This window comes from Peromyscus maniculatus, chromosome X, assembly GCF_049852395.1.
Source record: "Peromyscus maniculatus bairdii isolate BWxNUB_F1_BW_parent chromosome X, HU_Pman_BW_mat_3.1, whole genome shotgun sequence".
In the NCBI taxonomy this organism is placed as follows: Eukaryota; Metazoa; Chordata; class Mammalia; order Rodentia; family Cricetidae; genus Peromyscus; species Peromyscus maniculatus.
In genome coordinates this window covers 82,352,793-82,496,971 of record NC_134875.1, presented here as the reverse complement: position 1 = coordinate 82,496,971, position 144,179 = coordinate 82,352,793, and the positions used below count along the sequence as shown (strand labels likewise).

Below are 144,179 nucleotides of genomic sequence, written 5' to 3'. Positions count from 1 at the left end.
CTTTTTAAAAAAAAAAGGGGGGGGGAAGTGCTGTGGATATCACTCTATATAAATAAAGCACTGATTGGCCAGTGACCAGGCAGGAAGTATAGGCGGGACAAGGAGAGAGGAGAATTGAGGAAGGAGGAAGGAAAGATGGACCGCCTGGAGCTGCCACCAGGACAAGGAAGATGTAAAGTACCGGTAAGCCACGAGCCACGTGGTAAAGTAAAAATTAATAGAAATGGGCTGAATATAAGAGTGAGAGCTAGACAATGATAGGCCTGAATGGCCTAGACAATGAATGGCCAAGCAGTTTAAATAATGTAAGCGTCTGTGTGTTTATTTTATAAGTGGGCTCCAGGACTGGCAGGACTTGGGAGCTGGAGAGAAATTCTCCAGCAACAGAGCAGTGCAAGTGAAAATCCACAAACATATTAGGATGACTGTTATCAAAAACGTAAAGGATAATTATTACAGAGGATTTGGAGAAAAGACAACATTTACCCAGTGTTGAGGGGAGTATACATTAAAATAGTCATTGTGTATAAGCAACTCTAAGTAAGCTATGTGGGTCAGTCACACAGACAGAAAAGACATGAAAGTAGGAAGACTTGTTGAGAAGAAGAAAGGGGAATAAGAAAGGCCAATAGTAGGTGAAAATGACTAAAACTCTCTCAAGAGATTACGGAACTATTAAAGAATTTAATTTTTTAAAGAGCAATTGTGATTTGGGTGGTGCATGTATGCTGTGGGATGTTCTGTATGGCAAATCTGTTGCTCTGATTGGTCAATAAATAAAACACTGATTGGCCAGTGGCTAGGCAGGAAGTATAGGCGGGACTAACAGAGAGGAGAAATAAAAGAACAGGAAGGCAGAAGGAGTCACTGCCAGCCACCACCAGGACAAGCAGCATGTGAAGATGCTGGTAAGCCACGAGCCACGTGGCAAGGTATAGATTTATGGAAATGGGTTGATTTAAGCTATAAGAACAGTTAGCAAGAAGCCTGCCATGGCCATACAGTTTGTAAGCAATATAAGTCTCTGTGTTTACTTGGCTGGGTCTGAGTGGCTGTGGGACTGGCAGGTGACAAAGATTTGTCCTGACTGTGGGCCAGGCAGGAAAACTCTAGCTACACATGTGCTTAGTCCCAGCACTCAGAGCCTGAGGCAGGTGGATCTCTGTCAGTTTGAGGCCAGCCTGATCTTCATAGTGAGTTCCAAACTAGCCAGGGCTGCATAGTAAGACCTTATCTCAAAACACATAAACAAATGTTCAAGAAAATACAGCCATTGTGTAAAACAGTATGGGGACTCCTTTAAAATACAAATAATACTACTATACAATCCAGATTTTCTACTTCTAGGTATGTAGCCAAAGCATATGGAATCTGTGTTTCCGACCAATACCTGCACACTCATACATATGTGCTGTGGAATAATAATAACTTATGATAACTAGTAAGTACACCCTTTGTACACTGTAAAGATCTGTCACTCAAATTTGTTTAATAAAACACTGATTGGCTGATAGACAGGCAAAAAGTATAGGCAAGGCTATTAAACTGAGGATACTGGGAGGAAGAAGGGTGGAGTCAGAGAATCGCCAGCAGACACAGAAGAAGCAAGATTGGCATGTCATGCTGAGAGAATGTACCAAGCTACATGGCAAAGCATAGATATAAATATGGGTTAATTTAAATGTAAGAGTTAGCCAGTAACAAGCCTGAGCTATCTGCTGGGCATTTGTAATTAATATTAAGCCCTTGTGCTAGTTATTTGGGAGCAGGTGGTTGGGATGGAAAAACTCCACCTATACATATGTATTAGTATTTAGTCACTATAGCCAATATATGGGGTAAACCTAAGTGTCCATCTTTAGATAAGTGGATAAAAAATGTGTGGTGAGATGTAGCCTTCCGGAGTTCTGCAGCTATGGGAATTATGTTCTTCCAACAGCCTGAATGAGTTTGAGGAGACCTTTGAGCACCAAAATGCCAAGAACACAAGCTACAGAGAATAGCACTCCCACTCATCTCTCCTGCATACAGCTTCCTGTGGAGCCTGCTAGAGCCAGTGGGCTCTGAGAACATCACCTTTCAGCTCAGCACAGCTGTGCCAGCAATGCACTCCACAAATTAGTGCAGCTCTAAACTTTGGCCAGAGAAGCTTCTTTCTGAAGTTGGCAATAGTTAATGGAGCTATGGTTGTCTGCTCAAGATCAGGGCAGTCAACATTCCAGAATATAAAGGTGAGGTTTTCACAAGCCTTCACTCCTAAATGAGGAGCTATGGACAGCTGATGGCTTCTGGAGGAGGGAGCATTAGTTTTCTCTAAAAGAGCAGCTCCTTGTAGAATGACCATTCTCCAGTGGATGACCCTACACCCTGGAAATTGAAGTCATTGTATTGTTTTTAAAAGGACATAAAGGTGCAAGGTAAGGAGGTGGAGTGGGTCTGGGAGGAGTTAAGGGAGAAGTGGGGAGGGGTGAATATGAGTAAAATACATTGTTGTGACATTCTTGTAGAATTCATTGAAGTAGTTTTTATTTGAAATGGCCAGACGACTCAGAGGGTAAGCGTGCTTGCTGGGCAAGCTTGATGAGATGCCCTAGATCTTCATAGCCCATAGAAATGTGGAAGAAAAGAACAAACTCCACAAAGCTGTCGTCTGACTTCAACACATGGGCCACAGTGTGTACAAATACACTAATAATTAATAATATAAATATTAAAAGAAAGGAATCTGCCATCTACAAAAACATGGGTAAATATAAAAGACATTGTGCTAAGGGAGATAACCCAGAGACAAAGAAATACTGTGTTGTTCTAATTTCGTTCTGTTGCTGTAACAAAGTACTTTGGATAAAAAGCAGTTTATGGGAAAAGGCACTTTATTTCAGCTTACAGTTTCAGGCTACAGTCTGTCACAGCAGAGAAGGCACAGTGGGAAGAACTTGAAGTGGCTGGTTACATCATATCTACAGTCAAGACCAGAGAGGAACAAATGAATGCAACCCTAATTGTTCTTGGCTACCTTTTGCCATTCTTATACTACTGATTACCCACTGCCTAGGGAATAATACTGCTCACACTGGGCTGGATATTCCTATATCAATTAACAATCAAGATAGTCCTTCACAGGCATATCTATGCCATGCCCACAACCTGATCCAGATAATTCCTCATTAAGACTCTTGCTCCAAGATGGGCACAGTGGCACATGCCTTTAAACCCAGCACTCTGGAGGCAAAGGCAGACAGATCTCTGTGAATTTGAGGCCATCTTAATCTACATAGTGAGTTTCAGAATAGCCAAGGCTATGAAGAGAAACTGTCTCAAAAAGAAAAAAAAACTAGAACAACAACAACAAAAATTCCTGAAGCCATGTTGATATCCATGAGTCATGTTGGCACCCAGTGCCATGTGGATGTCTGTGGTCCATGCTGATGTTGCTGAAGGCCATGGTGGGGTCGGTGGTCCTGCTGAAGCCAGAGGCTGAGTTGATGTTAGTGTTTTATACTGTCACAGGAGACCATGCTGAGGTCCATGGCACATGCTGCACAGGAGGCCATGTTGATATATGTGGTCTGTGCTGTTGCTAGATACCATGTGGAAGTCTGTGATCTGTGCTCCTGACGACTATAAAGGACAAGGAAGCTTCTTTCTGTGGTGTTATTGATCACTGTAGACTCACAGTTGAGAGAGACTTAGAAGGCTTCTGTGACAATTTCTCTCCCCACCTCCCAAAAAAGTAACAAACTAAACAGGAAGCTGTGGTGATATTTTATTTGTGTTGAAATGTGATATTTTATTTGTATGTTAATAAGTAAAGTTTGCCTGGAGATCAGAGGACATAGCGAACCATAAACAGAAGTCAGATGGTGGTAGCACACACCCTTAATCCAATCACATGGCAGGCAGAGTCTCTGTGTGGTCAAGAACACAGCCAAGCGTGGTGACACAAACCTTTAATCCCAATACCAACCATAGAGGCCTGGAGGTCTGTATAGACAGGCAGTGACGAGGAAGTCATGTGGCTGGGCTTAGAGCCAATGAGAAGGCAGAACATGAAGGCAATAAAAGCACAGGTTAGGCGGAAAGAAGCTCTCTCTGGGAAAGCTACTGCGTGGTGGTAAGCTAAGGTTAGTCGTGGCTATTCGCTCTGATCTCTTCGGCTATTTTCTCTGTATTTGGCTCTGTGTTTCTTATTTAATAAGACTGTTTAGAAATTCGTCTACAGGAAGCCTTCAAAGAGAACTCTTAAAAATTGTAATAAGGATGCTCAAGTGTAGCTCTCCATAATAAATGGCTACTGGCAGGGATCTGGGGAATGACTCACTTTTCTTTAAGGGGCTGGTCACCAGGAGTTTGGCCATGCTCCAGTGACTAAATGGACAACACAGATTGGACTTTTTAAAAATCTTTTTGGATGGGAGGCCACAAGGGTGGAGGCTGGACCTGGAAGAACAACAAGGTGAGAGTAATTGGGGTGCATTATGTGAAATTCACAAATAATCAATAAAAATATGTTTAAAAAATACTCTCTTCCCAGTTGATTTTAGGCTGTATCAAATTGACAGTTAAAACTAACCAGAATAGCCAGGCGGTGGTGGCGCACGCCTTTAATCCCAGCACTCGGGAGGCAGAGCCAGGTGGATCTCTGTGAGTTCGAGGCCAGCCTGGGCTACCAAGTGAGTTCCAGGAAAGGCACAAAGCTACACAGAGAAACCCTGTCTCGAAAAACCAAAAAAAAAAAAAAAAAAAAAAAAAAAAAAAAAAAAAAAAAAAAAAAACTAACCAGAATATCTATCATCTCACATATGGAATCTAAAAATGTCAAATTCATAGAAATAGAGTACAAGTGTGATTACAATGGGCCAGGGCTGTGGAAGAAATTGGTAAGAGTTGATTGAATGGTACAAAATTTCAATTGTTAAATGAATAAAGTCAGGATATTTAATGGGCAGCATGGTAACTGTATTTAACAGTAATGTATTATATACTTGAAATTTGCTAAGAAAAGAGATCTTCATCATTCTCACCACACCAAGTATAAATATAATTACCATATGAGGCAACAGATATGTTAATGGATAGATATATCACAAAGTATGCGTTTATCAAAAAAATCACATCACATACCTTCCAGGTATACACTTTTTATTTGTAAATACCACTTCAGTAAGGCTGGGAGAAAGCATATGAAATAAGCAAATACTAGTAGAAAATATTTGCAAATTACACATTTGAAAAAGAATACATAAATTCTGCCAACCAGTCCCAGTGAACTTGAAGGCATGTTCTTCCCAGAGACTTCAGATAGAAATGAGATCCAGATAACATACTGATATTGATATATATGTGTGTAACACAAATTGCTCAATGGTCTTATTAATTAAAAAAAAAAAACTAGAGCCAGATATTGGCATGAAAACTGAAAGATCAGAACAAGCCACAGCCAACCTCACCTCACCAACTCCTCAGCTGATCCTGTTTCCACAAGTCCTCAGATTGAAAGCCTCTGAGTCCTCACCCCTGTGGGTCTCAGTTGAACTGCTGCTTAGTTCCTGTCTCCTCATGCCTTATATGCCGTTCTCAACCCAGCCATGCCACTTCCTGGGATTAAAGGCTTGTGTGCTTTCCAAGCAAAGGCATGAGATCTCAAGTGCTGGGATTAAAGGCGTGTGCCACCACTGCCTGACTCTGTTCCCAGTGTGGCCTTGAACTCACAGAGATCCAGACAGATCGCTGCCTTCCAAGTGATAGGATTAAAGGTGTGTGCCACCACTGTCTGGTCTCTATGTCTAATCTAGTGGCTGGCTCTGTCCTCTGATCCCTAGATAAGTTTATTAGGGTACACAATATATTGGGGTACACAATATATCACCACATATGTGTGTGTGTATATTAAGTTGACTAAAATGATAGAAACCCCATTAAGTGCTGGTGAGGAAAAGGAGTAAGTTTAACTCTCATATATTATTACTGGTGAGTAGGCAAATAACACAGTGTCTTCTGAAAACCATTTGGAAGTTTAATTTAAAAATTTTATAAAATTAAACAGAAATGTACTCTGTGGTCCAGCAATCCCACATCTCCCTATTGGTGCAAAATAACTTAAAGTTTACATTCACAGTAAAAGTCATATATAACTTCTATTGCTGTTTTATTTGTAATAACTAAAAATGGAAACAACATTGTAAATGGATAGATGATAATCCATGATTCAATAGAGTGCTAATCAGGAACGAGGTTGAATACACTTGTGACATATACAATGAAGGTAAATTTAAAATGCATTATACTGAGTAAAAGAAGCTAAATTCAAAAGGCTATATAATGCAAAGCTCCACTTATAATATTCTCTAGATAATGCAAAACTATAGAGACACAAAAACATCAGTTGTTTCAATGATTGGGGTAGGGTTTGACTATAAAAGATAATCAAGAAATTTGGAGTTTGATATAACTTTTCATCTTATCTTGATTGCATTTGTAGATATATAACTCCATTTGCATGGAACACAGGGAAAAACACAGATTACTAGAAATGGGTTAATTTAAGATGTAAGAGCTAGCTAGCAAGAGGCCTGCCATAGACCATACAGTTTGTAAGTAATATAAGCCTCTGTGTGTTTAATTGGGTCCAAGAAGCTGCAAGACTAGGCGGGACACAGAAAAATTTCCAGTTACATTTTTCAGTTGCTCTCCACCTTATATTTTGAGGCAAGATCTCTTAATGAACCTAGAGCTAGCAAATTCATCTAGTCAGCTTGTTCCCACCAGAATTCCAGGAGGGCTGCCACACTCACCCTGGCATTTATGTGGGTGCTGGGGAATCTTAGCCCTCAAACTTGGGACACACTGAGCATTTCCCCAACTCACAACATTACTGTTTTTAATTTTTTATTTTTATTTTATGTACATGAGTGTTTTGCTTGTGTGTATATATGTGTATTACATGCATGCCTGGTGTCCTAGAGGCCAGAAGAGATATCTGTTAGATACGCTGAAAATAGACTACATGTTTGTAAGAGTCAGTATAAGACCTGGGGATAGAACCCTGGTCCTCTGCAAGAGCATGGAGTACTCTTAACCACTGAGCAATCTTTCCAGCTTTGAACTTTTTTTTAATTAATTATATTGTTTTTTGAGACTGAGTTTCTCTATATACAGTTCTGGCTGTCCTGAAACTACATTTGTAGACCAAGCTGGCCTCAAACTCAGAGACAGAGATCTGCCTGCCTCTGCATTTCAAGTGCTGGGATTAAAGGTGAGTATCGCCACCACCTGGCTTCTAGCTCTGAACTTTAATCTTGTATATTGTATCTTGAATATGATCTCTCTCTCTCTCTCTCTCTCTCTCTCTCTCTCTCTCTCTCTCTCTCTCCCTCCCTCCCTCTCCCTCTCTCCCTCCCTCTCTCTCTCTCCCTCCTTCCTTCCCTCTCTCTCCCTCTCTCCCTCCCTCTCTCTCTTTCACTCTCTCTGTTATGGGAATTCTGTCACTGGTCCAATAGCCAATTGAGAGGAGCATTTTGGTCAAAGAGGCAGTGTTTTCATTGGGGATGGATGTGACTGAGGGAAAGGCAGTCTTTTCAAGTGAGGAGTGAGTAAATGTGGGTCTAAGTGGTGACTTGTGACTTGGTTCAAGTTCCCCATTTGTTCTTTAATATTTGTGCACGCCGGGCGTGGTGGCGCACGCCTTTAATCCCAGCACTCGGGAGGCAGAGACAGGTGGATCTCTGTGAGTTCGAGGCCAGCCTGGGCTACCAAGTGAGCTCCAGGAAAGGCGCAAAGCTACACAGAGAAACCCTGTCTCGAAAAACCAAAAAAAAAAAAATATTTGTGCACATATTTTGTTTGATAATAAACAGTTAAGAAGCCGGGTGGTGGTGGCGCATGCCTTTAATCCCAGCACTCAGGAGGCAGAGGCAGGCGGATCTTTGTGAGTTCGAGGCCAGCCTGGGCTACCAAGAGAGTTCCAGGAAAGGCGCAAAGCTACACAGAGAAACCCTGTCTCGAAAAATCGAAAAACCAAAAAAAATAAAATAAAAATAAAAAAAATAAACGGTTAAGAAATCATTTATCGCCATGTGGTGGTGGCACACGCCTGTAATCCCAGCACTTGGGAGGTAGAGGCAGGCAGATCTCTGTGAGTTCGAGGCCAGCCTGGTTTACAGAGCTAGTCCAGGACAGGCTCTAAAGCTACAGAGAAACCCTGTCTCAAAAAACCAGAAAACGAAAGAAAGAAAGAAAGAAAGAAAGAAAGAAAGAAAGAAAGAAAGAAAGAAAGAAAGAAAGAAAGAAAGAGAGAGAGAGAGAGAGAGAGAGAGAGAGAGAGAGAAAGAAAGAGAAAGAAAGAAAGAAAGAAAGAAAGAAAGAAAGAAAGAAAGAAAGAAAGAAAGAAAGAAAGAAAGAAAGAAAGAAATCATTTATCATCTAGCACCCAATGTGGGACATAAACCTGAGATTAAGAGTCTCATGCTCTACCAAACTGAGCTAGCACAGCTTTCAAATATTACTGGTGTTGGGCCCCATAAGGCCCAGGCAGAAGGTCCAGTGTAACTTCCCAAGCCTAGCTCCAGTTTGGCAACCTGTCCTGGGACATGACTTCCTGATACAAGTAACTCAGCACTACCTGACCTAGAATCACCTCTGCCTAGTAACTGCTGAGATGGCATTATCTCATTGGCCCGCTATCCTCACCTCATCTCCCCACCACACACACCCCCCACAACCTGTCACCACACCTATATAAGTTCACTCCTGATGCAATAAAGCTAGTTTCTGCTTCAACAAGACTCCAAGCCCAGTGTGCTTCTCTCTGGGGAAATGGGGAGGTCTGGGCCATCTGACACTCAACATCCCACTCAGCCCCAGGAAGAGACAGGATGGACTGTTCCTGCCTCCATCCTACCTGTTGGTCAGATCAACATACTGGGAGATATTAACTGGCTACAGCCCACAATTGGATTAACAACTCAAGAGCTAAGTAATTTATTTCACACCTTACAAGGTTACAAGTACTTAAATAGTCCAAGAATATTATCAGTTGAAACTGAAAGAGAATTGGCTCTGGGAGAGAAAAAAAATTATAGGATGTCCATGTGGATTGCTTGGATCCAGAGATTGATCATATCCTAGTTATTCTATGTTCTACCCATTCTCCTACTGGAATTCTTATGCAGAGAGAAGATAATATTCTAGAATGGATTTTTTTTTTTTTTTTTGGTTTTTCGAGACAGGGTTTCTCTATGTAGCTTTGCACCTTTCCTGGAACTCACTTGGTAATCCAGGCTGGCCTGGAACTCACAGTGATCTGTCTGGCTCTGCCTCCAGAGTGCTGGGATTAAAGGCGTGCGCCACCACCGCCCAGCTAGAATGGATATTTTTGTCACACAAACAGAACAAAAAATTAAATACCTGTGTAGAAAAGGTTTCTGGAGGTGGAGGTGGCGGGGCCTCAGAGGCAGGCGGGCAGAGGCGGCAGGTGGCTGCCGAGATGCAGTTGTAATAAAGACCAGAAACTGAGCTATTACCCGCTGAAGAGTTAGTGAAAACAAGCTCTTAATCAAGAGCTTGGAACAGGGACGCCTTTAATCCCAGCACCCGGGGAAGGAGCCATCTCCGTGGGACTAGACCAGAATGGATCTGAACACTCTGTATGAGGCCAACCCAGGGCCCAGCTGCTGATCCTGCGAAACCCAACAACTTGAAGGTGTTGGTGAGAAAACCCTGCTCAGCTGAAATCCATCCAGGAGAGGATTCAGAATCCTATAGTTTGAAGTCTGAGGAAACAAGATCAGCTGAGGAGTTGATGAATGAGCAAAATGTGACCTGAGAACACAAAAGAAGGTGCCGCCCAGCCACCAAACCAGATCACCAGAATGGTAAGTATACAGTTCACCGACTGAGAACAGGTAAGTTCCCATCTCCACAGGGACAGATCAGGTCTCTACCCTACCCATCAGAGTCCCAGCGACCAGACAGCTACCTTTCCGTGCTCCCCCACCAAAACAAAAACAAACAAAAAAACAAAAAAACTAACCCCTACGACGAACCTAACAACCACTGAAACCATAACCACACTCTGCACCAACTGGGAACAACTGCTCCCTGAGACAGAACCTACTAGCACTGATTTGACTAAGCTGCTCCCAAAGAAACAGAGCCCAACAGCAACAATTTAACCAAGAACTCCTAGTGAATCAAGACTAAAAATTAGAACAAGAGAGGCACCTTCAGTCACAGACACTGCCTGCACCGAGCGGAGGAAGAGATGAGTAGACGCCAGTGCAAAAATACAGGCAACAACATAAAGACCTATATGACAACATCAGAACTTAGTGATTCTACACCTGCAAGACCTGAACATACCAAGGCAGAAGAAATTAATCCTAAAAATTACTTTAAGAAGATGATAGAGGCCCTTAAAGAGGAAATAAAAAATTCCCTTAGAGAGGAAATAAAAATCTCCATTAAAGAGGAAATAAAAATCTCCATTAAAGAGGAAATAAAAAATTCCCTTAAAGAAATGAAAGAAAAAATAAACAAAAAATTGGAAGAAATCAAAGAAAGCCAAGAAAAAGTAATTAAACAGATGAAAGAAACATTCCAAGATCTGAAAAATGAAATTGGGACAATAAATAAAACACAAGCTGAGGGAATGCTGGAAATAGAAATCCTGACTAAACGAACAGAAACTACAGAAACAAGCATAACCAACCAAATGCAAGATATGGAAATGGAACAGAGAATCTCTGACACTGAAGACACAATAGAGAAAATAGATTCATCAGTCAAAGAAAACACTAAAGACAAAAAAGTCATAACACAAAACGTCCAAGAAATTTGGGACACCATGAAAAGACCAAACCTAAGAATAATAGGGATAGAAGAAGAAGAATACCAACTCAAAGGCACAGAAAATATATTCAACAAAATCATAGAAGAAAACTTTCCTAACCTAAAGAAAGAAATACCTATAAAGATACAAGAAGCTTACAGAACACCAAATAGGCTGAATCAAAAAAAAAAAAAGTCCCCTCTCGACATAATAATCAAAACACTAAACATACAGAACAAAGAAAAAATATTAAAAGCCACAAAGGAAAAAGACCAAGTAACATAAAAAGGCAAACCCATCAGAATAACACCAGACTTCTCAATAGAGACTATGAAAGCTAGAAGGTCCGGACAAATGTTATGCAGACACTAAGAGACCACAGTTGCCTTGCTTGCTGACCTTGACCTTGATATCCTCCCTGAGCTAATTCCCTGCCGGGTTCCACCCTCCTGAATGCTTAAGGGAAGTTCCTTGTCTGTGTATCCTGCATAATGGGCGTTAACAGCTTAGATGAAAGATTGTAAAACATCAGTATAGGAACTTCTGCCCTCTGGGGTTCTCCCATTGTGCTGAAAGCCTGTATTTAAGACCTCCTCCCTTCTTCAATAAACGGCATTCAGCAAAAATTAATTAATTAATTAATTAAGGAACAGATGGGAAGTATGCAGACTAGTTTATGCCAACTTGACACAAGCAAAAGTCATTTAGGAAAAGGGACTCTCCATGAGAAAATGCCTCCACAAGATTGAGCTAGAGGTAAGGCTGCAATGCATTTTCTAATCAGTAATAAAGGTAAAAGGGCCCTGATCACTGTGGTTGATGCCACTCCAGGACTGATGGTCTTGGGTGAAAGGAGGTCCTGGGTAAAAAAAAGCAGGCTGCACAAGTCAGGACAAGCAAGCCAGTGAGCAGCACTCCTCCATGGCCTCTGCTTCAGCTCCTGCCTCTAGGTTCCTGTCCTGCTCCAGTTCCTGTCCTGACTTCCCAATACTTAGGAAAGCTGACATAAACCTTTTCCTCCCCAAATTAATTTTGGTCAATGGTGTTTTATCACAGCAATAAAAACCCTAACTAAAAAAGAAAAGAAAAGGTTTCTAAATCGATTCTAAATTGAGACTTCATCAGTTAACAGGAATGGATCCAACAGAAATTGTAGTATCTTTTACTAATGCTGAAATCTCCTCTTTATGGACAGAAAATGAACATTGGCAAAGAGCTTGCAGTAATTTTTTTGGGGGGGGGCGGAGGGAGATGAACAACAAATATCCCAAAAGCAAGAGACTTCAATTTATAAAAGAACCAATTGGGTCTTTCCTCACATTGTACAGGGAACACCAATATCTGGAGCCCCTACATTCTATACTAATGCAATAAATCAGGAAATTTAAGTAAAGTGGCTAAAGCCCTTATGATTCTGTTCAAAGGTCAGGATTATATGCTATTCTCATACTATTAATGGATTTTACAGAACCTCTTAATATAGTTACTGACTCTCAGTATGCAGAAAGTTGTTTCACACATTGAAACTGCTGAATTTATTCCTGATGAGTCAGAATTAACTTCATTATTTATACAATTACAGTTACTAGTCAGGAATAGGAATCACCCCATATATATAAAACACATATCAGAGTCCATAAGAATCTGCCAGGCCCTCTAGCACAAGGTAATGATGAAATTGATCAGTTATTAATAGGAAATGTGCTCAAGGCCTCAGAATTTCATACAAAAACATCAGGTCAATAGCAAGGGGTTGAAAAGGATTTTTTCATCACTTCGCAACAACCCAAGAAAATTATAAGGAAATGTCCTACTTGTTCCTTATATAACCAAACTCTACTACTGCAGAGATTAACCCAAAGGGTACTCAAAGAAATGAAATTGGGCAAGCGGATGTGTTTCATTTTGCAAGTTTGGAAAATTAAAACATGTACACCATACCATAGATACATATTCAGGATTTCAATAGGCAACTGCTTTAAGTTGTGAAAAGAATGATTCTATAATTACACATCTATTAGAAGTTATGGCCATCATGGGAATACCTGTGCAGATTAAGACTCACAATGCTCCAGCATATGTCTCTAGTAAAATGAAACAGGTTTTTTTGCATATTACAACATACAGCATATTACAGGTATACCACAAAACTTACAGGACAAGCAGTTACAGAAAGATCTAATTGCACCCTAAAAGACATGCTTAATAAACAAAAAGTGGTAATAATGATCCCTAGAGACAGATTGCACAATGTTTTATTGACTTGAAATTTTTTAAATGTTAATGAAAAGGGAACAACAGTTGCAGAGAGACATTGGATAATAGAAAAAAAACCACTGAACTAAATCAGCTGGTATACTTCAAAGATGTATTGACCTCAGAATGGAAACTAGGATATGTGTTACATTGGGGAAAAGGTTTTGCTTTTGTTTCCACAGGAGAAGAAAAGCTACGGATACCATCAAAATTAATAAAGATTTAATTCAAACAGGAGATTGATGAGGAGAGGTGTGGTGATATATTGTGTACCCCAACAAAGCTTGCCAGAGGATCAGAAGATGGAGCCATCCACTAGATTAGACATAGAGGCCAGACAGTGGTGGCACACGCTTAATCCTGTCACTGGGAGGCAGAGATGTCTGGATCTCTGTGAGTTCAAGGTCACACCAGAAACAGAGGCAGGAAGTGGTAGCACACACCTTTAATCCCAGTACTGGGAAGCACACATGCCTTTAATCCCAGGAAGTGACAACAGGACAGAAAAAGGTATATAAGGCATGAGGAAACAGGAACTAAGGCAGTTCAGCTTTTGGGCAAAGACTTAGAGGCTTTCAGTTTGAGGATTTGTGAAGTTGGTGAGGTAATAGGTGGTGGCTGTGGTTTGCTTTGCTTCTCTGATCTTTCAGCTTTCATCCTAATATCTGGCTTTGGGTTTTTAAATTAAAATACCATCTTAGATTCAAACAAAAGAGAGGTGATAGTTCATCAACTGCTGTGGTGATTCAACCTGATGAAAGGGAAAACTCAACAAATTAGCGTTGGGGCAGGGTTTTGTTTTTGTCTTTCCAGGAAAATGAAAACATCCAACTGAAGAATCTAAAAACCTGTGGACAAATGAAGCATTGAAAAAAGAAGGGAGAACCATCCAGAAAATATTTCCAAGAAAAGGAGTAATCTGGCCTAATGGTATAGGATGCTTCCAACAGGGTAAAATTTCATAAACCTTTCAAAATGTCTGTTTTTCTGGTTTCTACAGACATGTTAAACAGGTCATCTTTATGTAGTCCTGACTCAATTAAAAACTAAAGCTGGCTTTGGAGTTGGAGTGTGGCTCTCTCCTTCTCTAAACCCAAGAATATTTGTTAAAAGAAAATTCAAAGGCTCCATCTCATATCAGAAGAGCCACCTGGTATGGGACAGAAGAAAACCAAAATCTAGGGACTATTATGTTGTCACTAATCTCATACACTTCAAATTAATTTTGACTCTTTAAAACTTTTCTTAAGGTATAAATGCTATCTCAAAATTTAAACTTTCTGTTTTGATATTAATAATATTATAAAGTACTAACTAATTCTAACCTTAGGTTTCATGTAGTTTCTTATATGTGATTTCAGGCCTGAATTTAAACGGATATTTAGGAATTAAGCCTGGATGGATATCCTGGATGTATTTAATAGATCATGGTCTTTTAATGTCCCTAAGATTTGCAGCATATGACATTTAATATGTTTAAGTTTTCTACAGTGAATGATAAACATTCCTAACAGTTTTCTCTGAAGTTGCTAAAAAGTTGATGAGGCCCCTCAATGATGATTCTACCTGGATTGTGATAATGCCACTAAGCCAATAAACTCCACACAAAGATCAGCTTTGGACTACAAACTACTCAGGATAATTCCAAGGTGGTTAGCTGAGATGGCCCACCCTCATGCACTACACCAGTTAGAACTTCAGATAAGCCCTACACTTTCCCATCACTCAGAGACTGGCAACAAATGATACAGCTAGCTCTCCCAGGACTGACCACTGTTTTGGTTTTTCAGGGTCCCCTAGAGATGCTGTCGCCCCACAGACAGCAGGAAGTAATTTTTAAGAAAACGAAGCTGGGCAGTGGTGGCGCACGCCTTTAATCCCAGCACTCAGGAGGCAGAGCCAGGAGGATCTCTGTGAGTTCGAGGCCAGCCTGGGCTACCAAGTGAGTTCCAGGAAAGGCGCAAAGCGACACAGAGAAACCCTGTCTCGAAAAAAAAAAAAAAACAAGAAAAGAAAAAAGAAAAAGAAAACGATGCCCACATTCCCAAGAGGTGGGGTGGGTAGTTTTGGGTCTTTCACTGGGTTTTGGATATTTGTCATCATGTGGGGGGGAGTTGGTTACAAGTTGTTATTGGATATGGTCAAAAAAAGTGGGGGATAGATATGATAAATAAAAATGTAGATTATTGAATCTACTTTCTAACTAAAAAGCAAATACTAGTCTTAAATAATTTACATTTGTATGGATTTTTGTATATTGATACAAATTTAAGGTTATTTTTACTATACTGTGTATATGTTTCTACTTCTGTTTAAGATATTTTTGTATATTGTTACAAATTTGAGGTTAAGCTGGCAGTGGTGGCACATGCCCTGAATCCCAGCACTTAGGAGGCAGAGGCAGGTGGATCTCTGTATGTTCAAGGCCAGCCTAGTCTACAAAACAAGTTCCAGGACAGGCTCCAAAGCTACATAGAGAAACCCTGTCTCAAAAAAACAAAAAACAAACAAAAAGAAAAAAACAAATTTGAGGTTATTGTCCTTGTACTATACATCTGTTTCTATTTTTGCTTAAGGTATTACCTATATAGCTCAGACCTATACAACTTGTTTAATTATGCAATGTGAAGTTTTAGTCCTTAAAAGCTATTTAGGATAATAAAGAAATATAGGCTAATAGTCATCAATAACCATCAAACTTATAGTCATGTTAGTTAGGTTTTCTAGATATACAGAGATATATTTCAGATAGATAGGTAATCTTCAAACACTTTAAAGACCTACAGAATATGGCATTTAAAATGTTTTAATAACTTAGACTTTTCTCAACATGAGATGTGTCTGCTCTAGCCCCCTAGCCTGCACTGATCTACTTCTAAAGAGAATGATGGGCATTGAAGAAACTCCATATGGAGTTTGCTTTCTTTGTGCCATAAGCTAGCCATTAGGGAAAGAAACTATCCTTGCCTCAAGTGCTGACAGTACTCTGTCCAAACTGGACCAGGAAGACACAAAGAAAAGCAACTGCTGAACTTTGCCAAGACAGGGTAGGACAGTCCTTCAAAATTTCCTGCTTCTGAAAAATGTCTGTCAGATATTCTAGGCCTGTAGGCCAAAGATGGTTACCCCAACATTGCAGAGGAATATTGGGTGACTGTCTAGGCAGCCAGCTGTTTCTGTCATTTCTTACTTTTTTTGGAATTCATTGTCTGCACTTCCTGCTTACTCAGGTAATATTACTTCTTTATCAGGTCTTTGATGGGGCTGAAGACTAGACAGTTACAGTTATAGTTCTCCTGAATCTTGGCAAAAAGCATATTAGGTATAAAACTTTGGATTCTTCAGGAAAGGACAGATAATGGAGTAATCTCTATAAATTCTTCAATTACTTATGGACTGGACAATGAGAATGTGTTTCTTAGTTGATATGTTTCTTGTTGTATGTAGTTTCATTTTGTTAAGGTTATTACCTTTCTTTTCTCTTTGGACAATATTTGATAATGATTCTTATTGTATATAGTTTTATTATGTTAGATTTAGAACCTTTCCTTCTTAATTAGACAAAAATGGGGGAAATGGTACTGGAATGGTCCACTAGCCAATTGAGAGAAGTGTTTTGGCCCAAGAGGTGGGGTTTTCATTGGGGATGGACGTGACCAAGGGAGAGGTGGTCTTTTCCAGTGAGTAGCGAGTAGTGGCACATGTAAGCAGTGGTTTGTGACTCAGTTCAGTTTCCCCATTTGTTCTTTAATACATGTGCATGGATTTTGTTTGATAATAAATGGCAAAGAAATCATTTATCATCTTTTTCTCCCTCTCCTTTCCCCTCCTTCTCCCCCACCCACCTCTCTCTCTCCCATCCATCTCTCTCTCTCTCTCTCTCTCTCTCTCTCTCTCTCTCTCTCTCCCTAAGGTTTCACTTTATAGTCCAGGCTTGCCTTGAATTCAAGATACTTCTGCCTAAACCACCCAAGTGCTGGTATTATGGGCATACACAACCACTCCCAGGCCCAAGTTTTTATGTTCATACTATAGCTCAACAATCCTTACTAAGTTAGGGGAAAGAAATGGTGGAAGGGGGTATAATTAAAAGTATAGTCTGTGCCGGGCGGTGGTGGCGCACGCCTTTAATCCCAGCACTTGGGAGGCAGAGCCAGGTGGATATCTGTGAGTTCGAGGCCAGCCTGGACTACCAAGTGAGTCCCAGGAAAGGTGCAAAGCTACACAGAGAAACCCTGTCTCGAAAAACCAAAAAAAAAAAAAAAAAAAGTATAGTCTGTGAGCTCAAAGCAGCTACTGAGTTTGACAGTGAACCATGATTTGCATCTTTTCACATGACTTCTCCTCTACCAAGAATTTCCTTTTCCAATTTCTCTGCCTGACATTGAGTATGGACATCAAATATTTGGCAAAGTATTCCTCACCTTTCACTATTTCTCCACCCTATCCTTCATTTCTCCAATCAAACAGTCACCTCACATACCACTCCTATACTTAGTCCATAGTCAAAGTTAGCTACTTTATCCCTGGTACTTTCACAGCATCTTACACCCCTCTGTCACAGCCATTCTGGCATTAATTACAAATATTTGTCTTTATTTGTAATTAATTATAAATAATTGTCTTTCTCATTGGACCTATGCCTCTTTGAAAGCATGGATTATGTATCTTTTTTATTTCTAGAGTCTAATAGAGAGGATGGTGAAAAGCAATCAGTAAGTATTTGGCAAATGAGTAGCAAAATGGAGCTTTTAATATGAGCCTAAGTTTCTGAAAAGATACTAATTGCAGTTGTGGAAATAATTATATACAGGGCACAGTTACTTTGGTACAATGTAAATAGAATTCTATTATGAGACATTTTTGCTTCATTTCTTAATCAGTTAATTATTCCATACAAGTTGTTTATTTTCATTTTAAACAATAGATGAACAAAGTCTCTGAGGAGCAGACAGGTCTATTTACTAAGGATGTTCAAGTACATCCTAGCTTGAAGGGAAAGATGACTCATAAAAGAAAAACAACAGTAACTGAAAGAGGAGTGAGTCACCTGTAATAGCCACCCACAGAACTGCAAAGAAGCAAATATGTTACATTCAACAAGCAAGGGAAATCAATGATGTTCTTTATGATAAAATGTTAAATACATGAGATACCAATCTATAAGAACTATACTTCTTTTGGCTTAAAGTAAATCAATCTATGTTAGTAGATATGTGTCAATGTCTCCTCGCTTATACAATACACTATTGTAGAATACTTTCGTATTTCCTCATTATTTTACATATAAATATATGAAAGTGAACCCTATTCTCCCCAACCCTATTCTCCTTGCATATCATCATATCCTAACGTCTGTCCAGACAGACCCTGTGCATTTTTGTGCCAAGGTATAGCCTTGTCTCCCTTATCCTTTCTCCCATCCACATAACCTCCTCAAACCCCTAGGTCTATCCCAGGTGCCACATCAGTGCTCTCACCTAGTCTGGCCACCCCTGCTTATGCTGCTCCCTACCTATAGGCCCCTCATGTGTCCCACGTAATCTCTCTGCCTAGCCTTGCACTAGGGTCTCCTGAACATCTTGCATTAGGGTCTGACATGGTGAGTCCAACAGATCTTCCCCTCCACAAACTCTCTTCAGCCCCCAGATCCACCCCCAAACTCCAGGCTAGGATCACAATGCATACCCTACATGTCAATCCAGTCCCCTGTGTCCACCTGACTTTCTTCCACTTAAACTATATCCAACCCTTAGGCCCAGCCCACACTCTCTGTGCTCTCTGTGCTCCTCCCCAAACTACTGTGTCCATTTCAGACTCAGGACCAACAGAAGATGTCCATGTGCCCAGATTTCATCACAAAAATACAACCAATATGAAAGATCAAGGCTGTATCTTAGACTTCACCAAAGAATTCAGAGTTTAAAGAAGATACAAAGAAACAGCTAATGAACTTAAAGAAAATAATAATTGTCTGAGTGATGATCAAGAAAGCATAAACATAAAGCTAGAGGAAATGATAAAAGCAATCCAGAATTTGAAAAGAGAATTCAATAAAGAGAAACATTGAAACGAAGATAGAATTGAAAAACCCAATAACTCAAGTAGGAAACTCAAGGGAAAGCTTTCCAAAATGAATGAAACAAGAGGATAAAGATCAGGACTTGAAGATAGAGTTGGGAATCTAGACTAAATAAGCAAGGAATATGAAAAAAAGTACTTCTAAAAACATAGGAAAAGAATTTTCAGGAAATGTAGGACACCAAGAAAAGATCAAACCTTCAAATTATAAGTATCAATGAAGGAGAAGAATCCCAGGTCAATGGCATAGACAAGACCTTCAGCAAGATCATGGAAGAAAACTTCTCCAAACTAAGAAAAAGCGCACTCATACAAATACAAGAAACACACTTAACACCAAATATACAAGACCGAAAAAGAAAATCTCTACAGCATATCATAGTTAAATCACTAAGTATATAAAACAGAGAAAGAGTATTAAAAGCTTCAAAGATAAAACACAAGTTACATAATAAAGGAAAGCCTGTCAGAATAATTGTAGCAGTAACGCCCGCGTTACCAATACGCGTTCACCATGTCCGAGTGAAGGGCTGCGGATTAAAAAATAGAGACAAGAGACAGCGAGTCATTCGTACGTTTGGATGTCGAATGCCGTTTATTGAAAGAGGGAAGAAACCTTAAATACAGGCTTACAACACAAATGGAGGATCCCCTGAGGGCAGAAGTTCGCTACCAATGGTCTACATTCTAGACCCAAAGTTCTGCATTCTTGCATCTAAGTTGTTTACACCAAATACAGGATGCACCTAAGTTGTTTACACCATAAGCAGGATGTAGGAACAAAGAACCTCTGGTAAGCTCTCCGATGATCCTAAGGTGAGAAGGACACCGGCAGGGAATCTGAATAGGGAGGACACCTGGTCAGCAAGCAAGGCTGCAGCCACTCACAGTCGGGGGCCAGGGCCCATGGCGCCCACAGGTCCCCCCTTTTTATTAAATGAGCTTCTGACTTAGGTTGCGTGGGACCAGCAGACCACCTTACCCGTCATAGAGACACCTGCCCAGGCCACACAAGTGCTCTGTCTTAGGTTGATGGCAGCCCCCCAAGCATTACCCGTCTCTGAATACTCATTATCATACAGACTCAACCACATGAGCTGTAGAGTGACTGCTGCCAAAGATCTCAAAGTGGCACTGGGCTTGCAATCTGTGTGACACAGAAAAGACCAACAGAAGTCCTAACCCACCCATAGCCAGAAGGCTACAGGCAATTGAACTATTCCCTATTTAAACGAGCCTTACCGCAAATAGGAGTCCTGTAAGGTGGTATCCTGAGCAAATGGAACTTGAGTTTTAAAATAATTTACAACTTACAAAGCCAATTATAATGTATAAAAGTGGAATTAAATTTATCATGCCCAATAAGAAGAAAGATTAACTAACTGTGGTAGCTACTTTTGCTGCCAGGGTCTCCATTGTGCTAGCTGTAGTAACCAATTATGAAATAGCAATCCCAGAAACAATAGCAGCAGTGGCCACCACTGCTATAACAGCAACAATGGCAACAGCGATGTCAGAGTCTCTTCTGGAGCGTGTGAGCATCATCTGTGTCTAGCTGCCATGGTCCACTGGCATGGACACGGCTCCAGGAACACGAACCACCAAGGCCCATTTTTCTTGATCCCAGCACTACTTAGGCTGGCAGGTCTGCAAGAGAACAACTGAGAAACATAAAGAAAACAGAAAACAAAAACAGCAAACAAGGAGCAGAACTAATGGCCTCAATAATGGCTACATTCAGGCTCACAAATTTTGAGGTATCTTCAGAAAGGCTAGATGAATTTCAGGAGGCAAATAAATGTTGCACAGAGCCATTCCTGAAAAGTAGGTACTACACCAACTTGAGGGGGGTTGCAAAATGCGAAAAGCTTAGCTGGCATGCTACTGTTAGCAAATGAAGTTTATTGACCTTCAGAGTTATCCTTAATCTCCAAGGTGTGATACATTCTCAACATTTTTTGAAAAAAGTTACCATACATTACCTTCTGAAGAATCCAACCACATGGCTACAGTTCCTAGGCTTACAATAATGTTTGCCAAGGCTGGCCATATTGGGCTCTCAATCCCCATTGGCATCAGAAGGGGAGAGTTTTTTACGAAGGCCCAATAGGTCTCTGCCATGTTGGGATTCAGCAGCAGCCACAGGGCGCACACAGCGTTCAGGAACCCACAGAGGAATTTCATTGTCCTGTGGAAAGACACAAACAGATCCCCGGGCCCACACCAACACCGGATCGGGTCCCCTCCAAGTGCCAGTAGAAAGATCTTTCCATCGCACCAGAGGATGATTTGCAACAGGAGCCCTCCAGTGCTTATCTGCAGCAGATACTCCAGCAGAATCCACCGATAAAAAATTTAAAATATATAAAACAAGGGAAAGAATAGAATGTGGAGAGGAGAGATGAGCCCCTAACTCCCCCCTTTTTACTTTAGCAATATAAGTTTTTAAGGTACGATGGCAGCGTTCTACTATAGCCTGCCCTTGAGGATTATAAGGAATACCAGTCTTATTAACAATAGAAAAATCTTGGCAGAATTTTGAAAATCCCGTACTACTGTAGGCAGGACCATTATCAGTCTTTATGCATTTTGGCACTCCCATGTAAGCAAAAGCATGAAGACAATGATTCTTTACATCCTTAACCTTTTCCCCTGAATGGACAGAAGCAAAAATTAGAGAAGAATATGTATCAATAGACACATGGACATATTGTAATTTTCCAAAGGAAGGCACGTGTGTGACGTCCATCTGCCACACATGATTAGGTAAAAGTCCTCGAGGATTAACTCCCAAATGAGGAACAGGTAAAAATTCCACACAAGTAGGGCATGATTTAACTATCTGGATGGCTTGTTCCCGGGTTATGCCTGTATGATAACGGAGAGATCCAGCATTAAGATGATAACGCTGATGCAACTGAGTAGCCTTATCAAAGGCAGAACAGACTAATGTGACAGCCATACGAGTAATGGCATCAGCCCTCTGATTACCTTCACTTAGAGGTCCAGGCAATTGAGTATGAGCTCTAATGTGGCCCACATAAAGGTTATGTGAGCGAGACCATATAAGTCCTTGCACTTGCAATAAGTATTCATGAATGGAAGAAATGGATGGTATGTAGGCTGTTGTTTCCAAAGGCATAATGGCATGTGCCACATATTGACTATCGGTATAAATATTTACACTCTCATCAGAAAACATCTGTAAAGCAAGCAACAGCGCCTGTACCTCTGCCACCTGGGCAGAAGTGCCCTGGACTTTTATTCTCTTTACTATGTTACCAGAAACCACCACAGCAAAACCACGTGAAGTGCCATCAGTAAATACCACACGGGCCTGAGGAATAGGAGTCATTTGTACTATCTTGGGAAATATAACAGGATGCAATTTAAAAAATTGACACACATCATTGGAGGGGTAGTGAGTATCAAACTGACCCTGCATGGAGCATGTCAATATGGCCCAATCATTATCATTAGCTTGCAACCATGCTACTTGATACTGGGTGTATGGGGTCACCACAATATCTGGCTCCTTACCAAAAGTTTGAACACTGATCTTGATTCCCTTAAATATAATCTGAGCGACAGCCTGTGGATAAGGAGTGATGATTTTTGCTGGAGAAGCTGGGGAATGTACCCATAAAATAGGACCTGTTTGTCAAAACACTCCAGGAGGTGAATGAGTAAAACAAAATATCAAATACAATAAGGGAGAATTAAGATCTATATACTGTACGTGAGCCTGTTCCAGGGCCTCTTGCACACGTTGTAGGGCTACACGTCCTTCAGCTGTTAATTTACGGGGAGATGAAGGGTCAGGGTCGCCCTTTAAGACATCATACAAGGGGCGAAGCTGACCTGTTGGAATTTTTAAAGTGGGCCAAAGCCATTGAATATCTCCCAGAAAGGTTTGGAAATCATTAAGTGTGCGTAGCTGATCCATGCGCAGAGTAATCTTTTGTGGGCGTATGCCCGTGCGTAACAATTCATGACCTAAATAATGATAGGGAAAAGATACCTGTACCTTTTCTGGGGCTATCTGTAAATTAGCCAAGCTAAGAACCTCTTGTAAATAAGAAAAGGCATCAAAAGCAAGTTTTTTATCTTTAGCAGCCATTAATATATCATCCATATAGTGAATTATATAAACACCTGGAAAAGCTTTTCGAACTGGAGCTAGGGCCAAAGACACATAAATTTGACATATAGTAGGGCTATTGGCCATTCCTTGAGGCAATACCACCCACTGATATCTCTGATAAGGTTCCTTAAGATTTTCTGAAGGAACACTGAAAGCAAAGCGAGGACTGTCCTCGGGATGCAAAGGGATGGTGAAGAAACAATCCCTCAAGTCAACCACAATTAAGTGCCAATGCTTAGGAATTGCCACAGGGGCAGGCAGGCCAGGCTGTGTTGCTCCCATGAGAAGTATGGTTTTATTTACAGTTCTAAGATCCTGTAACAGCCTCCATTTTTCTGATTTCTTTTTAATAACAAATATAGGTGAGTTCCAAGGTGAAGTGGAAGGAATGATATGTCCAGCATCTAACTGCTCCTTAACCAATGCATACGCAGCCTCCAATTTTTCCTTAGCAAGGTGCCATTGCTCCACCCATACAGGGTCACCACTCTTCCAAGTGATTTTTATCGGTTGTATAATCGAAGGCTGTTGTGCAGTGACCTCTATGGAAAAGACCTTAATTCTCTAGTATCGCCAGGACCCCTAGTGACACAGTTTTTGTCTGCCGCAGGTTGCGGGTCTCCTTGCAACATTTTCCCTAAGCCTCTGCCCGGGCAGTAGCCCTGACTCTTCAGCATCTGTTGTACAGGCTGTGTAGTAAGCACCGCTCCCATGCCATCCAACACATCTCGTCCCCACAAGTTCACTGGAATGTCAGGTAGCACAAATGGTTGAAAAGTTCCTGTATGACCTTCCTCATCCTTCCAATGTAAAAGTAGTTTGTTCTGTAATGGCATCTGAGCTGTGCCGATACCTTTTGGTTAGAGGTAGAATTTTTAAGGGGCCAATTGGGATCTCAGGATTCTTGTGAAATTATAGATATATCCAGCACCAGAATCCAATAATCTTCCAATCTCAATCCCATATAATTTTATTTTTAATTTAGGCTGTTTATCATTGATAACTGTTTGTCAAAACACCTTTTTCCCTGTACTTCCAAAGCCTCCAGTTATACATATCGGCGCCATTTTGAATTTAAAATATGAAAGCAATAATAATTGAGCAATTCTATCACCAGCTTTTGTTTCTATGGTCCTTTTTACATATGCCAATTATAAAAGCATTAAACACAATCTCTATAGGATTTGAAAAGGTAAAACTTTAGGTAATACTTTTCAGTAGTATTTTATAAAATCTTAAAAAGAGGATCCTTTCTTATAAATTTCAAGTAACACATTAGCACAAATAGCCAATTATTAACAATGTGGACCAAACAATTTACCTGTATTTTATTTACTGGAAAAATAATTTTGTAACCTCTTTATCAGTAAGAGATTATTATTTATGGGTTTATCTTAGCAACATTATTTAATAAGCTAATAACCCAATTTATTCCAGGTGTTATATTTTTATAGAATTAAACCAAGAATTTCTAGAAAGCAACTTAAATTGCAGAGCCAAATTTTCAGTAATGATCAACAGACAAGACCATACCTAATATATAGTTCAAAATTGTGAATCCTCTTTCTTTAGTTTATCTACCATGAGGATCAAACATTCATCCAAACATTTATCAAGACAATCAAAAGAACAGAACATCCTTTATTCAAACAGCATTGACTTAGCATTCAGTGTCCTGACCAAAACCATATTTCACCAGAAATTAGGCCCCGTTTAAACTTTTAGCGCTAGTCCCTTCCCAGGCTCAGCTCGCTGGCTCTGCCCAGTGCTCAGGCTCTATTGCCAGCGCCTGCCTGGGCCGCATTCCTTTACGGCTTTGCCTCCCACCGGTGTGTACCTGTCCGCCCGCTGCTTCGGGCTCTCTTGAGCAAGCCTTTGTCCGCCACAGTCGCTGGGCACGCCCCGCACACACAAACTCACGTTTAAACTTCCTACTCCCATGAAGGGACTACCTAACAATGAGTTATTCCCACCATAAGGGAAAAACAGAAAAACATTTCCCACAAAGGGATCCTAAATATTGAATTATTCCCACTCTGAGGGAAAAATAAAAAACATTTGAAACAAAATTAAGCAAACAGACAGCAAAACTTCTAACCCCTGGGGTCGCTTGCTGTTCAGCCAGCAACAATGAGGCCTACCTGCCGATTCTTTGTAATTCAGATGCTGCCGCTCTGCACTGGCAGGGAGAAAAAACTCAAGAGTTTCCAGCTATCCTGAAAACTCTACAGTTGGAAAAAGTCTTTACATTCTCCATTACCACTGGGAAGAGGCTTCTCTCTTTCCTTCATCCTTCCTCTACAAGACCCAAATCTTTAGGCCTAGTTTCAAAAATTTTTCCCCTTTTTACCGGGAAAATCCTTTTTTTCTTAATTAAAACTTTTTCTCCCTTTTCTAACAGGAAATTTCATTTCCTTCCCTCTTCTCTATTGGGAAGATTTCCTTTTTCATTTAAAATCTTTAGCTGTCTTGCCCTTTCTTAACTTTGGTACCTTCCTGCTTCAACAGTCCAATTAACTGACTGTGAGCTAGCTGTACCTATTTCAATCCACTCTCACCTGTAAAATGCCGGCCGGCCTTCCAAGAGTGTCCGTCAGCTGGTCCTTCTTACTCAGATCTCGGTAGGAACCTCCATCTGTAGCAGTAACGCCCGCGTTACCAATACGCGTTCACCATGTCCGAGCGAAGGGCTGCGGATTAAAAAATAGAGACAAGAGACAGCGAGTCATTCGTACGTTTGGATGTCGAATGCCGTTTATTGAAAGAGGGAAGAAACCTTAAATACAGGCTTACAACACAAATGGAGGATCCCCTGAGGGCAGAAGTTCGCTACCAATGGTCTACATTCTAGACCCAAAGTTCTGCATTCTTGCATCTAAGTTGTTTACACCAAATACAGGATGCACCTAAGTTGTTTACACCATAAGCAGGATGTAGGAACAAAGAACCTCCGGTAAGCTCTCCGATGATCCTAAGGTGAGAAGGACACCGGCAGGGAATCTGAATAGGGAGGACACCTGGTCAGCAAGCAAGGCTGCAGCCACTCACAGTCGGGGGCCAGGGCCCATGGCGCTCACAGTCAAATAATAGCTGATTCTCAATGGAAACTTTGATACAAAGTGGAGTAACTACAGAAAACAGGAAAGTAAAAAGGGATCATATTAGGGAAGCAATAGAAATGGAAATAGCAGTATGCAAATTATTTGAATGGGAAAATGAAGGGGTTTTAATTAGGGAGAGGAAGAGTAACAAATACAGAAGGAGGGGGCTGGTGAAATAACTGTAAGGATGTCTGAAAAAAATCATAAAGAATCATTATCTATTTATCTAAAATTACATATCATACATACATACACATATACATATATACATACATGTATACTTTGTTATTCATTTTCCCATCCATGCTAATAATAATGGTTCACCCAAGAGCCAAAATACACACACACACACACACACACACACACACACACACACTCACACACACACATAAAACAAACACCAGGCATGAGAAGCCTCCTTTTGAGTTGTAGATGAGAGCTGTCCAAGAGACTCCCAAAATATTGTAGGCTATTGTTGCCCTTGATTGCCTCCCAGAGACTGAAGGTGAATCCGTATTACTGAAGACACCAACTTACTTCAGACACAGGACCTAGAAAATCAGAACTGGATCTGCCCTGAAAGCCTCCTCCCTGAGGAGCTTTTATGTTACCAGTAGGTGCCTTGCAAGCTTCTAAGAAAGGGAAGCAAACAGTAGTCCTCCCCTGCTATGCTGTCTGTGAACTACAACAAGGACCAGCATGACACAATAACCCTAAGGGTGCAGTAGTGGCATGCATAGCTTTGTGGTAACCAACAGCTCTCTAATTGGACTTAAGATCTTCTTAATAACAAGAGGGAAATCATGCCTGGTCCTGGAAACCTAACCAGTTACCCATGGCTAGTAAAGTCATAGATCTCAGAGGAGAACCTACAACCATCATGTTACTAAACCAGCATAATCTTTAACTATATCATAAATATTTGTCCTTTTCCCTACAGATAAATACAGATCTCACCCCTCATCAAGGAAACATCTCTTTGCAACAGGAGACCATTACAAAAGAAACTACAACCAATCAAAATTCAAAGAACAAGAGATTGTTTGATACCAGCCCCAACTGATCTGTCTACCACACAACTCCTGTGCCGAAGGCTTAGAGATCAGAGCAAAAGGGGAGTGGGCAGAAACATTGTAAGAATCAGAGGAATAGGAAGTTTGCTGTGAGGTTGTGTTTCCTAGAAATGCCAGAGAAGCTATATCTGTGAAGTCTCATCAACATGACTGCTAACATAAGACCTGAACAAGGATGACAAGGAACTGTAGGCAACCAGCAAATGCTGAAAGCAAGAGGAATTGTCTCCTCCCAGGAAGAGACCCACAGTTGGTTACCCAATACCAAATGGTTAGTCCTGAAATCATATACATATATACATACAAGTAACATGTTATAGACTGAGAAAGTTGAGTTTATATATTGTGTTATGTTATAAAACACAACAATGAAAGAAAAAGAGGCCATGAGTTTGAGAGAGATTGAAGGGGTCACACTGGAGGGGTTGGAGGGAAAAAAGGAAAGAGGAAAAATGATGTCATTATATTTTAATTTCAAAAAATAAAAAATTATTTTTTAAAAAAAGTAAAAGTATAATTCCATAAATAAAACTATAGGTATAAACAATCATAATGATCTGGGCTTCTGTGAAACATAGTGGCCAGCTGGGACAGTAGCACAAGGACCTATATGATGGAAGAAGAACACTGACTCCTGCAGATGGTTCTCTAACCTCTAAATGTGTGTCATGGCAAGTGTGTGCCCCACCCCAATAAACCATGACTATATGAAGGAAGAGGGAGGTTTTCCTGAAGATGAGGTGACTGAGTTGGGGGAGAAAAACAACTTAAGTTTGGTGAAGGAGTTGAATGCTGTTGCCAAGGTTCCTGACAACTTTGTAAAGATGTCAGCCAGTTGGGTGACAGTTTCTCTAATAGCATTTACCACTGTGGCTTTATTAACAATAATGGAATTCTCAGTGTATCGAAGTACAAATATGAAATAGACAAGGACTTTTCCAGCAAGTTGAGAATCAACATAGCTATGTCTGTTACCATGAAGTGCCAGTATGTTGGAGCAGATGTACTGGATTTAGCAGAGAAAATGGTTGCATCCACAGATGGTCTAGTTTACGGATCAGTAGTATTTGACCTTTCGTCACAGCAGAGAGCATGTTACAGCTGACTCAGAGTAGGCTGCAGAAGAGCATTCATTTCAATATGTGATATTCAAAAGTGCTTTTAAGGCACATCAACAGCACTCCCACCAAGGGAAGATGATTCATCACTCTCTCCAGATGCATGCAGAATCCATGGTCATCTGTACACCAATAACGCAGCAGGGAATTTTCACATAACTGTGAGCAAGGCAATCCCGCTTCCTCTAGGACATGCACATTGGGCAGCACTTGTCAACCATGATTCTTACAGTATTTCTCAGAGAATAGATCATTTTTCTTTTGGGGAGCTTGTTCCAGGAATTATTAAACCTTTGGACGAATCTGAAAAAAAAAATGGCTATAGGTGACAACCAGATGTTGAAATGTTTCATTGCAGCTGTGCCAAGAAAACCTACAAACATACAAGATTTCAGCAGACATCCATCAGTTCTCTGTGACAGAAAGAGAGCAAGTATGCTCCAGGTAACCATGGAGTCTCTGGAACATACATTAAATGCTATCTCAGTCCTCTCAGCTAGCAGCTCTTTGCCAGGCTTTGCAGATTCTGTTCAACAATAGGCATGTTACAGGGAACTGGAAAATTATAATAAAAATAATTTGTTGTCATTTCAGACTTGGATCCTTCGAGCTCATCTATTCTGTGCTGTTTGTTGATGACCACCGAGACAACCACTTATCTTTTTAGAAAATAATAGCACCTCCTGAGTGGAGAAAAAAACCTTTGCCTGAAACATAATACCTTCTAAATAATAAAATGTTGAACAATATATTCAAAAAAATATGAGAACCTGAAAATAAGCTTATTTTTAAAAGAAAGAAAAAAGAAAAAAAACAACAGACTGAAGTCCTGTCTCTGTTGTGTCTGTTACACAAGTCCCAGGAGAAATTATGCTGCTAATGGTGAGTCAGCCCAGGAAAGCGACTGGTGAACACTCATGGCAAATGGAAAGCAGAGCCTGGAGGCAGAAGTGAAGCCATATTTAAAGAAGGGGGTGTTGATGAATGCAAATGTATGCATATTTTTGTTTTTAGAAAATGATGTCAGAATAAAATGTGTAAAACATTTAAAAAAAATCACAATGAGAGTTGGGCAGTAGTGGCGCACGCCTTTAATCCCAGCACTTGGGAGGCAGAGGCAGGCAGATCTCCGTGAGTTTGAGGCAAGCCTGGGCTACAGAGTGAATTCCAGGAAAGGCGCAAAGCTACACAGAGAAACCCTGTCTCGGAAAAAAAAAAAAATCACAATAACTACATGGGTTGTACTGAAGAATAACAAGACCTGGTATTTTGATCCTTGAGACCTTATAAAAACATTTTCTGTTGACTCAGTAATCAATAGGTAACTTCTGTATGTTAGGTGCTATTAATGAATGCATGGGCTTTCAGGGAGTGAAGCAGGGAAAGACATCCCAAACAGAAATAGTAGTGTGTAAATAATAGAAATTACACAGACAATGTTTAGGGAGCCAGTTTCAGGGACTGCCATAGAAGATGCATGTGACAGATAGCCTTAAAAATACAGCAATTTGTGTTGGGGATTTAGCTCAGTGGTAGAGCGCTTGCCTAGTAAGTGCAAGGCCCTGGGTTTGGTCCTCAGCTCTGGAAAAAAAAATACAGCAATTTGGTACCATTTCAAAATAATCGTGTGCCTTTCTGAGAAGCCAGATTCACAAAAAGCAAAGAAAAGGTCTCACTTGAAGGTCTCTTATTAATCTGCTACAGCCTACTAAGAATTCTACATACACTCCAGATGGTTTGCCTCTCTGATCAACAAATGATAAACATATAGCCAGTTGACTTTACAGAAGATACAGCTAAATATTGAGACACATTTGTCCTACATTAAAATAAAACTCTCTCCAGTAACCTGAGTAAATCCTCCAGAAGAGAACAATTATCCTTCAAAAAATTTATGTGCTTCCCCTAAATAAGCACACACAAATATGGGCAATATCCACAGCTTAAAAGTTCAGCTGCAAATAGAAACCCAGCTTGCAGGGCTGGAGAGATGACTCAGCAGTTAAGAGGACTGGCTTCTCTGGACCCAGGGTCAATTCCCAGCAACCACATGGTGGCTCACAACCATCCCTAGTAGGATCTGATGCCCTTTTCTGACTTAAAGGTGTACATGCAGATAGAGCACTCATACATAAAATAAATAAATAAATAAATCTTTTTAAAAAAGAAAGAAACCCAGCTTGCTCCTTTCAAAAACATGCACATGGGCTGGTGACATGGTTTAGGCAGTAAACGTGACTGTTACCAAGCCTGATTGATCCCCAGAACCCATATGGTAGGAGACAACTGATTGATTGATGACTGATTGTTTGATTAAGTGCAATTAAAAATTAAAACATGTATACTTGCTAGTCTATATAGCTTCTCTCTGGAAGAAAAGAGGTAAGTTATGAGCATAATTTAATTTCTTTTTTTTTTTTTTTTCGAGACAGGGTTTCTCTGTGTAGCTTTGTGACTTTCCTGGAACTCACTCTGTAGACCAGGCTGGCCTCGAACTCACAGAAATCCGCCTGGCTCTGCCTCCCGAGTGCTGGGATTAAAGGCGTGTGCCACCACCGCCTGGCTTGAGCATAATTTAATTTCTACTAAGTCTGCTACACTCAATCCACTTATGCAGAGAACACTATGTGATCGGTATGTCATGGAGGCTTTTCCTGGTCATCAAAAGCGCTCTCAGTTCCCATTACAGAACAAGTAGGAAAGTGTAAAGGTGACGCAGTAACACAGCACTTCTCAACTTCATGTGTAAGTGTTTCTTTTTGGTTTTTTTGAGACAAGGTTTCTCTGTGTAACTCTGGCTATCCTGGAACTTGCTCTGTAGACCATGCAGGCTCTGAATTCAGAAGTTCCCCCTGCCTCTGCCTCAGGAACAATGGGATTAAGGCATGTGCCACCACACTGAGCTGTTACCTGTTTTCTTAAAGACTGCCATTGTGATTACAATTAGATGGAATCTGAATGTAATTTTCATTTGCATTTCCTGAATGTCTAGTGTGTTAGTTACTTTTCTTGTTGTTGGGACAAAATAGCTGAAAAAAACAATTTAAGGAAGGAAGGATTTATTCTGGCCCACAAATTGAAGATGTAGATTGAGGAAGGCGTGACAGCAAGAGTGTGAGGCAGCTAGTCACACTGAAACCCCAGTCAGGAAGCAGAGACATGCTCGTGCTCATGCAACCAGGACCCCAGTCCACAGAATGACGCCTCCCAGAGGTTACAGTGGGTCTATCCCTCTCAATTAGCCTAATCTAGATAATCCTTCACAGACATGCTCAGGGGCTTGTTTTCATGGTGATGTTAGACCCTGCCAAATTGATGATCAATCTTAACCATCACAGCTAGTGAGGTTGAACGCTTTTTTTTTTCATGTGTTTACTGGCCATTTGTATTTCATCCTTTGAGAACTATCTATTTACTTCATTGATTGAGTTGTTTGATTTATGTAGGTTTTTCCCCCATTCTTTATGTATTCCAGATATTAAGCCTCTGTCAGACGTACAGCTGGCAAAGAAATTCTCCCATTTTTCAGGTTGCCTTTTACTCAGTTGTTTCCTTTGCAGCATGAAACTTCCTTAATTTCATGAATCCTATTTGTCAATTGTTAGGCTCATTACCTGAGCAAGCAGAGTCCTATTCTGAAAATCCTTGCTTGTGCTTATATCTTGAAGTATTTTCCCTACTTTTTCTCGAGAGTTTTAGAGCTTAAAGTATTATATTATTGACTCTCATCTGCTTGGAGTGTTGGTTTTTGTATAGGCTAAGAGATAGGGATGTAGTTTCATTCTTCTTTATATGGATATCCAAATCTCCCAGCATCATTTGATGGAGAAACCGACCTTTCTCCAACGCATTTTTTTTTTACATCTTTATAATCAGTTGGCTCTGTTTGGATGGGTTTATACCATGGTCCTCCATTCAATTCCATATACCTACATGTCTCTTTTTGTGCCATTAGCATGCCACTTTGTTCCCATAGCCGTATAGTACAACTTGAAATCAGTTTGGGTGATATCTACAGCGTTGTTCTTTATGTTCAAATTGCTTTGACTCTCCAGACTCTTTTGTGCTTCCATCACTGTCCACCCATTCCTTTGAGACAGCCTCTCAAATTGAGCTTGCAGCTAGGCTGGTGACCAGCAAACCCCAGTGATCCTCCTGTCTCTGTCCCTAACAATGCTAAGGCTATGGACACATGCACAGCCATGCCTGGTTTTTTTTTTAAAGTATATGTTCTGAGGATTCAAGCTTAGGTCCTTTTCTCATTTATCAAGTGCTCCTACTCACTGAACCCTTTGTTTAAAAGATTTTTTTTTTTTTTTTGGTTTTTGGTTTTTCGAGACAGGGTTTTTCTGTGTAGCTTTGGAGCCTGTCCTGGAACTCGCTTTGTAGACCAGGCTGGTCTTGAACTCACAGAGATCCACCTGCCTCTGCCTCTCAAGTGCTGGGATTAAAAGTATGCGCCACCTGGCTGAAATAGACAAGTTTTTTTTTTTTTTAAATATAAAGTGCTCTGTCTGCAGGTATGCCTGCATGTCAGAAGAGGGCATCAGATCCCATTATAGATGGTTGAGAGCTGCTATGTTGTTGCTGGGAATTACTAAGATATTTTTAAGACAACTGCAAATGAGGTTGTTTTCTTGATTTAATTCCCAACATGTTTGTTATTTGTATATCTAGTGATTTTTGCGTGCTAATTTTGTATCCTGCCACTATGGTGAAAGTATTTGTCAGATCTAAGAGTTTTCCAATATAATCTACTATGTATAGAATCATATCATTGCACATAAGGATACTTTGACTTCTTCCTTTCCTGACTGTATCTCTCTTATTTCCTTAAGACTTCAGATAAGACATATTCAAGATATATATTGAAGAAAGTGGACACACTCACCTTATTCCTGACTTTAATGAAAAACACTTTTTCCCCATCAGTATAATGTTGATGATAGGTTTGCTGGTATAGCCTTTATTATGCTGAGATAGGTTTCTTCTATTCCTAGTTTCCTCAGGGCTTTTATCATAAAGGGATATTGGATTTTGTCAAAAGACTTTTCTGCATCAATTGAGATGATCATGTGATTTCTGTCCTTGATTAAAAATTGGGGACTGACAATATAGCTCAGTAGTAGAGTATATGCATATTGTATTATGTGCAAGGTCCTGGATTTAATCTCTAGTGTATTAAGACAAACTACTAAATATAAATCAGGAGTTGTGGCTGTAGCTCGGTTGGTCATGTGTTTGCTTAACATTCATGAAGCCCATGGGTTCAATCCCCAGCACCACATAAAATTAGGCATTGTGATACCAGCATTTTGGAGGTAGTGACAGGAGGATCAAAAATTCAAGGTCATCTTCAACTCCATAGTAAATTCAAGGTCAGCTTTGGCTATGTAGATATTTTGAATGAGAATATCCCCTATAGTCTAGAGCACTTAAATACTCTTTTTATGAAGCTACTATTACACTGACTCCAAAACCAGATAAAAACATCACCAAAAGAAAAAAAGGAAAGTTGGTGATGGCTAACCAGTCTCCCTGATGAACACAGATGCAAAATGCAAACTGAATTCAATAACATCACATCAAAGAGGCCGTCTATTGCAACCAAGCTGGATTCATTACAGAGATGGTTCAATATATTTTAGTAAAATCAATAAATGTTATCCAGCACATAGGCTAAAGGACAGAAATCACGTGATCATCTAAGTAGATGCAGAAAAGGCATTTGATAAAATTCAACATCTATAATAAAAAATATTTATGTGAGACACAATTTATTTACAAAACAAGGTAAAATTCAGCATCAAATATGCCATGTTTTATTGATACTCATGGGAGACCTGCCCTTTCTTAAACAGAAACAGAAGAGGAATGGATGGGAGGCGCAAGAACAGAGGGGGGTGGGGGAAGGACTGGGAGGAGAGGAGAGGAGGGGGAGAAAACTGTGGCTGGGATGTAGAATAAAAAAGTAAATACACCAGCCTGGACTACCAAGTGAGTTCCAGGAAAGGCGCAAAGCTACACAGAGAAACCCTGTCTCGAAAAACCAAAAAAAAAAAAAAAAAGTAAATACATTTTTAAATGAAGTTCAACATCAAAAATTCAGTGTCTGAGCCGGGCGGTGGTGGCACAAGCCTTTAATCCCAGCACTCGGGAGGCAGAGGCAGGTGGATCTCTCTGAGTTCGAGGCCAGCCTGATCTACAGAGTGAGTTCCAGGACAGGCACCAAAGCTACACAGAGAAACCGTCTCGAAACAAAACAAAAAAAAAACCCCAGTGTCTGGAGAGCTCTGCTTTCTAAGGGCTGAATTTTTCTTCTTTACAAACTCACCCAACCCGTGTCAAGGAGTCAAGCTAGCTGCACAATCCCTCCCTCTTCAAATGTTCCTCCTCCCCCAGCTCTAGCGGAAGAGAGTGAGAGGGAGACGAACCTAGGACAGACACCACAAGTCACCAAGTGGGCAGTGGCTCATCCTAGGGACAAACACCCAGATCCTCTACAGCAGTCAAATCAGGAATGGAGAACCCATCAAAAAAATCTCTCCCGGGATGCCAACTGTGAAATAGATTAGACACAAGCAAGCAAGGGTTAACCGCCTTGAGGACAGTTGTGCAGGCATGTCACCTTCCTGTGGAGTAGCAAACACGCACAAAATAGCCCATTAGGGCCTGCTTGCCTCTCATCTACCAAGGGTCCTTAGACTGAGGTCTTTCTACTAACTCTCGTTCCTCCAGCCAAGCAAAGTGGAGCTTACGAAACCCACTGGGACATGATGACAGAGACCATCCCTGGGAGTGTGGGACTCAGCAGGAATTCGGCCTCTGAGAGTAGCTTACAGGAGGTGGCTCCAGTCTGGGACAAGGAATAAGGTCTGTAGATCCCTGGGCTCTCTTGCAGACACAGGGAGGCACTGCTTGCAACAGCCTAAAGCCAGGCTCACACAACCTACAGCTCCCCCTACAGGCGTCTGGGTTCCTCCAGCTCCTGCTTCTGGTGGTCCGTCTTGTGGGCCACCAAGGATCGGCAGAAATGTAGGGCAAAGGCCATAAACACAAGTCCCACAGGTACCATGATTGCCGAGGAGATCACAGATGCCTGCCAACCTGGCTCCTGAGCACCACCACACACTTGCTGGGGTGGGCAGGCTTTGGAAGGCTGCTGTGATGTCGAGGATGGTGTGAGGTTGGAAGCTAACCTAAGGGAGGCGGTCAGAGGTGGCACCTGGGACATAGGTACCACAGGAGCTGGTTTGTCCATGGGTGCCCCAATGGGCACAAGCTTGACCCAGCCCACCAGAACAACTCTGGCAAGGAAGAGGAAGGTGCCCAGGGCAGTGGAGAAGGCCCAGGCCAGCTCCACGTAGTGATGGAGTCGTTGGTGTGGTGACTGGTGGACAGAGTTGAGATTGTGGATGTTGCTCACGGCTTCGATGTGGGGCAGCAGACATGTGGAGACCACGAGTGCCAAGAGATGCACAGCCACGAGCACAGTGGTGCAGGCGCTGAAGGCCACCAGCAGGTGGGTATTCATGATCACTCTCCAGCTGCACCCCCACCGTGGCCACCGTGGCAGAGTCCGGCAGCAGAGCAGAAGTATGACTGGAGGCTTTGAGCTTAGCCTGGCTGAGGTAGAGGTTGTGCCAGCTGAGTGCCCGCAGAGAACGCTGACTGCCCCCCCCATACGGTCCAGCGAGCCCCAGTGCACAAACTCCCAGTACATGGCCAAGCCTGCATGGCTGTCCACCTCCGAGTTCAACAGGACCTGTTCACCCGTGTCCCCCTCGCTGCCCTTCATCCTGAGAGTGGCTCCACAACCAGCGCTGACGGCCAGGCCACAGAAGAGCCAAGGCACCTTGGGGCCCCCAAGAAGGGCAGGCCCAAGCATGGGTGGGACTCCATCCTCTGTGGCACAGCAGCCCCAGCAAAAAGTATTTTAATTATATAAAAAATACTGCAGAAAAAACCCGTGGGGACACTAGGAATGAAGGGAGCATACCTCAATATCATAAAAGCTGTATACAAGCCAATCGCCATCATGCATTCCCACTAAGATTAAGAACAAGACAAGAGTGGCCACTCTCACAATTCCTACTCAATATAGTGCTAAAAGTCAGCTAGAGCGAGCGATAAGGCTAGCGGGGCAAATATAAGGGATACAAGTAGAAGACATCCCACATGATTCTTTACATACAAGACTCACAAAACCTCTCAGTGCTGTTTAAACACTTTCGGTAAAGTGGTAGACTATCAAATTAATGCACACAAATAGCCTTTCTGTATAGCAATGACAAACAACCAGATAGAAACCAGGGCAACAGTCCCACTCACAATTCCCAGTCAAAAAGTAAAATACTTAGGAATCAACCTAACCAATGAAGAGAAAGCCCTCTGCAATGAAAACTTGAAGACACTGAAAAAAGAGCTTGAGGAAGACACCAGAAGATGGAAAGACCTTCCATGCTTATAGATTAAAACAATTAATCTTGTGAAAATGGTCAGCCTATGAAAAGCAAACTACAGATTCAATGCAACCCCAGTTAAAATTGCAGGCCCATTCTTTGCATAGAAAAACCAACCTTAAAATGTATATGGCAGCAAAAAAAAAAAAAAAAAAAAAAAAAAAAAAAAAAGATAACCAGAGCAATCTTTCAAAAGAACACAACAGTTTTTTTATTTTTAATTTTTCTTTACTCTTGAGAGTAATTTATGCATTATACAATGTAATATGATCATATCTACCGCCATTTCCCTTTCCAATTCTCCCAAAATTCTCTCTCTTCAACGTGTCTTCTTTTTTTTCAAGATAAGGTTTCTCAGGTTGGAGATTTAGCTCAGTGGTAGAGCACTTGCCTAGCAAGTGCAAGGCCATGGGTTCGGTCCTCAGCTCCGGGGGGGGGGGGAGATTTCTCTGTGTAGACCCAGCTGTCCTGGAACTCACTCAGTAGATCAAGCTGACCTAGAACTCAGAGATCTGCCTGGCTCTGCCTCCCAAGTGCTGGGATTAAAGGCGTGCACCACCACTGTCCAGCTCAGCATGTCTTTTTAAAAAAGTAACTTCATGTCTTTTTTTATAACCCACTAGGTCCAGTTGGTCCTGACCACAAGTATATGGATATGGGGCCATCCATGGGAATCGTACCATTGGTCAAATCCTCAAAAAAGAGTGATTCTCCCTACACCAGCAATTATCAACTGCCAATAGTTCCTCAATAAGGGATGGAGTCTAGAGATCATCCACCCCATCTGTGCTAGAATTTTAAGTGGCTTGATCTTGTGCAAGTCTTTGTGCTGGTAACTCCAGCTACTGTGAGTTCATGTGTGCCATGGCTACATTATGTCTGAAAGATGGCATTTCACAGCACTCCCCCCCGCAGTCTCTGTCTTTTGCATTCTGCTTCCTCTTCCATGATGTTCCTTGGGCTGGGGAATGGGGGAGATAGATGTCCTCTTTACGGCTGAACACTCAGTCTCTTAGTCACAGTACTTTGACCAGCTTGCAGTTGGCTGCTGTCCACAGCAAAAAAAAAAAAAGAAGCTTATCTGATCAAGCTTAAGAGCAGCCAGGTCTCTGGATATAAACGGAAGTATTTAGAAGGTACTTTAATGGCATGACAATTTAGCAAAATAACAGTAAGAGATTCTGTCCTAGGGCCTATGACCTCCTCAGCCATGGGCTTTTCACCAGAAAGAATTGCAGTAACAGGCATGAAATCCCCTTCCATGGAACAGGACACTTGTTTACAGTATCTTTTTCCACTTTTTTTAATGGTTTTTCTTTCAAGACAGGGTTTCTCTGTATAGCTTTGGAGCCTGTCCTGGAACTCACTCTATAGGCCAGGCTGGCCTTGAACTCACAGAGATCCATCCGTCTCTGCCTCCCGAGTGCACCACCACTGCCCAGCTTTTCTTTTTCCACTCTTTGACCTCATGGTGGTGTTCAGTATTTGGTGCTGAGATGTGTTTCTTGGCAGCATCAAAAAGATGGATCCTGTTTTGTTTTGTTTTTTTTAATCCAGTCTGCTTGTCTGTATCTTCTTATTTGGAGAAATGAGACAGTTAATACTGTGTTACTGTTGGCAGTTGTGTTTTGATTCCTGCCAGTCTATTGGTTTTGTGGGGTTTTCTTGAACCTCTTTTGATTAACCGCCCTGGTTTTGTTTACTTATTCCTGTGGGATCTTCTTGTGGCTACCCTTCCCTTCAGATTGACATTCTCCGTCCAGTATCCTCCGAAGAGCTGGCTTAGTGGTCATCAATTCCTTTAGTCTATTTTTATCGAGGACAGTTTTTATTTAGCCTTCAATTTCAGCACACAGTTTTCCTGAGTATAATAGTCTGGTTTGGCAGTTGTGGACTTTCAGATCCTTGAATACATCTTCCCAGGTCTTTCTGGCTTTCAAAGTTTCTGCTGAATAATCAATCAGGTGTCAATTATGATGAGACTGCCTTTATAAGTTATTCAACTCTTCTCTCTATTACTTTCAAAACATTCTTTTGTCTGTGTGTTTACTATGATGTGTCATGGGAAGTTTCTTTTCTGGTCTTATTTACTCTTCAGTGGGCTTCTTTTGCCTGTCTGGGCATCTCTTTCTAGGTTTAGGAAATGCTCTCCTGTGATTTTATTGAAATTTTTCTCTATGCCTTTGGTGCAGCGTTCTTCTTTCTATGCCCATAATTAAAAGATCTTGTCTCAGGGCTGGAAAGATGGCTCAGCCATTAAATGCTAGGCTCACAACCTGGTCTCTTCATTGTGTCCCAGAGTTTTCAAATTTTTTTAAATTCCTCATTGATTTTTACTGATTGAGCTAATTTCTCTACCTTATATTCCAGCCCTGATACTGTTTTCCACATGATCCATTCTGTTGGTAAGGCTTTCCACTGAGCGTTTAATTTGGTTTACTGAGTTTTTAATTTTTAGCATCATTTCAGTTTGTTTTCCCTTCAACAATTCGTTTTATTGAATTCAAGTTTTATAACTTAGATTTGCTTCATTTCATTCAGCTCTGATTTTGTTCTCTTGGGATACATGCATGCCTTCTTTAAGTTTTTTAATCTACTTATAATTATTCTTTCAAATTCTTTTTCTGGAAGTTTTTTTCCAAATTGTTACCATTGGGAGCCATTACTATAGGATTAGTGGGGTTTTTAAACATGTTATCTTGTTTTTCATGTTGGTTCTTTTTTTCTTCCTTCCTTTCTTTCTTTTGTATTTTGCTCTTTTAAATTCAAGCCCTCTTTTTTTTTCCATCAGTGACAGTTTTTGCAGTGTTCCAGGGAAGACTAAGTTTTGGTAGAATTGAGGTGTAATTCCCCTCTTTGGGGCTGGTATTTAGGGCCAGAGACTCTCTTATCTTCCTCTGGAGGTCTGGCACGGCCCTGTGTCAGTGTGGGCCTCCTTCCTGAGTCTGCAGCTTTCACTGTTTATCTGTGTGCCTTACTCTGAATCAGATCCAGTCTCTATCACATGTCTGCAGTTTCTGCTGAAACAACTGTGAGATGTGGAACTTCACACATGCTTGTGAACCTAATCTAGAGTTCAATCCTGTCTCTGCTCTGGGTCTGCAGCTTCTGCTAAAGCAGCTGTGAGATGTCCAAGGCAATCTTGAATAAAAAGAATACTTTAAGAGGTATCACCTTATCTGATTTTTAATTATACCTCGGAGCCACAGTAATAAAAAGCATCATGGTGTGGACACAAAAGGGAAGTCATGGATCAATGGAATAGAAGACCCAAATACAAAGTTTGTCAAATTACAGCAACATGATCGTTGACAAAGATACCAAAAATATACATTGTAGAAAAGAGATCTCTCAAGAAATCATGCTGGGAATTTTGGATCTCAACATGCAGGGAAAAAAACTGGATGTTTGTCATTCATACTACACACAAAACTCAACTCCAAATGGATCAAGGACCTCAATATATGACCTGATACTGTGAAATTGCTAGAACAAAAATTAGGGAAAATATTTTGATTTACAGATGCAATCAAAGACTCTCAATGTTCACAAAGACCAACAATTGACAAATGGTATCTCATGAAATTAAAAGGCTTCTCAGAGGAAATTGTCAGTCAAGTAAAGAGGCACCCCACAGAATGGTAGAAAATCTTTGCCATCTAGGCATCCAACGTCAGTGTCTAAAATATGTAAAGTATGGGGTGGGGGAATCTAAAAATCAAGAAAAGAAACAACCCAATTAAAAAATGGGCTATGGAACTAAACAGAAAGTTCTCAAAACAAAAAATACAAATGGATAATAATAATAATAATAATAATAATAATAATAATAATAATAATAATAGGGGTTGGGGATTTAGCTCAGTGGTAGAGCTCTTGCCTAGCAAGCGCAAGGCCCTGGGTTCGGTCCTCAGCTCTAATAATAATAATAATAATAAACAGGGAAATGCTGATTTAAACGACCTTAAGATTCCTTACACTTAAGGTAAGAGTAGAGATAACCTGGATAACAATAACAAATGCTGGCCTGGATGTGAGGAGAAAGGCACCTTTATACTGTTAATAAGGGTATAAACTAGGGTCACTTTGGGAGTCAGTCTGAAGGGTCCTCAAAAAACTAGAACTAGATCTACCAAGTGACCCAGCTATACCACTTCTGAGCATATACCAAAGGATGCTATATCCTACTCCAGAGATGCTTGCACATCAATGTTCATTACTACTCTATTCACAATAGCTCAGAAATGAAAACAACCTAGATATCCATCAGCAGATGAATGGATAAAAAAACTGTGGCACATATGTACACAATGGAATATTGCCCAGCTGTAAAGAAAAATGAAATCAGGAAATTTGCAGCCTAATAGATGGAACTAGAAAAAATTATACTCAGAGAGGTCACTCAAGTTCACAAAGACAAATGCCACATGTTCTCTCACATATGTGGATCATAACATTAACTCTTTTGTTTTAACTTGGAATGCATGCAGAAGTCAGGTAATTAGAAATGGGATACTGAAGATGGGTGCATTAAAGGAGGAAAGATGATAAAATATGGCAAAATAAAAATAAATAGGGAGAATACTGGGTGCAGAAAAATTCAAACATGGAAGGAGTGGTGGTGGTATGCGAACAAGGGATGGGGGGAGTTTAATCAAAATGAAAGGTGGATGGGAAAAAACTGTATCGAAATCTACCATCTTGCAACTCAAGTAAAAACCGATCAGAGGTGATAGCACGTAGGTGACAGGTAAGAACAGGGAGGAATACTCTGGGTTAAAGGTATAAGTAGGGGCCAGGTGGAGGTGGGGGCACATGCCTTTAATCCAAGCACTCAGGAGGCAGAGGCAGGCAGATCTAGGCAGTCAAGGATAGCCTGGTCTATAGAGTGAGTTCCAGGAGAATCAGGGCTACACAGAGAAACCCTGTCTTGAAAAAAAACACAAAAAAGTATGGTATAAGTGGGGATGAGAATAGGGAGATAAGGAAGAATATGGCAAAGGAGGTGGATTAATCAAAACTAATGATATATGAATATGTCATTGCAGAAATCCTCTACTTTGTGAGTGTCTTGGCTAGGCTTCTATTGCTTAGCCAAAAGCAACTTGGGGAGGGAAGAGTTTATTTGGCTTACACATCCCAACCACCGTTCATCACTGAGAAAGTCAAGGCAGGAACCTGGAGACAGGAACTGAAGTGGAACCTTGCCTACTGGCTTGCTCCTCCTGGCTTGTTCAGTTTACTTTCTTATGTACCCTATGACCACCTGTCCAGGGATGGCACCACCCACAGTGGCCTGGGTCCTTCTACATCAGTTGTCTATCATGAAAATGTCACACAGACTTACCTACAAGCCAATCTTATGGAGGCATTTGCTCAGCTGAGGTTCCCTCTTCATAAATGAACCTATCTTATGTCAAGTTCACAGAGAGAGAGACAGAGACAGAGACAGAGGACATTAAACTGATTTAAAATATAATATACTATAAAAACAAATTTTAAACAGAAATACCCTGTGCTGCTAGATGGTCTTTCTATACACTGTGAATATATGTTGTTCCCATTGGTTAGTAAATAAGCTGCTTTGGCCTGTGGCAAGGCAGCTCACAGACAGGTGGGAAATCCAAGGAGAGAGACAGGAAGAAAAAAGGAAGAGGCAGGAGAGATGCCAGCCCACTACCAAAGGAGGAACAAGATGCCAGCAGACCAGTAATGCCACAGCCATCTGGCAACTTATAGATTAATAGAAATGGGTTAAGTTATAAGAGCTAGCTAGCAAGAAGTCTGCCATAGGTCATACAGTTTGTAAATAATATTAAGCCTCTGAGTGATTATTTTATAAGCAGCTGTGGGACCATGAGTCCAGGCAGGACTGGAGAAACCTTCCGGCTACAACCCTGCATGTGCAGACAGCTCCCAGATGATATGGCCCATTAAATGAAAATTTCAGTGCCATAAACAGGATATCTTCCTATGAATTATTGGTCAGGAAAGCCCTAGAGGGACCAAAATTACACAGGCTATTGCTATTACTCTTGGTTGCTGTTGTAGTTATGTTTCTGTTGCTATGGCAAAACACTGTGACCAAAAGGTGGGGAAGAAAGGGTTTATTGCATCTTACAGGTTAGAGTCCATCACTGAAGAAAGCCAAGGCAAGAACTCAAAGCAGAAACTGAAGCAGAGACCATGGAATAATGCCACTTACTGGATTGTTTTCCATGGCTTGCTCAGATTGATTTATTATGCAACCCAGGACTACCTGACCAGGAATGGGACAGCCAATATCAATCATTAATCAAGAAAATATATCACAGTCATGTCTGTTGGCCAATAGGTAAAGGCAATTCTTTAATTGAGGTTCCTGTCTTAGTTAGGATTTCTATTGCTGTGAAAAGATGCCATGACCATGGCAACTCTTATAAAGGAAAATATTTAATTGGGTGCCTTATAGTTTCAGAGGTTTAGTCCATTATCATCATGGTGGGACATGGCAGCATGCAGGCAGACGTGGTGCTGAAGCTGAGAGTCCTACATCTTTGTTTGTTTGTTTGTCTTTGTTTTTGTTTGTTTGTTTTCAAGACAGGGTTTCTCTGTGTAGTTTGGGTGTAGTTTTAGCTCTGTACACCAGGCTAGCCTTGAACTCATAGAGATCTGCCTAGCCTGCCTCCCAAGTGCTGGGATTAAAGGTGGATGGTAAAAAATAAACGGACTACACATCTGAATGTAGAACTATAACACATATAAAGACAACAGGAAAAAACCTAGATGAACTTGGATATGGTGGTGATATTTTAGACAGAACATCAGGGACAAGATAGACATAAGGAATGATACACTGAACTTCATTAAAATTTAAAACTTACATACTGCAGAAAATAGTGTCAAAAGAATGTGAAGACAAGCCACAAATCAAGAAAAACACTGGAAAAATATATATAATAAAAAGCTGTTATAAAAAAACACAATAACCATTTCTTAAAACTCAACAATGAGGGTCAACGAAATGGCTTAGCAGTTAAACATATTTGCCACCAAGCCTAAAGCCCTGAGTTTGAGCCATAGACCTATATGGTAGAAGGAGAAAACTGATTCCCCCAAGTTGTTATCTGGCTTCCACACACATGCTGTGGCATGCCTTCTCCACAACACATGAATAAATAAGTAAATGTAATTTAATTTTTAAACTCAACAATAAAACAATCTACTTTTTTTTTGGCTTTTTGAGACAGAGTTTCTCTGTAGCTTTGGAGCTTGTCCTGGAACTCACTCTGTAGATCAAGCTGGCCTTGAACTCACAGAGATCCACCTGCCTCTGCCTCCCAAGTGCTGGGATTAAAGGCGTGTACCACCATTGCCCAGCTCAATCTACTTTTAATATGAGCAAAACTCTTGAATACTTCACTGAAAAGGTAAATAGATGGGAGTGGGGTAGAGTTCAACATTGAAGCCTAAAGTTCATGTGGATATCTGTGGTCTGGGCTGCCACTGGTGGCCATATTAATGTCCAAGACCCATGCTAGGTTGCAGCCAGGAACCATATTGGTTGGTGTCTGTGGTCTGTGTTGTGCGCAGGCCATGTAGCAGCTCATAGGCTATGCTGCTGCTAAGGGCTATGGTGTCCTAGGCCTGTACTGCAGCAGAGGCCATGTTGATGTCCATGATCCCTGCTCCCACAGACTGGAAAGGGTAAGGAAGCTTCTTTTGCAATGTAATCAATGATGGCAGACTCACAGTTGAAAATGAGAGACATAGAAAGCTTCTGTGACAACTTCTCTCGCCTATCCCCATCCACCCCATGTAGCTGGAAAGCTTCTCTCCAGGTCCTACAATGGCCCTGAAGTCCCACAACCCATGTATAAAATAATCACTCAGATGCTTATATTACTTATAAACTGTATGGCCATGGCAGGCTTCTTGTTATCTACTTCTTTTATCTTAAATTAACCCATTTCTATAAATCTATACCTTGTCACGTGGCTCGTGGCTTACTGGCATCTTCACATGTTGCTTGTCATGGCAGCGGCTGGCAGTGTCTCCCTGACTCAACCTTCCACTTCCCAGAATTCTCCTCTCTCCTTGTCCCGCCTATACTTCCTGCCTGGCCACTGGCCAATCAGTGTTTTATTTATACAGAACAATGCCGAGATGAAGACACACACACACACACACACACACACACACACACACACACACACACACACACACACACAGCAAAGAAAAATGGACTGCTAAATTCAAAAAACATCAACAATTTCCAAAATTTAAAATCCTAAATCATAACATAACACTAGTGGAATTCAGGTGTTTCTAGTACATGGACTGCTCTCGCCAAATGTGACATCCTACTTCACAAATGAGTCTGTCAAGTACGCTAAGCCTATAGGCTGAAGATGATACCCCAACACTGCAGAGAAACCTCAGGTGACTGTCCAGGCAGCTGGCTGTTTCTTTCAACTCACATTTTTTTTGGAAGTTTCTTCCTGTTTTTATTTTTGTTAGGTAATATTATTTCCTTCTTGGGTCTCTGAGGGAGTTGAAGATTAGTTAGTTATAGTTAAAGATTAGTTAGGATAGAAAGTAAATTAGGTACATTTTGGACTTACCAAAATAAGATAGATAATGAAATTATTTTTTCTGAATTTGTCAAATACAAATGGACTAGACATTGTTTAGGTATTTATTGCTTGTATATATAGTATATAGTTATTGTACTTTTGTATATAGTTTTTCTTATATTAGTTATAACTTTTTCCTTTTTATTAAGATAAAAAGGGGAAAATATGGTGATATTTTATTTGTACTGAAATGTGATTTTATTTGTATGTTAATAAATAAAGTTGCCTGGGGGTCAGAGCTAATAGCAAGCCATAGGAAAGCTGGGCAGTAGTGGTGCACGCCTTTAATCCCAACACTTGGGAGGCAGAGCTAGACAGATCTCTGTGTGTTCAAGGATACAGCCAACATAGAGACACACGCCTTTAATCTCAATACCAACCATAAAAGACCTGGAGGTCTGTATAGATGGACAGTGACGAGGAGGTCATGTGGTTGGGTTTACAACCAATAAAAAGACAAAATAAAAAGTCAATAAAAAAACAAACACACAAAAAGTAGCTCTCTTGCTGAGGAGGACAGCAGTGACAGTAAAGGGTAAGGTTTTTAGCTCTTAGCTTTTGCTCTGACCTCTTGGGTTTTTAACTTTACAATTCGCTCTGTGTTTCTTATTTAACAAGACGGTTACATCTACAACCCCACCCCCCAAAATGAAACAGCCTCGACAGGAAGCCATTGAGATAAGGATGCTGAAGTACAGCTTTCCACAACTGAGGGCTTCTGGTGCATGGTGCAGGGGTGGCTACAACATGACTCAGTTTTCTCTAAGGGGCTGGCTACTGGGAGACTAACTATGCTCCGATAAATATATGGGCAACACAAATTGGACTTTTTCTTCTTTTATTGTGGGGAGAGGTCACAAGGGTGGAGGACGCAGATCTGGGAGGACTGGGAAGTGAGTGTGATGGGGGTGAATTATGTGAAATTCCCAAATAACCAATAATATTATGTTGGAAAAAAAATATCCAACATCAGATATTATTAGGGAATAACAATCACCAAAATTCAGAGCATTGACAACATTACACCAAATACTGGCAAGGATGCAGAACACCTATAATTCCCATGTGCTGCTAGAGGAAAGAAAAACAATAGAGACACTTTTCAAGATACTCTACTCTGGCAGTTTCTCACAAACCAAATATGCTATTGCCATATAATCCATCAGTTGTGTTTCCTGATATTTACTCAAATGCACTGAAAACATATCTACACAAAAGAAGTCACATATGGATACAGCAGCTTTACCTGTAATTGTCAAGATGTCCTTTAGCAGGCAGATGGATAAATATACTACAATATATTCAAATAATGGTATATTCTTCATTGCTAAAAGGAAATAAGGTGCAACACCATGAGAGACATAGTGGAACTTTATGTTTGTATTTCTGAGTGAAAGAAGATGATCTGAAAATGCTATATCTTTTTTGGGGGGGTTGGTTTTTCGAGACAGGGTTTCTCTGTGTAACTTTGGAGCCTGTCCTGAAACTCACTCTGTAGCCCAGGCTGGCCTTGAACTCACAGAGATCGGCCTGCCTCTGCCTCCCGAGTGTTGGGATTAAAGGCATGAGCTACCATCGCCCAGCAAAATGCTATATCTTATATAATTCTGACTATATGGCATTTTGGTAAAGGCTGAACAGAATTAGTTTAAAAAGATCAGTATATGCTAAGCGACAGAGATGATGACTAGACCAAGATTAGACCAATAGGGCAATGAAAGTATTCTATATAGTCCTGTAACAGTAGATACATGTCATATATTTGACAACACCCACACAATATAGGTATCAAGAACAAATTCTAAAACTATAGAGTTTCAGAGATGTGCCACTATAGTATGAAATATTTGTTTATTTTATTTATTTATTTATTTATTTATTTATTTATTTATTTATTTATTTATTTATTTATTGGTTTTTCAAGACAGGGTTTCTCTGTGTGGTTTTGGAGCCTGTCCTGGACTAGCTCTGTAGAGCAGGCTGGCGTCGAACTCACAGAGACCCACCTGCCTCTGCCTCCTGAGTGCTGGGATTACAGGTGTGCGCCACCACCGCCCGGCGCATATGAAATGTTTATAGTTGATGAAGTTGTGAAGGGGTTCCACTTTACTTTGATCAACCTGTTCACCCATTGCAGTACCTACTGGACCTTACAGTAGGAATGTTCTTCTTAGAACTTATCTTTCCTGTTACAGTCTTGCAACTTTTCCTTCTTATGCTGTCTTCAACAAATATGGCCACAGTACCTAACCTATATTTTCCCAAGTACCAATCCCCAGGCAGGCATGAACACTGTCATTAGAACAAGGGATTATCAAAGCAGCTCTGTGCTAGATTTTTCTTCTTTTTACCTTGGGCCAGTTACCAAATCTCACTGAATTTCCAATCCTACCCCTTCCCTCTACTAGCGTGTAAAATAGGGCTGAAAACCATTTAATCCCTTTGATTTTGGTGAGTCTGATGGAAATGTCCAGGAGCAAATGCCTGGGTTCTGACTGGGAGTACCTACATGCTCTGTGAACTGGATTTCTGCTTCTGTTCCTCCATCCACCAGCCAGGACGTGCATTTCTCTCTTTACTTTAGAGTCAACCATTTTTGTCCTCTCCGGCTGTCATTTAAGGTCCCTCTGCTATGATTATAACAATGGGCTTGCAATGCCTCCCTATTAGGGGTTGATTTTGCTTTCCTCTGTCCTCTCTCTTCCGCAAAACCCTTCCCATATACATGTCTGAGACCTTGACATTAGGCAATGGCCCCCACTTGCCTCCTCATACACAACTTTCCCTCAGAGTTAAGTCTTTGAATGTCTAAGAAGCCTATTTCTTCACTGTGTTAACTTTTGGCTTTCACCTAGCTTTGGACCTCCACAGTTTTCTTTTATTCTCATTATCCAAACTGGGAATCTGGCCCCTCAATTAAGGTTACTATAGAACTCTAGTCCTCAACCATTCCAATGGGTATTTATCCTAATTCTTCACATTCTCACAAAATACTCCAATCTTATTATAAAAACATACTTAGACCTTGCTTTGACCAATACTTAGTGGTTCTAATTCTCTAGAACACCCTCCCTGGAAGTGCAAATGTTCATCAGAGTGATGAAGATGGTCAGAAGATGTTCATTTGAGCATTAGCACCACTAAGGCTCCACCAAGCTCAAGGAGAAAGGTGGGAATGGGTAGATAGATTGCAGGGCAGAGCTTGAACAGAGAGTCAACAGGCAGAGATGTCCACACTATTCTCAGCCTTCACACCCATTACCAGGCATTCCATTCATGAGTGGAACCATGGAGGCGTGGTAGGCCCATACTTTGTAGTCTCAGCCACTCTGTGGGTGATAGCAATAAACAGCTATTTGTTGAGCACACTGTTGGTGTACTCAACTCTCTCAACATCACTACAGAGAGCTTTTTATTATCTGTCCCATTTTTCAAGTGGAGTGTCTTGTGGAGGTCCATAGTGAATTATGTCTGAGCTTTCCCAGTTACATGGGTAGTCTGCTAGTGTGCGCCTTGGGTAAGTCTCTGATCTATTCTCATCCTCAATTACCATTCCATCAGTTCTTAAGTTCTGAACTCTGGGTGTCCTTCTCAGGACTAAGAGGACCCTAAGATTGATAAAAGGACCATGCTCTATAAGACAAAGAGATTATTCTACTCTTTAGATCCCTTGGCAAAAACTCAAACCTGGCCCCAGTCTGGGCCAGGGAGGTGGAGCAAGTGGTTAGAAAGGAATGTGCTGGGATGGAGAGATGCTCTCAACTACTCCAGCAGCATTGAGGGGCCAATCCAGGTTTAGAAAAAAATTTTCAAGTGAGTTCTTCCAAGCATTAAAAGGCTTAACCAGATCCCCATGGTCCATCAATAATTTCACATTCAATATCTCCTTCAGCCTTAAAATTAACCTGGACAGTGAAAAGAATCCTCCCAGGGTTTGAAGCCCCATTCCACCCATGCTTCTTTCACTTCCTGTAGTAAAGCTGCCTCTCTGGTTAATACTCAAGAAAGAAATCAAAAGTTGCTTTTAAATAAACTAGACTCCTTGTCTGTCCCTTTTCCAACAGACACACACACACACACACACAACAACAACAACAAAACTGGAGAATCCTGAAGTGGAACCCTGGCAAGCACTGGGCAATGTTCTTACCACCCCTGCCCCCACTCCCTGTAGATGGGTCACTGGGTCACCATGGTTTCCAATCCACAATCCAAAGTCCTTTCACCATCCAAAGGTCCTTTACTGATTCAGTACATAAATATTTCCCAAAAAAGCCTAGTAGAGGGTGTTCCATTCTACTGGACACAAACACATCGGCTCATGTTCTTTCAAAGTGCTCCAATCCCAAAAGAGTCAGTTAAGACTTCAAATAGCTCTGAAGCAGACCAAATTGTGACCGTCATTTAGGGACAGGCGTCTCTAATGGGGCTCAAACATAAAAAGGAAGGTAACTTTCTGAGAGAAAGATTACTCCATGAGACTTTGGGGAGGAGTTAGGTATTGGAGCGGAGTCTTGTGAAACAGAGAAATTGAACTTGTTTTTCTTTCTACAACTTGGAGATTGTGGAGACAGTTCAGGAACAGAGAGTACATATGCAAAAATAGTACCTTTTAGTGGAAAGAGCGATGAACTGATAGTTGACAGACCTGTTTTTCAATCACAGTTCTGTCCTTTGGTCCCTTAAAATCTTGCCCTTTCGAGCCCTCTGTCTCCTCATGTGTAACATTGGATTCATTGGGTTATGTTGTTTTCTCTCCTTTTCTTCCTTCTCCTCTTTCCTCTTTCCTCCTTTTTATTTTAGGTTTTTGATGCGGCCTCTCTCTGTAGGCCACCCTGACCTGAACTCACTACGCAGTTCCGACTGGCTCTAAACTCGTGGCACTCTTCCACCTCAGCCTTCCAAGTGCTGCAACTACAATCTATTTGTTTGCTTACAGTGTTTGGTAATTTGTTTGTTTACTTGTTGGTTAGTTTTGAGGCAGTTTCTCATGTAGTCTAGATTGCCCTTGAACTTACTATGTCACTGAAAATGGATTGAAAACCTGATCCTCCTCCCTCTACCTGCCAAATGCTGGGGTTGCTTATAGATGCCTTCTTCCACTCCAAATCTATGGTCCATTTTAAATTCAACGGCCAAAGCAATTCCCCATGGTATTCATCTACTCAAAATCCTACAATATCAGTACCTCACTTAGAGAAAAACCTAATCTTTACAAAATCTCACTCCCCCTCAGTACTTGGACCTTATCTACTCCTTTAACCACAAAGCCTTTCTCCAACAGAAAACGAACATTCTCTTTTCACTGGTTCCCTTGGTATGGATCTTTCCTCGTGACATTTTCCAACAACTCTTGTCTTTTATGCATATGTTATTTCTAAGAGAAATTCTTGGAGACCACTAATTTAAAATTGCTGCATCTTTCTCCAGCAGTCCATATTATCTATTGCTTTCTTTTTCTTCATAGACATTATTGCTGTTTGACATGCCACAAAATGTAATTATCTAATAACATGCCATTAGAATAAAAACGTAAGAGCCAATGAGATGTTTCAATTGCTGACAAGCCTGCCCATATAAGTTCAATCCCCAGAATTCACATGGCAGAAGGAGAAGATCAACTCCTACAAGTTGTCTTCTGACCTCCCCATTCCAACATACACACACACACACACACACAAATAATTAAATAAATAATGTAATATTTAAAATTAGAATCCAAGTTTAATAAGGTCAGATGCTTTATTCATACCCAGTTTAGCACCCACTACTTAATAAATAGTTGTTCTTCTCTTCTCTCCACTCTAGTGAGTGGAAGTTTTCACCGCTTTCACCAGATCCTGGGACCAGCTGGGAAGAATGAAGGGTCAGAACGTAAATCTGCAGGAGAAGAAGCAAGGGAATAATAACCAAAGCATCTATTTCTGGTGGGAAACTTGCTTATGTGACTATCTGACACCATTTTAGAGGCAATATGGGCTTCTGTGCTTTGAGGTAACCCAGGAGGAGAGCATGCTGGTCATTCTCAGAAGAACCCTAGGATTCTAGCTTTCCTTGGATCTTAAAAATCCTTGAGTTTGGGAGGAGGGACACTTGAGTTCTGCTTTACACAGAAAGGAGAAGGTATACCTGAAGGAGGGTTTGTTTGGGGCCTTGTATCTTCATGTGCTTCCTATTCGATAATGGGAGTTCTTCATTCCATCATATTGCTTTACTCTGAAAGGGGATAAAACTGTATGTCCACTGCATTCAAGGCTCCCATTCAACAAGTTATTGTGAACATGTTCACACCAACCTGCATAAAATCAATAGGCAGCTTTGTACTGTCTGAACTAGCAACTCATAGTCTAGTGCTAAGTCCTGATACTAGGACAGCTGAAGCTGGAATTCCCAGAGTTAAGGTGGTGGGACCCACCAGTCTAGCCAGATGTCTTTGGAAATTTGTATTGAGGAGGCCACCCATGTGCCCCAATCAACACCTGGCATGGTATGAGAAAGTAAACAGAACCCCAAACCTGTGTGGCATGTGCTCTGCCCTGGCTGCCTCAGCTTTAACCAGCATGCTCGTGTCTAAAAGTTATCATATTAAGGAAGTTCCTGAACTTTCTTTGTTGGTTGAAGATAAGGTTGAAAGTTACAAGAAGGCCATGGAAGCTGTTTCATTTAAGAAACTTAAAGCTTAGAACCACACCAAAAATATTGACCCCACACCCAAGAGTAACTGGCCAACATAAACCGGACTCATTTTTGGTTTGGTTTGGTTTTTTTAAAGGGGGAGGGCTGGAGAGATGGTCAGCAGTTAAGAGCATATATTGCTCTTCCAGAGGACCAGAGTTGGATTCCTAGAACCACATCCAGTGGCTTACAACCACCTATGACTACACCTCCAGTAGGATCTAGTCAGCTCTGGCCTCTGCAGGCACCTGCACTCACACACATGCGTGCACAAACACACACACACACATACACACACACACTTAAAAATAATAAAAATTGCTACACAGAGAAACCCTGTTTCGAAAAACAAAAAAAAAAAATGTAATTGGGCTGGAGAGATGGCTCAGAGGGTAAGAGCACCGACTGCTCTTCCAGAGGTCCTGAGTTCAATTCCCAGCACCCACATGGTGGCTCACAACCACCAGTAATGAGATCTGGTGCCCTCTTCTGTATAGATAATAAATAAATAAATAATTCTTTAAAAAATAATAATAAAAATAAATTTTAAATTGGGTGGGGAGGGAGGAGGTGGGGTGGACCTGGGAGGACTTGAAGGAAGGGATGAATATGATCAAAATGCACCACATGAAATTCTCAAAGAATTAATAAAATACTTTTAAAAGTTCTATGTTTTTTTTTTTTTTTTTTTTTTTTACAAATGAGAGCTGGCAAGAGCAAAATGAGAAAGTGTCTTTATATCCAGTTCAGGGGACACTGCACCATCTATAATGAAGACAATGGTGTCATCAAGACTTTCAGAAACATCCCTGGAATTGTTCTGTTTAACGTAAGCAAACTGCTCCCAGTGGGTGCGGGAGAGATTTCTGCATTTGGACTAACAGTGTTTTCTCAAAGTTAGATGAATCATATGCCACTAGGTTTATAACCATTTCCCTCAAGAGTAACTATAGCCTTCACATATACAAGATGATCAATACAGATGTCGGCAGAATCCTGAAAAGCCAAAGAGCCCTACAGGCAACACACAGAAAGATTCATCAGACTCCTGAATAAGAATCTACTAAGAAGCTGAGAATCGTGTTGAAGCTAAACCCACACACAAGGACCCTGCAACAGAACACAGTCTTCACCGAGCCGGAAAGGACAAAGACTGGGTTAAGAAAGCAGGGGCAGTAGCCAAAGCCAAATCAGATGCGGGCTGCAGAGAAGAGGCTGAGAAGAAGGGGATGCAAAAGGGTGCAAAGAATGGGGTACAAAGAAGGGGTGCAGAGAAGGGATACAGAGATGGTGGTACATAGCGGGGTACGGGAAGGGGTGCGTGGAAGGGTCTGCAGACAATGGGTGCAGAGAATGCAGCTTAGAGCAGGGGCACAGGCCAAGAAAGTCAGCAAGGAAAGAGGACCGTTGCTGTTAAGAACACGAAGAAGCCTTTGCAGGAAAAGCTGTAACTTCCAAGAAACCAGCAATTGAAAAGAAACCAGCCAGCCAAAAAGAAGTCTACCACAGGGGGTGAGGGTGGGAAACCGGTCACACAAACTATTAAAATCCGTTTTATGTCGTAAGGGTTAAATTATTGGGGACACCTTATTTGAATAAAAACGGATCAATAATCCTATCAAAAGTGTATCTGATGAATAAATGCGTACAGCAGTCAAGCTGGTTACATGCTTCATCTTAATGAACCCTGCCTTGCAATGTAGATGTAGTTGGGGCTTCTATTTTTAAATGGCTGGAAGGGTCTGGGGATCTAGGTGATAGACTGCTAACTCATACTTATGGAAGGAAATTGCAAGTCTGCCATGGATTTGAGACTGTAAGAACTTCCTTTGAGGCACTAACTTTGAAGCAGAAAGAGATATTTAAACTAGTACATTAATGTGACATTCGGACAATGCACTAGCCACCTGCTTTCTCTCCTCCCTTCCTCTTTTCATAGCCTGTATGTTTCATTATGCTTTAATACGTGCATATTTGTTAAGCATCCAATTAACGCAGTCTCCCATCCAACTGGAATGTAACTTGAGGAGGTCAGGGTAGAAATGTTTGTTAGTACTGTACCCCCAGTGCCTACAACACTTCCTGACGCACTGGATCCTGAATATACATTTGTGAAACAAGTATCTGTCCGTGGAAACAAAGCCCTCTCCTTGAGGAGTGTGTGGGAGAAGGGAAAATCCTTTACAGTGGCATGATGGGTCAGTGCCAGGTGGAAACCCCGTACCAGGAGAATATGGGTAGAGGGGGAGACCAGAAGAGCAGGCTGGGCTCTGAAGATCAGTGAAAGACAGGGCCTCAGTGTAAAGAGAGCATGACTTTGTTGGTGCGTCTCGGTCTCATTTTGAAGGAGCTGATCAGAATCTCTTGAGGAACAGCTGCCTTCAAAAGCACAAAACTGGTGCTAAGGAAGCAGAAGAATCTCAGAAGCGTCTCTGAAAGGCTGGGAGCCAGGGGAGAAGGTGCCTGGAGTGAACAAGTTCCTGTGGAAGTGAAATGACCCTTCATTTGAATGCAAATGCTATGTAAAAGCCAGAAGCCCCTTGACGTCAGCCCAGCCTTTGGTGGCCCTCCTATGGCCCACTACCAGTCACCTGGAAACCTGGTGCAGGACAGGAAGATTGAAGTAGTCCCAGACGCAAAGAGGAGGCAGTGGCGCAGCTAGTGCTGATTCTCTCTTGCGTCTCAAACCCGAGTTGGAGCTAAGTTTACAGGGACCTCAGGATGGCTTAGGGAGCAACTTCTTCTATCCAAGTCATCATGTATGGAAGCTGCCTTTTGGAAAAAGAAGCGGCCATGTACCCAGGTACTCTCAGGAGCCCTGGAGGAGGCAGCACAACCGGGGTGGGCACCTCTGGGAGCAGTGGTAGTCCGCTGCCTGCCTCCAACTTCACTACGGCCCCAGCTTACCCACACTACATGGGGTACCCTCATATGCCTAACATGGATCCCCACGAGCCTTCGCTGGGAGCCTGGAGCTCACCCTACAGTCCGCCTCGGGAAGACTGGAGTACATACCCTGGGCCGTCCAGTACAATGGCCACAGTACCCATGAACGACATGACCTCAAGCTCTACGGCTTTCGGCTCGCCAGACTACAGCAATCTGGGCCCCACCAGCGGCGCAAGCAACAGCGGTAGCCTGCCAGCCCCCGCCAGTGAGTCATTGGTCTCCATCGACTCAGGCACCGTTGGTGCCAGTTCTCCCAGCAGGAGCCGCCACAGCCCCTACGCGTGGATGCGCAAGACTGTGCAGGTGACCGGTGAGTAATCCATCCCCCGCACTGTTCCCTTCCTCCCTTCACTGCTCTTGGTCTGCCTGCCCTCTTACTCTTCACCACCCCCGCCTTCCCCAGGAGAGTTCAGCTAAGCAGCCCACAGCGTAGCTGGCTGGCAGGATAAATACTTCCCTCCTTTGCGCCTAGGTTCAAAGCCGGCTAAAAGTAGCGCTTGGGACTAAACCTCTCCTGGGGGTTGTTGGAGTTGTTGGTTTGCTTTGCTCTGCTTTGCTTTGGTTTTACCCTTTCTGGATCAGTCAAGGGAGTGAGCGCATGGGCAGTGCTCCCGATGAACTATAAGGATGGGGATCCAACCCCGTCGTTGCCCAGATGGGAAAACAGATGCACATGTGATGAATGGGGTGAAAAGAGAGCTGAGCTTGTCACCATGCTTGTCTGTTCTGTCTCCAAATCTTTCCCCACCCTGGTGTGCAGACTCGCCAAAAACTGGCGGTGGTCACCTTAGTAGGTGCTTGCTTAGCGGGCAACCGACGGCGGCCCAGTCTAAGAAGCTTTCCGTGGCAAAGCAGCCTCAGTTACAGGGCTCTCAACGAAGCTGCCGCTTCCTTCGCCCAAATTAGCAGTGTCTGAAGCCTATCCCTTTCCAATGTTCCTTCCCACCGAGGGAAGCACTGAGTGGGCGAGGTTACAGCACTGAGCTGTCAATTCATATGACACAACACTCACACCCGCCAAGCGTACAGCCAATACGAGTATTAGTATCCCCCCAATAAGTGCCTAAAGCCCTCGTCGCTATTCCAGCAGGTGTCCACGAACTGCAGAGGCAGAATGCGACAGCGACAACACACAAGATGGCATAAAGATGCCAATTTAAGGTCTAATGTCGCTGCCCAGCAAGCCCTGGTGGGCAACCACGGGGAGCTGGGAGCTAGCTGGTGGGGAGCGAGGCTCATAGAGAAAGTGAAGGCTCCTCCACTTTAATCTTAGACAGGGATGGGGTGATGTGCTTGTTTTCGGCGGTGGTTGTTCTCTTAGCACTTTCTTATTATTCCAATACTTGCTCCCTGTTATTAGAAAAGGTTGGTGACATTTGACTACCACATTCATCTCTCTGGAGATGATATTTCAATAGTATTTGATTAGATGATTATGTTGTTCACAGTCCTGTGTTTTCTCTTCTCTCTCCTCCAAAAAGCAAAGGTGGGAGGATAGAAAGGTACCATGTCCTGCCTCTGGGAGAGTTTTCAGCCAGGAGGAGGACGCTCCCGTTTTATTACTAAGGTTAAAAGTAACACTTCCAAACTTGCTTAAAGGCTTGTGGTGGTAGACGGCATTAAAAAGAAAATAAGGGTGAGTCATGTAACTTTAAAAAATGAGGTTAGGGTAGGGTATCCATCCCCAGAGCTGCTGTTACATCTAATCTTGGGGGTAAAATTAACATCCATTCACCAAAACCTAGTAATAAGCAAAATACACATATTTAAAAGGACATAGAGAGTAGCTACTGTCTAGGGTTATACTTGGAAACATGCTAGGGGAAGAGTGTCTCTGGCTTGTTGTTTTTAAACAGAAAACAATTAGGGCTTGAAAAGGGCACGATAAGAAAATGATGTGATGGATTTTCTGTTGATGAGCGGGAAACACAACAGTTTTCTCTGTCTTTGAGTCTTCCCTTTGGTATATATCTCAGAGCCTTCTTTGGGTAATTCTGATGCCAAGAGAAGTTGAGAAGGAGACTCCTTAGCCTGTGTACCTTCATTTGTTAAAGCCTCACACCTGATGTGATCATGCCCCCTTCACAGAGTTTTCCGTGTTTAGGAGAAGCATAACACTGAGAATGATATTGCAACCCCTTGGACTGTTGGCAACTCGTCCTATAGACAAAGCTTTGTGAACTTCAGCACCTGTTTTATCTGAACTCCTTCTAAGTTCACATTAGTGCTGTCTTCTTCTAGCTCGGGTTGTTATTATCAATAACTTAAGAAGATGATGAATATGCATAAGAGCACCTCACAGCACACACATAAATTCTGGAGATTCTAGTCTCTTTCATGATATCAGGCCAGAAACTCCACAAAAATCAATGTCATCACCCCCAATGGACACTTTGGACCAAAATGTACCCCCCTTGTATGCTTAACAAACAGAGCAGGTGTTACATGTTTGTAAAACTGAATAAATGAATCAGTCAGATCTTCCTAAGCTTTCTGCTCACCCTGGAGCATTGCACAACAACATGTGGTTTAGGGCTGAGAGGAAAAAAATCTGTAGACCACAAACTGGAAGTAGTCCTTCCTTGGATTAAGGCAATCAATGACAGTTTTCTATATTAATGAAGATAATTGAAACAGACTTAGTTAAAGGGGGGCACTAATTATGGCTGTGATTTCTAATGAAAGTGAGCAGATTGACATGTAGAATAAATTACTGTCTTCCAGATGATCATAGTTTTCTTAGTATTCTATTCTAAACACGTGTCTTCATAACTTAAAGGAAATGTATCTTATCCAAAAGTTTCTAGAATGTTAATATTTTCATCCAGTCTCATATTTTAAACAATGCCAGTGCATGAGACCAAGTGGGTTTTTTTTGTTTTTGTTTTTGTTTTTCGTTTTCTTTAGTACAGAACTGTGACCCTGTGTGAGCATTGGTCAGGCACTGTCCTAAGCAGAGCTGCAAAGAAGCTTCTCTGTTTACAAAAGGAGAAAGAATTTTGATTGATTCTGATAAGCCATTCAAGACTAAGGAAATACTTTAAAAGCTGTCGTCAACTGGGACACTTCACTTAATGATTCTTGAGGCTTGTCATTGTCTTCCTTGGTCTTTCACATTTTGTTGGACAATTTCTTACGTGAATTTGGATGTGATTTTTAGTTAAAAGCTGTACAGGATGGCCATTAGGTGAAGTCATCATGGTGGTACTGCCTGTGTAAGAAGACTGGTTCTCTTCATCTTTGTCCCACTGTCATCACCATCATGCCCCCAAAGCTCTGTGGGGCTTTTCTGCCTGGCATCACTTTAGCCATGAGTCTCTCCACTGAACACCATTTCAAACACACTTACGGTGACTGTAAGTCATCCTATGTGGTGGCATTGCCTAATGAACTGTGAGGGCACTGTCTCCTGGGTGCTGGGCAGGACCACTATGAACTATGGAAGTGTTTGTTCAAGTCTTTGTGGAAGAAGTAAGGGAATTCTTACTTCAGAGGAATGGAAATAGCTGCTTAATACATCTTAGACTTTTTTCCAATCCTAAATTAACTCACAATATCAGCTGAGAAGGGAATCCCTTGGTCTCCAAACGTCATTGTCTCTGGAAAATAGAGGAACCTAATAAAAACAAGTATTCTTCATGCTTTTGGGTGTTTGGCTTTAGTTATGGGAATATGGACATTACGCCCTAGCAGAAAGTGTCCACATCCCTTCAGTCATTTCAGGGGAAGAGGAAATGGGGGGAAAGAGATGTGGTTCTGAGAAGGCAGCACGAGACGAGTTCCAGGAAATTTCAATTTCTTTCTTTTTGTAAACTGTGCAGGTAGTCTACTCCCCTGTCTTCTTGGGGGTTTCGGTCTTATCTATCAGATTGGGGCCACAGACCCTTTACCACTTGTTTCGCTTTGATATGCATCTAAGCTCTTCTCATCACTCCTTTCTTTGGAGGTTATATTGCCGGAAAGGGTGAGCATTTTCATGGCAAATAAAGAGGCCTGCTCTTGACTTTATTGTCCTCAGAAGAAACTGCAAGAGGGGAATTTATGACCAATGGGGGTGGGGAAAGACCACAACCTTTCCAGAGTTCTTGAAGTCTGCTTACATTTACTGATTAATTGACCGAACTGAAGACACAGACACACACAAGTTGAATTTTAACCTCTCTGATTCAAGTTAAAATTTAAACTCGGTCCCTTTTTTGATCAGGAAGGGTTTTAGGAACTAGCTCCTCAGGATTATATTTTGATCCTAAAATTTGAGGTCCTAAAAACAAATTAAACCTCAGGTTTTTGTTTTCATTCTTCAGTATACATTCTGTCTTTGGGATATGCCAAAAGCCAGATCCCTGGTTTCCTATGTTTCTGTGTGGATTCAGAAATCTAGCTCAAAATTTGGGCCTGTGAGGAAAGTTAATTGTCTGGGACCCATCATTTCAAGGGAGGGAAATTTCATTTCACTGAGTCGTCCAGAAGTTATCCAGCCATTTAGTTGAATCCTGAGGTAGATCTGTTTCTGCATCCATTCCCCCCTCCTCTTCCTGGAGATGAAAGGGTGTCTGACATTTGTTTAGGGCTTGTAAATTCCAAGCCAATTGGTTGATGTTCCTGAATGTAAAGAGGGTTCAGGATGGGATCCATGCTATGTAGCTCCTTTGTTAGGCCTGTGCTGCATCTTAACACCTCAATGGAGTTTAGGGACCCACTTTAAAGAAGTCTTTGTCCTACAGGTCGCTCCCCAAAATCTCACATCAAAAACAACCAGAGAAGATCAGAAGAAGTTTCTAAAAGCCACAGAGAAAAAGAGCAAGCTCCTAGAGGGGGTTAGAGAAACTGAAAAGAAAGGGAAACTTCCTAATCACCTCTGGAAAATTTGAAAGGAGGAATAACACTCCTTTTGAAGGAGAGCATGAGAAATTAGCTCAATGTTGTAACACAAGCCAAATGTTTGGATATCTTTTCAAAGCACGTGGAATACTCACTTCAGTCTGCTTAAGTCAACACTCCCTCCTTCCCCCATTCACTATCCACTTGGAAATGAAAAATGCCTTAAGATTCCCACTGGAAAACTATCACTTTTTAAAAAATAAATAGGAGCTATTTTGAAGCATAATTTGCTAAGTAGCAATAAATATTTTCCTTTCAAACTATACAAATTCTTTCTAGGTAGTACATGTAACTATGTCAGGATTCCAGAATAGTTTGCCACACTTGGGATTACACTTCCCAGTGGGTTTAAACTGGGAATAAATCTAGCATACTGATTTGGGAGTCAAAGGTACATGTTTTGGTCTACACTCCTAAGCTCACTAGCACAAATTCACTTACCTATACTGAACCTTAGGTTCCTTATTTATACAATGGGGATAAGACATTCTCTGCATAATTCAACAGAGGCGATAAGATGCTTAATGGAAAACAGTCATGAAAGAATTGTGTAAAATGTAATTCACGGTGCATGTTGCCATTACTGTTCATACTGGTTGGGAATGGAATGAAATTCATGGGTTGAGTGTTTATTTTAAATGTTTGATATAACAGTAGGTCAATGGTAGAATAGCTGGAATTTGACTGATCATTTCAGAAGAAACATTAAAAAGATGTTTTAGATAGATAGATAGATAGATAGATTAGAATGATGGATGTTTTTATACACATCCAGTTAGATACCATGGCCACAGATGATAATGCATTTAATGGAGAAACACACATGACATATTTGGTTTAAAAATACATTTGCTTTATAATTTAAAGTAATAAATAAAAGTAAGAAGAGTAACTGGTTCCTTTAACCCAAAAAAATCTCCAAAGGAGCAGAATAAGATGAAATGTCATGCTTTCTCCCCCAACAGGGAAAACAAGAACAAAAGAAAAGTATCGTGTGGTTTACACCGATCATCAAAGGCTGGAGCTGGAAAAGGAATTTCACTGCAATAGATACATCACAATCCGAAGGAAGTCAGAGCTGGCAGTTAACCTGGGCCTTTCTGAGAGACAGGTATTGCCAAACATTTCCCACATAGTCATTTCAATTGTCTGGGGTTTGGAGGAAATAGCAAACTAGAGGACAGAGGCTTTCTTTAAGCACCCTTAAACCCACACTCATCCTGTGTTGTTTCATTGGCCTTTGGATTTATTAACTATTTAATGGGTGGGTATCGCGCAAGCCTGGGAACAAGAGATGGAACACAGAGATGCAAATAGATCAGAATTCCAATACAATTCATCAATCAAGTCAAACCTTGATCTGGTCTCTCGAGTAGTACTGAGTGTGAAAAGTGGAAATTTCACAACTATGGCCACTGTCTGCTCCCTGTCAGTCAAACTACAAGAGGGACTGCACATCATTGCAGCTCCATGGATGGAGCTTTTCTGTCATTCACGACAGGCAATGTAATCTTCTCTGGTCTATATGATGTTATGATGCCTGCCTTGAATTTAATTTACTGTGAGTACTCAGTGAAGGCCAAGTTGCAGCCAAGGTCAGCAGTTTCCACTCATTCAGACTTTGCAATTACATGAGCACCTGGTGAGTTTTCCCTAGTCTAGCAGTGCTGCTGGAGTCATAGACGTCTATAAAGGTAAAGTCCGTTGATACATTGCCTTATCTCAAGCAGTTTGCATTCCATCCATGTGTAGGCACATTAACACCACTCTGGTGTTGATTTCCAACAAGAAATAGATGGTATTCCATGACCCTGCTCACCCAGTTCTATGTGTTGTTAACTTTTTAATACACGGAAGTTACTCTTAATGACTGATTGTAATCACCTTTGCTATTTAAATAGTTCTCTTTCATCAGCAGTCCTTGCCATCCTTATATAATGATTTCTACTGTGTAGCAGAGGAGTGAGTTGCATTCAGAGTTGGTAGTCCTAGATTTGATTATTTCAGTCTCTTTTCTTACAAAATGCCTACCCTCTCTGAGCCCCAGCTTTTTAGAACCTGTAAAATGGGTATACTTCACAAAGTTACCGTGAGGCTCAAATGAAGAGATGTTCCTGAAGGGGTCTTGTAAGACCAGCAGCCACTGTTGACTACACTCATGGTAGTCCCCATTAAGTGTAAAGCATTTTGTGTTTCAGGTGAAAATCTGGTTTCAGAATCGCAGAGCCAAGGAGAGAAAGATGATCAAAAAGAAAATCTCCCAGTTTGAGAACACTGGCGGTTCCGTGCAAAGTGACTCTGGCTCCATCAGCCCTGGGGACCTGCCCAACACTTTTTTCACCACTCCAGCTGCTGTCCGTGGATTTCAGCCAATTGAGATACAACAGGTCATAGTCTCCGAATGAAACAAGAGCAGAGAAACAGAAGCACCCTTCCCATTGCAGTGTCTCTTTGGTCTCTAAGATATCAGCAGGGCAGTTGAGATGGGATGTAATTCCTTATAAGGCAGAATTCCAAACAAATGGACACACAATGAGTTGGAGATATTTCAGAAGACTCTCCCATTCAGAAACTCTCCCCAGATAATTCCTATTCTACACTGTTATATGGGGGCTGGGCAGGAAGTTCAGTGATAAGCTTTGCTACTTAAAATCTAGACTCAGGAGCCCTTGCAACTTTCCTTACAATTTCAGAAACTTGCTTGTACACAGATTTTCAAACACAGTCCTGCCCAGAGGCACATGCGCATATATGCTCTTGTGTTTGTTATTTGATTCTGAGTGTTTGTGGTCTTTTTTAGGGGTAGGAGGAAAGTAAGCAGAAGTTTCTCTGTCTCTAGATACCTTTTCAAACAGTCATTAAAAACATCCAGTTTTCTTAACAAGCTAAGTTTGTAAAACAGCATCAGGAGGTTATTACAAATCTATCGCCACTGGCTAATAAAAAGGAGATCATTTTTCCCCTCGAATAAAACTTGTCTGCCATCAAATACCTAATCATAGAACTTAGAAGATATATCCATTTCAGATCTTGTCAGAACAATGAAATCAGACTAGAATACCACATGCCAGGTTAATTGAGTCGATAGCAAGGCAGACAGATATTCACCACACAGAATAAACTGTCCTACACTGGCGTGCGCCACCACCTCCTGACAGGCCTCTAGTTTTAAGACAATTACTTGTCTGGGGGTTGAAAATAAGAACTGTGTCTTCCCAGTCCTTAAGAAAATCTCAGAAAAGGGGCTTATAGTTCCGAGGTTCCTACTGAGGATACACCAATTAGTGCTGAAAGATTTAAGGAAAAGCCACTTCTGACAGGACCTCTTGGAAGTATATTCCTTCCAACACACGTGTGAAGAAGGCATCAATCACTCCATTGTACTGATAAGGAAAACGAGTTGTGAGCATCAGGTCACTTTCCACAGACATAAAATAAGACAACTACAGATGCTGATGAGGACCTCTGCCTACAGAGGGGGATCTTCCTCAGTTTGAAAGGATAAGTCCAAATTCATTCCTAATACATAAAAGATGCACCTTTGGCTGTAACAGTCGATTTACCTGTAAGTTCCCCTTTCTTGCTGTAAAGCTATTGATGGTTCTTTCTTACTAGACTGAAAATAAAATGATAGCATATTAAAGGCATTTTCTCTCAAAAGACATGTTTATTCCTTCTCTGAGTGCTGAAAAAAAAGATACAGCCCTACTTTTATGGCTACATTGCAGTGGTGTATGCTGGGGGCATATAGACAGGAGAAAGATAACACTAAAGCTCAAAGGTTGTACTCCAAGTAGGCTTCAATAAGGAAGGAGGTGGGAGGGCGAGACAGTAATGAAAACTCAACAGTGTTCAGTGGGTTAAATGGGGGAATTAAGGAGGGATCGTCTTTGCACTATTTTTCCAAGTTTCACTCTGATTTTTTTATCTGCAAGTAATTTGCAGACTTAAAAGAGTCTTTGCAATTTATTCGGTGTTCCAGTCTTCAAATGCTTTACTTAACACTGTTGATCTTATCTTCGAGTTTGTGTGCAACTACAAAGAAAAATCACTGAGAGGACCTGGCCTGTTTCCAGATAAAGAAGGAAGTAAGGCCCAAGGAAAGTTTTCCACTGTTGGCTCAAATCCAGAGAACTGGCCATTTCTCCGGTTGAAACGTTTTAATATTACCAAGCCAAGTCAAGAAGGGAAGGGAGCCAGTAAGGAAGGACTGGAAAGGGGGAATGAACTAGAAGGTGGTGTGGAGAACACTTAAGAGGTGGTTATCAGTCTGCAGAGATGTTACAAAGGGGCTAGGAATGTAGCTCACTTTAGAGAATGCTTGCCTAGCACAGAGTCCTCAGGCCAGTCTCCAGCACTGCATACATGGAGCATGGAAGCTCATGCCTGTCATCCCAGAACTCAGGGTATAAAGGCTAGAGAATCCTTGGCTCTATAATGAATTTGAAGACAGCCTGGACTACATGAGACCCTGCCCCCCCCCAAAAAAAAATACTGCAAAAATAATTACAGCACAGTTATTATAACTCTGATAACAAAAAAGGCAAGCAATCATTACAGAGTTTAGTCTATAGAGGTAGCCACACTATGTAATTTAGATTCAGTCCCTCAAACAGGGATTACTGGCTCTCATATTCATACTTGAATATGCTACTGAGGAAAGACACAAATAATTGACAATCACTGAGTCTCCCATATAATCATAGTTAATAGGTTTGAAAGGTAGGGGCTGACCTGGGTGTGTATACATATATAATCATTAAATCTCCAGAGTGGCAGTGCAAAGCAAGGAAGTCCTATACTGTATGTCTTCAAGAACAACAATGTAAATTGATAGTATAAGTACATAGTTAGTACAATGGTGTTAAAAGGTACTAACGAACTGAGAAATAAGAGCTGGCTTTCTAGTTTTACCTGATTCTGTAGCTGAAGAGTTGTGTGATTTTTGGTTAAGTCACTTCACCAGTAAGAGTCTGTTATTTTCTTTCTTTCTTTCTTTCTTTCTTTCTTTCTTTCTTTCTTTCTTTCTTTCTTTCTTTCTTTCTTTCTTTCTTCCTTTTTTAGTGTTTTGGAATGACTTTAAATGTTTATTCTAGTTTTAATCCTCTTAACATGTTTGGGAAAGGCCCATATGCTTTTACCTTTTTCCAAAAATCACACAAAAATCTCAATCTCTCTCTCTCTCTCTCTCTCTCTCTGATCTTTTCTAAAGGCTTACAATCTCACTGTAGGAGATGAATTGCTTTGGTCTTATCTTTGCAGAGTCTCATGTCATCATTTGGAAAGCATGCATTTTGACTTCAATTTCACCAATCTCGGAAACTCTAGTCTGTAGCTACCTAACTAAAGCATAAATGCCAGCCAGGTGGTGGCGAACGCCTTTAATCCCAGCATTTGAGAGACAGAGGCAGGTGGATCGCTGTGAGTTCAAGGCCAGCCTGATCTACAAAACAAAACAAACAGAAACATAAATATCATTGGAAGAGACAGATACTTAAACTGACAGGCATTTCTCTAATCCCTTTCAAAGCAGAAAGGCCTTCTCTAAGTACATCACATGAAATGTCCTGAGCAAAAGGGAACCTCATGACATGAGAGATGGTTGCTATAGAATAATAAGCTCAAATGACTTAGACTGAAGTTTTTGCCTTTAATTGTAGGTAAACATGCATTTCAGATAACTCCACAAGTCAGTTCTCTGCCAGAGAAAATGTCTCTCTCCCTGTCTTCCAATATAACCTTGTCTGACACTGCTAGCCTAATTGAGGAGTTTCAAAAACAGTACAAAAGTGGTGATTTAACTAAATGGCAGAGCACTTTCCTAGCAAGTGGGTGGTTCTAGGTTCAGTCCTGAGCTCCAGAAAGGAGGAGGGGAGAGAGACAGAGAAAGGGGAAGGGAGAGGGGGAGAGAAGAGAGCATCCCTGGTATGTAACACCCTCTTCTGACTTCCACAGTGTCATACACACATTTTACACACATACGCACAGATAAAATCAACACTATAAAACAGGGGTTTAGAACATTATTAAATAAATAGTAACAGCTAGGACTACTGCAAGAAACATAAATAACTCCCGAAGAGGAGTAAAAATCTGATTAACAATATTCCAAGTGTTCAATTTTCAATAAAAATGACTGGTGTAAAATTATCAGTGAAGAAGTATAGGCCATACTTCACAGAAGAAATGAATGGTTACTGTGCCTGAGGAAACACAGACATCAAGCCAAGACTTCCAGTCCATTATCGTAAATTTGGTTAGATGTTAGGGAAACATGCCTAAATATCTAAAGGAAAGATCAAGATTACAGACTTGGACTTCAGGTGTAGCTCAATTGGTAGACTGTCTAGTATGCAAAAATCCCTAGTTTTGATCCCTAACACTGTATAAAACCAGGCATAATGGTGCATACCTGTAATCTCCCCCATTCAAGCTGATAGAGGCAGAAAGAACAGGACTTTAAGGTCAACCTCAGCTACACAGCAAGTTTAAGGCTAGCCTAGGCTACATGTGATCCTTTATCAAAAACACACACACACACACAGTTATTGGAGGATCTTTTTTTTTTTTTGCAGTTCTGGGTTCTAATCCAGGCTGTGTGGTACTAGGCAAATGCTCTACCACTAAGCTACATCCCCAACGACACCCCCCTGTTTCAGTTTGAGACAGGATTTCATTGTGTAGCCCATGTTGGCCTTCAACTTTCAATCTTTCAGGCTTGGCCTCCCAAATAGTTGAAACTGCAGTATTGTAGGCAGGTGCTACCATGCCTGACTACTAGAAGGCTTCAACATCGGAGATGAAGTAACAGAAAAAGGAATCAGTGAACTTGAAACTACATTTTTTTTTTTTTTTTTGGTTTTTCAAGACAGGATTTCTCTGTGTGGCTTTGCGCCTTTCCTGGAACTCGCTTTGAAGACCAGGCTGGCCTCGAACTCACAGAGATCCGCCTGCCTCTGCCTCCCAAGTGCTGGGACTAAAGGAGTGCGCCACCACCGCCCAGCTGAAACTACATATTTTTAAATGACGTAGCCTGAGCTGGGCATGGTAGTGCACAGTTTTGATCTCAGCACTCAAAAGGCAGAGGCAGGTGGATTTCTGAGTTCGAGGCCAGCCTGGTCTACACATCAAGTTCCAGGACAGCCAGGGCTGCTACACAGAGAAACCCTGTCATGGAAAAAAAAAATGTGTAGTCTGAGCAACAGAAAGAATGAAGAAAAACGAACTTACTAGAATCTAAGAATCCTGTAACATATCACTTACTTTGCCAACATGCACACTATGAAGATTATAAAAGGAGAGAACAAAGAAAATGAAGTGGAAAGAACCTTGAAGAAATGATGGCAGAAGACCTGAGCGTGGTATCTTACACTTGTAATCCCAGCACGAGGAAGGCGAAGGCAGAAGGGTCGAGGAGGGGATGTAAGAGCACTAAGAGTTTAAGGACAACCTTGGCTATATAGTAAGTTCAAGGCCAGTCTGGGCTACATGAAACTCTGTCTCAATAAAAAATGAAAGGGAGAGAGAGAGAGAAGGAGGGAGGGAGGGAGAGAGAGAAAGAGAGAGAAAGAGAGAGAGAGAGAGAGAGAGAGAGAGAGAGAGAGAGAGAGCTGTCAAAATGTTCCAATTTTGATCAAAGACATGAATAAATATCGATCAATGAATCTCAATAAATTCCAAGTAAGATAAAATCAGCAATCACACTGGAGCACCTTAAAATGAAATGATAAAGTCAATGGTAAAAAAAAAAAATCTTTTAAACACTAAGAGTAAAGTAACATCACATGTAAGGGACCCTCAATAAGATGAACAGCAGATTTCTCACTGGAAATCATGGAAGTTGGCTGAGCCACAGTGCAGGCCAAGCAGAAGGCAGCCAGAGCAAGCCCCTGTGGCACTGGGTGGGCACCACAATGATGAGCATGTGGTGGAGAGACGGGAAAGAAAAGCAGTTCACGTGCTGTGGAGAAGGGAAGAACTGGAGAGTCAACAGTTGTGGGGAAAGGCTGATGTGAGTGGCCTGCACTGCCACCTAAGGCGACATGATGTTCTGGTTGAGCTGCCACTGAGGGCCTAACCTGGGTCCCCACCCTATTGCAGCTAGGGTCTGTGTTGATGTCCATTCCCCATATTGCCACCAAAAGCCATGAGGATGTCTGTGGTCTGGGCTGCCTCCTGAAGCCCAGTTGATTTCTGAGTGTCATGCTGAGCTGGCCTCACCCCTCACTGGTAGTGGAAGAGTTGGCCCCACCCCTAACCAACCACCACACAATGGCATCCAGCTGTGGCATGGCAGTGAGAAGGGCGGAGCAGAAGGAACCATAACCACAGGATTTCCATGACTCCAGGCAACAGCAGATATCCAAGAGGACTCTCAGTGAGGGTCCAGTACCGAAGGTGTAGCAAAACCCAGCAGCCTCGAACCAGACCAATGACTCATTGCAATTAACATTGGCCAGCAAAGCTGTCTGGGCAAAAGGGAATTTTAATGTACTGCTTAGTACTCAGGCACTCTATAAAATATGACTGGCAAAAATATACAGTAGACAGATCATCCATCCTGAGACGTCCATGTCCTGGGCATGGAGCATATCTACTAAAATTATTTGTAAACATTAGAGCAATGTTGACCTATAGACCTCAGGATGAGAAGAGATTTGCTTTATTACTGAAATTCTCACAATTTCCTGAAGTACCTGGAAAAGAATTCTGGGGCTTTGCTCAGTGTCCAGTCATTCTGATGCAGCTTGTCTTCATTAGCCCTAGAAAGTTGTGCAAAGGGGCCAATGCTCACTTAGGCATGAATTTTGGTCTTGGTCCACTTGTACAAGTGATACACTTTGAAAGTGTTGATGTTTTTCTTCTTGGTTTTAACAGAGAAAATAGAAGGAGTTGGAACTCATTTGTCTTGTTTTTTCTTTTTTAAAATTGTTATCTGTGTAGTCAGTGATGAATAACCTAGACATATGCTGTGTAGTGCCTTACCATCTAGTTAACAAGGCTGTTTTTAAAGGTTCATAGTCCTATTCTCTGACACTCAACACACTTTAATGTGTTAATGTCATGTGATGAAATGCTCCAATTCCTAGTCGCTGGTGCTCAGCTTATTGTGAAAACTAAACACACATATCCATTTGATCTCCATTTAGAAATGAAGTAAGGAAACCATCTTTTTTTAGTTATCTATATTGTTCTTTTTGGTGGTTTTTTCTTCATTCATATTGTTGAAGAATAATATCTTGGCTTGTGTCATGGTGGTTGTGGCTAACCTATATTTTGGCATGACAGAAGAAATGTATTGTATCTCTACAGTTTTCTGGGAAACTGGTCTTTTAGTAATTGTTTTTCCTATCTTTAATAAATATTTTCTTTAAATTTCAAATAGAGAAAAAAAAGTCAACTCTTAAATAAATCCCCAAAAGTAAATGAGAAATTAAGGCATTCCTGTAATAAAAGCTGAGGAAGTTCATCATCACTAGAGGTTCCCCACACACACAAAAAAATTTAAAGTGAGTTCTGGAGGTTGAAATGAAAGGAATTAGTCACAGTAAAGAAAAAAAGGCTGGGCGTGGTGGCACATGGCTTTAATTCCAGTACTCCAAAGGCAGTAGTTAAGGTCGGTATAGTCTCTATAGTGAGTTCCAGGCCAATCAGGGCTGCTTAGTGAGACCCTGTCCCAAAAACAAAAGAAAACAAAAGCTAAACAAACAAAAAGGTTAGAACATACATAGAAAACAAAAAGTAAAATGGAGAACATCCTTTTTTCCTAATCAGAAATTAATGTAAAAGGAAATGGATTATGTTCTCCAATCCAAAGCAGAAATTAAGAGAATGGATTAAATAATATAATGAAACTATTAATATATGCTGTCTACAAAGTTTCAGTTTAGATCCAGCGGCACAAAGAGATTGAAAATGGACTTTACACAATTGCAAAGGGAGAAAACATGGATGCAAATATTCTCAACAATTAATACAACAAAGTGAATTTCATAGCACCTTAAAGGGATCATTCAACCATGCTCACGTGCGGTTTATCTCAAGCATGAAGAAATGGTTCAAAACATACAAGTTTATTAAAATGATGTACTATATTAACAGAATGTGAACAAAAATATATAACCACTTCAATAAATGCAGAAAAGATATTTGTCCAAGTTCAAAACACTTTCACTATGAAATGCTCAACAAGTTAGGCATAGAAATAAACCTCAACACTATAGAGACCTTGGACGACAAAACCATGAATGACACCATATAATATACATTAGGGAAAAGCTGAAAATGTAACAACTCCTCTAAAAGCAGAGATAAGAAAGGAGGACAGCCGGGTGGTGGTAGTGGTGGTGGTGGCGGCGGCGGCAGCAGCCTTTAATACCAGCATTCAAGACTCAGAGCCAGGTGGATCTCTGAGTTTGAGGCAAGCCTGGGCTACCACGTGAGTTCCAGGAAAGGCGCAAAGCTGCACAGAGAAAGCCTGTCTTGGAAAAAAAAAAAAGAAAGAAAGAAAAAAAAAGAAAGGAGGACAGTCTCATCACTTCCATTCAACAAATATTTAAAGTACTACCCAGAACAATTATACCAGGAAAAAAATGCAAAGTTAGCCAAGTTGGAAAGGAGAAAGTTAAATTTTCCCTGTTCCCAGATAATATCATCTTATAATGTCTCAGAAAACTCTAAAGATCAACCACAAACTGTCAGAGCTGATAAATATAGTAAAACTGCATGGCACAAAATCAATATGCAAAAATCAGGAATAAATCTATACACTGACATGAAATAATCTATTAACAATCTCATTAACAGTAGTGAAAATACAAATAAATTTAACCAAAGACATGTAGATCTATACATTGAAAATTATAAAGTACTAACGAAAGATTTTATTTGTTTGTTTGTTTGTTTGTTTGTTTGTTTGTTTTGGAGAGATGGTCTTACTTTACATTCTTTGCTGCCCTGAAACTCACTATATAGACCAGGTTGCCAGGTTGGCCACAAACTTGTGGCAATCCTCATGACTCTGCCTCACAAGTGTTGAAATTATAGACATATACCATCACACCCAGCTGATGAAAGAAACTGAATGCCTAAATGGTAAAAATAGTCCACATTTATAGACCAGAAGAGTTACTTTTGGAAAACATTTTATTACCCAGAGCTATTTATCTACAGGTTCAATTCAATCCCTATCAAACTCCCACTGGTATTTTTCAAAAAAAAAAAAATGAAAAAGAAACCCCACAAATTTCATAATCACAAAATACTGTCCAGATAGTCAAGTAAACTTGAACAAGAAAAACAAAGGTGGACTGGAGAGGTGGCTCTGTGGTGATATTGTGTTCCCCAAAATACTGTGCAACCTAATAAACTTATCTGGGGTCAGAAAACAGAACAGCCACTAGATAGATATAGAGGCCAGAAAATGGTGGCACACATACCTTTAATCCTAGCATTCCAGAGGCAGAGATCCATCTGGAGTTCAAAGCCACACTGGAAACAGGCGTGGTAACAAGAGCCTTTAATCCCAGGAAGTGATGACAGAAAGCAGAAAGGTATATAAGGTGTGAAAACCAGGAACTAGAGCTGGTTATGCTTTTAGGCTTTTTTTTTTTTGGTGGGGGAGCAGGGAAAGGTAGCTGTCTGGTTGCTGGGACTCTGATGGGTAGGGCCTAGGGGGTAGAGACCTGATCTGTTGGTGTGGAGATGGGAGCTTACCTGTTCTCAGTCGGTGAAGGGTATACTTACCATTCTGGTGATCTGGTTCGGTGGCTGGGCGGCACCTTCTTTTGTGTTCTCAGGTCACATTTTGCTCATTTGTCAACTCCTCAGCTGATCTTGTTTCCTCAGACTTCAAACTATAGGATTCTGAATCCTCTCCTGGATGGATTTCAGCTGAGCAGGGTATTCTCACCAACACCTTCAAGTTGTTGGGTTTCCTAGGATCGGCAGCTGGGCCCTGGGTTGGCCTCAGACAGAGTGTTCGGGTCTGTTCTGGTCTTGTCCCACGGAGATGGCTACCTCCTGGGGTGCTGGGATTAAAGGCGTCCCTGTTCCAAGCTCTTAATCTCCTTGTTTTCATTAACTCTTCAGCAGGTAATAGCTCAGTTTCTGGTCTTTATTACAACTGAGTCTTGGCCTGCGGCAGCTCCACCTACCTCTGGCCTGCCTCTGCCTCCACCTCTGCGGCCCACCGCCTCCGCCTGCCTCTGCCTCTGCGGCCCGCCACCTCTGCGGCCCGCCACCTCTGCGGCCCGCCACCTCTGCGGCCCGCCACCTCTGCGGCCCGCCACCTCTGCGGCCCGCCACCTCTGCGGCCCGCCACCTCTGCGGCCCGCCACCTCTGCCTGCCTCCACCTGCCTCCACCTCTGTGGCCCACCTGCCTCTGCCTCTGCCTCTGCCTCTGCCTGCCTCTGCCTCCACCTGCCTCTGCGGCCGCTTTTAGGCTTTTGAACAACAGTTCAGCTGAGATTCATTTTGGATGAGGACTCAGAGAGACTTCCAGTCTGAGGAAATAGGATGAGCTGATGAATTGGCGAAGTGAGGTGGTTGTGGCTGGTTCTGCTTCTCTGATCTTCCAGCATTCACCCCAATACCTGGCTCAGGTTTGATTTTATTAATAAGACCTTTTAAGATTCATGCTACATGGCTCAGTGGTTAAGAGCACTGGCTGCTCTTCAAGAGGATGAGGGTTTGGTTCACAGCACCCACAAGGTGGCTGACAACTTTCTGTAACTCCACTTCCAGGGAATCTGATGTTCTCTTCCAGCCTCCTCAAGCACCAGGCATGCAAAAGGCACACAGATATACATGCAAGCAAAAGACCCATACATATGAAATTTTAAAAATAATCATAATAGAACAAAGGTGATCATGCAACCTTACTACACTAATCAATGCAGCTTATAATTGTTGTTTTAAAAAATGATAAGTGGCGCTGGTTACTGTGTGGAAAGGTCATGCGACACGACAAAACCCAGTATCAGAGCTTTATTAAGAGGATATAAGTGGGGGTACAGAAAAGAGTAACCAGGCCTGGGAAGAGGCATGTGCAGAAAGAGGTGGGGGAAGAGTGGAAGAAGAGGGGAGGAGTCTGTGTCCGGCTTTCTAAGGATTCCTGTGCACATGTGCAGGTGGGCTTATGGAGCTACACCATGCATGCGCTGATTACATGACCAAGCTGTGCACATTTGTGCAATCACACAGCGCACTGATGATGTAAGACACAAGACCCCTTGCTTGGCTACTGAACTGTGCATGTATGGTCATGCAGCTGGAGTGGCGGCAGAATCCTAACAATAATGCTGGCAAAATTGTTGCTGGAGGGCTTCTCTCCAGGTTCCCCAAGCCCTGCAGTCCCACAATCCACTTATAAAATAATCACTCAGACGCTTGTATCACTTATAAACTGTATGGCCGTGGCAGGCTTCTTGCTAACTGTTCTTATATCTTAAATTAACCCATTTCCACAAGTGAACATTAGCTGTAAAGTAAAGGATAATCATGCTACAATTCACAGACCTATAGAGGCTAGTAACAAGGAGGGCTCAAGGGGGGAATACATGGATCTCCCTGGGAAGGGGAAATAGAATAGATTTCAAGAGTGGACTGGGGTTGAGTGGGGATGGGAACAGGAGGAATCAGGTAGAGGGGTAGAGGAAGAGAGTACTGAGAGAGACAACAGAAATTGGAGGGCATTCTGGGGGACAGGTAGAAACCTAATGCAATGGAAACTTCCAGGAATCCAAGAGGGTGACCCTAGGGAAGACTCTTAGTAATGGGGAATGTGGAGCCTGAACTAGCCATCTTCTTTAACTAGGTAAGGCTTCCAGTGGTGGGACTGGGACATCAACCCAGCCACAAAGTCTTCAACCTTCAATATGCCTTGCCTGCAAGATGTGTTAGGATGAAAGTGGCATAGAACTTGTGGGAGTGGCCAACCAATGACTGATCCAACTCAAGACCCATGCCACAAGAGGGATCCCACCCCTGACACTGCATGGAGGGCCAGCACCCAGAGGCTGGATAACCCAGAGACCCAGAATAGAACCAAACACAACCATTGCAAAAAAAAATCAATGAAATGATTCCTAATGATATTCTGCTATACTCATAAACAGGAGCCTAGCATAATCATCATTAGAAAGGCTCCATCCAGCAACTGAGGGGAGCAGATCAGAGACCCACAGCCAAACATTAGGTGAAGCTCTGGAAATCCTGTGGAAGAGGGTGGGGAAGGATTATATATATCATTTGTAATCTAGGAAATGAAGCTTGCCTGAAGATCAGAGGACAGAGCTAGCCACATTACCCATAGAGGTCAGGGAGTGGTGGCACACACCTTTAATCCTAGCACTGAGGAGGCAGAGGCAAGAGATCCATCTGGATCTCTGTGAGTTCAAGGCTACACTGGGCTACATGAGATTAGTCCAGTCTAAAAGAGAAACAGAGCCAGGCAATGGCGGCACACACCTTTAATTCCAGCACTTGGGATCACACATCTTTAATCCCAGGGCTAGGAAGGTTGAAACAGGAAGTGATATGGTTGGGCAGAGAAACGAGTATAAGGCGAGAGGAAACAGGAACTCTTTCTTTCAGGCTGAGGAGCTGGTGAGATAAGCTACTCTGCTTTACCCCAATATCAGGCTCCAGGTTTTTATTATAGGACCATGTAAGATTCATGCAAGATCTGGCACCCAACATGGGGCATAAACGCATGACCCTAAGATTAAAAGTCTCATGCTCTACTGACTGAGCTAGCCAGGCAGTGGTGATGCAAGCCTTTAATCTCAGATTTTTTTTTTTTTTTGGTTTTGCGAGACAGGGTTTCTCTGTGTAGCTTTGGAGCCTTTCCTGGAACTCGCTTGGTAGACCAGGCTGGCCTCGAACTCACAGAGATCCGCCTGCTTCTGCCTCCCGAGTGCTGGGATTAAAGGCGTGCACCACCACCACCACCACCACCACCACCACCACCACCACCCAGCTAATCTCAGATTTCTGAGTTCAAGGCCAGCCTGGTCTACACAGAATGGGTTCCAGGATAGCCAGAGCTATACAAAGCAATCCTGTCTTGAAAAAACCAAAGGAAAAAGAAAAAAAATAAGAATGTGAATAGCCTCCACAGCCATGACTTGAGAACTGCTTTCCACTAGTGAAAATTATAAAGCAAGGCTTGGAACCACCCAAGTAAGGAGAGGAAAATGTCCAAGCCTCAGCTGTGTCTCCATGGACTAGGTGACAGGAAGTACTATCCTGGGAGCCTCAATGGGGCATTGGTTGATATGAGTGCCAAGATACAAGTCGTAGAAAAACTTATTAAAAAAGAGGTGGTGGCTGTGGCTTTCTCTGCTTCTCTGATCTTTCAGCTTTCACCCTGAAAAAAAAATATGGATATGATAAAATAAAAAGGTAGATTATTGAATCTACTTTTAAAAAGCAACTACTAGTTTTAAATATTTTACATTGGATTGTATTTTTGTATATTGTAAGTAAATTTAAGAACAAGGTGCCCACATTCCCAAGAGGTGGGGTAGGTGGTTTTTGGTTGTTCAGTGGGTTATGGATAATTGTCATTGTTTAGGGTGGTTGGTTACAAGTTGTTAATGAAATATGGTCAGGAAAAAAAGCTAAATAAAGGAGACTAGGTTCAGGGTTCTTGTTCTTAAAAAAATATAGAAATGATAGGATAAAGGGTATATTATCGAATCTACTCTGAAAAGAAAAAAGGGAGGATATGGATATGATAACATGAAAAGGTAGATTATTGAATCTACTTTTAAAAAGCAGCTACTAGTTTTAAATATTTTACATTGAATTGGATTTTTGTATATTGTATACAAATTGTGTATATCAATACAAAGTTGAGATTATTTTTGTTGGAACATACTGTACATATATTTCTACTCTTGTTCAAGGTATTATATCCTATAGAGATCATCTAACAATATAGTACAAATTGCTAGTCCTTGATAGTTTTTATTACCAACTAATTAGGATATAAAAATGCAGGTTAGTAGTCACCTATTACAATCAAACTTATAGTCATATTAGGTATGTTTTCAAGGTCAGAGATATATTTTATACTATGGGCCACAGGAAAATATTATAAGAACTCAGCTGGTTATGGCAAAGTCACTAACTGAAGGGATCAAGGAATTCCTTCAGAGGAAGCCAAATTCCAAGGAGCTTTTGGTGTTTTTTGGTTTGTTGTATATCAGCTGTCTTCTGTTATGAAAATCATGTGTGCCTTCATAGCTTTCCCACTTGATTTTTTTCCTAAGAATTGCTAACAGTGTGGACTGATCACTATTTGGACATATGCATTCAAGATATTTGGAGAACAGCCTCAGGAAAAGCTTCCTTCCCCCCAGCCCATCCGTTTCTCCCCTTTCAGCACTGGAATCGGATATCTCCCTTAGCCACATTCAAGGACTAAAAGAAATAACAGTCCAGGCCACCACATGCTAGTCTCCTGATTTAAGGTAAATTCACCAAAGAGACACGGCCTAGGTCAGGTGGACCTTAAGTAATAGATTTATACAGTTTAGCTTGGACCCTCCTTTCTTATAGCCTTACTAACTTTATAGACCCCTAACTTCTTACCTAACCACTTCTCAGAATGTAGACTGAGCACATAGATCCCCTTTTTCATATAACTAACTGGTCATTAGCACTCAGTTGACCTCCTCTTTTACCACTCCCATTTTGGATTGTAAAAGAAAGCCTGGTGGTCACTGACTGAGGAAAATTCTTACCTGCCCTTATGACCGCATAGAATTCAAGCTTGGTGACCTTGTTTGGCCAGAGGATTGCTATTGCTTGGGTTTATAACTAGATTGCTGAGAGACTTAGAGAGTTGAGAGAATAAGGAGATGGAGAAGAGAAAAGAGAATGGAAGAACTAGATGGGTAAGAACTGGAGAGGAACAAACTGAGATGGGGAAGAACTAGATTGAAAGGCTAAAAGAGAGTACCAGAGGAACGAGATGGAAGATGAGGAAGAGCCAGATGGGGAAGAACAAGATGAGGAAGAACTAGATGAGAGAGAAGGAGATGGGAGAGGAGCTGATATGGGAAAGAACTAGATTGATGAGAACCTAGAGGGGGCAGAACTAAGATGAAGGAATTAAGATAAAACCTAGAGGGGACAACAGATAAATGTAGAGAGGAATCAGGCAAGAAAGGAGCTAAAAATGAGAGCAGAATAGAAGCTTGTAGAGAGAACTGACACAGAATAATAAAATGTATGGACTAAGGAGTTTTGTGTATATAGAATCATTTCTTTTCATCAAAGATTAATTATTAGCTGGTTGTAGATTCTTCCCGGACCCTGGCAGGGACTATCAAGGGGCTGGTCCCCCGTAGTCCTTGATAAGTTTAGATAGACAGGTTGTCTTCAAACACTTCAGAGATCTACAGAATATGGCATTTAAGATGTTTTAATAACATAGTTTTTTATGACTATGAGACATGTCTGCTCCTGGCAGCACCAATCTATTTCAGAGAAGATGATGGGTATCAAAGAAACTCCATATGGAGTTTACTTTCTTTGTGGCAAAAGTTAGCCACTGAGCAAGAAAATGTCCTTGCCTTAACTGCTGACAGTATGCTGTCCAAATAGACAAGCAGGACACAAAAGAAAGTGACTGCCAAACCTTGCCAAGACAAGGTAGGATAGCCCTTCAGAAAATCCTGCTTCACAGAAAAAGTTTGTCAGACATGCTAGGCCTGTAGGACCAAGATAAATGCCCCAATGTTGCAGAGGAACCTTGGATGACTATCTAGGCAGCCAGCTGTTTCTGTCATTTCTCACATTTTTTTAGAAGTCACTTGTTTACACTTCCTGCTTACTCAGTTAATATTATTTCCTTCTCAGGTCTCTGATGGAGTTGAAGACTACAGAGTTATAGTTTTCCTTCCTAACAAATTCAGAAAAGAAACTCACTAAAGAGGTGTAAAGTGTATAAGTTTGAAAGACATCAAAAGATAGTTTTCAGTTTGTAATACAAGTTAGAATAGGAAGTAAATTAGGTACAACATTTTGGACTCACCAAAATATGATAAATAATGGAGTATTTTCTCTGAATCGGTCAAATGTTTATGTACTGGACATTGTTAATTTAGTTCTTGACTATACATATTGTATAATATTTTACTTATTGTATATAGTTTTTCTTATATTACTTATAATCTTTTATTATTTTAGACAAAAAAGGGGAAATGTGGTGATATATTGTTTGTAATTTAGGAAATAAAGGTTGCCTCAAGATTAGAGGACAGACCCAGGCACTAGTTTAAACATAGAGGCAAGGCAATGGTGGCACACACCCTTAATCTTTTTTTTTTTTCTGAGACAGGGTTTCTCTGTGTAGCTTTGCGCCTTTCCTGGAACTCACTTGGTAGCCCAGGCTGGCCTCTGCCTCCCAAGTGCTGGGATTAAAGGCATGAGCCACCACCACCCAGCACACCCTTAATCTTAGCACTGGGGAGGCAGAGGCAAAGATTCATCTGGATTTCTGTGAGTTCAAGGCCACACTGGGCTACATGACATTAGTCCAATCTAAAAGAGAAACAGAGCCAGGCAGTGGTGGCATACACCTTTAATTCTAGTGCTTGGGATCACACACCTTTAATCCCAGGGCTAGGAAGGTTGAGACAAGAAGTGATATGGCTGGGCAGAGAAAGGAATATAAAGCAGAAGGAGACAGGAACTAACACTCTTTCAGGCTGAGAAGTTGGTGAGGTAAGAGATGGTAACTATGGCTTGCTTTGCTTCTCTGATCTTTCAGCTTTCACCCTGATATCTGGCTCCAGGTTTTTATTAAGACCAATTAGGATTTGTGCAACAAAGAGCCAGAGGGGACAAGGACAAGTCAAGAACCCAGTCCACAGAATCAACTAACCTGGGCTCATAGGGGCTCACAGAGACTGAACCAACAACCAGGGATCCTACATGGGTCTTCGCTAGGCCCTCTGCATATATGTTATGGTTGGGTAGCTTAGTGTTCTTTTGGTACTACTAACAGTGTAAGTGGGGCTGTCTCTGACTCTCTTGTATGCTTTTGGGACTCTTGTCCTCCTACTGGGTTGCCCTGCCCAAGCTTAATATGAGGAGATATGCCTAGTCTCACTGCAACTTGATATGCTATGTTTGGTTGATGTCCCTGGAAGGCCTGCTCTTTTCTGAAGAGAAACAGAGAAGGGATGGATCTGGGAGAGAGCAAGATTGTGAGGAGTGACTGGGAGGATAGGAGGGAGGGGAAACTGGTGTCCGGGTGCAATATATGAGAGAAGAATAAAGAAAAAGGAGTTTAAAGAGTTGCACAATTTTCAGTTCACTCTCTTCTTCCTGTTTGTGGTTTGAGAAATAAGCTTCCAGCTTCTGTTCAACTGCCATGCCTATAACCTGCTACCTCTGCTCCACATCATGGACTCTAACCCTCTGGAACCAAACAGCCAAATAAAACCTTTCTTCTATAAGTTACTTTCATCATGGTGTTTCACCACAGCAACAGAAAAGTAACTAATATAGTAATCTGTGGAGGAAAAGTCATGACATCAGTCTGGGTAATGACTTTTGGGCTATGACATGAAAAATGCAGACAGATGATATTCAGATCAAAGATAACAAGTTTCTAAAAAATCAATAGTGTGAAAAGACAACATATAAAATGGGGGGAAATAATTTCAAATAGTTAACCTGGTAATGGGCTAATATTTAAAATATACAAGAAACTCAAACAACTCAATAAATAGACAAAGGACCTGAAGAACTATTTCTTAAAGTAAGACATATAAATAGCTAACTGATATATGAAAACATGCTGAGCATCAATAATGCTGATGGTCAGTGTTACATGTTAACCTGACAGAATCTAGAATCACCTCTGGCCATGCTTATTTATCTTAGTTAACTGATTTTCTTTTTTGTTTAGGTTGGTTTGGTTTGGTTTTGATTTTTTGAGACAGGGTTTCTCTGTGCAGCTTTGGAGCCTGTCCTGAATCTTGCTCTGTAGACCAGGCTGGCCTCAAACTCACAGAGATCTACCTGCTTCTACTTCCCAAGTGCTGGGATTAAAGGTGTGAAGCTTATCTGATTATCTTTTTTTTTTTTTTTTTTTTTTTTTTTTTTTTTTTTTTTTGGTTTTTTTCGAGACAGGGTTTCTCTGTGTAGCTTTGCGCCTTTCCTGGAGCTCACTTGGTAGCCCAGGCTGGCCTCGAACTCACAAAGATCCGCCTGCCTCTGCCTCCCGAGTGCTGGGATTAAAGGCGTGCGCCACCACGCCCGGCTCTGATTATCTTAATAAGTGATAAAAACCCATCTTTTTTTTTTTTTTTTTTTTTTTTGGTTTTTCGAGACAGGATTTCTCTGTGTAGCTTTGCGCCTTTCCTGGATCTCATTCTGTAGACCAGGCTGGCCTCGAACTCACAAAGATCCACCTGCCTCTGCCTCCCAAGTGCTGGGATTAAAGCATGCACCACCTCCTGCACCACCACCACCTGGCTAAAAACCCATTTTAATGGGACACCTGTGCAGCCTTGAGGCAGGGGGTAGGGCTTGGATTTGCCTCTACAGGATGTGCCTCCCCATGGGAGGCCTTGCCCTCTTGTGGAAGGGAGTGGGGGATGGGTTGGGAGGGGGAGGCTGGAGGGTGGGAGGAGGGAAGAGGGAAATCTTTGGTGTGTAAAATGAACCAAGGAGCCTTTTGTTTTTGGTTTTGTTTTTTGAGACAGGGTTTCTCTGTGTAGCTTTGTGCCTTTCCTGGATCTCGCTCTGTAGACCAGACTGGCCTTGAACTCACAAAGATCTGCTTGGCTCTGCCTCCGATTGCTGGGATTAAAGGCGGGCGCCACCACCGCCCGGCTTGGTGTGTAAAATGAATGAAAATTTTTATTTCTTAACTAAAAAAAATAAATCTTAAAAAAAATCCATCTTAATTGCGAACAGAGTCATTTCCTGGACAGGGCATCCTGGAAGATACAAAATGGAAAAAGAAAGCTAAGCATTAGCATGCAAACCATTCTCTCTCGCTTTGACTTCCCCACCATGATGCCTTGAACTGTGAACTAAAATCAACCTGCTTTGCCTTAAGCTGCTTTCATCAGAGTAGTTTATCACATTGACAGGGAAAGAAACTAAGGCACTTATGGCAGAAATGCAAACTGAAACCACAGTAAGACACTTCCTTATGCTTGCTAGAATGATTACAGCAAAGACAAAAGCTAAGTGTTAGCTAGGCTGTGAAACAAAGTCTTTGCATAACATAAGAATGCAAATTAGAAAATCCATTATGGCCAGGCACTGGTGGCCCTCGCCTTTAATCCCAGCACTCGGGAAGCAGGGGAAGCAGAGGCAGGCAGATATCTGTGTGTTTGAGAACAGCCTGGTCTACAAAGCGAGTTCCAGGATAGCCAAGGCTACACAAAGAAACCCTGTCTTGAAAATTCAAAAATAAAAAAATCCATTATGCAAAGCAGTATGGAAATTGTTTTAAAGACTAAACACGGAAATACTATATGGTCAGTATACACACAGTAAAAGAATGAGCTAGAGTTTGCAATGGAATCCTGTTCAAGCAAAATAAAGAAGGAAATCATATAATTTATTTTATAAGTTTTAAGAATCTGGAAGACATTAAGTGAAATAAACCACACAGAAAGACAAATGTCATATCATTTCACTTATATGTGAAGTCTAACAAACCTGACTTCACAGAACTTGAGTGGAATAGTGTTTACCAAGTGATTAAGGGTAACGTGAGGAAATGTTGGTCAAAGATAGAATATTTCAATATTTCAGTTAGATAGTAGGCACAAAGTTGAAGAGATCTATTGAAAAACATACTGACTGTAGTTAATGAGACACTGTATTCTTTTTTTTTTTGGTTTTTTGAGACAGGGTTTCTCTGTAGCTTTGTGCCTTTCCTGGATCTCGCTCTGTAGACCAGGCTGGCCTCAAAATCACAAAGATCTGCCTGCCTCTGCCTCCCGAGTGCTGGGATTAAAGGCACACGCCAACACCGCCCAGTGAGACACTGTATTTTATTCTTAAATAATGCTTCAAGTAGGTTCAAGAGCTCTCTATACAAACATTATAACTACAATGAGTTTGACTTAACCATTTCACTATATATATTTTTAATTAATTTACTTTTATGTGTATGGGTGTTTTGCCTGTATGTCTGCTGTGACTGGTGCCTACAGAAGCCAGAAGAGGGCATTGAATCCCCCTGGGACTGGAGTTACAGAAATTGTAAACTGCCAAATGAGTGTTGGGAGCCAAACCCAAGTCCTGTGGAAGAGCAACCAGTGTTCTTAACTGCTGAACCATCTCTCCAGACCCTGAATTTATTTTAAACGAAACCTCATGTTTTTCATGATGAATATATACACTCTTATTTGTCAAGGTATTTTGGTGTGTGTTTGTGTATGTGTTTCTCTCTGTGTGTGCATGTGTGTTGCTGCTACTGGATATAGAATCTGGAACTCAGAGATCTGCCTACCTCAGTGCTGGGATTAAAGGTGTGTGCCACTACCACCCAACCAACATTTGTTGTTAATGCTGTCAGATCACCAAGGAAAGCCAATCCAGAACAGAAGGAGAAAAGTATAATCGCAGAGAATGTGTAGTGTAAACCATTAACTAGAAAGAATTTTAGGATCAATAGTAGATAGCAAAAGGCAAATTCAGATAGGAATATGGTGCTGACTTAACATCTATTCTAAGAAAAAGTACTAACAAATAATAGTAGTGTTACAGAAAACCAAGTAGGAGTTGGGGATTTAGCTCAGTGGTAGAGTGCTTGCCTAGCAAGCACAAGGCCCTGGGTTCAGTCCTCAGCTCTGGAAGAAAAAAAATACTGAATTAAAATTTCAGGTGGTGGCGCAGGCCTTTAATCCCAGCACTTGGGAGGCAGAGGCAAGAGGATCACTGTGAGTTCAGGGCCAGCCTGGTCTACAGAGTGAGTTCCAGGACAGGCTCCAAAGTTACACAGAGAAGCCTTGTCTCAAAAAGAAATTGTGTACAGAAAGCCAAGTAGGATGCTAGAATGTTCATCAGTGCAGGACAATAACAAAGCTCTCCGCCGAGGTGCCACTAAAGACCACATAGGAAGCCTGGCTTTCCATCTTCGCCTAACTATGTTAGTAGTTCTTCACTCATAGATTACTTACCTTCTGCTATTTATGATACATATACAAAATATGTGTTGTTGTGCTGTCTGTGTTAATAGTGAAGCTTTAAGGCAACAGAAGGCTGCATATTAACAGTTATGTTACACATGTGACTCAGGGTGTACGGTGACAGAGTACTTGCTCAGCATCACAAGGCTCTAGTTTCTTCCCCTAGCAACACACACACACACACACACACACACACACACACACACACACACACTTATATATATGCATAATTGTGTGAGGGTTGGTGCCCTAAAATTCTACATTATTCAGGGGTCAACTGTTTAGACACAGATGCATATGTGTTGCATTAGCGTATGTGTTTGTGTGGGAGTGGGGGGAGGGGGTATAAGAAGGGGGAGGGGTGGAGGGAGGGAAGTACAGAGAGCAAGGAATTAGCATATGTGATGGTAGCAGCTGGCTAAGTTTCTTAAGGTGTCTATTGCGGTAAGAAAACACCATGACCAAAAGCAAGTTGGGGAAGAAAGGGTTTATTTGTCTTGCACTTCCACATTGCTGTTCATCATTGGAGGAAGTCAGGACAGGAACTCAAACAGGGCAGGATCCTAGAGGCAAGAGCAGAGGCCATGGAGGGGTGCTGCTTACTGGCTTCCTCCCCATGGTTTGCTCAGCCTGCTTTCTTATAGAACCCAGGACCAGCAGCCCAGGGATGGCATCACTCACCATGGGCTGGGCTCTCCCTAGTTGATCACTAATTAAGAAAATGCCTTCCAGCTGGATCTCAGGGAGGCATTTTCTCAATTGAAGGGCCTTCCTCTCTGATGACACTAGCTGTCAAGTGGACATAAAACCAACCAGTCCACTAAGCAAGTAAAAAAATACATATGTTCATACTACAGGACACAGAAAACTTGCTTGGCAGAAGGTAACATGCATGCACAATAGAAATGCTTGACGAACTAGGGAGAGCAGAGCGCCTCGTCAGTTTAACGAGGCTTTCTAAAAGTCAACAGCTAGCACACAGTTCACAGCTAAGGCAGGGACTAACAACGGAGTCTGTTCTTACCAGACTTTGAAAAAATACTTACTCTTTTATGTGTACATATGTATGTGTTTGAGTGTATGGATGTGGACCACCTGCAGAGGTCAGAAGAAGGCATCAGATCCCCTGGTTCTAGAATTAAAGGTAGTTGTGATCTGCCATGATGTGCTGGGGACTAAACCCAGGTCTTCTACAAGAGTAGTAAGTTCTCTTAACCACTGAGACATTGCTCCAGCCCCTGTTCTTAAGACACTTATTACTAGATTACTAGAAGTTCTAGTCAGAGGATGAGAGGATTTAAGGCAAACTTTCAGGAAAAGAAAAAGTAATAGTATCCCCATTTCTAAATAGCGTAATTGGTGATGTAGAAACTCCCAAGTAGTCTACTGAAAACTCTTATAACTAATAAATGGGGCCAGCAATATCCTAAGATATAAGATAATCACAAAAATAAAAGTCATGCTTCTATATACAAACAACGAACACATGGAAACATAAGTTAGAAGTACAATTATCACAAGTGCACCGGACAAAATAAAGTATTAGATATAAACTTAACACAGAAGTGTGTAGTGTACAGAACTTACATGTAGAAAATAGAAAACTGCTAAGGAAAAAAATCAAAGGCCTAAATACATAGTGAATTGGTGGGTTAAAAGATTAAACATAGTAAATGAAAACAGATTTCCCTTTATTGATTTATTGGTTTAACAAATGCCCATCAAAACTCTACCTGTGTTTTTGTATATATAGGCAAGCTTATTCTAATATTTATATAAAAAGTCACATGGCCTCAAACACCAAGCTGGACAAAAACTGAAGAAAAACTCCATCTAAAGCTATGTCACTGTCAAGTTGCATGTAACCAACCGTGAAAAGAAGCCCTGAAAAGAATCTGAAGAGCAGGCTGGAGAGATGGCTCAGCGGTTAAGAGCACTGGCTGTTCTTCCAAAGGTCCCAGCAACCACATGGTGGCTCCCAACCATCTGTAATGAGACCTGGTATCTTCTTCTGGCATGCAGGTAGAACACTGCGTACATAACAAATCTTTAAAAAAGAAGGAGGAGGAGGAAGAGGAGAAGAAGAAGAAAACTCTTCTTGAATTAAAAAAAAAGAATCTGAAGAGCAAAGAGCACATACAACAGCAGATTTCTCATCACAACCATGTGAGGAGAAGACCACAGAGCTACTTTTTCAAATGGTTAAGAGGAAAGTCTACAAACCTGGAATCCTATGTCTAAAAAAAAATCATCTTCTCAAAGTGAAATAGGAATCAAGACTTTCCTGAACAAAGAAATTCTGAGGTAACCCACAGCTAGAAGTTAGTTCTGTCCTGTAAGATCAGAAAGGAAGTTTATCACGTGGATCTGGAAGATTCAGTGCAGGAGGGGATAAAAAAGGATGAAATACATCACATTTTTGTGCTTTTTTTTTTTTTGAGACAAGGTCTCACTGTTCTTGACTGGCCCAGAACTTGCTACACAGACCAGGGCTAGCCTTGAACTGACAGACACCTGCGTGCCTCTGCCTCTCCAGTGCTGGCATTAAAGGTGAGGCCTATTTTGTTCATTCATCCAGTTTGAGATGAGATCTCATTATGTAGCTCAGACAGGCCTCAAAATCACAATCTTTCTGCCTCAGCCTCCTTGGTGCTTGGATGACTGGCATGTACCACCATACCTAGATTTATTTATTTATTTTTCTTATTGTTCATTTGCCTAAAATATAACTGCTGGAAATAATGACAGTACTGGTTTACCATGGAAATTGAGTATATTCTGTTAAATTTTCACTATATGTGAAGCAACTTAGTGCTATATGAAAGCAAAGTTCAATTGTTTTAAAATGGATATCATAAGCCCCAAAGCAATCACTAAAAAGCCAACAACAGCAAAATAAACTATAAATGATACTACATGAGAGAAAATAGTATGCAATCTTAAATTAAGTTCAAGTAAAACCATATCAATTGTGGCTGGAAAGGTGGTTCAGTGGTTAAGAGTGCATACTACTCTTGCAGAAGACCTGAGTTCAGTTCCCAGCACCCATGTTGAGTGGCACACAACTGGCTATGCCCCAGTTCTAGGGGCTCTAACTTTGTCTTCTGACTTCACCATGTACCTATACTCATGTGAACATGCCCACACACAGACACGCATGCATACACATAATTTTAAATATATTTTTAAAAAACAAATAAAGGGAGGAGGAGAGAGAAAGGAAGGTTAAATGCAATAAATTGAAACATTGACAAAGGTTATTTGTATACAACTATATAAATATTCCCTTTTTTATTTTATGGAGGTTTTTGCCTCAAAATATATATGGCTTTTTTATTTTGTTTTTTGCAATTTTTTTTTTTGGGGGGGGGTTCAAGACAGGGTTTCTCTGTGTAGCTTTGCGCCTTTCCTGGAACTTGCTTTGGAGACCAGGCCGGCCTTGAACTCACAGAGATCCACCTGCCTCTGCCTCCTGAGTGCTGGGATTAAAGGTGTATGCCACCACCGCCTGGCTGTTTTTTGCAATTTTTTATAATTAAACTACAATTATATCATTTCCCTCCTCCTTCCAACTCTTCTCATATGTCTTCCTCTCAAATTTATGGCCTCTTTTTCTTTATTATTCTTTTATATATATGTATATATATGCACATAAATATATAATTTGATGCTTTTGACACAGGCTACTGCCATACATCTCCAGCTGACCACAAATTCATGTCAGTTTTTCTGGCTCAGCTTCCCAAGTGGTTGGGAGGTGTCAGAATTAGCTTCAGCTATCAACTTGACACAAATCTAGAATTACCTGGGAAAGGGAACCTCAGCTGAAGAATTGCCCATATCAGATTGGCCTGTAGCCATTCATGAGGCATTTTCTTCTTTTATTATTATTACTTTGCGTGTGTGTGTGTGTGTGTGTGTGTGTGTGTGTGTGTGTGTGTGTGTGTGTGCCTGTGGAGATCAGAGGGATTCAATTCTCTTTCCACCATGGGACACAGGGACCAAACCCAGGCACTCAGACTTGGCAGCAAAGACCCTTCCCCCACTGAGCTATCCGCCCCCCCCCCCCCCCCCCCCGCCACGTGAAGCACTTCCTTAATTGCTAATTTGTATAGGAGGGCTCAGCCCACTTTGGGAAGCAGCAACCTCGGGCAGGTGAGCTATATAAGAAAGACAGGTGATCAAGCCAGAAGAGGGTGGCCACCAAGCAGCATTCTTCCATGGTCTCTGTTTAAGTTCCTGCCTCCAGGTCCCTGCCCTGGCTTCTGTTGATGATAAACTGTTATCTATAAGCAAAATAAACCTTGTCCTCCCCAAGTTGGTTTTGGTCAGTGTCTCATCACAGCAATAGAAAGCAAACTAGAGCAGGAGGTGTGGAGTAGTAGCAGAGCACTTGACCAGCATGAATAAGACCCTGGGTTTCATCGTCAGGACCACAAAAAATGAAAATAAAAGGAATCAATTCTCCAAAGAAGATATAATAGTGCTAAAGACATAGGCACCTAAAAAGACAGCATGCAAGTACATGAGCAAAAACTGCTAGAAATGAAAACAAAGCCAGTTGTGTAGTCTAGAGAGAACACATTCCTGACTATAACTGATAGAGTAGGCAAAAAGTCAGCAAAATCTAAAGTAGATAGCAGTCCCCCCCCCCCCTCTCTCTCTCTCTCTCTCTCTCTCTGTTTTTTCAAGACAGGGTTTCTCTGTATAACAGCCCTGGCTGTCCTGGAACTCACTTTGTAGACCAGGCTGGCCTCGAACTCACAGAGATCCACCTGCCTCTGCCTCCCGAGTGCTGGGATTAAAGGTGTGTGCCACTGCCGCCCGGCTAGATAGAAGTCTTAATCAACTTAATAAAGTTAACATTTATGGACCACAAATGCATGGAAAGCACAGAGAACACTTAGCAAGATGTGTCATATGTGGGCTATAAAATAGATCTTAATAAAATTTGAGAAAACAATAGAAATTATATGACCTCTATGTTCATACTCCAAAAACATAATCTAAATCATAAACAGAGAGTCAGTAATTTGGAAGTATTTAGAAACTCTACAGCATACTTTTAAAAAAACCCATGGGTCCCAGAAGTCTCAAGAGAAATTAAAATGTTTTAACTAATTGAAAATAAAAGTACAGCACATCACTTATGCACTGTAGCTAAATCCTGGAGACATAATTATAGGATTAAATGTCTATATAACAAAAGAAAGATTTGAAGGGAACAAATTAAGGATCCACCATAAAAACCTGGAAGGGGTAAGGAAATTAAACCTAAAGTCAGAAGTAGAAAGAAATCACTGAAACTGAAGGCAATAGAAAACACATTGACAGAAAACTTTGACCCTTGTACTTTCAGCCACCATCACTGAACTGATCAAATGCCACCACAGCAACAGTAAACTGCAGTTTGGGCCAAGTCTCTGTCTCTACTGCCAGGAGCCACCCAGAGCCAGTGACCTGATGTTACTGGGATTAACCAACCCCAAGACAGGCAGATCTCTGTGAGTTTGAAGCCAGCCTAATCTACACAGTGAGTTTAGGTCAGCCAAGATACATAGAGAGACCTTGTCTACACACACACACACACACACACACACACACACACACACACACACACATAAGCACAATTTTTAAAAGCAGGGAAGATCTCTCATGTCTTTATTCAACAGGAAAATGAAAAATCAAAAGAAGGATGAAATGCCACTGCATACCTACATATAACAAGGACTAGATACAGAATGACTGTAATGTAACAGAGTAAGACAGACAACAGCAACTGTTGAGATGAGATGGGAAAAGATTGGTTGCTATTTAGAGAGTAAAGCATAGGTTTTCCATGACACTTGGCAAATGCATTCCTCTGGGTAACCCCTAAGAAACTTGGAAATATGTGCCTGTATGGACTACTAAAAGCAGCATTATTCCCAGTACTTGTATTGTTCCTATTCCTATTCATAATAGGCAAAAGAAAAAGCAACCTAATAACCACCAATTGATGGATGCAAACAAAATATGATTTATTCATAAACATAATTTTATTCGGCCATTCAAAGAACAAAGTACTAGCAAACTTATGTATCATGAAAAAAATTGTATCACACAAAACGAACAAGCCCAATATAAATACTGCATGTTGTGTCATTCTATTTCTATGAAATGTCCAGGATACACAAATCCACTGGAACACAGTTTAGATTACTGGTTGCTAGTGGCTGGAAAGAGGGGTGAACTGGGAATGGCCATTAATGGAGTGATGATAATGTTCTGGAAACATTTGTGAATATACCAAAGAATATTAAATGGTATGCTTTAGAATAAAATGTATATTATATTTCAAAAAAAATCAGTCACAGGTTTCTATTTTAGGGAATTAAAAAGAAAACATAATTTTTGGCCAGGCATGATTGTGCATGGCTTTAATTCCAGCACTTGGGAGGCAGAGGCAGATGGATCTTTGTGAGTTCAAGGAGAAACTGGTTTACATAGTGAGTCCCAGGCTAGTCAGGGTTACATAGTAAGATCATATCACATTGATCACATTCAACCCATTGCTCTCTGTTGTTACCACTGAACCCCTTGTTCTTCCTAACAAACCTCCCTTCTTTCTCTCTCTCTCTCTCTCCCTCTCCCTCCCCCCCCCCGGGTGTGTGTGTGTGTGTGACCCACTCCATTTAATTGGGGCTGCTTGCATGAACATGGGTGGGACTTATTTACTTAAGCAAGGAAAATATACCAGGGGCTACACCACTGGGGAATAGAATCCCCCCTTCCTCACTGGGATTTCTCATTGCCTCATCTATCCCAGATTTGGGGATGAAGAAGCCAGAACTGTAGTAATACTAGTTGGGACAGATATAAATTTACCCCCAACTCAGTTCTTTCTAGCCAAAGGACCAGAAGAGGAGCAGCACAGCTAAGTGGAAAAACCTTTAGATGGTTGGTTACCTGCATAGTAACTGTAAACACCACAGAAAAGAACTCCAGTTCCGCCTTCATCTACACAGCAAGGCCAAGTTTGTTGCTTGACTCCCATACTTCTGAAGCTGCAAATAATGGTGGGGAAAGGCCAAAGAGACCATCAGATCATTCTCTCTTTTTTTTTTTTTTCCAGAGGTGAGGACCGAACCCAGGGCCTTGCATTTGCTAGGCAAGCGCTCTACCACTGAGCTAAATCCCCAACCCAGGATTTCTCATTTTTACTCATCAACTGCAAGGCACTTCTATCTTCAGGACTGGTGCAAATGACATGAGAAGCCCAATTCCTCACCTCATTCAGCAGTATAAGTACCCCAATCAGAGTGTCAATCAAATCAAGGGAGTAGAGCCAGCAGATATCAGTCAAAAGAGAAAGCTGGCCGGGCGGTGGTGGCACACGCCTTTAATCCCAGCACTCAGGAGGCAGAGCCAGGCGGATCTCTGTGAGTTCGAGGCCAGCCTGGGCTACCAAGTAAGCTCCAGGAAAGGCGCAAAGCTACACAGAGAAACCCTGTCTCAAAAAACCAAAAAAAAAAAAAGAGAGAGAGAGAGAGAGAGAGAGAGAGAGAGAGAGAGAGAGAGAGAGAGAGAGAAAGCTGAAAGGGTATCCAGGCTCTCATGAGCTAACAGGAGGACACTCACATTTTACTTCAAAACAACTCATTAACTGATACTATACACCTTCGGGAGGCAGAAGCAGGTGGATCTCGGTGAGTTTCAGGCCTGGTCTACATAGTGAGTTCTAAGCCAGCCAAGAGTACATAGTAAGACCTTGTCTCAAAAAAAGAGGAGGAGGAGGAAGAGGGGGAAGGAGACTCAAAATAGGACAAATAAGTCCATACCAAACTACATACTAATTAAATTTGTTGCTGTTAACAACAAAGAAAGATATTTAAAGCATCCATCAAACTGGGCGGTGGTGGCGCATGCCTTTAATCCCAGCACTCAGGAGGTGGAGCCAGGCAGATCTCTGTGAGTTCGAGGCCAGCCTGGGCTACAGAGTGAGTTCCAGGAAAGGCTCAAAACTACACAGGGAAACCCTGTCTCAAACCCCCCCCAAAAAAAAACCAAAAAATAAAAATAAAGCATCCAGCAAATAAACAAAATATCTTTGACAACTCAAAACCAAGAGATTGTTCTTTCTCTAAAACACGTGGGCACATGAAACAAGTGGCATCACCTTCTTCAAATGCTGAAACTGCCGTCAGTCCAAATTTATACACCGTACAAAGTGCAAATAAGTTACTGCCAATGGCCTCGAAGAATGAGTACGGGGGCTGGGGAAGGAGTCTCACAGTCGGAGTACTTCTCCCCGTGTGTGTGTGTGTGAGGTCCTGGGTTCCATCCCCAGCATGGCAAAAGAAAAAAAAAGACCAGAATCAAGAACATGGAGCAAAGACTACATAGGAAAGACAACAAAAATGTCAAGTATCTTGGATTAGCAGCAACAAAAAAGAACAGTAAGCAAAAATATGAATAAACACCTCTTTCATATTTATAAATGGTGCTGGCCATTGAGTTGTTGTAAATAAATCATTTAAAAGACAGATAAGCTATGATAAAAAGATAGATAATAACTCATGAGAATGTCAACTGATAGTGCCACTCTGGAAAAATACTTCAACAATTTTATTAAGTTCAACATAATCTTTGTAAAAAAATTTTATCATTAACTGTGTGTGTGCACATGTCTGCAGGCTAAAGGCATCTGCTCTGTGGGAACTGGATTTACCAGCTGTGCACTGCCCAAATAAAGAGGGTTGAGAGCCAAAGTCAGAACTTAATGTGCTCTTAACATCTGAGCCATCTCTCCAGCTCCAAAGTTCAACAGTCTTTTTTTTTTTTTTTTTTTTTTTTTTGGTTTTTCGAGACAGGGTTTCTCTGTGTAGCTTTGCGCCTTTCCTGGAACTCACTTGGTAGCCCAGGCTGGCCTCGAACTCACAGAGATCCACCTGGCTCTGCCTCCCGAGTGCTGGGATTAAAGGCGTGCGCCACCACCGCCCGGCTAAGAGAGAGGGGCAGAGCACATGCCGCTGGGAGCTCTGCCTTCTTTTTTTTTTTTTTTTTTTTGGTTTTTCGAGACAGGGTTTCTCTGTGTAGCTTTGCGCCTTTCCTGGAACTCGCTTTGGAGCCCAGGCTGGCCTCGAACTCACAGAGATCCGCCTGCCTCTGCCTCCCGAGTGCTGGGATTAAAGGCGTGCGCCACCACCGCCCGGCTAACAGTCTTAAGTATATGGCCCAGAATTCCACTTAAACATATCTATTTGAGAAAAAAATTAAGCCAGGTGGTAGTGGCATACACCTGTAATCTCAGCAGGTGGATCTCTGTGAGTTCGAGGTCAACCTGGTCTACAAAGTGAGTTCCAGGACAGCCAGGGCTGTTACACAGAGAAACCTTGTCTCAAAAGAAAGAGGGAGGAGGGAGGAAGGGAGGGAGAGAGGGAGGAGGAAGAGAGGGAGGGAGGGAGGGAAGGAAAGAAGGAAATTACACTTGATCTTAGCCAAAAGGCCGAGAAGCGATGGAAAGAAGGAAATTAAAATTAAAATGTTTCAGAGACATATAAATGTCCATAACAACAGTTTCACAATATACAAAAGGTGAAATGAATCCAAATGTCATCACCAAGTGAATGAATAAGCAAAATGTAATATACCACAACAATGAAATATTATTTATCCATTAAAAGTAATGAAGTCCTAATAAATGATACAATATGATGAACCTCAAAGACACACTAAGCAAAGGAAGGTGTCAGAGACAACATATTTTATAATACAATATATTTGAAAAGCCCTGCTAAAGAAATACCAACTCAATGCCTGGGGGGCGGGGCGCTCAACAACCTAAGACAGAGCGCCTGTGTGGCCTGGGCAAGTGTCTCCATGACGGGTAAAGTGACCTGCTGACATCCCACAAAACCTAAGTCAGAATCTCATTTTTTAGTAAAAGGGGGACCTGTAGGGTCCTGGCCCCCGTTTTGGGTAGCTGTTGCCTTGCTTGCTGACCTTGACCTTGATATCCTCCCTATGCTAATTTCCTGCCGGGTTCCACCCTCCTGAATGCTTAAGGGAAGTTCCTTGTCTGTGTATCCTGCATAATGGGCGTTAACAGCTTAGATGCAAAATTGTCTACATCAGTAGCTAACTTCTGCCCTCCGGGGTTCTCCCATTGTACTGTAAGCCTGTATTTAAGACCTCCTCCCTCCTTCAATAAACAGCATTCTGCATTAAATAAAAAAAAGAAAGAAATACTAACTCACAACACAGATTGAGAGTTACATAGGATTGAGAATGAGAATGGGGGCAGGTATTGAAATGGGGCACATACTCTAAAATTAGTTTGTGGTGATGACTCCACAATTCTGCAAATTGACTAACATCACTGAATTGCATACTTTAACAAAATAAACAAAGCTATCTTTTAAAACTGTGAAACCCTCTCAGACTATTAAACCCATGACTTTGTTCCTCAGGCCTCTATCTATTAGATGACAAATTTGCCCTCATGACCTCCTTAGCACTTTAGGTAAACAAAACCTTATACCACCTGCTTTCCTCTCTATCCACTCCCTAATTTACTATGCTGAAAGCTAACTTATCATTTCAAAGCCATCACGCTTCATGTGTTCTCTGACAGTGGATACACAAAACCTGTTTTTCTCAGCTTTCCCAATCTAAATCCTCCTGGCAGAACTGATTACCTTTGCAATCACATATGCTTTTTCAGCACCGTGTATGTGCAGGACAACAGATGAGCTGATCAGATTGTACTTGCCCACTTGGCCAAATGCAGCACTCCTCCAAACTACTTTGTCCTTTTGACTTCTGACTAAATGTCAGCTGCCTCTTTCCAATTTATTTAGTTTGTTTTATTTTGTTTGAGATGGTGTCCAAGGCTGACCTCATACGAACTGTGTAGCCAAGGATGAACTTGAACTTCTGATCCTCCTGCCTCCACCTCCCGACTTTGGGGATTACAAATATGCACCCCCGTTCCCAGTTTACGCTGTGCTGGAGATTAGAGCGAGGGTTTTCCTGCATGATAGGCAAGCCTTCTACGAACTAAACTACATCTCTGGACTCTCCGCTTTGCAATTTACAGTACAATTCCCCAGCCCTCTCTCCCTTCCTCTTCCCATCTCCCCTGGTCACCAGTGCCTACTTTACAATAGTTCCAATGTCTTGTTGCATTTATCACAAAACCCCACCCTTACTCCTTTCCCGTTCTGTCTACTATTCCTTCCTAGACTATAATTTTTGCGTGATGAAAAGGAGAAGCTACCACGGGAGCAGTAATCAGCAAAACAGTATTATTCCCTCTAGATATTGATTTACTGGACTCTTTGTGGATAGGATGTTTGGGAAATATTTAATCTCCTCTGTGATTTTTGTCTTGCTTCTTAGAATGGGCACAGAATATTGAAGTTGATCCTAGGTCTAAGGTTATTCACTCTCATTGTTGATATAATATGCTTAATAGCACTGGGAAAACCAATGATTATTATGAAATCTTTTAAGATTCTATCTTTTATCTTAATCTCTGGCTAAAGTAAAGTTCTATATACAACAAAAAGCTACAGTTCTTCCTTATAGATAATGTTACAACTTACTTTTCAATTCCAAAATAGCCAAGCTATTGAATATAATGAAAAAATTAATATTAAGAACACCAATTGTTTGATATTTGAACAATATCTCTTATAGTAAACATTTCTCTCCTCCTCACATACCTAAATACTTTGCTTAGTACCACTCTGCTGCAGATGCAAGGCTCATTCTAAATTCCAGACTCTGTCCATTTTCCCAGTCACACCATCTAATCAGAACGGAAGCTCCAGTGCAGCAGAAGGCATAGGGAAGCAGGTATTAATATAGAGTACCTGGACCACCATATTCATTCTACTATGGAGTAGCTGCACTACTCTACAGTCTTAATGGCACAAATTCTGTGCTGCTGCCAGCTATGAACCAGTTTGGTACCTTACCTAGAAACGTGAAATGTGTGGTCTCTGTGGTGTAGAGAAGATGAAGTAGAATGTTTGAAATGGGGGGTGGGGGGTGGGAGAAAGGGTCACTACAGACCTGAATGGATTATTTAAATTTCCTGACATTCAATTTTTCATCTTTTTAAAATGATTTCTTTATTTTTATTTTATGTGCTTTGGTGTTTTGCCCACATGTATATCTGTGTGAGGGTGTCATGTCCCCAGAACTGGAGTTACAGACAGTTGTGAGCTGCCACGTGGGTGCTGAGAATTGAACCCGGGTCCTCTGGAAGAGCAGCCAGTGCTCTTAACTGCTGAGCCATCTCTCCAGCCCATCAATTCTTTAAAATTCTGTAAAAGACATATAAAGGTACCTACCGCACCAGATTGTTTGAGTTAACTGAGATGTGGTATTTAGAAGAATATAGCTTGGAGTCTATAGAATAGGTGATGTTAATTAATATGTTTCTAAACTGGTATGCCCTCTACACACTCCAACTCCACTCCTCAAAATCCCAATTTCTTTTCCTTCCTTTCTTCTTTCCTTCCTTCCTTCCTTCCTTCCTTCCTTCCTTCCTTCCTTCCTTCCTTCCTTCCTTCCTTCCTTCCTTCCTTCCTTCCTTCCTTCCCTTCTTTTTTCTTTCTTTCTTTTCAAGACAGGGTTTCCCTCTGTAATCCTAGCTGTCCTGGAACTAGCTCTGTAGACCAGGCTAGCCTTACTCAAAGATTCTCCTGCTTCCGCTTCCCAAGCGCTGTTTAAAGGCATGAGCTACTACACCTGGCTTCAAACCCCCAATTGCAAACCTGCACATTCTTATTCATAAGAACCAACCAAAATGCACCACTCCACCCAGCCTTTCCAAGCAACTTGAGGCACTCTAGCTGTTTGGCTAAGAGTACAGGGCTTTGGGAGTAGGAAAGGAATCCAGATTTAAAAACTCGTCTATCAGTTACTAGCTCCATGACCTTGGACAAATTCCTTGCTCTCTTTGTATCGAGATTTCCCTTGTGTAATATTTGAATCAACATGGTACAGCCATCATAGGGTTGTGGGGAGATTAAATGAGATACGCACACAGAGCACTTAGCACAGTCTGTGACACTTAACAAGTCCCCAAAGTCCCATTCAGCAGGAGAAATTAATAGAAAGTTTCCTCTTTTGTAAAATGTTAATAAAAATGTTTACCCTTCTCTCAGGATTGAACAATCTCTGCGTAAGGGAATGACATATGTGTACCTGGAGATATTTTGGGCAAAGTCCTAACCTCTCTTTTATAGAATTTGATTTCCCTCGACTGCCTGCATAGAGGTAAATATATCCCGCATTAATTAACAGGCACTAAAACGAGAACGTACGTCCCTTGCGTACAAGGCTGACGTCCGAAGCGCAGTACGAAGATCAGCACCCGCAGACCGGACCTCGAGAATTCCCTGGAGTTCACCTCTATCGGCCCCCTCCCCTTGGAGCCGCGCAAGCGTACACCGAATTTACTCCCTGGTCCCTCATGCCCCCGCCTCCAACCCCCGCTCTGTCTGCCCAATACGCAGGCGCGTCTCCTCAAGTGCTTTCCCTACCCCCTCCTCTTTCTCTTCAGTCCATTCCCCCTCCTCTCTCAGTAGCTCCGCAGGTTCAAACTCTTCTCCCGGAGAGTGGCGGCGATCGTGAGGTCACGTGATGAGCATCCTGCTGCCCAACATGGCGGAGTTCGACACCATCTCGGAACTGGAGGAGGAAGAAGAAGAAGCAGCAACGTCGTCGTCGTCGCCGTCGTCGTCGTCGTCTTCGTCGGTATCTGGGCCTGATGAGGATGAGGAAGATGAGGAGGAAGATGAGGAGGAGGAAGAAGAGGAGGAGGAGGAAGAAGAAGAAGAGGAGGAGGAGGTGCCGCCCCCGCCACGGGTTGTGAGCGAGGAGCATCTGCGGAGATATGCCCCAGACCCTGTGTTGGTGCGCGGCGCGGGCCACATCACTGTGTAAGCGATTGGGGCCGGGGTCTTGCAGAGGCTGAGATTTGGCGACAGAGGAATGGGAAAGGGCATGGAAGGGCCTGCGGAATGGGAAAGGGCTAAGACATACTGTTAGCAAAGAACACCTGGTCTAAATAGAGAAACCGCAGATTGAATAGGTGTAGTGTCAAAGAAACGGGGAGAATGATGCCTCGACCCTTGAGGAAAGAGTGAGTGTAGGACATGGAGTTGCGGGGTGGGCAGCTAGAGGCACTGGAGTGTGGGTGATCCGCTTGTACGTGTGCTGGCAAGTGAATAGTCTCTAAACTGCAGGATGTACTAGGCTTCTCTGCTGCTAAGATTGATGGCTAGTGGAAAACCGAGACTGCTGTGACATGTGACAAGGTCTGGGCTTGGATTCTTCAAAACAAAAATGTGGTGCATTTTGTGAATAATATAAATATTCATCCACCCACATATTTATCCATCCATTCTTCCTATCCAATGCTTATATGAATGAATATCGTCATCCTTTCTCTGTTGAACGCACTGCTCTGACGTTCCTTTGATATCACATCATTAGAGGTTCGTGTTGATAGGAATCTATGCAAAGTAGAAAGAGCAATGGATAGCAGGTGAGAGATCTTGGTTGCTTATCTCAGTTTCCCTTCTTACTGGCCCTATGACCTTGGTCAGTTGAATCTAACTTCCGGGCCTTGGGTTCTCCATCTCCAAAATGAAGGGTTTGGAGTACGTGGTTTCTAAGCCCTTTGGCTCTGAAATAAATTAAGATGCCTACAGGGGATTTTGTATGCCCAAATACTAAATATACAAATATTAAATATGTAGGGAAATTGGCCCTTGATGAATTGAGGGTGATTTCTCTAAAACTCATCCAGGGTGGCTTCTTTTAAATTGAAATTCTGTATCATATTTGAGAAAATAAAGTGTGCAAGGGCTTCATATCGTCTTGGTTGTACAGTAAAAGAAGAAAAAATGATCTCTGGGCTCTGAAGAGTGCTTCCCCATTTTTATTTGCTTGGATTGTAAATACTTAAAATTTTGAATATGGTGTTGTGTTCATACTCCTAACTATGGAGTCTTTCACTGTGTTTTCAAAATAGATTTGCTCCTTCTCATCATGTCTCATTATCCTTAATTTTGATCATGGCTCACCTAGTCTCTTCGACTCAATTGAGTGCTTGCATGAAATCATACAGTATGTATCAACTCCTCAATCATTACCTTTTAATTTTTAACATAGTAACTATTTTGACTGTAATATACTTTTGAATCATTGAATGACTGTATTACCACATACTTTTTCAATTGTGGTGGGAGGCTTTGGGGAGAGTTTTAGGCCTGATTTTTGATTAGGTAATTTTCAGACAGTTTTTCTCAGTCCAGGATTTTTGCAGATAGCCTGCACTCTTCAGGTGACTGTACTGTTTTCCTTCCTTTCCTTTCTCCTAGGAAGACCATTATTCAAACTAATTATGATTCTGGTATCCAGGGTTCTTTTTGCTTGCAGGTTATTTTACATGACCAAACAGAGAAATGGTGTTTTATACTCCGACCCATGATTTTATGATCCAACTCCCCCCATTATTTTCTAAAATTCAGACAAAGAGTACATAGCAAGGAAGCATAATTTAAGTTCTCTAAAGCTCCCTCGTGGCTCCATTCTACTCACCACACAACCAATTTCATTTCTTCATTTAAAACAAAGCACTGAGATTTGCTGTGTCTAGCCTCTTGTAGTATAATTCCCTGCCAACACCCCCAACACACACACACAGTTTAAAAATTCTGGAATTACGAGTAAAGGGATAGTGCTAGTAGTATCTGGGTATTTATTGGAGAAAAGTCGGAAAAGCATAAGCCAATACTTAAATCACTAGACATGAATATAGTTTGAAAAATTGTCTAGTTTTGTTGTATACATTTTCTTATTTGGGAAGAGCATTTGATGCTAAATAGCTAACATTTTAAGAAAAAGACTAACTGTTTAAAAGGTCTGCTAGAAGCCAGGAAGGAAACCAGGCATGGTCCTTTGTCCCTGTGATTCCATCACCTGGGATAATAAGACAAGAAGAGTTTCATGACTTCAAGGCCAACCTGGGTTACATAATGAGTTCCAGGCCAACGTGGGTCATATAATGGTCTCTAGGCCATCCTGGGCTACAGAGCGAGACCCTATCTTTAAGAAAAATTTTTGTTGGGATTTGAGACGTGAACTATAATAACAGAACCTTCCATATGTCAAGTGAGGTAAAATCTGTAAGAATAATCTTAATCTGACACATCTAAAATATCAAATTTTGTTTTATTTTTTTTCTGACGTGTAGGCATGTGTAGATTGCTCTAAACTATATTTTATTGGGCTGCAGGGGTGTGATGCAACTCAAACTAGGGAATTGTACATCCAGGCAAGGGCTGTATGACTGAGCTACACCCCTGGCCCTATACCTATGTGAGTGAACTATTTCTTTCTTCTTCCTTCCTTCCTTCTTTTTTTCCTTGTTTTGTTTTAGTTTTTCGAGACAGGGTTTCTCTGTGTAACAGCTCTGGCTGTCCTGGAACTCGCTCTGTAGCCCAGGCTGGCCTCAAACTCACAGAGATCTGCCTGCCTCTGCCTCCCAAGTGCTGGGATTAAAGTAAAGGTACGCGCCCAGGTGAGTGAACTATTTCTTATTCTCTTGTACCCTGACTTTATTATCTGTTCAGTCTTCATCTGTAGATTTTGCTTCTATTAAAAGTTTAAAATTTGAGAGTTGTCACCATCCACTGGATTTTTTTAAAAGGAGAATATTTTGTAGCTTTTCACCATGAGTAAGAGATACATATTCAAGGCAATAGATATGTTTAACCTGATTCTAACTCAGTCTATCTTAAACCCAACATTTCCCCCCAATGGGTTATATTTCTGGTTGCCACATTTCTGGTGGTGACCCCAACATTCTACTCCCCTGGAGTAGTATTTGAAATCTTTGAGCAATTTTGACTCTTCTCCTTGAATTGCCCTATGTCCGAATTTCCCAGCATTATGTCATCATACATTTGGAAATTGGCTTAGACTTTTCATTTTCTCTATTCCTGTCTGGCAGCACTCTTGTTTGAGTTGCCATCCTTCTTGAATTATAGCCACAGTCTGCTGCCTCTCCTCATGTCATTGTGCATGTTTGTGCCAAACTCATTTTCTTCCAATTCCATTTAACCATGGCACTGTCCTGTTGCTTAGTGCACCCAACATCAGAATTCAAGGAGTCCCTCTCCTTCCCCAGAACTCATCTCATCTCTTCTGCCCTCCATAGCCTTCTAGTCTCTGCCCAAGCAAGGTCTTGTCCCATAAGGCAGCCCCAGGCTCCAATGGTGCCTCACTTTAACTCTCTCTAGAATCTACAGTCTAAATTGCCCTGTAAATATATTCAATCCCCAAACCTTCTGATAGCCAAATCCCCTTTAGCTGCTATCTAATCTCTCTTCTTCTCCAAATTCCTTAAAAGGACATCCATCTACCCTATTTACCTACTCTGATCTGGATTCTGCCACCTTAACTGTGAAGAATCTGGCCTCAGTTGAGATCACCATGATCAGAGACTGGGAGTACAGTTTTGTAACAGAGTACTTGCCTGGCATGTATTTTTCATTAACAGTCTTTTTCCTATCTTGCTTCTTAAATACCACTGATCTCCAAAATTTCATGCTTAGCCCTCTACTCTTACTATCTACACATCTTAAATGGTTTTTTCTTTCTTCTTGTGGTGTCAGTTATCCAGAGTTTCCGTGTGTGTGTGTGTGTGTGTGTGTGTGTGTGTGTGTGTGTGTGTGTGAGAGAGAGAGAGAGAGAGAGAGAGAGAGAGAGAGAGAGAGAGAGAGAGAGACTCTGCTCAGGCTCTTCCCTGGGCTACTTAACCCTCAAACATGCCTCATCATTCTCTCTATATTGTCCATCTCAGTTGAGTGGACCTCCTGTTACTCATCACAGCATGCTATTTCTACTCTTATGTGCGTTCAAGCTAGTGCTTCAATCTTAAATGCCAGTACATGCCTCCCTTCACCCTAGCTTTCCAAATGTCACCATTTCCTGCAAGTCTTCTTTGCCCTTGCTAAATTGTAAGCTACAGCAGCAAGAACAGTCTCTCATTCCCTGTGAATCTTCAGTGCCCACCATAATACTTGTTTAAGTAAGTTCAATGACTATTGGTTCATTTTAGTGATAGTCTATGTCCATTGTTGTGCAAACTATATTACAGGACCTCAACAAATGTGAATTTGTTCAATCATGCTCTGAAGAGGACTTTATTCTGAGCTTAGATATATGTATATATAGCTGTAATAATATCATAATCCTAGTGATGAGGTATCACCACTCTCCAACTGATGGCATCACCGTTTCTCTATAAAGCTTTGTTAAGCTAGCTTCTGTGTGTAAGAGTACTCCAGTTTACTTGTATCATCTTAATAATTTTGGCCTTCCAGTTATTTTCACAAAATATGAATTTTAACATTAAATTACTTTTTTGTTGTTGTTGTTGTTGTTGTTTGAGACAGGGTTTCTCTGTGTAGCTTTGCGCCTTTTCCTGGAACTCACTTGGTAGCCCAGGCTGGCCTCGAACTCACGGAGATCCGCCTGCCTCTGCCTCCCGAGTGCTGGGATTAAAGGTGTGCGCCACCACTGCCCGGCCCCTAAATTAATTATAATATCATAAGAAACAGGGTGAAGCCAGGTGTGCATGGCGCACACCTTTAATCCCAGCGCTGAGAGGCAAAGGCAAGTGGATCCATGTGAATTAGAGGCCAGCCTGGTCTGCATAGTGAGACCTTGTCTCAAAAAAAAAGTATTACTAAATTAACTCTCACAGGTTTAAAACTGTAGAAACAAAACAATGAATGACACTAGCAAGTATAAAGTATTTCAAAAATGCTGTATATTTGAGTTATATTTTTCTTCTTTTTTAGGATAAATATTAGGGCACAGCGTATTGAAATCCAGAAAACAAATACATTTGATGAGACTTCCCCCCCCCTTGTGTTTATAAACATAAACACAACTCCTATTACTTAAAATGTGTGAATATCTGCACTTGCTAGAGTACCTATATAGAAGGTAGTTGAGATGATTGCTGAATTACCAGTTTTCCGGGAGTCTCACTAAAATTATTAGATATAGAATCAAAACTGATGGTTAAATTTATAAACAATACATTTCTACTCAAATTTACAGACACTTCTCAAATTAGAGAATGGCATACCTTTTCTGTTACCTGTCATTGAGAAATTACAGTCTGAATTAATGGGCTCAGAGAGAGGGCTTGACTAGTATGAGCAAGGCCCTGGGTTCATTCCCCAGCATTGAAAAGCATCAGGTGACTATTTTACAAAGCTTTAAGCTATCACGTAGTCTGGTAAGACATGGTTATTTCCAGAAGAAAGATCTAAGTGGAATAAAAAAAAAACTCTGTTTATATTATATGGCATTATTTTCCTTTTTCTTAGTACAGTAGAGTTCACTACATATAATTCAGAATCTGTATTATATTATTAAGTACACAGTTTTCTAGCAAAATAGTGGTTCTTGTTAGCAGAATTTGACTGCACTGATTCTTAACCTGAGCACATGAACTTTCATTTATGCAAGGTTTTAAATGATTGAAAAATAGTCATTTTTACAAGCATGGAAAGCAAGGAGTATAGGGAGGCATGGAAAAACAAGGAAAAGGATCCATCCTTCTTTGCCTTCATTTCCTATAATCCAAAGAATTGTTTCAAGAAATTAAAATGTAGGGGCATTGAAAACACTTAAAGAAAATTTAATCATTGACAACCACCAGCTTGGTCAACTTTAAACACATAATAGACGCTATATTTAATAAAGTCAATAAAATGGCTTATGAGTAGTTCCCAAGTGCCTCTTTGTCTAATGCTGACGAGTGCCACAGCTTGGCTAATGCCTATCACTGATGAGTTATGCATTAGTGTAACCTCTGTAGAGCCATGGTTCCTTTTTTATTTTTTCCAAGACAGTGTTTCTCTGTGTAGCCCTGGCTGTCCTGGAACCCACTCTGTAGCCCAGGCTGGCCTCGAACTCACACAGATCCACCTACCTCTGCCTCCTAAGTGCTGGGATTAAAGGCGTGCGCCACCACTGCCTAATTGAGCCACTGTTCTTAACTTCATAGTTTGCTTATGAAACAGAGATAAGGTGTTTATTCAGCAGCAGCCATTTCAATATATTTGTAGCTACTAAGCAAAACCCTCAGAATTAAGGTTTTTTTGAAGTAAGCACTCTTTTTTATATCCTCAGTGTTAAAGAAAGAAAATATTTAGGAAAGAAATCCTTAGTAAGGCTGGGCAGTGGTGGCGCACACCTTTAGTCCCAGCACTTAGGAGACAGAGGCAGGCGGATCTCTAAGTTCAAGGCCAGCCTGGTCTATAGAGTGAGATCCAGGACAGGCACCAAAACTACCCAGAGAAACCCTGTCTTGAAAAACCAAAAAAGAAAAAAAAAAAGAAATCCCTAGTAGGTGAGAACAGGATAGCCAAAATTATGAGAGTAGTGAGTCTGGTTTGCTTTCCATTATGTTTTGTTGTTTGATTTTTGAGATGAGTTGGCCTTGAACTTACTATCCTCCTGCCTCACCCTGGGATTATAGACATTTGCCATTATACCTGCTTCTTTATATTTTATGCTATAGATAAACAGTTGACCCTCTATATTCACAGGTTTAGCATAAATCCAACCATTTGCAGTTCAAAAAAAATATATGAAAAATACCATCTACGTTGAACATGCATGGAAATTCTCTTATTCTGTAAACAATATAGTATAGCAACCATTTGCATAGTAGTTGTATTAGCTATTACTAGGATGATTTAAAGAATACAAGAGGATGTACATGGGTTATGTGCAACTACTACTCCATTTTAATATAAGGAGCTTGGGGCTGCAGAGCTGGCTCAGCAGTTTACAGCACTTGTTGCTCTTACAGAGGACTCAGATTCAGCCTCCAGTACTCATATGGACACTCATAACCTTTAGTAACTCTAGTTCCAGGAGATCTGACACCCTTTTCCGACCTCCAAGGGCACCAGGCATGCACATGGAACACATACATACATGCAGGCAAAATCTATGCATAATGAAATCAAATAAGCATAAAATTTTTTAATAAAAAAATTAATATAAGGGACTTAAGTATCCAAGGATTTCTATGTCCAAGGTGGGGCTCAGAACTGATCTCCCACAGACACTGATATCTATATGTTGCTCATAAAGGAGATTTTTAAGAAGTAAAAATAGCTCAGTGGTAGAGTGCTTGCCTAGCAAGCACAGGGCCCTGGGTTTGGTCCTCAGCTGGGGGGGGGTTGTGTAAAAATATACTTCCTTTACCATTTTAATATACTTTTTATATTTTAGAAGATTCATTTTTACTCATTAAAAAAGAAAATTAGTAACTATTATTAATTTTTAGTTCTTACCACTTCTTAACTATGATAGGAGCTTGACTTTAGGCAAATCATTTAATTAACTGATTTTTTAAAATGATTTTTAATGCTAGGATTAAAGGCATGTGCCACCATGAATGTCAGCTTCCCTGTCCAAAAAATGGGAATGACAGCCCTTCTCTTGGCAGCCTTTAAGACTTTGCAGTAATGTACTTTCTTAGCACAGTGTCTAGCCTGGTAAGGACATAGTTATTGGCATGTGTAACCTGTTACTGCTTTTGTTTCATGGAGTTCTCAACACTAGTCTATTTTTCTTTTTGCTTACCTATCATCCACTGACATAAAATTGTTAGTTATTCTAACATGGAATTGTCTGACATTCCAAAAGTAACCTAAGTTATCCCTACTCAGTTCAACAAGCAAAGGCCTAGAAAGTTCCTTTTGACTTTATTACATACTGTAGTGAACAGACTGGAAGAGAAAACTTTAGAGCTGAGTATCTCTTTTTCTCAAAATGGTTGAGCAAATGAAAGGCATTTTAAAAGATCCTTTAATTGTCTGAAGAGTAACTGGTCACAAGTTATCAAAGTATAGTTCCAAAGTCTACATTAATTGGAAAAGAATACTTTTTTAACGTTTTTTAGAGACAGAATTTCTCTGTGTAGTCCTGACTATCCTGGAACTCATTCTGTAGACCAGGCTGGCCCGGAACTCACAGAGATCCTCCTGCCTCTGCCTCCTGAGGGCTGGTTCAAGGTGTGCATCACCACCGCCCAATCGAAAAGAATACTTTTTAAAAAAAAAATTGTACACATAGGCAAAAGTACAAAGAATAGCATAATTCATTCTCACATATCATCTATCATCCAAATCTAACAATTATCTACTAAAATGGATTTTAACAGAGAAACATTTTAATCAAAAATTATAACATGGGGGTGCTGGAGAGGTGGTTCAGCAGTTAAGAGGATGAGGTACTCTTCCAGAGGACCTGGGTTTGATTCCCAGCACCCACATGACAGCTCACAGCCACCTGTAACTCCAGTCAGTTCCAGGGGATCCAATACTCTTTTTCTGGCCTCCAAGAGTAATACACACACACACACACACACACACACACACACACACACACACACACACACACACACAATTAAAATATAAATAAAAATTTAAAATTATAACTACTGGCTATTTTTAGTCTCATGGATATAGTTAGAATTCCACTTTCATTTTTTTATTAAACAATTTTTTAACTTTAAATATATTCTGATCATATTCTTTCTCTCCCTCAAGGCTTTCCAGATCATCTCCCCCTCCTTACCCACCCAACTTTAAGTTCTTTCTCAAAAACAAACACGAGCCACGGTGGTGGCGCACGCCTTTAACCCAAGCACTTGGGAGGCAGAGGCAGGCAGATCTCTGTGAGTTCGAGGCCAGCCTGGGCTACAGAGTGAGTTCCAGGAAAGGACCAAAGCTATACAGAGAAACCCTGTCTCAAAAAAAACAAAAACAAACAAAAAACAAACAAACAAACATGAACCCAATACAGCAACAATTTTAAATTGCTTTCCTTAGATTTCTTTAACTGCTAATATTGACAAATAGTCAAAAATTTATTTTTTTAAGTGTGTCAAGTTTTATTTTGAACATAGCTTTTCAGTTTAGTGTTATTTATAGGACTTACATATGGATTTTAAAAATCCATTACTTGGCTTCAACTGGTATATACATCATAAAGTTGTGCATATTCTGGACATGTTTTTAAATCTGAAGATCAAAGAAAACTGCATGGGTTTATAACCTATTGGGAGAAAGGGTTAAATATGCTGAACAGAATAGATATTTTTCTGTCTTTGTTTTTAAGGTTTGGATTAAGCAACAAGTTTGATACGGAATTTCCCTCGGTTCTGACAGGGAAGGTAAGTGAGTTTGCTTTGAATTTTCCGATTCTAATGCACTGTGTTATGGTTTATTCAATGTTATGACAAATGCTTTGACTCACTGGTAATGAAGCCAAATAACAGGAGGCCTCCCTACTTGGAAGCTCTGCTCGCAGTGACTAAACAGTGTTACCATGACTACGAGCCTCTGGCCAGCTATTTTGTCTGTGTTTCTTAATGTCAGCCATTGTTTATTTACCTGCTCAGCTTTTCCAATGTCGCCTTTTTTGCCTAGCACAGGTAGCTGTAATTGTTTTCATTTAGATCTATAATTTTCAATATTTTATTGCCAGAGTTATCTTTGTAACTGAGTCACTATGATTTTTAAAGTGTTATGTGGCATGCATCATTTATTACAAATAAAAAGCACCACATTTTTGGTTAGATGTTTTTCTTCCTTTTAGACTGCATTTCTAGAATTGGACTCACAGCAATAAATAACTACCTTTTTATTTGCAGGTTTTTCTGTATTCAATTGTATAGACAAGCATTCTTGTTCAAAATTCAGACTTCCCAGGATTCAAACCTATAAGTATGGATTAAGTACAGCATGATGATTATAAATAATATTGTATTATATACTGAAAATTCACCAAATGAACAAATTTCAGATTTTCTAAAAGAAATGATAAATAACCATGTAAGGAGGTATGTTAGCTTGCTTGACTGTAGTAATTATCTCACTATGTATACGTACATTAAAATGTCATGTTGAGCTGCTGTGGTGGCACAGATCTGTAAACCCAGCACTAGCATTCGAGAGTCATGAGTTCCAGGCTAGCCTGGGTTACATAGTTAGACCTTGTCTCAAAAAAAGAAAAAAAAAAAAAACAAAGAATAAACACCACCACCACCAACAACAAAAAACCCACCAGCATATTGTACACTTGAAATGTTGCCCTTTTTTATGGTTTTTGTTTTTCAAGACAGGGTTTCTCTGTGTAACAGCCTTGGTTATCCTGGAACTCGCTCTGTAGACCAGGCTGGCCTTGAATTCACAGAGATCTGCCGCCCTCTGCTTCCCTAGTGCTAGGATTAAAGGCGTGGGCCACCACCGCCTGGCTGAAATATTGCCTTTTTTAAAGTTACTGTATTTGGAAAAATTCTCTTACAGAAATGCTAACTTTCAGTTTGGGGAGATGGCTCAGTGGGCAAAAGGTGCTTGTTCTGCAAGCATGAGAACCTGAGTTCAGATCCCCAGCACCCATATAAAAGTCAGGTACAATGATTGGCATTTGTAACCCAAATGCTGATAGCAAAAACAGACAGCTCCTGGGGAACACTCTCTGGCCAATTAGTTTCACAGAAATGATGAGTTCCAGGTTTACTGGGAGATCTGTCTCACAAAAATAAGGTAGAGAGTGAGAGAGCTTTGAAGACACCTGAAGTCAATCTCTGGCATCTACACTTGCCCAGGCAAGTGCGTGTACACACACACACACACACACACACACACACACACACACACACACACACACACATGCACGCACGCACGTGCACACACACACAGAGTGAGAGAGAGAAGAGAGAGAGAAGGAGGAGGAAGAAGAAGAGGAGAGAGGGAGAAAGAGAAAATCTGTTCAGTTTAAATGTTTGGCTTTGGTCTCTAGTATGCTCTACCTCCCTCTCCTAATCATTCAGAATACTTCACCAAGTGCAGCAGCAGCTTAAACTCTGATGTGTTTTATAAACATTAATAATAAACATTTTCTCCAAATGTGTAAAAAAAAAAACATGGAAATATCTCCTGAATAATAACATATTGGTAAGAACATGGTAGCTTTAATATTAAAAATTAAAGAAAATATAAATCAAAACATCTCCAATAGAAGATTTCTTTACATTTCCCTTAATGCTACTGCATGTATTGTCTGGCAAATTACATCCAGCTTTAATACTAGCTTAATTTTTTTTACATGTTTAAAATTAGGGACCTGGAAATTTCTGGCCAGGTGGTGGTGGTGCATGCCTTTAATCCCAGCACTTGGGAGGCAGAGCCAGATGGATCTCTGTGAGTTCAAGGCCAGCCTTGTCTACAGAGTGAGATCCAGGACAGGCACCAAAATGACACAGAGAAATCCTGTCTCGGAAAAAAAAAAAATAGGGACCTAGAAATTTCTAGAAAACTGTCAGTAAATATAGCTCCCAGGCATAAGCATTATCCATTTTTTTTTAATTAGCCAATTTTGTGTGCTGAAGTAATCTTTGGAATATCTTTTCACACCTCTTCATTCATTTTCAAACTTCTGGAACTAAAAATTCCATTGACCCATAAGATATTTACTAAAAAATACTAGGATTTTTAAAATCGGAATTGTAAGAATGATAAGCTGAATGCTGGGTGGTGGTGGCGGTGGCGGCGGCGGCGCACGCCTTTGATCCCAACACTTGGGAGGCAGAGGCAGGTGGATCTTTGTGAGTTCAAGGCCAGCCTGGTCTACAGAGTGAGTTCCAGGACAGGCACCAAAACTACACACACACAAAAAAAAAAAACCAAAACCCTGTCTCGAAAAACCAAAAAAAAAAAAAAAAAACAAAATAAACAATAGTAAGCTGCTTTTGGTATCCATTCATATAACCTAGATAATCTGGATGGGAGCTGTTCTTGAAAACATCCATTCTTCCCGCCCCCCCCCCATCTGTCTTTTTGTTTTTTAGAAACAGGGTTTTGTTATGTATTCCAAGCTGCCTGGAACTCATTATGTAACCCAAGATGATCTCAAACTTGTGGCAATCCTCCTGCCTCAGCTCTCTAATTGTTATGATTACAACAAGCATGAGTCACCATGCCTGGCTAAAACAGCTATTCTTTTCAGGTGACTATTTTTATAGTACACATCATACTGATGTGTGGCTGTATGTTCAAATTTTCTTATGTGTACATCGGTATACTTTGGGTAATGCAGAAATGATAGCGCAATGTTTTCTTAATGTGTGTTTGACAATGAGAAAAGCACTGGAAGTAATTCTGAAAGCCTGATGTTTCTTTGTTTGTTTTGTTGCTGTGGATTAAGCCCAGGGCCTTGCTCACACTAAGCATGCGCTCTACCACTGAGCTTCAGCTCTGGTTCCTGGAGGTCTGATTTTTCAAGTTCCATGTTAATGAATTAATCAAGCTTTATTTCCTTAATGAGATTTTTTCTCCAGTAGGTACTATTTCACTTGTATAGATTAGTGTGGATTATTAAACCATTTCTCTAATAACTGGGGGAAGGCCTTATATAAATATGAAAAACTAAATAAAAAGGTCTTAATTCCCAACTTAATACTCCTTGTAAACTGTCTTAAAATGGATAAGTGTAATACCTAACAGAAAAGAATTGCCCTTTATAAAACTCAGTCTTTTGGCATGAGTGAGATATTCCAAGTAGCTGACTTGAGTAAACAAAATTGCAGCGAATTAGGAAAATCTAAAAGGCCATTTTGTAAGTCCCACAACTCCATATTAACTTTTTGCTTCTTTTGTGTCAATTTTTGTAAGTGCAGAAGGGATTGTTTTCCCCATTTCACTAAAGATAAGTTCTCCTGACATGATAGGACAAGTCATGTAGGTAGGTATGTGAATACACACAGATACTCTGGTGACCAGAAAGGGAAACAGCCACATACATTTTAAAAAAGAAGTGAGAGCTTCCGGCCCTCCGCTTGAAGTCAAAAGCATTATGGGAGTGCACTGTGTAGTATTGGGAATGGTGAGCCATGAAAATTGCCCTCCTCTATTGTGACCCAATATGACAAGTGATTGCTATGCTTGTGTTCCTCACAATGAGGGAGGCGCATCGGTCCTGCTGGGCTTTGCTCCGATTTTCTCCTCAGTCCCCTGCATCCTGTTATAAAATATTATGGCCCTTTTCCCCACCTTCATGATGCTGTTTTCTTTTCTCTTTCCAAGAGAGTCAAAAGGAATGACGTGTTTCTTTACAGCCTACTGTCCGCTTAGGAAGTCCGAGGCTCCCAGCCGACATTCAATCCTGGAAATCCTCGCTTGTATACAAGTGAATGGGTCAAACGGCGCTAACTCGGCATCTCCACTTAACTAAACGTCTCTTCTCCCTGTGTAAAGCCGGGAGCTAGGCACTTCCCATTCCCCGTCCTACTTTATGACTTGTACTATTTATTACTCAAAGACAGGGCTTTTCCCCCAGAAGCCACTTGTGGCATCTTTTTAAAGTCCAAATGCAGACTGTAGTTGGTTGCTTGAGATTCTAGTGCAAGTTTTTCTTTTCAGTAGATTTGTCTGATGACCCAAAATTTGATTTCTCATTTTTAGTAACTTGAACATTTGAGTTTTAATGTGTCTATAGTAAGAGCGTATCTGTTAAAAGTAGAGGGTTTTGGAGAAGGAAGATTGCCAAATTTGAGGAGTGTTGTTTCATTTTCAGAAACAGGTAATGAAAGACAGTTTCCTAACAAAGTGCATACCGTGGCATGTAATTGATTTCATTGCCATGTTTCACATTGAAAGCCAGCTTTCCCCTCCCTCAGCTCTCTACCACTGTTCTTCCCTGTAGACAGAAACTTCTTGTCTAAAATTCTGTGTACACTGTTTTGTTCTTTTGGACATTTCTTTTTTGCTTGTTTGTTTTTGTTTTTCGAGACAGGGTTTCTCTGTGTAGCCCTGGCTGTCCTAAACTCACTTTGTAGACCAGGCTGGCCTGGAACTCAGAGATCCACCTGCCTCTGCCTCCTGAGTGCTGGGATTAAAGGAGTGTACCACCCCCACTCGGCTTCAGTCTGTTTTTACCACCCCCACTCCACCGCACCCCCAGCCCCTGGCTGGACAGATTCATTCATATCTCTGGTGTAACTCTTTACATTTAATTTTCTCGTCTGTATTTGCATACTTGTTTTTAAATGAAAGTTTAAATCATAATTGAAAACTCTTTTTCAACTATTTTCAAAGCTAGCAAGATGGCTCAGTGGCTAAAAGGTGCTTGCCACCAAGCCAGACAACCTGAGTTAGATCCTGAGAGCCACACAGTGGATGTAACAGACTCCTGCAGGTTGTCTGTCCTATATAGTTAGATAGATAGATAGGCAGACAGATAGATAGATGATAGATAGATAGATAGATAGATAGATAGATAGATAGATAGATAGATAGACAGATAGAGTAAATAAATGAATGAATAAATAAATAAATAAATTAATTAATTAATAAAATATAGCCAATATTTTCAAAATAAGCAAAGCTTTAAAAGATGGCAACACCGTAGAATGTCTCCTCATACTGCAAAGTGGTGCTTTACGGTCAGAGCTGGAAGTCAGGGTTAGAAAATGATGAGGAGGACACCAGAGATGCACTTATCTAGACAACTGGGATGTGTTTCCATGCTGCCAGCACACAGAGGTGAGTCACTGAGGACAAGAAAGGTCGCTGGCCTGTTTGGGAACAACCTTAAGGCGACAAACTGAGTGAGCCTTCACTGAAAAACCATTCTGAAATGAAATTATCATCAGCTGAGATGGAAAACATTTTGGGATTTTTTTTTAAATTTATTGTTATAATATGAAAGTGATTTCGTTCTTTTAAAAAATTGCCTACATCACAGAGTGACTACAGTTATTTATACCCAGTGGGGTTTTTTGAGGCGGGGAGGAATAAGATAGTAGGGAAAAGCCGTTCTCCGAGCACTCCTAGGCAGTGAGGTAAAGGGTCGTGTTTTTCAGAAAATATACATATTGTCAGGTCGATAGTGTTTAAGTGCTTAAAGAACACAAATTAAAACTCTTCTTTTGCCTGTAATCTCACCCTGAAGTACGGACAGTAGCTCCATTTGCTGAGTGTCTGATGTACGTTAGGTATTGTGCTAAGGAGCTTTATAGCTGTACCTCATTTGTTCTCCAAAGTTTCCTCACAGGAGGAACCCAGGTTACACAGTTTTGAGAGAGTAAAAATAAACACCTAAGGGAGGGAAGGACTCTGGCCCCTCCCAGAACTCTATGTGTCCCTTAGCTCAGGTAGAAGGTGAAGATAACTATTTTTTGAACTGTTTTCTTTCTCTAACGGTTACTTGGTTACTCAGTGATTCCCTGCCATGAGAAGGAAGTTAAATATTGCTGTTCGGGACAGATCAATTTTTAGATAGTGGCTAGGCACCTTGTTTTTTAGAAGAACGTCAAAGCACTATAAGCGAGCAAGTGGTAGGGCATCTGCTTAGTGTGGGCTGGCCCCCGGGTTCCAACCCAGCTTCCGAGAAGAAGGGAGAGGAAAGGAGCGGAGCAGGGGGAATATCTCTGAGAAAATCAAAAGCTGAAAAGCATTGGAATTTCCTTCAGAGTGTAGCAGATTATCCTTTTATTTATAATCGAATGTGCAACAAAACTGTGGTCTTTCCATACCCTTCTGATCAATCCCTTTGCCTTCAGAGAAATCAGGCAACAGCTTTTCTTTCTCTACATCTGACATGTGATTTACAGACTTTCAAAGTATTCCAACCAAGAAATTATTTCTAAGCTGGGACTTCCATTTCCGGTGACTATATAAAACAAAGACTATCAGGGTTCAAAAGATGGCTCAGCGGTTAAGAGCACTGGCTGCTCTTCTAGAGGACCTTTGTTCGATTCCCAGCACCCACATGGTGGCTCACAACCCTCTATAATGGGATCTGATGCCCTCTTCTAGCATAAAGGTGTACATGCAGATAGAGCACTCACAAAATACATGAATAAATTAAAAAATATAAAAAGACTATCATTTCACCTTTTATATGAGGAACCAGGATTCAGAAAAATTAAATGATTTTACCTGCAATTTTCTCAGACATGGCAACAACTAGAAGCCAAGCCTCCTGATTTGGCTTCTTAATGTTTTCTAATTTCAATTATAGAGCATACGTCTGTGGATGACTTTTCTATTTGCCCACAGAAATGTCAGTTCAGTAGAATTCTCGGTGCACAATAGCTGTCACTGTAGTATTACGTTTTGAACAGTGTAGATGGAGAATGAAGTCCATTTTCCCCATGTAAACAGAGTTTTAAGCTCTACTCTCTCAAAACTGGTCATTGTTAGCAAAAACAACCATTTCATGCACTGAGTAATTGACTTACGGGGACACAAACGGTTCTACTAGAGCGTATCTACTTAATGTTTTAATTGTGATGGTGCTGAATTGGATCTTTATAGCATCCATTAGTATGTCTGTTTGTGTGGATTCTGAGACATCTTTGCTAAAAAAAATTTAAAAAACATGACAAAGCAACTCCTCTAGTACAGCCTTCTATGTGGAAGAGTGCAGCTTTTAGGTTTGTGATGCAGGCATTGTCATGCGGCTTTCATTTCACAGCAGCTTATTTTTCTGCCAACATCCTAAGTTGAGTTTTCACAACAAAGGCTGAACTTTTCCTCTTGAATTTACTGTTTGCCAACTTTCTGAGTAATGCAGAAACGTGATTTCACTGAAAGCAGACTATTTTTAGTGTACCTTCGAATCATGTAACTTACAAGGGGAATTTTTTATATAAATCTTACACACTCCATGGGTCATGCTCGTGCCTTTGAATCGACGCTGTCATTTTTTATGGAGAAGCAACTGCTTGCAGGAACGGAGGTAGTAACTGGAAATACTGAATTTGTGTCAAGACTCTTCAACCTTCAAAACTCAGAGTGCTTAGGAATCGGATATGTACTGAGTACCAACAGACTGCTTTCAACATAATTACCAGATGTTATCTCTTGTTAATGTATTTCCCTGCAATTAGCAGCAAGTTTCGCTGTTATATTGCAGATTTGCCAGAATGAAAAGGTGTTAAGAGTTTATTTTTTTCAAAGTAACTCAGGATTATTATCAAAGACTATTTTTAATTCCATCTCCTCTGGTTAGTAGTTTGGGTTTTCTTCTTGTCTAATGCTTCTAACCATAACTCAGCTTTCAGTTGGGGTGCCTGAAGACTGTGAGTACCATTGCCTTAACAAGAATATCTGCTAACAAAAGTGCTTGATTGATGGGTTTCCCTTGCTATCACCCGGGTTGCTTTTAGTTGATTGTTGGTCATTTCAGAGCATTGTGGGTATGACATGAAATTCTACAACCATGAAATCATATTGCTTCACTCAATTATGTCTTCCAAGAGTATGTGATACAGATTTATGGAGAGAATATATTGAGACATTGAAATGTTTCTGATAAGACATTTTCCTTAGGATTGGGGGTAATAGGAAGCTGTCCACAAACTCATAAAGTTAGTCCCCCCTGTTTTAGGTGGCTCCAGAAGAATTTAAGACCAGCATTGGCCGTGTGAACTCATGTCTGAAAAAGGCTCTCCCAGTCAATGTGAAATGGCTGCTGTGTGGATGTCTCTGCTGCTGCTGCACCCTGGGGTGCAGCCTGTGGCCTGTTATTTGTCTCAACAAAAGAGTGAGTATAACCAGGCTATTGTACAACAATAAAAAGAGCTGCCATTTATTGGATATTTATTATGTGTTAGAACTGTTTCCATTTACTTTACATGATTTATGTAATTCCCATAACAATGCTGTCCTTATTTTAAGCTGAAGAAACTCTGGGAAGAGAGAGTGAGCCACTTGTTCAAGCCTTTATCAATACTTTATCACTTAATATGAGTTTCCACCACTTGAAATAAATGCAGTGTAATTGAATGTACTCAAGTAAATATATATGGATTGCTTTTTTAATAAAGAAAACCCAAAAGGATGACTTAAATAGTTCTGAGCTACTGATACACCAGGAGAGCATCTTTGGCTCTCTGAAGCCCATCAAAAGAACCAGCAATCCTCAAAGGTGGAGAAAGCCCTTAGCTTTGAACATGTCACAGTAACTTTCCAAAATAACCTTTTTAGTTGTGTCATGAATTTAGGACACTGCCTTAATTTTGTCTTCTTTAAAATTATATTTTTATTTCAGGACTGTTTTCCTCAGTGGGAAGACATCTTTGAAAAATCTGACTAATGGGCTAGGAATATAGCTCAGTGGTAGAGTGCTTGTCTAGCCCATGTGAGGCTCTAAGTTCACTTCCCAGAAATGGAAATAAAAATGTAATTAAAGGGCCTGGAGATGGGTAAGAGTATTTTGTGTGCAAGTGTGAGGACCTGAGACAGAAGGCTCACTGGCCATCAGCTTCCCTCCAGGGTCAACAAGAGCTTCTGTCTCAAGGAACAGGACATCCTCCTTTGACCTCCACAAGCTCACACAGGCACATGCCTTTACATACTCACCACATGCATGTACACACACACACACACACACACACACACACACACACACACACACACACACACAAATTAAATTGTTATTAAATCCAAACACCCATTTTACCTAAAGTTCTTTGCCTAGTACCTACTGATGTTTTGTTTAAACTTGTAAATAATAATTGGTCAACTAAATCAGATACAGCATTGTAAGTTGAAAATATTCTCAGGAAATATTCATTTTATCTTGCATTTTCTCTTAAGCTCTTTCATGATTACTTCAAAAAGACAGATAATAAAATGTTGTCAGCTTTATGACTTTTTTCCCCTTAACCTAGAGCTCTGTGATGGTAGACAGGAGCTCTACCACCAAGTCATAGCTCCAACCCTTGTTTTTATTTTGAGACAGGGTCCCATTAAGTTACCAAGGCTGATTTTTTTGAGACAGGGTCTCACTGTGTAGTCCTGGCTAGTCTGGAACTCACTATGTAGATCTGTCTGCATCTGCCTTTGCCTCCTGAGTGCTGAGATTAAATATTCACACTCCCACACCCCTGGCTGGGGCTGATCTTAAACTCCCTCTGTGGCCCAGGGAGGCCTTGAGCTCCTGGTCTTTGTGCCTTAGCCTCCTTAGCAACTGGGATTATAGACATGCGTCACCAAGTCCAGCTCCCCTATGACGTTTTAAATGGAAAAATTAAGCACTTTACTGATTCCCTGGTGGTTATTAAAAACACCAGTAGATCAGAGCTTTGCTTTAAATACAGTTTAATGTGTTTGTCAAAGCAGGTATTTTCAACTGGCTTTGTATAAGTTTAAAAAAGCAAAGCTGACAGCATAAAATTTTTAATTGTGTCTTTTAGAAGTTACAATCAATAACTTGTACCCCACTATTTTAAAGCTTCAATGTGAATTAATCATGATTTGGATTTCCCATCACATAAATATAGCCAGTCTCAATTCCTTAGAAACAAGATTTTTGGTTTTAATGTTACCAAGAATGTTTTTCTTCCATGATTTATGTATGCTTTTGTCTATCTCAGTACCTGCACCAGAGGGTCTGAAAGATTTTTTTTTCCAGTCATGTGTTTCTGCTCTGAGTATTTCTAGTAGGCTATTCAACGAAAGCTGAGATGATGCTGATTCTCTGATATCTTTCTTTCTGCCATTGCTTTGGTTAACTAAGAGTTTATACTGGAGCCAGCAGGATAGATAGCTCAGCTAGTAAAGGTGATTGGTGCCAAGCCTGATAACCTGAGTTCAATCTCCAGACCCACATGGAGAAGAGAGAACCAACTCCCACATATTGTCTCTGACCTCCACATGCATGCATTCTCTCTCTCTCCTCTCTCTCTCTCTCTCTCTCTCTCTCTCTCTCTCTCTCTCTCTCTCTCTCTCTCTCTCTCTCACACACACACACACACACACACACATACATCTTGCAATTTAAAAAACAATCATTTATGGGACTTGAGACATGGTTCAGAGTTTAAAAGAGTTTACTGCTCTTCCGATGACCCAAGTTCAAGTTTTAGACCCATGTCAGGAGGCTTGTAACTCCAGTTCCAAGGGATCTGGAGTTTTATTCTGGCCTCCATGGGCACCCTCACAAACATGGCATACATACACACACATTTTTAAAGATAAAATAATAAATCTTCAGAAATGACAATTCAGGCTGGGGATAAAGTAGAGTGCTTACTGCACATGCACAAAGCCCGAAGTTCAATCCCCAGCACCACATAAACCAGGCCTGGTAACACACGTCTAACCCCAGCACTTGAGGCGAAAGCAGTAGGAGTGAGGTTGAAGGCTATCCTTGGCTACATAGTACATTTGAGGCCAGGCTGGGCTACATGAGACCCTGTCTAAAAAGATCCTTTAGTGTATATTTGCAGACCATTACCCCAAGAGCCAAACCACCCCTCTATATTGTTGAACATTTAGAATAATTCTCAGCATTTAAAAAGTAAAATACTTAAACTAGAGATATAGACCAGTGAGACAGCCCTTGCCTAGAGTGTGTGAAGTTTTGGATTGTACCCATGGCACCTCATTAATTAATTAACTAGTTTTAAAAGAAAATTTGTGCTATACAGCCAGTTTCTCCTTTTAAGCTAGAGACCTGAGAAGACTGGACTTGAGTGAGAGTCCACTGTAGCCACGAAGGTACGTGGGTCCAGTGAGTTTCGACTTACCCCCTCTTACATGAACCACGCACGGAAGCAGCTATGGTTTCACGTTCGGCTTTGAGACCTGCTCATGTCACCACCCTTACATATGAAATTACTTTAAACCTTTCCTGTTTTTTACTTTGAGCCTTGATAAATTGAGAGGGCTATTTCGAAGGGAAGATCTATTCTCATAATACAAATATGATGATGTTTTATGAGGTAGAGCTTGTAATTACCATCATACTTGATTCTGTGTCTGTGGGGTTTTATTTAAGTATTTAAATAGAGAGTAAAAACGAAAGCCCTACCCATACATCATGTCATGTAGAAAAGGAATTTGGCTTTGTTGGGAAAGACAAATAGTTCTATCTGCAATTTGTATTCAAGCATCTTATTTGTGTTTTTCACAGAGTACATGTGTGCTCTTATGCAAAAAACACATGAAGCTATTCTATACAATGCTATAACTGAGATGTAACCTGTCTTTGAAGCTTTTGGGGGTGTTTTTTGAGACTGTGTCCCCTATCCCAGGCTGGCCTTGAACTGACTATGTAGTTGAGGATGGCCTTGAACTTGTGATCCTGCATCCACCTCCTGAATGCTAAGATTATAGGCTACTATAGTACTACTAGGCCTAGTGTATATAGTGCTGGGAATGGAACCCTGGGCTTTCAAGTGCATGTTGGGCAAGTGCTATAGCAACTAAGTTAACATTCATAGGTCCAACCACTATCTTTTATCTTCTGCTGAACTTGAATCATTTGCCTATAGTCATATATAAGAAAATAATTGTGTTTATAACATATAAATAATATGAAGGGTTAATGAGTGTGCTCCCCCACCTGCTTTTTGGTCAGCTTTACTGGCTAACAGCTGTACTCCATAAGGTTTTATTTTCTTTCTTTTTTGAGATGGAGTCTTACTGTCTAGCCCTGACTGTCCTAGAACTCACTATGAAGACCAGGCTCACCTCAAATTCACAGAGATCTACTTGTCTTTGATTCTTGAGTGCTGGCATTAAAGGCGTGCACTACCATGCTCAGCTGTGTGTAAGATTTTCATCTGCTTTCCAGAGTACAGTAGTTAATACTGAGCTAACTTGATACACAGTCAGTCGGAGAGTCACCCATCCAGTAATTTTTCAAATACCTTTTTGACAAAGAATTTACATATCATGAAACTTACTCATATTAAGAAGATGAACCATGTGGCTGGAGAACGTGCTTAGCAGTTAAGAGCACTGGCTGCTCTTCCAGAGGAGCTGGGTTCAATTCCCAGCACCCACATGGTGGCTCACAACCATCTACAGTGGGTTCTGATGCCCTCTTCTAGTGTGCAACATGCACACAGAGCACTCATATATGTTAAACACATAAATAAATCTTTTTTAAAAGATGAATCATTTAGTTTTAGTATATTTACAAATAGTGCTTGTGTGACCATTGCTACACAGTCTAACTTTAGAACATTTTCTTCATTTTAAAAGGAAATCTTGGGATCATTTGTAGTGAGTACAGATTTCTCCCCAGTCCCCTCCCAATCCCAAGCAAGTTTCAATCTACTTTCTCTCTCATGTTTCCTTTACATTACTTTACATTTTTCGTATTTATATTTTTCATAAATATAAAATTATATTTATAGTATAAATTTTTATATTGTACTTTATACTATAAATATATTTTTACTTTATAAATTTATATTTCCTTTATATTCCTACATATTACTTCATGGCTGCCTTTGAAACCAAGAATAATTGCTTTTATTGGGTAGAAACACATACAAAACTTGCCTGTGAAGTGACTTTCAAGTATATAATTCAATGGCATTAAAACTATTAACACTGTCATATAGCCATCAATCACCATTCTGCAGTTCCAGAACTTTTTTATCATCTCCAAGGAAAAACCCCATGCCCATTAAGCAGTCCTTCTCCATTTCTCATGGCCCCAGGAAGTTAAGAAGTGCTCCCTCCTCTTTATCTTTCAGGAGTTTTAAAAGAATTAATATTAATTCTGAAATGTACTTGGGAGACTGTACCATGAAAGACTGGGACTTACTGTGTTGGCAACAGTTTGATTTGCATGCACTCTCTTGACTTGGCTTAGTCAGATTTACTCAGGCTTATTCAGATTTTGTATTTTTTAATTATTTTTTTTAACATCTCAACCAAAGTTTCCCTCCCTCCTCTCCCAGTCCCTCCCCAAATGGAGTCAATTTTAGGAATGTGTTCTCTTTGTCTAGGTTATATAGGTTATCTGCATAGCATTCTTCTTGTATCCTCCCCTGATCCTCATTCCTATAAGGTTGATCGTAAAATTCCTGGCTCAGTCATTTGAGTCTTCTCATGTCACTAGATGTTTAGCATATTTGTCAGTATGTTCAAAGACAGGATCTTTTGGTGTTTTGTTTTGTTCCTACTCTTTTTTTCTCTTTGTCTTTCTTCCAATGCCTTTGGATTTAAGTTGCTCGCTTTTCTAATTCCTTAAGGTATGAATTAGGTTATTGATTTGAGACTAGCCCTCTTTTTTCCTACCGTCGTGTATAGTTCCTTTTCCCTCTAAGCATTGCTTTAGTTGCAGCCTCTAAGTTTAGCTTGTAGTAGTTTGTTTTCATTCACTATTTTCTGCTTTGCTTGTGGGTTCTTTGGACTATTCATTGCTTCAGGATATGGTGTTTAATTTCTTCCTTTGTGAATTTCTTTGTTGAGCTGCATAGTTGTTTTGTCCATTATTGAAAGTAGGATATCAAAGTCACTATTGTTCTAGAATTACCTAATTCTCACCTTAGTCAATTTTTAAACATTCTTTTTAATTTTTTTATTGTATGTATGTTCATAATAGTTAAGTCTTCTTGATAGATTTAGTCTCTGATTTATCAGCTTACATTATTAGTGATTGAACATTTATGTCTTCACCAGATTCGTTATGTTGAAGTCCTAACCCCGAAGGATAGAGTCTTTATGAGATTATTGCCCTTATATGAAAAGACCAAAGAGTTCTCTCTCCCCATCCTCCACCCACTTTGCCTCTCCATCTCTGTCTCTCCTTCTGATATGAAGAGACATATAAAGCAAGCTCTCAGAACTCTAGCAAGAAGCCCCTCACCAGAACTCAACCATGCTGACTTCTTGATCATAGATTTCAAGCCTCCAGAACTGGGAGATACAAATTTCTGGGTTTTTTTTTTCCTTTTACTGAAAATAGATACTGTATTCTTTTTGTTGCATAATATATCCTGATTATGATTTCCCCTCCCTTTACCCCTCATAGTTCCTCTCTACCTCCCCTCCCATCCGGATCCACTCCCTTTTCTGTTTCTCATTAGAAAAAGAACAGGCTTCTAAGAGATAACAAAACATAATAAAATAAGATAGAACAAAATTATCACATTGAAGTTGGACAAGACAAACCAACAGAAGGAAAAGGGGCCAAGAGAAGGCACAAGAATCAGAGACCCACTCATTCACTCACTCAGGAATCCCATAAAAACACTAACCTGGGCAGCTATACAAATTTAAACCAGTGTATGCAGTTTTGTTACACTGTCTGAACAGTTTAATTCATGTGTGTGTATATATGTATTGTCTATCTTTTTTTTTTCATTTGTATGTTGTTCTTTTCCTTTTACTCAAAGTCTACTGTGCCCTCAGAAGGTATTGGATGTCCTGGAACTGGAGTTATAGATGGTTGTGAGCTGCCATATGAATGCTGAGAACTGAACTCAGGTTCTCTGCAAGAACAAGTGCTCTTAACTTCTGGGCCATCTCTCCAGCCCTTGTCCTTTTACTTTCAATCTATTTGTCTCTAGATCTAAATTTAGTGTCATGTAGACAATATATAGACAGGTCATACCTTTAATCCATTCTGAAAATCTCTTCATTTTCATTGAGAATTTAATCTGTTTACTTTTAAGGTAACTAATGACAATGTATTAATGTGTTGATGCTTTGGTAACAAAATATCACAGACAAGATGACTTAAACAACTGAAATGTATTTCCTCATAGTTCTGGATTCTAGGAGCCCAAGATGAAGATGTCTCCAGCATCTGTGCATGATGGAGCACACCTTTAATCTCAGCATTTGGGAGGCTGAAGCAGGCATATTTCTATGAATTTCAAGGGCTGCATAAAGTTTTATGGCTAACCAGGGCTACATAATGAGTGAGACCCTATCTCTTGATTTAAAAAAAAAATGTCTCCAAAAGGATTGTTTTTCTGAGTCTTTTGGGCAGTTAATTACAGTCTTGTCCCTGCATATTCACATGTCTCTCTGTGCATGTCTGATTCCTAATCTCTTCTTCCTATAAGAATCCCAGTCAATAAATTTATAAACTCAAGTTCCATTTGCTTTTGGGACACCATCTTACAAGGACTCCAATTTGCAGTAAGGCTCATTAAGGAAGGGAATGGCTCAGTTGCCTCTAGCCTACTGGCTATGGGTGGGTTAGGACTTCTGTTGGTCTTTTCTGTGTCGAACACACAGATTGCAAGCCCAGCACCACTTTGAGATCTTTGGCAGCAGTTAACTCTGCAGCTCACACACAATTGAGCCTGTATGATAATGAGTATTCAGAGACAGGTAATTCCTGGGGCGGCACTCACCAACCTAAGACAGAGAGCCTATGTGGCCTGGGCAGGTGTCTCCATGACGGGTAAGGTTACCTGCTGACATCCCACGCAACCTAAGTCAGAATCTCATTTTTTAGTAAAAGGGGGACCTGTAGGTCCCTGGCCCCCATTTTGGGTAACTGTTGTCTTGCTTGCTGACCTTGACCTTGATATCCTCCTTATGTTAATTCCCTGCCAGGTTCCACCCTCCTGAATGCTTAAGGGAAGTTCCTTGTCTGTGTATCCTGCATAATGGGCATTAACAGCTTAGATGCAAGATTGTAAAATATCGGTAGCGAACTTCTGCCCTTCGGGGTTCTCCCATTGTGCTGTAAGCCTGTATTTAAGACCTCCTCCCTCCTTCAATAAATGGCATTCAGCATTAAAAAAAAAGAATTCCAATTATAACCAGGTATGGTGCCTTATACCTGTAATCTCAGCACTCAAGAGGTAGAGGCAGGAGGATCAGGAGTTCAAGGCCAGCTTCAGCTACCTAGCTAATTTGATGCTAACCTGGTACCCTGTCTCAACAACAACAAGGCAAACCAATCATTATATTATACCACACCAATAAGACCTCATTTGAACTGAACTACATCCTTTAATTCCCTATCTCCACATACAATTGCTTTATAAGATACCGGGGGTTGAGACTTCATGAATTTTCAGAGAATAGAATTCAGCTTATAAAGATCTCCTTTTTCAATTTTGCTATTTGTTTTTTATCTGTCATACTTTTATTGTCACTCAATTCCTCTGTTACCTCCAGTGGTGGTTTGAATGATAATATCCTCCATAAGATCAGATGTTTGAGTACTTTGACCTCAGTTGGTGCCACTGTTTGAATAAGTTTAGGAGGTGTGGTGTAGCTGAAGTTTTCCTGGTCCTGCCTGGCTTCCGTGGCCCTGTAGCCGCTTGGACCCAAGTAAACACACAAAGGCTTATATTAATTAAAACTGCTTGGGCATTAGCTCTGGCTAACTATTGACTAGTTCTTACATTTAAATTAACCCATAATTCTTATTTATGTTTAGACATATGGCTTGGTACCTTTTCTCAGTACTGCCTTCACATGTTGCTTCCTCTGTGTCTGGCTGGTGACTCTTGACTTAGCCTTCCTGTTCCCAAAATTCTCCTCTCTGCTTATCCCACTTATACTATACTTCCAGCCTGGCTACTGGCCAATTAGCATTTTATTTATCAACCATATCAGAGCAACACATTCACAGCATGAAGAAAGACATCCCCAGCAGTGTGGCCTTGCTGAAGGAAGTATGTCACTGTGGGTGGGCTTTGACGTTTCATTCCCAGTTCTCTACTCTGCGCTTATGGGTCAAGATGTCAACCCTCAGCTTCTTGCACCTGCCACCATGCCTTCCCTTTGCCATCATTGAGTCTAACCTTCTGGAACTGTAAGCCCAAATAAACTCTTCTTTAATTTGCCTTGGTCATGGTGTTTTATTGCAGCAGAAGTAATCTTATTGCAGCTCCTTATCTTATGTATAACTGATTTTTGTTGTGAAGTATTGTTTGGTTTAATTTTCATGTTCTGTGATAAAATACCTGACAAAGGCAACTTAAAGAAGGAAGGAAGGATTTATTTTGGCTCATGAGTTCAAGGAATATAGTCCATCGAGTCAGGGATGACATGGTGTTGCAACTCTGTCCATGGCATCAAGAATTTGCAGGTTGAGCCAGACAGTGTGGCACCTTTAATCCAAAGCACTCAGGAGGCAGAGGCAGGTGGATCTCAGTGAGTTTGAGGCCAGCCTGGTCTGCAAAGTGAGTTCCAGGACAGCCAGAATTGTTACACAAAGAAACCCTAACTCAGAAAAAGGAGGAGGAGGAGGAGGAGGAGGAGGAGGAGGAGGAGGAGGAGGAGGAGGAGGAGAATTTGCAGCTCATTCATGGCATGGTTGATCAGGAAGTAGAGAACTCAGGTCAGAAGCATGACCAGGCTAGACCCTTCGAAGGCCTACCTCAGTGACCCACCTCTTTCCCCAAAGGTTCCACAACCTCTCAAGACAGCAACATTAGCTGGGGATCAAGGGTTCAAACACATGAGCCTACAGGTTCATTTCACATTCAACAACCATGTATCTTCTGATTTCTTTTTGTGTATATTTTTTGTTATTTTCTTATTGGTTCCAATTAACCCCAATGCTGTGGAACAGTCCTTATCTACACTATGAATATGTATTACTCTCACTGATTAATAAAAAGATGACAGGCTGGTAGCTGGGCAGGAAGTTAGGTGGAAAAGCCAAACTGAGAATAATGGCAAGAAGGAGGGTAGAATGAGGGGGCGGGGAGACACCAGCCAGCTGCCCAGAAAACAAGACGTGCTAGAGGAATAAAGCCACAAGCCATGTGGCAATACATAGATTAATAGAAAAGGATTAATTTAAGTTGTAAGAGCTAGTTAGTAACATGCCTAAGCTATCAGCTGAGCATTTACAATTAATATAAGCCTCTGTGTGGGTAATTTGGGAAGCAGCTACCAGGTATTTAGGAACAGGCAGTCAGGACAGGAAACGTCCTTTTACATGCCAACCTTATAACACACTAGTTTGACTAAATACCGTTTAGCTTTAATAGTTCACAGACTCTGCTCCTATGTATGTCCTCACCTCTGCCTTTATGTTGTTATTGTCCCAGGTTACATCTTGAATATTATGGGCCCATTAATACAGATAGATAAATTTCATTTTATGATTCATCTTCTAAATCCAAAGAGAAGTTACCAACTAAAATGCAACAGAACTGTTTTTTTTTTAAATATGTATTCATATCCTTGGTATTTTATTGGTGGTATCATTTCATTTTAACTTAAAGGACTCCCTTTAGAATCTCTTAACAGGCATGCCGTTCATATGATAATGAGCTCCCTCATCCCTGTTTGTCTGGGGATTTTTTAAATTTCTCCCTTTTGTGAAAGGATAATTTTTTTTAGACATAGAATTTTGGGTTGACAATTTTTCTTTCAGCACTTAAGATATATCAGCCCAGTGCCTCTGACCTTCCTGGCCTCTGATGTGAAATGAGTTGTTCATCTCATGGCAGCTCCCTTGAAACAGATTACTTCTCTCTAGCTGCATTCAAGTTTATGTTTTTGTCTTGTATTAGTTTTATTACACATTGCCTTTTTACTTAGAATTCATTTGGTCTCTTAAGAGTGTGCTTAGAATTCATTCGGCCTCTTAAGAGTGTAGCTGAAATTTTCCTGTGTCCTGGCCTGCAGTCAAATCTCTCTCACCCACCAGTCCCGCAGCCGCTAAGACCCAAGTAAACACACAGAGGCTTATATTATTTACAAACTGTATGGCCATTAGCTCAGGCTTATTACTGACTAGCTCTTTCACTTAAACTCAGCCCATTTCTGTTAATCTATTATTGGGGAAAATTATAAAGGCCACTCCACGTAGTTAAAAGGAAGATTTATTTAGTGGATGACTTACAAATGAAGGAATGGATAGGTCGCGGGGGTCTGGGGAAGGCGTATCACAATCCAGCGGTGTTCTCCGGAGCTCTGCACAATCAATCTCCACCATCCAGGGTCCAGGCGCAGAGAGCGCGCCCAGAGAGAGCGCTTGCCCATCCAGCTCTCAGGTTTCCAGCACCCCCTCTCACCCCGCCTCGTAGGCGTGACAGTTGCCAGAGTCTCAATGGGGGTTGGAGCTTCCAGATCCAAGCTGGAATGGCTACCCACTACATCTCCCCCTTTTTGTCTAAATAAGAAGGTTCTAAACTAATACAAGACTATATACAAAGGAATGGTTATCTATTGGGGAAAATTATAAAGGCCACTCCACGTAGTTAAAAGGAAGATTTATTTAGTGGATGACTTACAAATGAAGGAATGGATAGGTCGCGGGGGTCTGGGGAAGGCGTATCGCAATCCAGCAGTGTTCTCTGGAGCTCTACACAATCAATCTCCACCATCCAGGGTCCAGGCGCAGAGAGCGCGCCCAGAGAGAGCGCTTGCCCATCCAGCTCTCAGGTTTCCAGCACCTCCCCTCGCCCCACCTCGTAGGCGTGACAGTTGCCAGAGTCTCAATGGGGGTTGGAGCTTCCAGATCCAAGCTGGAATGGCTACCCACTACAATCTATATGTCACCACGTGTTCCATGGCTTTACCTGTGTGCCATTACATGCTGCTTCCTGGACAGTGGGACATCCCACAGCATAAGAGTTCTCTGTTCTTCTTAATAAATTCAAATTAATGTGTACTGTCACTTGGTTTAGGCTTTATAAGCTTCCTAAGTGGGGCTGGAGAGATGGCTCAGTGGTTAAGAGGATTTGCTCTTGTAGAGGACCCAGGTTCAGTTCCCAGCACCCACATGACAGCTCACAATCTTCCATGTTCTATAACTCCAGTTCTAGAAGGTCTGACACCCTCTTCTGTCCTTCTCAGGCACCAGACACAACTATGGTACATATGTATTCATGCAAGCAAAACATTCATACACAGAAAATAAAAATTAAAAACTTAATATCCTTAGCCTGTCTTATAAGTCTTTACACAGTAGATAATGTCAGTTTTTATTGTGTGTGTTTGATTTTACTAGCATTTATTTTCTAGATGTATTTCATGTTTAATTACATGCAGGGCAGTTAGTATACACATGAATACAGGAACCCACACAGCCCGGAGGCATCAGATCCCCCTGGAGCTAGTTATAGGCAGTGCTGAGCTTTGAGATATGGGTGCTGGGAGTCAAAATCAGATCCTATGGAAGAGCTACAAGCACTCTTAACCACTGAGTTAAGAGTTAGTATATTTATTATATATAGTTAGTTAGAGTTATTATATAACCAACCCAGTTAGTATATTTCTTAAGCAATATTAGGTTTATGGAATAAAATGAGCAAAAATACAGAAGTCTCATAAACCTGTTATCCCCTACTGTTGGCATCTTGTGTTAGTGTGATGCCATTTTTATAATTGATGAGCCAGTGTTGCTACATTATAATTAAGTCAAGTTCATGGTCTCCATTAGGGTTCATTCTGTAGTCTACATTTTATGGGTTTTGACAGCTAATTATTCTGTCATCACAGTGTCATACAGAATAGTAGTTTCACTGCCCTAAGTATCTACTGTATTATACCTGTTCCTACCTCTCTCCCACTTCCAAATCCTGTGCAGTCACTGAATTTTTGTCTCTAATGTTTCTGTTTCTTCTAGAAACATATGCTTAAAGTTATTTCAGATAGTCTTTTTATGCTAGCTTCCTCCACTTAACCAGTATATATTTAAAGTTCTTTAACTTTTTTTTTTTTTGGCTTAGTAGCTCATTTCACCAGATCTATCCTTGGTGGTCACTGGATGATATCACTCAGTTTAAGTATACCATGCTTTGTTTATCATCTGTTCACCTATTGAAGGTCATTTTAGTTTCTTCAAGACTTGGCAATCGGGGTTGGGGATTTAGCTCAGTGGGTTTGGTCCTCAGCTCTGGAGGAAAAAAAAGACTTGGCAATCATAAAGGTGAGTGAGCAGATCTTTGAAACTCATTTGAATAAGTACCAAGAGGGGTGACACTGATCATTCAGTAGGAGTATGTTTAGCTTTGAAGGAAACTGCCAAACTGCCTTCCATAGTATCAATCCATTCTGCATTCCTACAAGCAGTGAATACAACTTTTCTTTCTCCACATCATCATCCCCAGCATTTGGTGGTGTCAGTATTTTAGATTTTGGTCATTCTAACACATGTTCAATGATAGTTCACAATTGGTCTGATTTCCAGTTCTACAGAGCATATGACATTGAGCAGATTTGTGTGTGTGTGTGTGTGTGTGTGTGTGTGCTTACTTGCCGTTTATGTATCTTCTTTGAAGAGGGCTCTATTCATAATATCTGTCTGTTTGGGAATTTGGTGGTGGTGGTGGTGGTAGTGTTTTTTAATTTGGGGGTTTTATAGTTTGGGCTTTTTGTTTTTGTCTCACTTTGTAGACTAGGCTGGTCTCTAACTCACAGACAGAGATTGACCTGTCTCTGCCTCCCAAATGTTAGGATTAAAAGCATGTGCCACCATGCCCAGCTATCCCCATTTTTAATAGCTCAGTTATGGGATGTCTCCAGAAGAAGAAAAAAAGACTACACACCTTCCAGAGTATGCTTACCCATCCATTTTCAAAGGGACATCATTTTCTACCAAGACAGGGGCTGAGGGAGCTATGTCCAATTTTAATTGTTTTTCTCTTAATACTGTTCAACTATATGTGTGTGTGTGTGTGTGTGTGTGTGTGTGTGTGTGTGTGTGTGTGTGTGTGTGTGTGTGGAGAGAGAGAGAGAGAGAGAGAGAGAGAGAGAGAGAGAGAGAGAGAGAGAGAGAGAGAGAGAAAGGGAGGAAGGGAGGAAGGAAGGAAAAGAAAGAGCCGGGCGGTGGCGCAGGCCTTTAATCCCAGCACTTGGGAGGCAGTGAACTTTGTGAGTTCAAGGCCAGCCTGGTCTGCAGATCGAGATCCAGGAAAGGCACAAAGGTACACAGAGAAACCCTGTCTCGAAAAATAAAAAAAAAAATCATTACTATTTAAAACAGGTAGTTCCTTTTTAAAAGTAGATTCAATAATTGACCTTTTTATCTCATCATATCCATATTCTCTCTTTTATCTTTTCATAATAGATTCAATAATCTACCTTTTGTCATTTTTATGTCTTCCCTTTTTTCTTTTTAGAGTAGATTCAATGATAATCATTTATCCTATTATTTCTTTATCTTTTTTCTCAGAGTAGATTCAATGATCTACCTCATATCTATATTCTCTTCTTTCTTTTTTTTTTTAACAAAAACTCTGAATCTAATATCCTTGTTCAGCTTTTTTCCTGACCATTAACAATTAACAACTTGTAACCAACCATCATAAATAATAACAATTATCCATAAGTCATTGAATGACCAAAAAACACCCACCCCACCTCTTGGGAATATGGACGTAGTTTTCTTAAAATTACTTCCTGCTTTCTGGGGGTGAAGACATCTTTAGGGGATCTTGAAAAGAAAGATTTTGGGCTAATTGTCAAGTCCTGGGAGAAGTAGTTGTATCATTTGTCCAGTCTCTGCATAATGGGAAATTGTAGGGCTTGTCTCAAGTCCTTGTTCGAGTAGTCTATGAATCTGGATCATCTCAGCTAGCCATCTTGAAATTGTCCTGAACAGTTTGTAGTCCAAAGCCAATCTTTCCATGGTGTTAATCAGATTAGTGGCTTTATCATAGTCCTTGTGGAATCATCGTTATGAGGTCCCATCATCCTTTTGAAGATTTCAAAGTTCCTGTTAGGTGTGGCCATGGTTCCCTGCAGAATTTTTTTTTTAATTTTTTTTTTTTTTTTTTGGTGCCTTCTCTGTGGTTTGGAGCAATCACAGTCTGATAAATGTCTGTCTTTCAAAACCATGAATGTTCTTCCCTAGAAGAGAATATCTTCACAGCAATTTCTCCCCACCATTTGTCTTGCCAAACTTTTCCAAACTGACCTTTGTGGATGCTTTCTGGTAACACGATGGTCCTGGCAATTCTTCTCTGAACAAGCAGTGGTAAACCCTTTGTCCCAGGTAGCAGCATCACCGCAGTCACCAACAGGATGAGAAGGAGCCAGCAACTCGGAGCAGCAGCCACTGCCTCCATGGTCCTGCCGTCACCTTTGGGGCTCGACCCTGGCCGAAACTTCTCTTTAAAAGCAAGCCTCCTAGGCTGGCCTCAAACCCGGGATCTTCCTGCCTCTCCCTCCTTCAGCAAATCCAACAAGCATGCTCCACCACAACTGGCTGAGGGTAGTTCGGGTACCCTGAACTGAACCTGAACTTGGGCCCACAAGGCCACAGGCAAGTAGCTTTTTTGAGAACTCGTACCTGACAAGTTAGGCGCCAGATGTAGCGCAAATTATTAGAAGGTCTTATTAATAAGAACAAACCCGGAGCCAGGTATTGGGTTGAACACTAAAAGATCAGAGAAGCAGAACAAGCCACAGCCACCTCACCTTGCCAATTCCTTAGCTGATCCTGTTTCCTCAGACTGGAAGCTTCTGAGTCCTCATCTGAATGGATCTCAGCTGAACTGCTGCTGAAAGCCTGAAGCTTAACCAGCTCTAGTTCCTGGTTTTCACACCTTATATACCTTTCTGCTTTCTGCCTCACTCCCTGGGATTAAAGGCTCACTTTCTGGGATTAAAGGTGTGTGTCACCATGCCTGACTGTTTCCAGTGTGGCTTTAAACTCACAGAGATCCGGATGGATCTCTGCCTCCAGAATGCTAGGATTAAAGGTGTGTGTGCCTCTATTTTCTGGCCTCTGTGTCTATCTAGTGGCTGTTCTGTTTTCTGACCCCAGATAAGTTTATTAGGGTGCACAATATTTTGGGAAACACAATATTACTACAACTATACCAGAATTTTCAAATTTTATTGATTTCAACATAATAGATTTTTTTGTTTCTCCTACATTTTCCTTTTAGTTGAGTATCTAAGAATCAATTGCTAAATCTAAAGTCACCTTGATTTTGTTTTAGGTTATACTATAAGAGTTTTATAGTTTTGCAGTTTACATTTATGTCCATGGTCTTTGAACAGATTCATTTTTATATGTGAATGTGCACTTGTTCAAGAACTATGTATAAAAAGACTATACTATCCTGTCTTCAATAAAATGTCTTTCATCACTTGTCAAAACTCAGATGGCTGTAGATTTATGTGCATCTATTTCTTCTACCTCTAATCAGTCCCATTAATGCTGTAATCGTGTTTTTCTTGTTTTGTTTTTATCAGTAGCACATTGCTCAATTAATGTGCTTTTATGGGACTGGAGAGATGGCTCAGCATTTAAGAGCACTGGCTGCTCTTCCAAAGGTCCTGAGTTCAATTCCCAGCAATGGCAACATGGTGGCTCACAACCATCTATAATGGGATCGGATGCTCTCTTCTGGTGTGCAGATGTACATGCAAACAGAACACTCATATATACATAAAATACATGAATAAATATTTTTTTAAATGTACCTTTTATACTAAGTCTTCAGGCCAGGTAGTATCCATTCTCTGACTTTGTTCTCCTGTAGTGTTTTGTTGATTACTCTGGATGTTTACCTTTTTGTATAAACTCTAGAATCAGTTTGTTTATATTCTCATGAAAACTTCCTGGGACTTTGAAAGTACATTAAATATGTAGATTAATTTGGGAAAATTGGACATTTTGACAATATTGAGTCTAGTTATCTGTGTTCATGGACTATCTCATTTATTTGGATAGTCTTTTATTTCTTTCCTCAGAGTTTGTAGTTTCCTTTATATTTTAGTAAATTTCTACTTTAGTATTTCTATTTGTGGGATACTCAAGGAAACAGTATTATGTTTGTAATTTCAAATTCCACTTGAGTTGGTGCTGGAATGGGGGCTCCTGGATGGAATGAATGCATTCTGCATAACAGGACATGAATTTGGGGACAGGGGAGGGCGAAATGGTACAGCCTAAATGTTTACATCTCCCAGAATTCCTCTGTTGAAAGCTAGTCATCATGTGATGGTATTGAGAGGTCGGGTTTTGGGGAAGTGATTACGTCATAAGACAGGGCCCTAGGAATAGAATTAATGCCCTTCCTTATCAAAGAAACTCTAGAGAGCTGTCTCACCCCACTGCCAAAAAGGACACGGCAAGAAGATGGCTATGCATGAGCTAAGAATTGGTCCCTCACGTGACCCTGAGTCTGCAGGCAATATGATCTTGGATGCTCCAGCGTTATGGTGATAACTGAGGAGTAATGTCTGCTTTTCATAAGCCACCGTCTCTATGGTAACTGATACAGGACTGAGCAGCCAAATACACGTCCCCATTCTTTCTGCCTTTCTTATCCCATCACATTAGCTATGACAACCACTGTGATTTTTTGTTTGTTTAGTTTTTGGTTCTGGTTTTTGGTTTTTTGAGACAGGGTTTCTCTGAGTGCCCCTGGCTGTCCTGGAACTCACTCTGCAGACCAGGCTAGCCTCAAACTCACAGAGATCCTCCTGCCTCTGCCTCCCCAGTGCTGGGATTAAAGTTGTGCACCACCACCACCCGGCTCACTGTGATTTTTTTTTTTTTTTTGGTTTTTCAAGACACGGTTTCTCTGTGTAGCTTTGGTGCCTGTCCTGGATCTCACTTTGTAGACCAGGCTGGCCTCGAACTCACAGAGATCCTCCTGGCTCTGCCTCCCAAGTGCTGGGATTAAAGGCGTGCGCCACCACTGCCTGGCCTCACTGTGATTTTTAATAGGAATATTGGTTATGCAGTGTAGCTAGAGTTTTCCTGCCTTGCCCACAGTCAGGACAAATCTCTGTCACCCGCCAGTCCCACAGCCGCTCAGACCCAACCAAGTAAACACAGAGACTTACATTGCTTACAAACTGTATGGCCGTGGCAGGCTTCTTGCTAACTGTTCTTTTATCTTAAATTAATCCATTTCTATAAATCTATACCTTGCCAGCGTCTTTACATGCTTCTTGTCATGGCGGTAGCTGGCAGTGTCTCCTTCCGCCTTCCTGTTCTTTCTTTTCTCCTCTCTGTTAGTCCCGCCTATACTTCCTGCCTAGCCACTGGCCAATCAGTGTTTTATTTATTGACCAATCAGAGCAACACATTTGCCATACAGACCATCCTATAGCAGTGGACCTCAGCTGTTTCATAGGTGATCTTAGCTATAAACTTAGCTGTACTTTTTGTAGATATTATTTATCAAGTTGAAGCAATTCCTTCCTATTCTACTTTACTCTGTTTTTTATTTTGTCAAAAGCCTTTCCTGAATGTATTGGTATATGATCACGTGATTTTTCTTCTTTACATTTGCTAACATGATTAATTGATTTTCAAATCCCACTAGGCTGTGATAATACCTTACTGTACTTGTAATGTTTAATTTGGGATTATTGTGACTTTGTTCATAAAGAAATACTAGCTAGCCTATAGGTATATGTTTATATAGCATCTTTATTTGGTTTGAGTACTATGGAAATAATGGCTCTATAGACTTAAGTTAGGAAATATTTGCTCTGCTCCTCTCTTTTGGATGATATTGCAGAGAAATACTAATTTCTTCCTTAATTTCATAGAATTCAGCAGTGAATCCATCTAGGTCAAATGATGTCTATGTAGAAGATTATTCATTAATTTCTTATTTTATCTATTTTTATGTGTATAGGTGTTTTGCCTGTATGTATGGATGTGGACCACTTGTGTACCAGTTGTTCATGGAGTCCAGAAAAGGGCATTGGATCCCCTGAAACTAGAGTTACAGATAACTGTGAGCTGCCACTCTGGTGCTGGGAACCAAACCTGGATCCTCTGCAAGAGTAGCAAATTTGGCCAGGCTTCATACACGCCTTTAATCCCAGCACTCAGGAGGCAGCAGTAGGTGGGTCTCTATGAGTTCAAAGCCCCTGTGAGTTTGAGGCCAGCCTGGTCTACACAGTGAGTTACCAGGACAGCAAGGGCTGTATAGTGAGACCCTGTCTCAAAAAAGAGGGTGGGGTGTCTAGACCCATAGGTTGAGAAGTAATGAGACTGTAGCAGAAACCTGGACTTAGAATGCCATTTTGTGTCACAGAGGCAGAAGTGACAACAGGCAAAACACAAAATTGACCCTGTTTCCAAAAAAAAAAAAAACAGCAAATGTCATTAACCACTAAACCATTTCCCTGGCCCAATGGTTCTCAACCTTCGTTGTGCTGTGACCTTTAATACAGTTCCTCACGCTGTGGTGATCCTCAACCATAACATTATTTTTGTTGCTACTTCATAACTGTAATTTTGCTACTGTTATGAATCGTAATGTAATAGTTGATATGAAGGATGGCTGATGTGGGGCTTGCAACCCATAGGTTAAAAACTGCTGAGGCCAGGCGGTGGTGGTTCACGCCTTTAATCCCAGCACTCGGGAGGCAGAGCCAGGCGGATCTCTGTGAGTTCAAGGCCAGCCTGGGCTACCAAGTGAGCTCCAGGAAAGGCGCAAAGCTACGCAGAGAAACCCTGTCTCAAAAAAACCAAAAAAAAAAAAAAAGGAAAAAAAAAAAAGAACTGCTGAGACTTAGAGCAGTTAAGAACTAATCTGGACTTAGAGCGCCACCTTGTGTCACAACAGCAGAAGTGACTACAGGTAAAACAAAACCTAACTCTGAGAAAGCTAGATAGCTATACATATTTATTACTTTTTTGAGACAGAGTCTCACTATGTAGCCCTGACTGTCGTGGAACTCACTCTGTAGCCCAGGCTGGCCTCGAATTCACACAGATCCGCCTGCCTCTGTCTCTGCCTCCCAAGCGCTGGGATTAAAGGCGTGTGCATATTTCACCTTTCTACTCCAGGAGTCTGCTTGCTGCTCTCAGCAAACACTGTCTACCCACGAGGAAGGTGGCTTCCAGGTGTCCCTTACATCCATATGTCATCATTTTGAGAACTAGGAATTAGACAGATTCCCCGATAGGCAGACAGAGAGGGAGAGGGGCCAGGACTAGGTAATAAACTTCCAAAATGGCTGGCTGGCTTCTTCCTCCCGCTCCTGACCTGAAATCAAAGCCGGAAGGGTTGTTTTTTTCTCTTCCACCAGTAGGGACCACTCTGCTGATGGGCCGCTTCCTTGCTGCTTCTTTTGTTGGGTTCTGTTCAGTTGTGGGAGTTCTTTACATGCCTGGAGATTCGATCAGATAAATGACTTGCAGATAATGGTCTCCCATTGTGTGTGTTGCCTTTTCATCCCTTTTTGATTTTCCCCTTGTCTGGGTTTTATATTTTGGGTTTTTTTTGTTTGTTTGTTTTTGTTTTTGGGTTTTTTTTGTTGTTGTTGTTGGTAGTGGTGGTGGTTTTTATTTTTTGATGGGGTCGAGAGAGGGCCTAGGGATTTCTGGTTTTGTTTTGTTTGGGCCTGGTTTTTTTGTTCTGGAGGGGGTCAATATTAAAACATTGCCAAGAGCAGTGTCAAGGAGCTTATTACTTACGATCTTTTTGAAAAGGAGTTTTGTAGCTTCTGAGCAGATATTTAAGCTTTTAATTAATCGGAGTTAATTTTTGTGTGTTATAAGCTGCGGCCAACTTCACTCTTACCCTTATATATCTGGTTTCCCAACACCATTCAGGAAACTATCCTCCCCCATTGTGTATTTTGCTATCCTTTTTGAAAATTCCTCGATCGTGTGTGGGTGTCGGGGCTTATTTTTAGGCTCTCTGTTCTGTACTGCTGCTCTATATGTCTATGGGGGAGGTTGTTGTGTATTTTTGCCTGTGTGTGTGTGTGTGTGTGTGTGTATGTGTGTGTGTGTGCTGGTACCCATGGAGTTCAGAAAAGGGTGTCACATCCCCTGGAGTAAGAATTACAGATGGTTGTAAGTCTCCCAATATGGATGCTAGAAACTGAATCCCAGTCCTGTGAACAAGTAGCGAGCGCTCTTAACTCTGAGCCATCTCTCCAGCCCCTTGTCTGTCTTTGACACTAGTGTCTCACTATTTTGATTATGCATTCAATTACAGTTTCACATCAGGACATAGCTTTACCTTTGTTCTTTCTCAAGATTCTTTTGGCTCTTGGGGTCTTTTGTAGTTCCATACAAATGTTGAGATTTTCTTTCTCATTTCTGTATTGAATTGAAGCAGTGTGGACAGTTCAACAATATAATGCTTCATTTCATGATCAAAATACAGATCTTTCACCTTTCTACTGATTTTTCTTCTTAATTTTTATTCAAATGGGTCCTTCTTTCCTTCCTTCCTTCCTTTTTTCCCTGTATTTATTTTGAGGCAGGATCTCACTGTGCGGCACTGACACCTGACTGGCTCAGATCTCACAGGAATGCACCTCGCAAATGCTAGGGCCTTTCCTTCTTTTATGTTAATCAGAAACCTTTTCTAGTATTCAGTAAGAATCAAAAATGCCTGGTAGTCCTAAGGAAGATGTTTTCAACAGCTTTAGAAACTTCTTACTTCCTACAAAATGCATGCATACTGAGCAGATTAGAGTGCGGAAACCCTATATCCAAAGTTTCCTGCCTTGCTGTGCCTCTCGGCTCAGGCTTCACTGTTTGCTAGGAAAACAGTCTGTGCTGAACCACCTGTAGTCCTAAGCAAGGTTCACAAACATCTGTATGAGGCCCCCAACTGCTGCTGTTCTATATTAGCACTATTGATAAACTTTCTTTCTCTCTTTCTTTCTTTCTTTCTTTCTTTTTTTTTTTTTTGAGCTGAAGATCGAACCCAGGGCCTTGTGCTTGCTAGACAAGCTCTCTACTACTGAGCTAAATCCCCAACCCTCGATAAACTTTCATAGAAATCCAGTGCATGGCCATGTACCACATATGCATACTTCATTTGGAAAAGCATAAATTAAAATTTGATTGATGGATGGATGGATGAGTGGATTGATGGATGGATGGATAAGATCTCCTTTTATAGGTATACAGTAGTCACTCAAAGTGTTTACTTGGCTTTTGGCAGTTTTTGTATGTGCCTTTTTTTTTTATTTGTAATAGAAAAAAACAGAAAAAAATTAGTAATGCCTTACAAGAATACAAAAAATACAGAAACATGTAGCTTATAATGTTCAGCTTATCTTCTCATGGAATCTTGATCCTTTTTCTTAGACCAGAAGATCGATTCAGAAGTTACTAGAATGGGAAAATAACAGATTATACCACAAGGTAAGAAATTTAAGGCAAATAGGTGCCCCATTTGTGTATTTGTATTATCAAATTAAAAAAGTAAGCACTAAGTGAATTACCCAGCACGCAAAGGACTAACGAACTAATCCTGTTATTAGCGTATGTTCTTGATAAGGTATTTGAGGTACCATTTTATGTCACGAAGCCTAGATTTTACTTTTAGTAACTTACCCAAACACAGTACATTGTAATTAGCCGAAGATGTTGGAAAATTTCTTAACCAAACTCTACCTTTTTAGCTGGCTTTGCACTGGAAGCTGACTAAAAGGAAATGTGAAAGTAGCAATATGATGGAGTATGTAAGTATGAAGCTGCTTTAATTCTATTCTTGGGATTTCACCCCAGTGCAGTGTTTTACTGTGTCTGTCATCTGTTGTTGGTACCTCTTAGCTTCTCGGCTGGAACTGCTGTCTGTTGGGGCTTAAAAGCCACCATTCATTTCTTTAGACTTGTGGCCAACCTAAAGTTAAAAGCTTAGAGTAGGTCATGTACCTCTTAGAACAGGCTCAGCTCCTGTGCTCAGCTGGTAATGCTGTACAGCCTTCAGGTCTGTTAGCACAGACACACCCTGACATACAGCACTGACAGCAGCGGCTGCCTAGCAAAATACACTGAGGTGCAAGCTTATCGAAACACCTTCCATAGGAATTGACTTCCAGTTCTGGACCCATATCCCTCGCTTGTCTTGTTTGTTTGTTTGTTTGTTTGTTTGTTTTTGCTGTTGTTTGGTTGGTTTGGTTTGATTTTCGAGACAGAGTTTCACTGTGTAGCCCTGGCTGTCCTGAAACTCACTCTATAGACCAGGCTGGCCTCAAATCCAGAGAGATCCTCCTGCCTCTGCTTCTCGAGTGCTGGGATTAAAGGTGTGTGTCATCACCTCCTAGCTATCTGGTCTTTCTTTAACTTGGCTGATTTTTTTTTTTTTAGATTTATTTATTTATTATAATGTTCTGCTTGCACATATCCCTGCAGGCCACAAGAGGGCATCAGATAGTTGTGTGCTCTTAACCTCTGATAACTTGGCTGAAATTTAACTTGGAGTGAATAAACTATTGAATAAATAAAGTCTATTAGGATAGATTTGAATATAGGCTAAGAATTTTTACTGAAAATGTACAATCTTGCCAGGTGGCAGTGGCACACGGCTTTAATCCCAGCACTCAGGAGGCAGAGCTAGGCAGATCTCTGTGAGTTCAAGGCCAGCCTGGTCTGTAGAGCAAGATCCAGGACAGGCACCAAAGCTACATGGAAAAACTTTGTCTCAAAAAAACAAAAAAGAAAAGAAAAGAAAGGAAAGGAAATGTGCAATCTTGCTAGGTGTGATTGCACACACCTCTCATCCCAGCACTTGGAAGGCAGGGGCAAGTGGATCTCTGTTTCAGGCTAGCCAGGGCTACATAATGAGATCTTATCTCAAATTTTTTTTTTCAAAAAGAAAATAAAACAGGCAGCTTGAATCATAAAGCATAACACTATTTACAAACAACATGATCTATCTAGTCACCGTCATGGACCTTCTAAATTTCCAATGTTTATCATTAACTATCCCAGGACTGAGAATATAGTGCAGTTGGTAAAGTGCTTGTCTGGCATCTACAGACCTCAGTTTGGTCCCCAGCACCGCTTTTAGCAGGCTGCCTATAATCGGGAAGTTCAAAGTCATCCTTGGCTGCAGAGTAATGTCAAGGCCTGCCTAAGATACATGGGACTGCCTTTGTCATGGTGGTAATAGAATAGCATAATAATAGAAGAGGCTCATGCTTTTAATTCCAGCTCTGCCTCCAGCAGAGGCAGGAAGCTCTCTGTGGAGTTTGGGGCCAGCTTGATCTACATAGAGAATTCCAGGCCAGCCAGGAATTCACAAAAACAGAAATCTTGTGACCCTTTCTGCAATTCAGTTGTTTTCTTGTCAATCCATTTGGGCAACTCCTATTTCATAAACAACTTACAAAAAAATAATAATCCTCAACTAATATTAGCTGCTTTAATTGAAAACTAAAAACAGGTAATTTTTTCCTAATCTGTATAAAGTAGGGCTTTTTTTTTTTTTTATTTTATTTTATTTTTTTTGGTTTTTCGAGACAGGGTTTCTCTGTAGCTTTGGAGCCTGTCCTGGACTAGCTCTGTAGACCAGGCTGGCCCCGAACTCACAGAGATCCCCCTGCCTCTGCCTCCCGAGTGCTGGGATTAAAGGCGTGCGCCACCGCCACCACCCGGCTTTTTTTTTTTTTTTTTTTTTTAATGTTCATTGGTGTTTTACCTGCATGTATTTCTGGAGCGTGAGGGTGTCAGAAGGCCTAGAACTGGGGTTACAGACAGTTGTGAGCTGCCATGTAGGTGCTGGGAATTGAACTCAGGACCTCTGGAAGAGCAGTCAGTGCTCTCAACCACTGAGCCATCTCTCCAGCCCTGTATAAAGTAGTTTTAATCTCTTCTACTTGGCTGAAAATAAAAGGATATACAAAGGTCCAGGGATATACAAATGTAGTAGAATTGTGAGTCAGGCAGTACAGCTGTTCGTGCTGCCTTGCAGGTTTGCCTGCCAGTTCCGTTTATGAAATGAATGGCCTGGTTTGTCACAACTTGTGCTGAATTCTTTGCAGACCTGTTTCGTGTATTTCACTCACTTCCTGTAATTAAGGGTGAAAGTACAATCCTGTAGAAATCAACTAGACTTTGCAGGTTTGTGTACACTAAGTGAAACCTATTTTGCTAATATATTTTCTGTCTTTATTTTTACAGGTAATACTAATAGAATTCTTACCAAAATACCCCATCTTCCGACCCGACTGAGGAGTTTCGTTCGGTCACGTCTGTGTTATCTGTCATTTCCTACCCTTAGTGCCTTGTAGATGATCTTGGAATGGAGACAGTCTCCTTTGCTGTGTTCAGTTTATTCTTTACAACAGTAGAATATTCTTCTCATTCTTTGATTTGTGTTGATTTCAGAAGACAATTTGCACATCTTTTCTGTTATTAAATGAGGCTTGTGTTTTGCACTCTCAATTTTTAAATAAATACACACAAACATATACAAGTATATGTAGTTGACACTAAAAACATCAGTGCCGGTGTGTAAAGAAACAAACAAAACCCTTGTTCTGAGCATGCTGCCTTAGGATTTTCACACTCACTGTTTCTAAATATGCATCATTTTCTAGGCTATTTAATGCTCTGGAATCCCTTACTGGACACACCCAAATATGCTTTTGGTAGCTTTTAGAAATGGTTTTACTCTGCTTTTAAAGAACATGCAATTAATAGCACTGGTTTCCTCCTGCACTTTGCTAAACTGTCACTTATGTTAGTGGATAAAATATTTAAACTCCTAAAGACTTGTAAATATTGTCTCTTTGCATAATGTAAAATGTGGTATGCCGTGGTTTACAGAATGTATTAATATTCTTAATGTATTGCCAACAATTCCGCATAGATTTTAATATGAAGTTTGCAAGCATCCTTTTGAATGTAGAGACCTTTAACATGCTGTTTTATGGCAGAGCCAAAATGAGTATGTTAAATTTCAGGTGTGGGGCAGGATTGCCCTTCCTAATGAAGTGGATTAAAATTGATATCATTAGTTCAGACCACAAGATTACATTACACCTGAGACCAAGAATTTTATTTTTTCCATTTAATTCACTGTTCTCCATTTATCCTCCACTCCACCCCCCAAAATATTTGACATCCAACTCATCTTACGGCTGCGTTAGCTCTCATTTCCTTTCCCTTCTGTATCTTTTCCCTCCTTTGAAAATACATAGAATTTCCACCTTCAAGTGTCTTGAGAGCCAGGCGGTGGTGGCGCACGCCTTTGATCCCAGCACTTGGGAGGCTGAGGCAGGTAGATCTCTGAGTTCGAGTCCAGCCTGGTCTACAGAGTGAGTTCCAGGACAGCCAGGGCTGTTACACAGAGAAACCTGTCTCAAAAAACAAGTGTCTTGAGATTTTGAATCCTGTGAGGTCTCAAGGCCTCCATGAAAGGCATGGTTTAGCCTCTTCTGCAGTTCCTCTAGTGTACAAAGAGTGCTGAGAAACTGTACCTACAGACTGTGTAGTCGGGCCAGTCAGAGTTGATACAATATTTTTAGCCTTCTGCTTGAGAATCTTTTCTAAACATTTGGAAATTTTCAATGAGGAAAGAGAAGTCAAATTTAGATAAATTTGTTTGTTAAATGGTCACATGTTTTGATTGGCACCTGCATCTTTTTCTAGTTTTTTTTTTTTTTCCACAAGTCAATTGAGTGAGATTACCACCTGGTTCTACTACCATTTGAAATGATAATATAACAAAAGTTTTCCATCATATTAACTCAACTGTAAGTGAATGCCTGTCTGTGGGCGGGGTGGGTAATTTGCAGTGACTGACACACACATCCTCTTTGTCCTTCCACTCTTACCTGCTTTTAAGTAAGTTCACTCCAGTGAACAGAACAATTGTCTCTGCGCACAAGGTCAGGCTTTTTGAAGCCACGGTTCCAAGTTATGCCTAATCTGAAATCCTTAGTCCTTGACCAGAGAAGGAGGAAAGACACTCACTTTGATATGGGGTTCTGATGGTTTGCACCAACATCAGAATTTCCACCTGATTTGGAGCCCCCATCCCCCAATGTCACCCAGCCACCCCAAATCTCTAAGTTCTAATATATTGTGTATGCCTGCAAATATGTCTGCCTGCTGCAAATTGAAGGTGTATTTTTATAGACAAGAAGGAAGCCTCTGAAAATGCATACCCAATGTCTGGTTTTATAGCTAAGGTCAGGGAAAAACATATCTATGTTTTATGTTTCAGCTAATGTCATCAAATTTATGCTTCATACTGTGACATTTTAATACCAAAACTGATTTCCATTATAATACAGAATCTTTAATTCTCACTGGTAAAATAATCACTTGTAAATGTTAGCCCTCAGCAATCTTACATTTTGTCTCAAGCCTTAGAATTTGACCAAATAGTGATCATAGTAACTTTTTCTGCCATGTACAAATCACACTTCATTTTGTTAAAAAAAAAAAACAAAAAAAACAAGAAGTGTAATGAATTGTTTCCATGAAACAGATATTAATATAGGAATAGCTTGTATCTGGAGGTGACCAAGTATAATTCAAGTTACAATAGTATTTGTCATTAAAAACATTTGCTACAATATGTCAATTCAACTGGACCTACTCACTCATAAATATGTTATTTTATTGTTCAATATACTGATGGACTAAACATAGTTTCTTGAGCTACCCAGAAAACAATCTGATTTTTCTTTCCCTTTCTTCTTATGTGACTTTGTTTCACATTGCTTTCCCTTAAAGGAAGTGATTAGAATTTGGGTAGCTTGAGTGGGGAAGAGATTCCTTTTCATTGAAATTATTCATAGCACATGCTAATGTGACAGAGTAAGCCTTGGTCTCTAATTCCTCCCTCACCAAACTTTGTTTTTCTTTTAGCCTCAGGATAGAATGTAACTTGTATTTTTCCACTGGGTTAGCCAACTATTTTGTGAAAGTTAGTTTTGATTGAAAAAATTTAATTTAAATTTCTTTGATACATAATATCCCTTTAAACTGCCATGGTAGTTTCCAGAGGGAAAAAAGTTTAAAAATAACATGTTTTTGCCAAAGCATTTAAATCTCACCAGGCTTTGAGATTGCAAGTTAAGACTTTTTTTAAGTCACATTCTGGAAAACCTGGCATGGTGGTTACACCTTCAATTCCAGCACTTAAAAGGCTAAAGCAAGAGAATTGCCCTGAATTTGGAGCCGGCCAGGGCTACAGAATGAGACCCTGTCTCAAAAAAAAAAAAAAGGAAGGGAGGAAGGAAGGAAGGAAGGAAGGAAGGAAGGAAGGAAGGAAGGAAGGAAGGAAGGAAGGAAGGAAGAAGAGGAAGGAGGAAGGAAGGAAGAAAGGAAGAGAATGGAGAGAGACAGACAGACAGAAAGGAAAGAAAGGGAGAAAGCCGGGTGGTGGTGGTGGCGGCGGCGGCGGCACAGGCCTTTAATCCCAGCACTCGGGAGGCAGAGCCAGGTGGATCTTTGTGAGTTCGATGCCAGCCTGGACTACAGAGTGAGTTCCAGGAAAGGCGCAAAGCTACACAGAGAAACCCTGTCTCAAAAAACCAAAAAAAAAAAAAAAAAAAAAGCAAGCAAGCATTGGTTTCTGTTACTTCTCATTTGGTCCAAGATATAAATATAAATTGATCCAACTGGTCATTTTAAAGCTTGTCCAAAAGGCAAGTAGCACCTATATTATTAATAAAAAATATGAACAAATGTCATTTGCAGATTAACTCTATCTCAGACATATCCTCTCCTCTTTTCCCCTCTTACCCCACAATAATTTAGGAAAGAGGTCATTGTAACTTTAGAAGTAGACAGGAAAGTGCCTTGTCTTTTTCAAAGATAACATGGTATATGGAAGGAAGCAGAATGAATTAATAGGTAGATTATTAGAAATTATTCTTTTTAACTAGGCATGATAGCACAAGGTTATTGTATGTCTCTTATTTAAGCCCATTTACTTATCTTCCAATCATGTGATACATTAATGACAAAATATCATAGAATAAAAGTGTCACTCACTTAAAATTACTGTAATTTTAATGCTAGTAAGCATAGAATTTAACATAGTTCTGGAAGGACAATGGTCATTGATTAAAGACCCTACCAAAACTCATTTAAGAATTGAATGTCCATGTTTCATATACTAGCATGACCTGTAAACACTACTATCTCAGAAATTAAACTGTGTTCATGCCTAGCATTGACATTTTTAATGAGAGTTATTGTTGCCTTTGATAATTTAAGTAAAGCTCAATAACATTTGTAAGCCTATCAGCAATTGGGTCTTTTCAAATGTCTATGACCTTTACAAATCATTAGCACTTTGATTTTTTGTTTACAGATAAGCTGCCACTTAAAAA

At 40.9% G+C, this 144,179-nt stretch overlaps 2 protein-coding genes, 2 long non-coding RNA genes and 2 pseudogenes across 6 annotated transcripts; 3 read left to right on the top strand and 3 right to left on the bottom strand.

The window, feature by feature from the left end:
• Positions 1-28,190: 28,190 nt before the first annotated feature.
• Positions 28,191-29,288, top strand: LOC102912302 (endoplasmic reticulum-Golgi intermediate compartment protein 2 pseudogene; annotated as a pseudogene).
• A 6,262-nt stretch (positions 29,289-35,550) lies between these two features.
• LOC102909757 (protein orai-3 pseudogene) lies at positions 35,551-36,399 on the bottom strand (annotated as a pseudogene).
• A 14,978-nt stretch (positions 36,400-51,377) lies between these two features.
• On the bottom strand, positions 51,378-55,947 carry LOC143270714 (uncharacterized). 2 transcript variants are annotated; one of them, XR_013047950.1, is made up of 4 exons: positions 55,369-55,947; positions 54,945-55,125; positions 51,808-51,894; positions 51,378-51,558 (listed from the first exon to the last, which is right to left on the bottom strand). It is a non-coding gene; the product is annotated as an uncharacterized LOC143270714 (long non-coding RNA). The 2 variants fall into 2 exon arrangements; XR_013047951.1 differs by lacking the exon at positions 51,808-51,894 and having other exon boundaries at positions 55,369-55,745.
• Cdx4 (caudal type homeobox 4) lies at positions 54,438-63,843 on the top strand. The gene is made up of 3 exons (XM_006991578.3): positions 54,438-55,612; positions 61,149-61,294; positions 62,382-63,843. Exons 1-3 carry the CDS (start codon positions 55,111-55,113, stop codon positions 62,586-62,588), a joined length of 855 nt encoding a protein of 284 aa, XP_006991640.1. The 5' UTR covers positions 54,438-55,110; the 3' UTR covers positions 62,589-63,843.
• Positions 63,844-80,840: 16,997 nt separating this feature from the next.
• Positions 80,841-90,614, bottom strand: LOC143270682 (uncharacterized). Its single transcript, XR_013047923.1, has 2 exons — positions 90,310-90,614; positions 80,841-81,150 (listed from the first exon to the last, which is right to left on the bottom strand). It is a non-coding gene; the product is annotated as an uncharacterized LOC143270682 (long non-coding RNA).
• A 6,253-nt stretch (positions 90,615-96,867) lies between these two features.
• On the top strand, positions 96,868-142,297 carry Chic1 (cysteine rich hydrophobic domain 1). Of its 2 annotated transcripts, XM_006991576.4 has the most exons (6): positions 96,868-97,298; positions 106,585-106,639; positions 114,862-115,017; positions 137,188-137,244; positions 137,505-137,564; positions 140,008-142,297. In XM_006991576.4, the coding sequence occupies exons 1-6, from the start codon at positions 97,000-97,002 to the stop codon at positions 140,056-140,058; spliced, it is 678 nt and encodes a 225-aa protein (XP_006991638.1). In that variant the 5' UTR covers positions 96,868-96,999; the 3' UTR covers positions 140,059-142,297. The 2 variants fall into 2 exon arrangements, with proteins under 2 accessions (XP_006991638.1, XP_042125613.1); XM_042269679.2 differs by lacking the exon at positions 137,505-137,564.
• The last annotated feature ends 1,882 nt before the right edge of the window (positions 142,298-144,179 follow it).

Excerpts from the sequence above, each read along its gene's own strand:
- Cdx4 (XM_006991578.3), top strand. The coding sequence starts at position 55,111 with ATGTATGGAAGCTGCCTTTTGGAAAAAGAAGCGGCCATGTACCCAGGT. Across the intron at positions 55,613-61,148 it reads CAAGACTGTGCAGGTGACCG|GGAAAACAAGAACAAAAGAA; the intron begins GTGAGTAATCCA and ends CTCCCCCAACAG. Across the intron at positions 61,295-62,381 it reads TGGGCCTTTCTGAGAGACAG|GTGAAAATCTGGTTTCAGAA; the intron begins GTATTGCCAAAC and ends TTTGTGTTTCAG.
- Chic1 (XM_006991576.4), top strand. The coding sequence starts at position 97,000 with ATGAGCATCCTGCTGCCCAACATGGCGGAGTTCGACACCATCTCGGAA. Across the intron at positions 106,640-114,861 it reads CCTCGGTTCTGACAGGGAAG|GTGGCTCCAGAAGAATTTAA; the intron begins GTAAGTGAGTTT and ends CCCCTGTTTTAG. Across the intron at positions 115,018-137,187 it reads TTATTTGTCTCAACAAAAGA|ACCAGAAGATCGATTCAGAA; the intron begins GTGAGTATAACC and ends CCTTTTTCTTAG.